The sequence below is a fragment of the Dendropsophus ebraccatus genome, chromosome 3 (genome assembly GCF_027789765.1).
Source record: "Dendropsophus ebraccatus isolate aDenEbr1 chromosome 3, aDenEbr1.pat, whole genome shotgun sequence".
Lineage (NCBI taxonomy): Eukaryota > Metazoa > Chordata > Amphibia > Anura > Hylidae > Dendropsophus > Dendropsophus ebraccatus.
In genome coordinates this window covers 80,986,178-81,108,073 of record NC_091456.1, presented here as the reverse complement: position 1 = coordinate 81,108,073, position 121,896 = coordinate 80,986,178, and the positions used below count along the sequence as shown (strand labels likewise).

The 121,896-nt window shown below is 42.0% G+C and overlaps 1 protein-coding gene and 1 long non-coding RNA gene across 4 annotated transcripts; one reads left to right on the top strand and one right to left on the bottom strand.

Moving 5' to 3' along the window:
* Positions 1-5,037: 5,037 nt before the first annotated feature.
* On the bottom strand, positions 5,038-112,201 carry LOC138785786 (lysophosphatidic acid receptor 1-B). Of its 3 annotated transcripts, XM_069962105.1 has the most exons (5): positions 111,742-112,201; positions 85,151-85,221; positions 49,892-50,023; positions 32,233-32,980; positions 5,038-12,765 (listed from the first exon to the last, which is right to left on the bottom strand). In XM_069962105.1, exons 3-5 carry the CDS (start codon positions 49,946-49,948, stop codon positions 12,464-12,466), a joined length of 1,107 nt encoding a protein of 368 aa, XP_069818206.1. In that variant the 5' UTR covers positions 49,949-50,023; positions 85,151-85,221; positions 111,742-112,201; the 3' UTR covers positions 5,038-12,463. The 3 variants fall into 3 exon arrangements, with proteins under 3 accessions (XP_069818206.1, XP_069818207.1, XP_069818205.1); XM_069962106.1 differs by lacking the exon at positions 85,151-85,221; XM_069962104.1 differs by lacking the exons at positions 85,151-85,221; positions 111,742-112,201 and adding an exon at positions 58,545-58,763.
* LOC138785787 (uncharacterized) lies at positions 58,889-85,845 on the top strand. Its single transcript, XR_011362155.1, has 5 exons — positions 58,889-58,972; positions 66,972-67,121; positions 72,482-72,535; positions 84,553-84,642; positions 85,341-85,845. It is a non-coding gene; the product is annotated as an uncharacterized lncRNA (long non-coding RNA).
* Positions 112,202-121,896: the final 9,695 nt, after the last annotated feature.

Below are 121,896 nucleotides of genomic sequence, written 5' to 3'. Positions count from 1 at the left end.
AATGCTGAAAGTTCGGGTTCGGATTGACTCGAGCATGCTCGAGGTTCGCTCATCTCTAGTAAATAACCGTGTTTCTATTATGTGCACAGGGATGCTTCCTGAATGTAATCCTTCTTAAGGCTGGGTTCACACTACGTATATTTCAGTCAGTATATTTCAGTCAGTATTGCAACCAAAACCAGGAGTGGATTAAAAACACAGAAAGGATCTGTTCACACAATGTTGAAATTGAGTGGATGGCCGCCATATAACAGTAAATAACTGCCATTATTTCAATATAACAGCTGTTGTTCTGAAATAACAGCAAATATTTGCCATTGAATGGCGGCCATCCACTCAATTTCAACATTGTGTGAACAGATCCTTTCTGTGTTTTTAATCCACTCCTGGTTTTGGTTGCAATACGGACTTAAATATACTGACTGAAATATACGTAGTGTGAACGCAGCCTAATTCTGTACGCCTAAAGATCATCAACATTATAATCAGCATCAGTTAATTGACTAATGTAACTCCTTCATTGCTGTGTTGCTGCATTTTTTTTCCTTTTGCTCACATAGCACCCAGTGTCTTTTTCTCTCTCCCTCAGATGCTATATACAGTACTGTACTGTGTAAATCATGCTCCAGCACAGTGCCTGTCTGTTTAATCTACTGCTCTCACCAGCAGTATGTTGTGGTAAGGCAGAAAGGAGTGGGTGCTGACCTGTGAGTGGCAAGACAAGGGAAAAGAGAATCTGTGGGAGTACTGCTGACAAACAACCTGGCTCTAGTACTGTCCTCTCAAACAGAATAATAAATAGATATGTACTATAGAGGGGACTCTCATGTTCTCAATAACAGCAGTGAAAGCACTAATGTCACCTTATCACTAATGCCACAGATCTCCCCCAACACAATGGACTCTTCCGGCTCAGAAACAAACATCTCCCCCACCACCATTATCTAATAGGTCCAGTGCTCTATTACGGATATGTGGAGAAGAGGTCCTTAGATTGATAGAACATAAAATATATTTATGAGTAACATTTATAAAATTCCTACGAAAACTCAATTATAAAAGTTTTTAAGGCCCTATCCCCTGGTCCGACTGTGTATAGCAAATTAGTGCTGTCAGCGCCCGTTTGCTCCTCGTTCTCCCGCTCGCGACAGCAGCGAGCGGGTGAGTGTGGGAGGGGCTGAGGGGGGGGGGGCTACCCGGGTGATCGCTAGATCGTCCGGGCAGCCCAGTCGTTTGTTTGTCAACATGGTTGAAAGACAAACAACTGCAACGATCAGCCAACATGAACGATGTTGGCTGATCGTTGCCTTCTATTACCCAGGACAATTATTGACCGTAACTAGGGATTAGCGAACCGGCCGAGGTTCGGGTTCATATGAACCTGAACTATCGGCTTTTGATTCCCGCTGTCTGCCCGCTCCGTAACCTTGAGGACCGCCTGAAAAACTGGGATACAGCCATAGCCATAGGCTGTATCCCAGTTTTCTAGGCAGTCCTCAGGCTGTATCCACCCTCTCCACAGAGCGGGCAGACAGCGGGAATCAGAAGCCGATAGTTCAGGTTCATACGAACCCGAACCTCGGCCGGTTCACTCATCACTAGCCGTAACGGCCGAATGCGGGCAACAATCATTTCGTGGAATAGGGTCGGCACATTTTTTCCGGCTCCAACTCCGGCTGCAGCCAAAGCAAGTTCCGACTCCAACTCTACAACCCTGTCTTACACTATCCTCTATCTGTACTAACCCTATCTAACCCTGCCTCCACCTATATCTCTCTAGCTAGTGAAAATGTATATGTACAGTTCACTATACAGGAGCTGACTTGCGCCAATATATAGAGAGAATATAAGGGCAGACTAGAAGGACCAAGTGGTCTTTTTCTGCTGACAATCTTCGATGTTTTTATGCTATTGAATTTATTATTCAGTAAATGCATTATGGACATAAAATAGATGCATACTGTGGTGTAATATGAATATTTGATGCCCAAAGTAAATTCGGGATATACCATTTGTACATAGCCTTAGTTAATAAGACTGCTGCTTTGTGAGTAGTGCTTCGAAAACTACAGTAATCTAAACCTTACTCATACTGCAAGTAAAGGGATATTTTGGTTACAACAAATTGACCTTTCTGGATAAATGTCTCACTGTATTTAAGATCACTACTTTCTGACATTTAATAGAAATCTTAATAGCATTTGTCCTAATTCTGTGATAATCACAAATAGTTAAAGTGGCTCCCAGATACTTGCGATAATAAGAATGGCACTTGCATTTTGGTAAGTTGGACAGGAAAAGTTTCCGGCTGTATGACATCGGCACACACAAAGCAGGTTCACTGAGGACAGGCAGCAAGGGGAAGGAAATCCTTTTAAATGTTGAGGTTTTTACAGATAAGGTCTGACCCTCAACTGCCCATGCAAATACAAACCAGGCTTATGAATATTTGTCCTATTAAAATAATTATCTTTTAGGATACTTATCATGGCTTCGATAAACCTTCAGCTGAGTTTCACAGATAACATGTGCCATAACAGAAAATAATTAAGTCATCACTGAATATAAGAATTGACAGAATGGGGTAACACTTAAAACATAACATTTTATTAAACTGCTAATAAAAAACACTTAGGGAGAGATTTATCAAACTGGTGCAAAGTAGAATTGTCTTAGTTGCCCCTAGGAACCAATCAGATTCCACCTTTCATTTATCAAGAAATCTGAGAGGAATGAAAAGTGGAATCTGATTGGTTACCGGGGCAACTAAGACAATTCTACTTTTCACCATGTTTGATAAATCTCCCCCTTAGTTCCCCACTTAGACACAAACAACACTGACAAACACTAGAGGCCAAATGGCGGAGACATTATGAGGCCACAGTAGTTTAACAACCATACAAAATTAGGTCAGCATTCGAGAGCTACAATGATGTGTGTCTCACCCAGTCCCAAACTCTGATTATGTGGGTAATAGTTCAAATATAAGTGGTATAATTGGAGTAAGATAGCCTTACCGTATAATTTGCAGTGGGACCTATCATAAGTGGCTAACCCTACTCGCACAGGAGGACGGGGCACACACCCTAAAAAAGGGCACCCTTACCTTGATCTACCACTTTGAAAAAATACACTACTGTACACCCCAACTATGGTCCCTCTAACATGGTTCTACCGAAATAAGCCAGGGTCATCATGGTGGTATGAAAAGTATGAACTGCTGGCAGGTCTCTAGACAGGTGAGTTACCTAGACCACAGCTCCAACACATTTGAGCTGAGAGATTCGACTATATCAGAGTGTTTCCTTCAGACAAACTACCTATAGAGGACTGATCTGCAATCAGAGACACTGACTGACAGCTGAGTGAGCAGGAGGCCGGGCAGCACTGATTATTCATAAAGAGGAGGGAGGAGGAAGGAGTGATTAGGCATGCCAGAGAGTGGCACAAACAACTCTTCTTTGACTCTTGATTACAGTTGGAGACCTGAGATTATGCATAATCTACTCAACGGACAAATTACCAAAAGGCACCATGCTCACTAGGGGATTGCCAGCTACAGCACCTCAGGTAGGGCCCAAGTGCGGACAGATTTCATTGAACACTAAGACCAATGTCACAAGTACACAAAAATGCCATGTAGGAAAGTAGCGATAGCGAAAGTTCTTATGCAAACAGACACAGGAGGCACATGGGGGTATGCTATACATGATTTATTTATTTATTTAGTGCAGTTGTATAATTTAGTTGGATGCCAAATTGCACTGTAAAGAACTATAGAAACCTCCATTTACACTAAGAAAACATTTGCTACATTTATTGGTATACTGCCAATACAGGCTTAGTAGGTTGCCCAAGAACAAAGTGAACCACCCATGTAACCTTTACATCTTCTAACTCACAACCTGTTTAAGCCAAGTAGGTTTCTTTGTGCAAAGTCCCTGAGCCATTACTCAGTACATTTTGTGATGTAATCATGAATTTCCAATTTGTGTGAGCTTAACATCCTGACCTATAAAATACTGCAATAAAAATTAGAATTCAATCTTCTTGTAACATTAGAATTCTCCTCTTTGCTTGTCACTAAACACATTCATTGCCCAAAAGTACATTAAAATGTATTAATTCCACTTTATACTGTGTCAGCGATTCTTCTGACACCGCCATTACTATAATGCCAATGTTGGCATCAGTTCTAAAGCAGACATTATATGGAGACAGCAATGTATTTCTAAAAAGAAAACATTTTTAAATAATAAAAACATCTGGGCGTAATTTGATAAAGCAGCTGGGACACTGCCTGACAGGCACTCGTATAAAAAAAAATGCTGGTGTATGGTTAAGATGGATACTCTTTTATTAATAGCCAAGTTCATGAAACTGATTAGTGTGAAAGTCAAAACTATATTAACGTTCCTACCTTTCACTCTATTAGATAAACTGTGAATCAAATATAACATCACAAGTTCACACAACAACACACATAACAAAACTAAAGAGGATGATGTGAGTTTTAGGCATTCCCAGATTTTTGCCTTTAACTATGCTGGGATCTGGACTGAATTCTAGGTCGCTACTTTTAGAGTAGTCTCCATTAGCAGCTGACAATTCTAAATCATGATCCCAAAGCAGAAGACATAGCATAGTCAGACAAGCCAAGGTTTTCTGTAGACAGAAAATCTCCCATAGCAGTCACCAGCAAGGGGGTCAGGACAGAGGGCAGGCAGACAGATGTGGCCAGGAGTCAAGCCAGACCAGCAAACAGAGACAGAACAGTAGAACACCGCTACACTCACAGAGAACTAGGAATATCAGGCAGCAAGTGATATGAAAAGGATATTTAAAGGGGTTATCCAGTGCTACAAAACATGGCCACTTTCTTCCAGAGACAGCACCACTCTTGTCTTCAGTTTAGGTGGGGTTTTGCTGCTCAGTTCTATTGAAGTTAATGGAGATTAATTGCAAACCACACCTGAACTGGAGACAAGAGTCATGTTGTCTCTGAAAGAAAGTGGCCATGTTTTTGTAGCACTGGATAACCCCTTTAATAACCTGGAATGACTACACATTTATGGTTTAAAAAGAAACTTGTCTCACTCTTAAAAAAATAAACAGTAACCAGTGTGTACTATACAGCACTACAGGTCCCAAGCAGCAAGTGACTGGAAAAGGATCTTTAAATAGACTGGCATGACAGGACATTGACAGGGGAACAACAACTTTGGCCCACACTCCTTAAATAGCCAGGAACCAGTGTGCACTATGCAGTACCACAGAATGCCATGCCAGGATGCCTGGAGCAACACGTTAGTGTAGAGGAGGGCAGAAGCATGCCAGTTTTAACACAATAATTTGGGGGCATATTTTCATAGAACTTCGTTATGTGGCATTCCTCTCCAATACCTGCTGGGAATAAATGTTATAGTTCCTCTTTTCAACAGGACATTTCCCTATACACTAGGATTTTGACCAAGCAGTAGGAAGTGTCAGATTGTTTATAGACACACCCTCTTGACAAGGAAAGTGGTAATGGAACAATTGTCATTTCTTCATATATTTCCAAGAGTTACATAAAATCATTCTTTGAAAAGATATTCCAGAATTTTTATTTTATGTGGAATACAAGTATTTACTGAAACAGAAAGGTCAGGGGTTAAAGGTCCTCTTTGGAAAAAAAAAGCAAAAAACACATTACTGTAAATATAATGTAACTGTATATAGTCAGATCGATAAAAAATATTTTAATGTGTTGCTTACAAGGGAAACATAGAATTTAAAAAAAATATAAAAAAAATAAATTAGAAAAGTCTCTTAAGTGCTACAAGTCAAAGTTAAATATACATTGAACATGAAGACACAGTACTCCTATTTTAACTTCGTTTGATTAACTCAAGAAATCATTTACATCCCCCTTACACACACACTTGTATGTCACATACTTTACATATATTCCTAAAGAACTTAAACAGGTTTCCTTTAAAGGGACTCGGTCAGTTCTGCGTCATGGTCAGAGCTCAATTGTCAAGGAGGCAGTGCCGAGATGCAGCATGAACACCTCCTATTAAATCTATTAACTATTAAGGCTGTGTTCTCACACTGCAGATAAATTGCGTGTTTAGCTGTAATTTTTTTACTCTGATCCGGTTTTGAGAGATCAGAGTATCTGAGAAGTGAAGTTATGTATTTAAAGGGTATCTGTAGCCTTTAAAACTTCTGCGTGCAGATGCAGTTGCCGATAAACATTAGGCTCTTAAAGGACAACTCCGGCACTAGAGAAAGAAACACACACATAGTTTTTACTTCTGAGTCCATGTTTGTTTGAATTTCCCCTCGTTCATGGGTCCCCAGAACTCCATGTTCTTTTCTTCTTCCTGGTTCTTTGGCTGGAAGTGTCAGATGAGTGACCACTTGCTTCGTCAATCAGAGCTTAGCAAGCAGTGAGTCATCTATGTAGTAAAGGGGCTGGCCTAACTAAGGGACATTATAGGCTGGCCTACCTCTGCTTGTAACAACATAGACACAAAATGGTGCCGGAAAAAGAAGATTGAGAAGCAGGAATCAGGTAAGTATGAACTTGTTACACTATGTTATGGTTGGGGAGAGGGAAGGGAGGCAGAATTGTGATTGAAGTACATTACAAAGTTATATAACCCATTTAAAAATTTTATATAACCCCTTTAAAAACGCATGCATCGGAGTTGTCCTTTAAGTCTATAATTATTAAGTTAAAATAGGGCTTGTGCATGGAACTCAATGATGGCAACCCAAACCTGCAGCATCTGCATTTGGAAGTTTGGAAGACTGCAGATATGTTTTTGTTTTTTAAAGCCACATTTCGGCTATTCATCTATGCAAGATAAATGAAGGTATCAATCTTAGAACGTTTTTTGACACCAGCATTTAACCACATTACATATACCCCACTGGCTAACATGCTCACACACATTTTTGCTGTATATTAAAGCAATATGCAGTATATAACACATTTGTTATATTTTTAAATTTATTAAGGAGTGCTTGTTTATAGGGGTTCATTAAAAAATGTCTAAAAAGTATCCAATCAAGGGAATAAAATAAATACTACTATCTTATTATCTTAGTATAATCTTACTATATTAGTAGCTCAAGGTTGGCATGGGAAGGTTAGAACAACAAAGAGGCACTCTCAGCAAAATTCACCCTGTAGCCCTTTAGCTACCTTCACAATGTATTGTATAGTGTAGTATACTTAAAGAAGTTTTCCAGGATTAGAAAACCATAGCTGCCTTTTTCCAAAAACATCCCCACTTCTGTCCCCAGGTTGTGTCTTTTTTCTGCCATATGTTATCTGTTGACTTACAGTCATCAATTTTAAACATTATGCCATCTTTATGCTATCACCACCCGTACTTCATCTGCAAACGTTCAATAGGTCACTTCCTACTTCCTCTAGATTATATTTCCTCAGTCCAGTGTTTCACATCTTCAGTCCTCAAGTCCCCCAAACAGGTCATGATTTGACAATATCCCATACAAAGGACACCTGTGGTAAAACCTCATAGCCTGACTATAATTATATCATCTGTGAAATACTAAGGAAATCCTCAAAGCATGACCTCTTGGTGGTGCTTGTGGACTGGAGTTAAGAAACACTGCACTAGTGTGTATCCACCACTAACATTCTCTGACCACCTAAAAAATGTGTCACATTAAATTCTCATTACATTGTTTAAAAGATGTCATTTGCATATTACCCTAACTAGAAGGTAAAGAACTTACTAAAATGTACAAAATACTTTCATTTAGCCTGGGATATGACTTCTACCTCGGTATGTCCTATACTAGAATATAATGTATCCAATGTCTGTAGGATAAAGGATATCTAGATGACATGTAGGGGGTCATACCGCTGGGCTTCCCACCTACCCCAAGACTGGAGGTCCCTTGTACCATTAATGAACAGAACAGCAGCACATATGTTTGGCCACCAGATATCCCCCAAGTGCTGAACTAAATATCCGCCATATACACTACGTCTTCTGTGCAGGAGCAATAGCACTGTGCTGGGTTCATTGTATGAGAAATTCTAAATAGAAAACTTCAAATGTATTAACAGTCAAACAGCAGATATTTGTTAGCAGTTTTTATCAGTTTGTAAAACATTCTCCATGCTTCTGAAAGTCTATTAGAAATTCAATAGACTACACGGGGGTTCAGTTTTTGCTAATTTCTACCATAATTATCTGACTAGTGCATTATAGATCGATTTTTATTGAGTAAGGTGGGCACCTTCTGCACCTAGGAAGAGAAATATCTGGTATGAGGAGGGTTTGTACACATGGGGTCCCACTGGCCATCATGATGTGCAGTGGATGCAGCACTGCTAATATTTTCATTGTCCTGCTCCTATAACAAAGCAAAGCCAAACCGAGGTAAAGGGGTGGTGTATAACTAACCTAAATCCTAGCTACTATAATGTTTTTTTTATTCATTCTTACTGTCTCCAAGACATAAGTTTATTTTTCCATCTACAGTATATAACCATGAGGGCTTATGTTTTGTGAAGAGAGTTTAATTTTTTAATAGCATCATTTAAAAAAACTTTAAAAATTATTATGGGGTGAAATAAAAAACAAAACAAAAATCACAATAATTTATTATTTAAAAAAAAAGTTCAAAGGGGTTTTCCCATCTCAACTAATATAGTTAAGCCTGTAAGACTCATCAAGATATAAATATTTCTGCAAATACATTCATCACACACACACACACACACACACACACACACACACACACACACACACACACACACACGCACGCACGCAGCAGTCAGACCACTGCTGTTAGATCAGAGTGGTGGTTGGTAACCGTTCAACAGGAGAGAAACTCCTGTGACTACAAACCTAGCAAAATAGAAGCTAAAAACTAAGCAAGAAAGATCCTACGAAGTTTGAGAGATGGGCAATTTGGTCCATGATTTTTCTATACAGTGGAATTAAAGTAGAACTGTGCATTGCTGATCCACTATGGTGTGCCCAGCGCAAGGCCGGAGAGGGTGGTGCATGAGACACGAATTCAAAGTATACTAAAGACAATTCCCCTGTGTTTACCCTCTTAGCCATTCATTGAATATAGGACTTCCTATTCTTTCTTCAGATCAGCTAAAGAAACCTCAAAACTATATGCATCCCAGTAAACATTAAAAATTGGGCAAAGTATTTTCCCCACTAGTATTTTCCCTGCAAAGTACCAATTGCCAAGAGTTGAAATACTTGCACGGTAACAGTGAATGGTAACAGTGCTTTACAGAGAAAAATTCAGAGGGACCTTTATAGACCACCAAATCCACTTAGGAGATCCACTAGAGAACCGACATGGAGTGGTCGATCACACAGAATCAGTCAGCGTATGTCCTAGCAATATACCGTTACTTGCTTAGGTAGTGCACAGTACAGAAAAGAAAGCAAAAATGTCCCTTTGTTGTGCTATTTATAACAGAGTATTTATTTTTTTATGTTACGTCTTATAGAATAACAGGTCATACATGTATGAGTTCTACCTCATACATTTTTACCATGCCATTATGACAACTTCTTGATTTACAGTACTCAATACCCATCGCAGTACCATTGTACCGCTCTCTTTAATTTTGTCATCTTGCTAGTGCAATTCTTTGATCGATGATCACCTTGTTCCCTTTTGATCAATTCTCACCAATGTCACAATTACAATTAACATCATTCAGTAAATCTAGAATTCATTCAAGATATCAAATGAAATATCCATCCCTAAAAATTATTTTCTATGGAAGGTTATACTATGAAAAACATAAGTTAACAAATTTTATTTTATTGCTATAATGTTGGTTAATACATAGTACTGGCCATTATGAAAGAAAATAGTCTGTTCCTATGAAAAGATTAGGTGGTTAAATAAATACAAATACAGCTTATTATATGTCAGGCTGAGGGTTGAATAAATCTACCGTGGCACTTGGGTGAAAAGACAAGCACGTATTCTTACACAGATTGGGTTTGTAAAAAAAAAACAAAAAAAACAAAAACAAGAACACTATGTACAAATGGCCATAATATCTGGAACCACTGCATTGACCTACCTTTTTAAAATCTTATCAGGAATGAGCTCCGTAGTATAAGGAAGGCCCAAGTTGTATATTGTGCAGCTTGCAACATTTTTTCATTCTATCATCCCAGTAAATTCCCTTTACAATTTAAGGCTATGTTCACACAGCGCAACAACAACTGCGGAACTGCCGTTCTTGAAAGCTATTAAACGGCCATTGTTTTTACAATGTGTGAGCATAGCCTAAAAGGGTTTTCCATAAGCCAGAAACTATCTAATTATCTGTGGGCATTTAAGCATATAAAGAAGCTAATCACCCTGATCTCCTGCAACTCCAATTCTCACACCTCTCAGTCACTGCATTATACCTGCAAGAAGTGCCCCCTCAGCCAGTCACTTATTGAGACAGGAAACCACTACAGCCAGTGACTGGCCGAGTGAGCTGCGGTTGCTGGAGCAACACATCAACAGTAATCGGGAAGAAGTGACAGGCAGGGACCCGGAAGCAAAAGCATCAAAACACAAGCTGTGGGGGATTAGGGTAGGGCGCATATATATAAATATATATATATATATATATATATATATATAATTTTATTTTTTTAAGTGAGGAATGTCCCTACATGTAATTTATTTACATTTAAATGTAAATCTGAGGGGGGGGGGAAAGAGTTCTGCACTTAAACAAATGGCTGGAACTTCAAAGGCCAGTTTTATTCTAGTGTAATGGCAAATTGTGGCTGCATTGAACTCATCTGAAAAAGGCTTTAACATGTCTGTGTTTCCATTTTAAATAACCTTACATAGGCTACAAGCCAGCGCCATTTAAACCAATACACCTGTTTTACATCTTGTTATGTACAGAAGCCCCTATTTGCCCAACACAGGCAAAAAAAAAAAAGAGTATCCTTTGTCCTTTAGGGCTGTTATGTGTTTCTGCACCTTTTCTTTCTTTCTTTTAATTTAAGTGGAAATCACAGCGGACTGCACTTTCCACAAGACACTATGGGGGAGAATTATCAAACTGGTGTAGAGTAGAATTGTCTTAGTTGCCCCAGCAACCAGATTCCACCTTTCATTTTCCAAAGAATCTGTAAGGAAAGAAGAGAGGAATCTGATTGGTTGCTAGGGGCAACTGAGCCATTTCTATGTTACACTAGTTTGATAAATCTCCACTATATACTTTCTTAAACATTCTCACAAAAGCACATAGAGTGGCAGAGGCTTCTATCATACATCGTGTATGTAGGGGGAACGCTCCCAAGAAATAATTTACGACATAAGTATCTGATGAGATGTGAATAGAGTCAAATCCTGAAACAAAAGTCAAAGGCTTAAAATGCCTTACCATATTTGTTGTTGCATGAAAACAAGGAAGAAACCTGGCCCAAGGGCGGCTTGCTGTTAAGCATTCTGGGAATCAGTGCAAAATCTGTTACAGGACGGCCAATAATAATAAGGAAGAATGGTGAGGACCCCCAGAGTTTTTTGACCCTTTTATGAACCCTATTGATAATAGACCAACACTTCATATTATCATGAAAACAAGTCTCAAAATAGGCACAATCCATAAATTCATAAAGGAAATACTTAGAACATGCCAAAATGTTTGGCACTACAAACAAGGAGGAGAAGTATAAGAAAATACTACGTAGGAGAATGCTAGAAAGCATTATAAAACTAGCAACTGATAAATATCACCTCTGCCTACGTTCTCCTCATTGTACTACCACCCCCATTATCGGCACACACTACAAAGTTATTCTTGACTACTTGGAATCCGGTTTATTTGTCTAGAGGTTATGACAGGCTATGTGCATTTCTATAAAATCTTACAAATGCCTCATCTACCCAAAAAAAATGTAAAAAATAAAATAACAAAATTATATATTTATAAAATAAAACATCATATAACAAAGAAATACTACACACACAAAACTAGCACAATGCTTTTTGTTTATATTAGAAAAATATCTATTTTCTTCTGGGTTTTTTTTTTAAGGCAGTGCAGCTATACAAATGTTAAACCACTCCATAACAGTGTCCATCACAGGCATGCTGATGAGACTAAAAAAAATGAATGTTCTATTTCTTGGATTATACTGGTTTTTATTATTTCTTAGTTTTGTATTGAACTATTTTTTTTTCTACAGAAATGTCAGTTAAACTGTGGTAAGTTCATAAAGATGTTCTATGTGGCTGAGCCGCTATTGTTGTGTAACATTAGACATTCATTTGTTAACGTTGCCAGTTTTCAGTAAGTTTGGAGTTAGCCTGTTGTGTTCAGGAATAGTAATAAAAGGTGTTCCTGTCCTTATGCTGGCTCTGCAGCATTCAGCAGTGAGGCACACACTCCAATATGGCCTACATGGTCCTGACTTTTGACCTGCTCTGTCCCAGTTTACACAACAGAATGGTCGTTGCTGTGCACACCAGCTAAAATGGTATGGTTAAGGGAGGATGCAGAACGGTCGGATCCCTCTTGGGGACCATTTGTGTTTTCCGTTCTCTGGCAGCACAGGATCTGTTTAAATGTGGCGCTCATTTCCTTGTCTCGGTATGAGTAAATGATAGGATTCATAGCAGAGTTGAATTCGGCCAGTAGTAGGAAAAACTTCTCATAGTCCAGAATGTTACACTGTGGACAACACACGTCAAGTAATAGCAAAACCAGCCCCGGGGTCCAACAAACAATAAAGGCTCCTGCAGGGGAAAAGAAGGATAAGACAGTTAGAATACACACATTTGAGGAAAATTAGACTATAAATCAGCATATATCAAAGTTTTATCCAAAAATCACACTGCACCTGTGATCATGTGTTAGGTTGCAATACTACACGAAATAAAACATGTGATCTAACTAGCTGACAGTTCAGTCCACCTCTGATGCTTTCAAAGAAATCACTATATATGTATACATATACACACACTAAGGCCTTATACACACGTTCAGTATTTTTTTTCAAGTCTGTAGATTCCTCTCTCCCATACAATCCGCTAGAAATTAGGGATTGGGCATATGTAATGCAAACGTACTTCTGTAAATCCTTTTTTTTCCCCCAACATGTCAATTAAAACTCAAACGTTTTTTTTTTCCTTTTACAGAAATATTGATGCCAGACAGGTTACTAAAAAATAGCAGATCACCTTGATTTCTAGGAGATGATCCGCACTAGGACATGTCCTTTCTTTTCAGCATTGGTTAGCAGCCTTGTAATTTGCTGATCATGTCAATAGCCCAATAGACAACAATGTGCACTAACTTGAATACTGAAGTACGGATCCGTAGATTACGGGATGAGTTATAATTGACATGCTTGGAAAGAATAAAAATGATTTATGGTGCGTTCACACCTACAGGATCTGCAGCTGATTTTCTGCAGCAGATTTCATTTAAATAACTGAACAAAGCATCAAATCTGCTGCAGATCTGTTGCAGATCCTGTAGGTGTGAACGCACCCTTACAGAAATACGGATGCACAACATTTGGCCCAATCCTTAATTTTTAGCAGATTGTACGGGTGGACTAAGGGAGGGATCTACAGAAAAAAAAAAGGTGCCGCCCAGTGGTGGGTTCTACCTAAAAAAAAAAAAAATTAAAAAAGTCATGCCAAGTATAAATTAAGGTTGACAATTTAAGTTTAAAGGGATATTGAACTAACACAGTTATACTTGTAGAGCTTATCAAGTTAAATATTTTTAGTAATACATTAATTTAGCAATCTTGCCTTTATCTCCTGACTCAATAAAATGGGCCTAAAATAATAATAAGAAAAAAGAAAATCTAATAATGTGCAATAAAGTCTAAGGAAGAAAAAGTTTTTACAACACGTGCACAGATGGACTTTTATGTAACACATCATTAGATAAGAAAAACACCCATAAGTTTTCCTCATTTTACGACTGTATTTTGTCTTTTACTTTATTGTGAGTAAACCTAGCCTAATAATTGCTTGCTGAGTTTCTAGTCCACTTTATATTGCTGTCAGATTGGTGCAGTTCATACACAGGAAAAGTCTTTACTCCTCTGTAATAATAAAGATATATGATGTTTCTGTCATCTACTTTACCCTAAATGCCTTTGTTACTGAACAATGCTTGTATTCTCCATGTTAAAAATTAATAAATAGAATTAAAAAAAAAAATAATAATATTTACACCACCAGACCATATGTCTGTCTCAGGACTAATGTCCATGGTGGTATGACAAATTCCAAAATACAAACATACAATTTTTTAGCGCTGTTCTCTGCCCCCCATCCTTTCATTTTATACAACATTGTAGCATGCAACTTATATTACTCTCCCCTAGATGCATAACATCTGGTGGAAAAAAAATATAGATCTTCATGAAAGTATCATATGGCTGTATAAAGAGGACTTTCAAAACTAGCACCAAGTGCCACTGTACAGGAAGTTATTAGAGGATAACTACAAAGTGCTTTTATAGCGGTCTCGCTACATTGGTGTTCTACTTCCTGCTAGAAAGGCAAGAAAACTTTTTAAAAGTTTATATTTACTTTTCCCAAGTACTGATCTGAATTGCCTTATCTGGCATGGAGTACCAATAAAGATTCACTTACTTCAGTCCTTATTATAAAGACAAAAAGAATACTTACCTTCATAATAGTAATAATTTAGTAAGTGAGCATTGCAAGACAGGTTGCATGACTCATAAATTCTTACTTTGGATGTTTTTTAATCATCATACCCAGCACCAAGTATAAAATATAACAGTATGCAAATTTTGCACACAGCATTTATTTATTATTGTGCTCACCCAGGCGGAAAACTTAAAATATGCTTTAGTAGTGTTCAGCCATTAATCGGGCCGTGCCACACAACCACATTCACACAAAGTGTTACCAGAACCGGCTCCATGAGAGAGGCAGTGGGAGCAAGAAAGTTGAGTGTATATTTTTTTATTTTTTATTAGCACAACGATAGAGAAAAGTTCCTACTCAGAATATCCCTTTAGGGTGTGTTCACACGTACAGGATCCACAGCAGATTTGATGCTATTTTCAGTTATCTAGATCAAATCTGCTGCGATACGGTACATGTGAATCCTTAGGAAGGAACCAAACAAGATCATTGGAGTTTTTATTTTGCTCTTTTTTCACCTTTTCTCACAGGCACGATTACACTACACGATTACGCATAATAATAGTGTGGTAAATACTGCAAAAAGCACTTTCTAGTTATAGGTTGCAAAAAAAAAAAAAAGTGTCTTACACAAATGACCAATTAGGTACGCAGTCCTTAAAATTAACTATTTCATATTGAAGATGATCTTTATCTTTTTTTTTTATAATATTAAAAAAAAAAAAAAAAAAGAGAGAGAGAAACCAAAGCCACTCAAATTCTGTTTCCTAAGGACATCTAAATACGGATGTCAGACATTTCCCCCTCCAGCAACTCCATTCTTATCAGATAATTGACTAAAACAAGAAGAGCGTGAGAGTGTCATTCACATAAGGGGGAAAAACTGTTCAATTAAACAAAACCAAGGAACAATGTGTGCTTTTCGAGGAAAGCTCCTTAAAACAACAGTGAACTGGTCATCTGCTGGTCTATCATTTTCAGCATTTTTAAATTCAAGCATACTTGCCTCGCTCCCTGGACAATTCAAAAACTCTCCTGAAATAGGGACCATCTAAGCAGGACAGGTTTGGAAGCTATATGTACCTACACTGCTCTCATCGTCTGCAGTGGTAGCACTTACATGATTTTTTTTCTTTTTAAACCTTTTTTGCTTTCCTTTATGGTCATTATTAGAGAGGACATATTCAGATAGGGGCAGGAGCTGTGGTTTTGGCAGGTTTGGAATTCATTTATTATTATTTTTTTTAACATATAACTTTGGCTAGATGTGGGGGGGCTGAAAATGGTTTATGCCGAGATATTGCGCTGTCAAGTGTGGGTAGCGTGCAAGGCACATAAGGCTTACCACGCTTACTGATTTTGCCTGTCCCTCACTTCTCTTTCTGTGACCATTGTGGCCATTAATTGGCTAAATGGGCAGTTTGTATGAAGTTAATAAGGTACGGGAAACAGGCCAGGCCCAAGAGCATTGAAGTTGCAGCTGTAAGGCCTTATTCACACGTCCCATAGAGTTGTCTGTAATTGCGCATCCGTAATCATGGTTTAACTTAGAGCACATTATTCCATATCGGGCTATTCACACGGTCCGTGTTAATTTTAATCTGCAATCCGTTCCGTTAAAAAAAAGGACATGTCCTAGTGTGGATTATGAATGCGGTACGGATTACCAATAGAAGGCTATGGGATCTGTATTTTTACGGACGTCATGGATTGAATCTATGCAAACAAGTACTATTCACATTTTACAGAAACGAATGCAAATATGAATGATTTTCCACGGAAAAAAATACAGTGAAGTTTTGCAGCTCAGAAAAACCACTGAACGTGTGAATGAGGCCTCAGGGATTGGGACAAGTATGACTTTTATATCAACTGTAATATGTTTGCTGGGGTAGGACAATACTTTTAAAGGAGTTGTTTAACTATTTAAATTTTCTCAACTTATCACAACATATTGAGGCATTAAATAAATGATGATTTTACACAAAAATTTCTTTTGAAATAACTGTTCTGTCTGGTATAAGCCTGAATTTATCAAAACATAAACCAGTGTAGCAGCATGTAACAGCAGAGAACACATAAAAGGGAATGTATGATCTAGATTTCTTTTTACTAACTCAAACCAGATACTGATATTGATGAATTCTATTTCCTGTACCTGATTATAGGGGCAGCCATTTTGCCCGAGCTCCAGTCAATGGCAGCTGTATGGCACTGACATGTGCAGGGTGGAGAACAGCTTTATCACTAATTGTAAATGATGGGTCCTGATCTATATACTATACTGTACACCAGGGGTACTCAACAACTTTTAGTGAAGGTCCACTTACCGGGGTCTATTGTCAGGTGAAGGTCCGAGATTAACATCAGTAGGAAACGTGTTTTGTTACTTTGTCACAAACGTTCAACTATTTATATACAGAATTGCTGCTTATTAGCGGGAAAATTGGCATTTTTTTTCTCTCTCACCAGGCCTTTGATATTAGGTACAAAGGGGGTGACTGCCCTGGTAGTATATAGCCCCCCTGTTGCTGCCCCAGTAGTGTATAGCCCCCCTGTGCGCTCTCCTTCAGTAGTATATAGCCCCCTGTTGCTCCCCCAGTAGTATATAGCCCCCCTGTGCGCTCTCCCCCTGTAGTATATAGCCCCCTGTGAGCTCCCCCCAGTAGTATATAGCCTCCCCGTGCGCTCTCCCCTTGTAGAATATAGCCCCCTGTGAGCTCCCCCCAGTAGTATATAGCCCCCCCGTGCGCTCTCCCCCTGTAGTATATAGCCCCCTGTGCGCTGTCTCCCAGTAGTATATAGCCCCCTGTGAGCTCCCCCCAGTAGTATATAGCCCCCTCAGTAGTATATAGCCCCCTGTGAGGTCCCCCCTGTAGTATATAGCCCCCTGTGCGCTCCCCCCAGTAGTATATAGCCCCCTCAGTAGTATATAGCCCCCTGTGAGGTACCCCTGTAGTATATAGTCCACCTGTGCGCTCTCCCCTTGTAGATGCCCCCCAGACAGAAAAAAAAAATAACAAAAACAACTCACCTAGCACCTCGTTCCCTGCTGCGGCTGTCTTCTTCTCTTCCTGTCGGTCCGGCCCCCGGCTGATACGCGCTCTCTAGGGATGTCCCGGGGATTCCCCAGCAGAGCGCGCATCAGTGACCTCAGCGTACGCCGGCGGCCTGCACTTCTGGGAAGGACAGGCCGGCAGCGTACACTGAGGTCTGTGGTGCGCGCTCTGCTGGGGAATCCCCGGGACATTCCCAGAGAGCGCGTATCAGCCGGGGGCAGGACCGACACTGCCCCCAGCCCCACAGGCGTACTGACATCTAAGGACAGTACGCCTATGGGGCGGGAGGCAGTGCGGTAGGGAGCGGGACGGACCGGATCCGGGGCGGTTAGGAGGTCTGACCAGGGGTCCGGACAGCTGGCCTCCGCGGTCCGGGTTCGAACCGCGGTCCGCCAGTTGAGGACCCCTGCTGTACACCATAGACCTGTAGGGAATGCTAGTGAGGTGACTGCTGAAATGTAATTTCTAATGAACATGAAGGGGGAGATTTATGAAAGGGTGTAAATATACACCTGGTGTAAACTGCCCACAGCAACCAATCACAGCTCCTCTTATATTTTACCAGAGCTGAAAGCTAAGCTGTGATTGGTTGCTGTGGGCATTTTACACCAGGTGTATATTTACACCCTTTCATGAATCTCCCCCGAAGTGTCTGCTTATTAAAGAAGTCCTGCCATTTCTAAAAAGTACATGCACTGATTTGTATGTGACGAAAGGAGGACTACACTTCAGAAACACGTTACACTGTGCTGATCTAAAGAAATAAATTCACTTTTCTTTTTATTTGGACATTTATGAGCACTTTATTTGCTCAGCGTTGGCATAGTGAGCACCATAGTTTTTTTGCGTTCTCTATATTTCATTTCCAAAATGTGACAGCCGGCAGGGGTGAAAATAAGCATTGCTTACATCTCCCCAGGGCCGCAATGTGCTACATGACCGGCCCCGGGACCCCCTTGGTAAGGCATTTTCTCCAAGCTGTGATGACGTCACGACTATGGGGGGTGAAATGTCTGTCCCAGCTAATGGACAGCCCACTCAGCCAATCAATGACTGCACCAGCCCCCGGCCCCAGTCACTGACTGGCTGTGCGGGCAGTCTATCAGCTGGGTCTGCTTTGCTGGAAATCCCGGAGGGCGATCCAGCACTGGAGAGGCACAGGGAGAAATGATTTGGTATGGTTTGTTATGTCCTCCCTGTGCCCAAAAATTTAAAAAAAAAAATTCCGGAGACCGGACTTCTCCTTTAATAGGCTTAGTATGGTTCTAGACAGACCGATCACTGTCAAAACTATGGATGATTTTGCTCTTGTGTCAGCAGATTGCTGGGCCTATTACACAGAGGCATTATTGGCATGCTAGTGACATGAAAGAAGGGGGGGGGGTTATTCTCAAAAAATATGTTTATTATAAAAAATTAGTTTTTGACATTTCCTGACGACACATTCCCTTTAAAGCATGCAAAAGCAATGGCTGCAATTATTTTTCATACAAAGTATGAAGAACGTGAAATAAAGAAAAAGTATTTGAAGACATTTTTTGTGGTTGTGTCAATTTTCTGTACAAATGTGACATAATCCAGACCACAAAAGACAATAGGCAAACACTTGCTCTACATTACTCACACAGTCTAAAGATTTGTGTGTTTATCTGGGCATGTTCATCATATCTGAAATATGTTGGCTTATGCTCTAAGGGTTAGAGAGTCCGTAGGATCCACAGTCTAGAGAGTGTACACCAGGATACATCACACAAACCAATGGAAGCAGGCCTATTTGGCATGCATACCAATAAGGCTTTGTGTATTTTATGCCAACATTAGAGGAATGGATGTACTAGCTGAAGAAGTCTGACCATCAGTTCACTAGGAACCAGCAACATCATTGTGCATCACATGCATTAGACCTTTAAGTATTTGATACACATTTTAATAGTTAAAGGGTTTTTTAATATTACTTTTCCTTTAGTTCCGCAGCTCTATTCAAATGAAAGCAGTCGGGACGCCACTCTAAAGATCCCCAGGGGGGCCCAGAGGTCGCACTCCCCTGCAATCTCATACTTGTCCTCTAGGCTGTGGATAGGGGACAAGTAATATTAAACCGGAATGCCCCAGAATCCCACTGTGTCCCTTCTCCCAATTATCTTTACATGGATGGTATACACTCCTCACTATTAACATTTACAATTAAGGAACGTTTCAATCACCCCATTCCAGTACTAAATGAAATGCATATAATCTGTAGAACCGCTTTAAAGCCCTTTGCCTGCCCCACCACAGCCCACTCAGGAGTGAAGCACAGACCCATCTTTCATACTTAGCAGTCAGTTGTATAAGGCCCATATTGGTAATTATAGGGGCTAGTCCCTGCAGTAATGCATTTGTTGTCTTATGAGAGTCTTAGATCATAAGAGAAGGTGGTGGTTTATGGGTTAATCTCTTTAGGCTAAGGAAAAAGGTGAAACTTCAACAATTTCTTAGTAAATGTATAGTGATCCTGCTGTACACTATCACAATCAGTTTCTATAACGTCTATAAACATGGGGGAGATTCCTCACAGACTCTTTGAAAAATGAAAGGTGGAATCTGATTGGTTTCACTTTACACCATGTTTAATAAATCTCCCCCATAGTATATAGTGTAAGTGCATACCCATTCTGCACTTATGTAAAAGAATAGGGTTCAGTAATGTAAAACACACTGAGGGTCTGCTCACACTTACAGACTCGCAGCTGAAATCTCGCTGCGAGTTTTGCAGCGAGATCAGCTACGAGTCAAGGTCCTGGCAGGTCCCAGTACAACATACTCGCAGCGGTCTGAAATATGTAGCGGTATGTAATGCAGCCGCCTCCTTGCCCGCTTAACCCCTTCTGCTCCCGCTCCGCATATACATTACCTCTCTCCTGCAAAGGTCCCGGCGTCCTGCTCTTCTGCCCAGCCACAGCCACTGATTGGCTGTGAGGGAGAGCAGGACGCCGGGATCCCGTGCATCAAGGAGAGGTAATGTATATACAGACAGGAGCGGGAGCCGGGCGGGAGCACAAGGGGTTAAGGGGGTGGCTGCATTACATACTCGCAGCGTTCTTTCAGACAGCTGTGAGTATGTAGTACTGGGACCTGCCAGGACCTTGACTCGTAGCTGATCTCGCTGCAAAACTCGCAGCAAGATTTCAGCTGCGAGTCTGTACATGTGAACAGACCCTTAATCATGTATTACTTAGATAAGGGAATGGCATTAACAGCAATTCCTCAATACACACTGATTATCCACATATATTAGCCATTAGTATATATTCTGTAGGTTACTTTGCTGAGCAACAAGTTTTTGTTTTAAGAATGGTCACATTGAGCAGCCACATTCGCAGCATGGTTTTAATTTTGTCTTTCCAGGCACTGGATGTCTGTAAGCATAGTTTAAATTTACAGAGTAAGCGGCCTTCATTTTATAGCCTCAGATTATATGTGAATGATGCAATGCACAAGCAGCTGATGGAAACTGGGAATAAGTCGGACATGAAAGCATTTCCTTCCTGTGCTGAGCAATCATTTCCAGAGCTGTAATGAGGCTCCAGCCACCAATATCAATGCTGGGCAGAAGAATGTCTTACATCTCTAGGGAATGGCTGGCAACTTTATTATACACTTCTCATGCAGAGATATCAATGTTTTATTGAATTCATCATGGAGTTCTGTTTATTCCAAGAATTTGCCAGATTTTGTCCCTTTTGACATAAAGGTTACAAGGACTACTGCGGTTGTGTTCACACATGGCATTATCACAAGGCTCCGGCACTTTTAGGTTTGGGGTTTGTACATAAATATGCCTGCTCCACCGATCAATGGCTGAGATGAAACTCCTCTGCTGTCAAAGACTGGTTAGGTGTACAATTTCCCATGCTGACCCCAGAAGGGTTGAGCAGTGAGACCAGGAGCTCTGTGAGAATGATAGCTATGGAAAACAAGAAAGTTAAATATAGCTTATTGCTTTATATAGTTTTAAAAAAAAAACAAAACAAAAAAAAACCTTTAGGGTGGGTTCAAACGTAAGTTCACAGCGGATTTCATACAGCGAGTTTTGCAGCATATCTGATGAGATACTTCGTAACATTATATTCTATGGCCCTGAATTCCCGCAGCAGATTTTAAATCCTATACTTACCTGTCCACGCTCCTGCTTGAATATTTGGATTCCCGCTCACTGACAGCACGCTCAGCCAATCACTCGTTGCGGCAGAACAGCTCATTGATTGGCTGAGTGGGCCGTTAGTGTGCAGGGACCAGGAGACTGAAGAAGTGTGGTCGGGGATCGTGGGCAGGTAAGCATTGGCTGTTTATTATTTTTATCCCACAACAGCTAATTAGTTAAATATGGTTGTCACTACTTTCTCACAGCAGAATGAAAATCTGGCCATAGACTATAATGGTACAGAATATCACAGCGGATTTGCTGCGAAACTCACAGTGTGAAGTCCACGGTGAACGTATAGTTATGGAAACATCTAATCCTAGAATGAGGAGAAGTTTTTATAAGTTCTACCAAATAAATATAAATATATATCTTATTATTCCCTGACTGAGACTGCAGGGAGCAGGAAGGAATGAGCAGGGCAGATGTGGGCACATACATGCAGCGCTCTCTGTCCGGGGAAAGAGGGGTTACAGCTATGGAGAGATTACCTTCACAGTCCTGTCCTCTGATGTGAGCCCCAGCCTGAAGTGGATCTGCAATATTTTTGGAAGGTGAGGGAGACTTCCTGGGTCTGAGTACAGGGCCGTAGATGCCGCTATGCTCCTCCTCCACTCCCCTCCCACCCAGTAGAGGGAGCTCTTACACCAAAGCAATGCTCTTAAACCAAGCCCCAATTTTGAAAAACTGTGAGCTCTTAAACCAAAACGCTCTTAATCCAAGTTACTCTTAAACCAAGGTACCACTGTATTTGGTATCGCTGCGTGCATAATGACGCTGGAAAATTGTTAGAATAAGTTAAAGCATCATGAAGCTATAACCACATAAAGTGAGACAGGTCAGATTTAAAAAATGGGCTCTGGTCCTTAAGACCAAAATTAGCCCGGGTCCTGAGAGGGTTTAAAGGAATAATCCAGGATTAGAAATACATAGGTGATTTCTTTCCAAAACAGCGCCATATCTGTCCTCAGGTTGTGTGTGTAAGTCTAGCTTGGCTCCACATGCTTCAATAGAACAGAGCTGTAAAACCACAACCAAATTGAGGAAGAGGGGTGCTGTCTCTGGAAGAACATTGTATAATAAATACAGTAAATCTTATCTGGAATTTCTGTTAATTCGGTCATGAAAAAATTTGCCTTCTACCTAAAGGAGTATATCTTAGGGAGAATGATGATACAATAAAGAGTAGAGATGATAGGCTGTATCCATGTTTTCTTGGACTCTTTAGGGCTGCATCCAACTTCTTCAGCCACTGGTATTAAAATGCCTAATGACTGGTCTCGAGCATGCTTGCCTCTACTAAGGAGTATTTAAGCTAGTAGCTAAGCGTGCAACTTTAACTCCCAACTACTTGAAAGTATACAAAAAATGTTGAGCACTCTCCCACTGTTAAAGATGGGGTCTATGCAAAAAATTCACCGAATTTAACCACTATGCGCTGGTGCAAGAAATAATTCATTGCCCCCACCACCACCCATTTACAAGATAGAATGGAAAAAATGCTTGAGACAAACGAAAAGCCTATATGCAGCTTTATACTATCACAGTCCATGCACAATGATTGATACAAGTGTCTGTATCAGGAAGGAGACATGGCCTCTGTATGATAAGCCACCGTTACAAGTATCCTCTCATGTATATCTGGCGACTAGACAGGAGATATTTTAACATCTGTAAACACAGAAAAAGGATGTTTTATTAAGGGAATGTCCCATTTATCAGCAAGCGGAAGAATCTGCCTTGACACAACTGGGACATGGTGCCATGTTGAAGCTGACATTGTAGAACTATGAAAAAAATGTCTGCAGTAGTTAAAGCCTTTTAATCTCTACAGCTGCTGATCCAATATTTCCTGATCCCCGGCGCTCACTTCTGCTTCCAAGGACACATCAACCTCGCAGGAACTGTTTGGTGAGCCAGTCACTGACTGTGGCGGGTAACCACTGTGGCCAGTGACTAGCTGAGTGAGCAGTTCTTGCGGGGTTTATGCATCACAGTAACTATTGGTGAGTACTGGGGGGAAAAAAGATGACAGGGAGCTGCAGGGATCAGCGTAGGTAAATATTAGGTTTTATGGGAATGACTAACCCCGTTAAAGTGTACCTGTCACATAAAACAAAAAATAACAAAAAAGTTTGATGTAGAGACATTTCAAAAATTTTGATTGATCAGGGTCTGAGTGTTTAGACCCCAACTGTCTTTTGTATCATTTTCTACAGAACTGGAAGAAAACGTGCTTAGCATGCACATCTCCCGATTTAGTGAGAACGGTTGGAGTTTTTTTTTTTGTAAGTGATAGTGCTCATCTCAAACCGCCATAAATCTATCAAATCTAAAGTAACAAACACTTTATTTCAATTCTGTTGCGGTGGCCACTTTTGCTAAACTATTTGGATAGATTAGTTGTCATTTGTCACTTTAAAGCGACTCTGTACCCATAATCTGACCACTCTAAACTGTTTTTACCTTCGGATGGCTGCTTTTAATCCAAGATCTGTACTGGGGTCCATTAGGCAGGTGATGCAGTTATTGTCCTAAAAAAACAACTTTTAAATCTGCAGCCCTGTGTCAAACTGGCGTGGCCTAGAGTGTGTGTGCCCAAACCTTGCACTGCCTCTCCGTTCCTCCTCCCCTCCCTCCTCATCATTAGGAATGCCCTGGGCAGGATTTTTCCTATTCATCACACTGCACAAGTGCTAGATCGTTAAGGCACCTGTGCAGTGTTCACACAAGTGATGAATAGAAAAAATACTGCCGGGGGATTTCTAGTGATGAAGAGGGTGTGGAGGAGGGATGGAGAGGCGGTGCAAGGCTCGGGTGCACACACTCTAGGCCACTCCAATTTGACACAGAGCTGCAAGTTTAAAAGTTGTTTTTCAGGACAATAACTGCATCACCTGCCAAACAGAATACAGGACAGATCTTGGATTAAAAGCAGCTATCCAAAAGGTAGAAGGGGTTGGGGGGGGGGCATATTGTGGGTACAGGGTCGCTTTAAAACAGTAACTAACTACAACATTAAAAAAAAAAACTAAAAAACAAAAACAATACTGCAATAAAAAGGTAAAAACTAGAGATGAGCTTACTGGAAGTCCATGTTTTCCAGACAGCCCAAGGGCTGCATCCCTCTTCTCCAGCCACTGGTATTCAAATACTGCACAAACCCAAACTTACTGTAAGTGCACTCATCTCTATAAAAATATACTCAGATCTCATGTGACCGTATACTTTTTTTGAATAAACAGTCAGTTTTCTGGCTTTAAAGCTCATCTCATTAGCCTCCATGCCATCATGGAGCAGCGTAATCCCCTAAATACGTCAGTAAATTACGGTCCTTTACCTCTTCATCCATGAGATGTGATGTACATACATACCAAGGTCTACTCTTAATGGGAAACTGCTTTCATTCATCCACTCAGCTAGTGCCTCAGTGTTATTCACATCAGCGTTTCATCTCGCCTGTAACTTTATATACAGCAAAGTTTCCAAATGGAAAGGGGATTCCCTTGAGTTCCAGTAACACTCATGAAAGTAACATTCATGAAAGGCTCTTTACAGAAAAAAAGCCATGTTATTCAAGGAAGGAAAAGCTTGAGCATCATGAAGCAAGCGGTCCCATTATTTGTGAGTAATCCCTCTCCTGATTGCCAGATTCCTAGATCAGCTACAGTACACACATTTCACTTTATGGCTCTTAAATAAATAGATTTACAGCACTGGAGCATAATGGGAACTCTGTCTCTTGCTGGCAAAGAAGTAATTTAAAGCACATCATAGAACTATAGTACTATCAAGTGTGTCTGCAGCCTCTAGTACTCTGCAATCATAGAAATACAACTCTGTTCCACACCCTAAAAGCAGCTTTGTGCAATCTATTTTTTTTTTTTACATTTATCACCACTGGGGGCAGTGTTTCCCCAATATTGTACAAGACAGGAAAGACAACACTGATTGTTTTGCAACAGTGGAATCTCTTCCTTACTGCAACCTAAAACTTAAATACTAACCAATATGAGTGTGAGAATTTTCATATCAGACTTTTATGAAAAGAAAAAGCATGGCATAGCATTCAGTAGTAACCTGCTTTTTTCTGCTATTGTACAACTACAAGCATTCACAGCCTGAAACAGCAATACACTGCAACACATGTATATAAACTCTGCATGCTTGGACTATATCTACAGCAAGTTCACTTCATTGTAAAGATAATAGAAAATGCATATATTAAAGGGAATGTGTCATCAGAACATATTATTAAGAAATAAAACCAAAACCCTAAACTCACCTGTCCTCATGGCTCCACTGCACCGCTCCAGGGTCCCACTGACCGCTGCTGGAAGTCATTTTCAGCTGGAGACTGGGTATGTCACGTACCGGGCTCTTCTAGCTGCAACATCACGACCTGGACGAGCTATTGCCCGCTCAGCTGGTCAGTGACTGGGGTGGTGTCCCGCCGTCACTGATTGGCTGAGCGGGCAACCACTCAGGTGGATATGTGTTATTGCAGCTAGGAGTGCTATGGGTCACTGGTGGCTGTCAGCTGGACCCAGTAGTGGTGCTACAGGGCACAAGGATAGGTACATTTAAGGGGTTATTAAGCGCTACAAAAACATGGCCACTTTTCCCCCTACTGTTGTCTCCAGTTCAGTTGCAGTTTGCAATTAAGCTCCATTTACTTCAATGGAACTGAGTTTCAAAACCCCACCCAAACTGGAGACAACAGTAGGGGGAAAGTGGCCATGTTTTTGTAGCGCTGAATAACCCCTTTTAGTTTATTATTTCCCTGCACCGCCCCTGGCTTCCTGCCTTTTTTTTTTTTTTATTTGGTGGGACTTTCCCTTTTGTGCAAAGGCTGGCACTCTGGTTGCCAATGTGTGGGTGGCTGGGAAGAGGGTGAAGGCAGCTCAACCTCATGCAGCTGTGGCTCTGCCCCAATGCTTAGTTACCAGTCTACGGCAAGTAAAGAGTAATATTTTGAAATTTCCATACTACCAGTATACCTTCAGTATTCCTCTATAGTCAGTATATGTTTAAACAGAGCAGATATGCATTGGATTTTTCACAGCAGAAAATCCACAGTGTATCTGCCCAGTGGGAACATATCCTAAAGTAGGCAACTCATGAGATTGCAATAAGAAAATTCCCAAGGGTTATCACCCACCTTTTCCTGACTAACAAATTGTTACCCTATATAAATTTCTTATAGTGTAATTTTCCCCATTTCTGCATCACTGCCTAGAATAGGAATACTTCTGATTCAGGGGTCTGGAAAGCTTGGTGTCAGGGGGCGGCCATACTGGTTGTCATCCAGCTTAATCAGACATATACACTTTAAAAAAGATGATTGAAATATTTATTGTATTTTAAAATCCCTTTTAGGGTGCCTTCACACACACCAGATCCGCAGCGGATTTCACACAGCGAACCTGCAGTGAAAACCGCTGCAGATCCAGTGCCAGTTTATCCCTATGAGAATACAGACTCGCAGCGGGATTGACATGCCGCTGCGTGTATGTAAGTTAAGCCCCCACCAGCCGGACCATACCTCACCTCCTCCCAGCTCCGGCTTGCTTTGGGGGTTCTCGGCTGGACATCCTGCTCAGCCAATCAGTGGCTACGGCGGGGCAGAGCACTGATTGGCTGAGCGGGACGAGCAGACGGTGGGAACCCCCGAAGCAAGCCGGAGCGGGGAGGAGGTAATGTATGCGGGGAGGAGGTTAAGTTACATACTCGCAGCGGCATGTCAATCCCGCTGCAAATATGTATTCTCATAGGGATGAACTGGTACTTGATCCGCAGCAGATTTCACTGCGAATTTGCAGCATGAAATTCGCTGCAGATCCCGTGTGTGAAGGCACCCTAAAAGGGGATTTCAAAATAAAGTAAATCCTTCAATCATATTTTTTAAAGTGTATATGTCCAATTAGGCTGGATAACAACCAATACGGCCGCCCGGATCTGGTGAGTTTAAAGGCACCCTACAATAGAATAGTAATAAAATTAAAATAGAATAAAAAATAGAAGGAAACAACATCTTAAAACCATGATCATAGTCCAGTAGTCTTTCAGTAGTCATCCTTTTAGTCATAAATAACAGAATGATTCCAGGCAAGGACTGTTTAATAAATGGGAGTTTTCTCAGATAAGAAATGATTCTAGAACTATTCATTAATCATTTGCTTAATAAAAAGTATATAGAAGATAAAGTTATAAAACAACATAGGTTCTATTATTATAGCACAGAATGGCCCAGAGCAAAGGGAAGCCACACATTGTAACCACCACAACTCGCATGCATGCTTTTAATATCATCCATTGCTGGCAATGAAAAAGTGATATTTCTTATATTCAGAAAGACAACACTTGTACAATAATGTAGAGAATGTGTCTGCAATAATACAAATACAAGTTGGGTGCAGTATATGACTCATCGAGCTAAAAATCCAAAAACATGGCTTGCATACAGAGTGCAGTTGTACATAGGATATAACAGTGCCAACAAATCATAGCAGCTCATTGAACTGTCTTAGGTCAGTCTTGGAACCACTAAATAGATGACGCATGGTGCCTATTCCCAGTTTCTCTGCTTAGCTTGCTGGGGTCATCTTATTCACCAGAACAACAATCCTCCCTGTTTCTAATACTGCAATGGCAATGGTAGCTGAACAAAGACTGACATTTAATGAATAGACGTCTTTCCTCAATGTATGAAAAGACTGTGAGGAATAATCCATGAAAGTCATGTGGATGCAGATTTAGGAAATATAACAACAAACATCCATTACTTTTATTCATTTGGTTTTACCATTTTTAACACATTAACATTTTCCCTAGAAGACAAAATTCACCAGATACTTCTTTAGTGGATACTTTGTATCTTTAGGCAACTACTTGATAAAGATCACTTCAATAAGGGGTCATTTACACGTTCCGTGCACAGTCCACAATTACGAACTATGTGCTAAGGAATGAAACTCTCATCATCATTAACCAATATCATCATCAATGATGATGCCACAACTCAAAATAGTTTAAAGGGATCATTCAGTGCTACAAGAACACGGCTACTTTCTTCCAGAGACAGCACCACTCTTGTCTCCAGCCCAGGTGTGGTTTAGCTCCAGTCAGTTGAATGAAACTGAGCAGAAAAACCCCACCCAAACTGGAGACAAGAATAGTGCCGTCTCTGGAAGAAATTTGCCAGCAAAACAATACAGTATCAATACAGTAGAACTAAGATTTAAACAGTGTCAGAGCTTCCCGCGTCATCATGAAAGAGGATTTAGGAGTTTCGATGTCCGTTCCGTAGCACATCATCTGTAATTGCAGACCGTGCACGGAATGTGTTACTGACCCCTAACATTTACAGTCACCACAACTAAGAACTAACCAAGCATTATGTAGCAATAGGAGAGGTGTATCAATATCATACAACTATTACACTACTGTCACACATAAAATATATAATGATATGCACCTAGACTAAATAAAGGTTATATGAGGGGCAATAGCTTAAGGCCCTATTACAGGAAACGATTATTGGCCATTATGGCCGATAATCATCTCATGTAATACAAGACAAACAAATAAGATAGCAACAATCTGCTGCCGTCGCTCAGGGTAGACCCCCCCCCCCCGGCTGTTACCCGCTGCTGCCGATGCGTGTACTAGCACCATCAGCGAGCAAGGAACATGGAGCAAGCGAGCAGGGTTTACTTTCTGGTACCAGTTAATCAAAATATACCACTTTAACATTAAAAACTTGATTTAAACACCCTTTTTGTAGCACATTTCCTTCAAAAGAGTAATCTGGCCCTGGGTATACAAATAGAAAGGAAAGAGGGGAAAAAAATAATTATATATATATATATATATATATATATATATATATATATATATATATATATCCATATAAAATAGCATTACTAATATATTAAAATCTTGCTAAAAAAAATAAAAAAAAGGAAGTGACATCTACTTGGAGAGTAGGTAAAGTTTTGCTGTGGTTTGTTCTTTTTTTAAATTTAAAATACCCTTAAAGCCACATCATTTACATAGTTATTAATCCTATATAAGGCCTAAATAGTGCGGTCTATGCGCACCCAAAACTGTCCAACATAAAAACCAAAAGAAAAAATTTACGAATGCAAGACCAATGTATATATAAGTACTTATCTTTTATTAGAATATCAAAAAGAAATTATTTCAATTAAAAATATATAACAGGGGGGCTGGAGCTAATACAAATCCCCATGAAAGCGGTGGATTACCTAGGTTCTTATACATAAGGTACTATATCTCAAAGTAAATAACAGAAAAAATGGGGAACCTATATATACACATATATACTGGGCACTGGGTTGATACTGCATACAATAAATAAATAAATCTCACAGTGAGTACATAGAAAGAAACACCATCCACAAATAATACATATTACCCAAACATGTCCTTAGTATATGAGTCCACCTCACCATACACCCGACGCGCGTTTCGCGTGTTGCTTTATCGAGGGTGATGTCCCAAGTACTGAGCTCAAACCTTATAAACCCCATGCAACCAATCAAGCATGCCCATCATGTGTATCATATAGAGCAATCAGTAATGCCGAAAAACCGGAAGTGATATCCCTCAGTCACGTGACCTTGCTCCGTCACATGATAGACACATGTCCACATATCCAGGTTATTCCTACACATAAATTCATTATGTCATTATGGTCATAATCAATTTATGTGTAGGAATAACCTGGATATGTGGACATGTGTCCATGATCATGTGACGGAGCAAGGTCACATGACAGAGGGATATCACTTCCGGTTTTTCGGCATTACTGATTGCTCTATATGATACACATGATGGGCATGTGCTTGATTGGTTGCATGGGGTTTATAAGGTTTGAGCTCAGTACTTGGGACATCACCCTCGATAAAGCAACACGCGAAACGCGCGTCGGGTGTATGGTGAGGTGGACTCATATACTAAGGACATGTTTGGGTAATATGTATTATTTGTGGATGGTGTTTCTTTCTATGTACTTACTGTGAGATTTATTTATTTATTGTATGCAGTATCAACCCAGTGCCCAGTATATATGTGTATATATAGGTTCCCCATTTTTTCTGTTATTTACTTTGTGATATAGTACCTTATGTATAAGAACCTAGGTAATCCACCGCTTTCATGGGGATTTGTATTAGCTCCAGCCCCCCTGTTATATATTTTTAATTGAAATAATTTCTTTTTGATATTCTAATAAAAGATAAGTACTTATATATACATCGATCATTTACATAGTTAGCCACATCACATAGTTATTAAAGGCCTACAAACAGTGCAAGGATTACTAATATTAATTTATACCTTTTGCTGCAAAGCAACAAACAAAATGCCAATTGACAATGAACCTACACAGTTGACTGTGCAAAGCTGTTCACACATATGTATCAACGTGTTTGTGCTCTTTTTCTGGCTAATACCGAATATTTGCACACAGTGTGTTTTTTCCACAGCATTTATCATGGCAAATTAGCTAGATTTCTTCTGTTTACGCCACGTTTGCCATGAGTTTTCACCCCAGGAGGGGGTCCTGGTTTTAGATTAGCTGCCTTTTTTTAGACCATTTATCATGTGCAACTTTTAATTTTTTATTTAAAAAAAATTGCGCAGCAGTACTCCACTGCTACCCTATAGTAACTTTTTTTTTTTTTTTTTTTTAGCTAAACTGTTTTAGGCAAAAAAATTCAAAAGAATTATCAAGGCATTTGCACTTAATGATAATTTCTTCACAAGGACCGTAAAATTTTGTGCACTATAAAACAGCAGGTTGAGCATAAAATAATATGCAACTGGTGGTGGGCTAGGACAGAACAAACATCCATACCTCCCCCTAGGTTCCCCAGCAACTTCAGCTTTCCTCCATTCGGTCCTCCGATGTTCTGTCTTCAGACTGCTTCTGCGACGATCACTCAGTGCAGGACCAGCGGGTTTGGCAATCTTTGGCGGCAGCGTGAACCATCTCTGCCACTGATTGACTGAGCCCACAGGTCCTGCAACAGTCTGAGTACGCTGAAGACAGAAGAATAACAGACCAAATGGAGGAGCAGATACGGGGAGCCCAGGTGGAAGAGAGTATAGATTGTTATTCTATTTTTATCCACCCCAGCCACATATTAAATTATACCCAAACCCTGAAATCTCTTAAACCTTCCATGATCTCCCCACGATCTTTTAAGCCACAGTATATTTAATAAGCACTGTCAAGTTAACATATTCGATAAGTTTGAAAAGCAATTATAGCATCAAAACATAAAATGCACTTACCTAAAACAATGACAACGGTTTTGAGAAGACTCATCATAGTATCACGGTTTCTCCTGGGACCAGAACTGTGCCTTGACATCCTCATAGTCCTTTGTCTGACATATACAAATATATGTGCGTAAAGAACTACCATAACCACGAAAGTGACCAAGTTGAAAATAGCCCAGAAGACCAAGTAAGAATCACTGTAGAGTGGAGCCATGTTGGAACAGTGCTCAAGGTCACAGATACAATTCCATCCAACGCTTGGTATTGCTCCCATCACAATAGCCATAGTCCAGATGACCACTATCACCACGACCACTCTTCTGTTGCTCATTCGTGTGTGCAGCTGCATTCTGAATACTGTAATGTGTCTTTCTATGGCGATGGCAAGTAAATTTGCTACAGAGGCCGTCAAGCTAGTGTCAATCAGACCCTGTCGGAGAAGCCAGGTGCTTACAGTTAATCTTCTAGTGTTAGGACCCGTGTTAAACATTAGATAAAAGTAAGCTAGTCCTGCAAAGAAGTCTGCAGCTGCCAAATTTGCCATCAAGTAATAAATAGGAAAATGGAAACGCCGATTGACATAAATAGCCACCATAACCAGTAAGTTGGCTAACATAATGAATATACATACAGTGATGCCAAGTCCCATCACTAGCTTGTTGACAGTGTGCCATTCTGTGGCAAGAGGTTTTCCACTTCGGTTGTAGAAAAAAGCTATGGTTTCATTGTAGTAGCATTGGTGCTCACTCGCTGATGAAGTCTGTTAAAAGAAAAATATATAAATGAAATAAATCAACAGAAATATATTATATACCATGTAAGAGCAAAATAGTATTTGGCAATTCCTGAAAAACTAAAATCATCCCCGTTTTCCAGCAAGTGCATCAAAGTTCACACTAAGGTAGAAGCAATCTAAGGGTAGCTTCACACGTACCGTATCGCTGCGTTTTTAACACTGCGTTTTTATCGCTGCGTGTTTGGTGCGATTTTTACATGTGAGTTTTGATTTTCACATGAAAATCATGTGAAAATCAAAACTCGCATGTAAAAATCGCACCAAACACACAGCGATAAAAACGCAGGATTAAATACGCAGCGATACGGTACGTGTGAAGCTACCCTTAATAAGAAGATTATAGCAGAGAAGTGCCAGTTTCTCGTATTAGGAACTAGACCTCAAAGTCTATAAACAAACACGAGAACAACATGTTCTTTTAGGACCACCGCTGTCTACATACATGATATTATGGCATATAAATGTCTCTCCATTAGCCAGAGTGACTACTGTTCCAACCTAACTGCTGTGTTATAGATCATCTACACGTCCATTAGGTGTTGTGTAATACTACATTTATGTAACCCCTATCAATCATATTGTCATCAGGGATGCTATCTAATGGAAAGGAGTGATTCTGATATGACAAGCCCTATAAATCCTAGCAGTTTACTTATTATCAAGAAAGCCGACCATTAAAACAATGTGCCACGAAATGCATAGTCCTATCCGTGCAGAGACGTTGGACCAAGATTGGAACAGCTGCCCGCCATTAACGGATATAAAAGCCATACCATAAATTGTAACATAATTGAAGGGGTATTCTGCCTTTTTTTCTTTATGTCTTTCATAAACTTACATAAAATGTATCAAGCCAAAATGTAAACTTTTTTTCTACATTTGTACACCGATGGCTGTATTGAAAACTGCACAAACCCTGTCCCAATAGTTACATATCACTAGTGCGGCTGCATGCTTAGCTTCCCCTTATGTATATTCTAATGCAAGTTAAAGGGCTTCTCCAGCGCTACAAAAACATGGCCACTCTCTTCTCTCCAGTTTGGGTGGGGCTTTAAAAGTCAGTTCCATTGAAGTGAATTGCAAACCACACCTTAACTGTAGAGAAGAGCAGTGATGTCTTTGGAAGGAAGTGGCCATGTTTTTGTAGTGTTGGATAGCCTCTTTAAAAGCTATCCAAAAAAAAGAAAGGACAGAAGCAAAATGGTGCACACACCACAACAGACTAATGGTTATTAAGAAAGTAATAAATTAACACCACACACAAAAAAAAAGTTAAAAGCAATTTAAAATAACCATCTAAGGTTACACCACAATGGGAGAAGGCCTGTAAGGTGCACAGTCCTCCAACGAGCCCAAATTCAGTTAAAATCAAGCATAAGGTGCTGAACAGTCAGGTATACATACCACCAAGATAGTAGCTGACAAATAACTGAAGTAAACAGTGCAATATAAATGAATAGCCAATAAATACCAATAGGCAATACAAATACACAACCAATACCTAGTGCTAACAGATAATCATAAAAAATAGCCTGTGCAATAGTCCAAAATGATAAAAAGAACAAAGCTATGGTGGAAAATAAATAAAGCAATACAATATCCCCCTCAGATCATGATGTGGGGATGCCTGGGATTGCACCCTTTTTACACATACTGGCACCCTCTGTCCTTTCTTTTTCTTGGATAGCTTTTGATGTGATGTATTGGACACCTGGGTGCACCCCAGACACATATATAAGCTTCAGCTCCCATATTTTTGATACATACTCTAATGCATGTTAGCATGAGAAAAGAAATTACACTTGAGATAGCTGTCTGTCACACTAGCCCAGAAGCAACAGCCCTAGTGACATGGGCTGCGCTCTCATTTCAATTGTCTAACCTAATGCTAATATGCATCTGAATAGACATTAGGGGAGGCTCAGCATCACCTATGCTGTATGCAGCCATACCAGCAATACATAACTGGTGGGACAGGGCTTGGGCAGGCCTGTGGTTCCTGACACAGCTATTGGTGGCAGAAGAGGGGCCATGTCGCCTTTTACTGATGACAGTCAATAAAAATAAGTGACATTTTCTAGCTTTTTTAAGTTATATTACAAAAGTGATAAAACAATTTCCAGAATACCCCTTTAATATCAGTAGTATTTTGAAAGGTGAAGCAAACAAGAGGGAACTGTCCCCAAGCCTTAAATAAGGTGGTAATAATAATAATAATAATAATAATAATGATAATAATAATAATAATAATAAATTTTGTATAGCACCAACAGATTCCGCAGCCCTTTTTTTCTATGCATACAGCACAGCGGTACATAATACACAGTTAAATAATTAGATAAATAAATAAATAAAAGTAACAAAATACAAAGTCATTGGAGCTTACAGACTACAACTTGGGTTGACACCAGGCATAAGTGCTTTATTTGTCCATGGTCCAGCCATTGTACATAGTTAGAAATACAGGATGAGCCAGCAACAACGCCAATGTCTGATTGCAAGTAAACATATAAAGTGCAGGAACAACAGAGCAAGGGAAACAGAAGGGGGAAACAAGTTTAGGGAAATGGTCATGATATCAGAGATGTGCAAATTCCAAACGAAATATGTTGATTTCTGCAGAGCTTTAACTGCGGTTTATCTCCTACACATGTGCATGAAATGCAGTGACAGTCCCTAGTCAATCCCATTGTTACGCACAGCAAGATCATTCTGTATTCCATCATAAACAATACCTTTATTTCCAATGATGTCAGAAAATGAAATGCCTCCCAGGTCTTACCTACCCCAGCAAATAAACCATCACCCCGCCAGAGCTGATGAAAGCCCTTTGTTTGGAGTATAGCGACACTTTCACATTGTAAACCTCTCTAAGCAACCCCCACCCCCTTTGTTACAAATAATAAAGCAACACCTGGTATTTGCTGCCCAAAGCATAGTCTAAGCTGTTTGCCTGTAGAAGAAAGAAAATAAACAATGGTTTATAATCAGAGGAGTCCTTAGCCATGTGTATTAGTCAACTAGTCTCAGCACACTGTATGCAAACAGAAGGTATACAGGAATTCTGAAAAAAATGTACTAACAGGGCTTCTGCTGACCAGAATAAATAGGTCTGGTACTGGTTTTAGTAATTAGTGACCAGAAGAAGAAAACTGAAGCATTACTTAATTAAGTATTGATGGAGATAAGGTGGTCGCTGACCATTTGAATAGCTACTTCTGCGCCGTGTTTTCAGAAGGAATCTTGCACACGATATGATTGGACGTAGCATTGTTTCCAATTGTGCTGGCACCAATCGGCTCATATATATATATATATATATATATATATATATATATATATATATATATATATATAAAAAAAAAAGGGGTGTATCTGATGGTACATTTACCATTTACTTTAAATGACTTACTGGTGCAGCCAAGGGAAATCTAATTGAATGCTGGGCTGTATAGCTAGGGGTATAACCAGTAGGAAGAGGGAGATTGTGATCCTGCTGTGTACAGTTTTCAGCAGAAAGCGACAGCTGAAAACTGGGGGAAGGAGACAGACAAGATAGTAACAAGTATGGAATGAATTGTTAGCAACATCAAAAGTTGTACTTGAGTGGAATACCCCTTTAAGGATTTGAATCTGTATAGTCTGGAGGAAAAAGGGAAAGGGGTATCATGAACAAAACTTTTAAATATGTTAAAGGACTATATATAAGGTACAAGAGGAAAGTGTTTAAAAAAAACACACACACTGAACACAAGAACAAGGGGCACAATTTGATGTTAGTGGAAAGATCAGAAACACCACAAGAAAATATTACTTTACTGAGTAGTAGATGCTTGAACAAACTTTCAGCAGATGTGGCAGCTAAATCTACAATAACTGAATGTAAACATGCTTGGGATAAATATATATCTATCCTGAGATAATAAGAAATGAAATGCTAAAAAAGGCAGACTAGGACCAAGTAGTCTTTTTCCACCGAAAATCTTTATTGTTTCCTGCCCAGCCATGCCATTCTGAAATGTGGCAAATTAGGCCTGTGTGCTAGGAGGGTCAGTGCTGGATGGAATGCTGTAGTAATGCCATTGCACCTTCCTCCAGACTGCCCCCCACAGGCCCTAACTGGTAGACCAATACCAAACAGGGAGAGGACTATCAATCAAGGCTTATGGGCAGGGAGAAGCCATTGGGGACCACATTAATGGGGACCACCTTATGGGAGTCAAGCAGCATGAAAATGCTGACATGTTCCTATTACCATATCATTGTATCAATAGTTGCCTAGACTTTAGATGCCTTTATACTTTTGTATAGAAACTATTTTCTTAATAGAGTAATATGACTCAAAGGATCTCCATGGCTGGGGCGAAGTGTAGAGAGGAACCCATAATCCAACATTCTCAGACAGATTCTCCCAATAGCCATTACATGTTAGCTCAGCAGGAATGTTTCCAGATGTGTATTTGACAAGACATGACTGCTTTGGTGTTAATACTAACACATGTCATCAATAGGATTCTACAGAAATGTGAATACAAAGGACTTTGAGGAAGAGAGAAAAAGATCCCTTGTTCTCCTCTGACCTAAGCTATGACATAAAAAAAATCTAAAAGCGTTGACTGTCAGGGACCATTTGGTGTCTGTGTATTTCATGTTTGCTGTGCAATGTGAACAGACGAATGCTCTAATTTAGCACCAAGCGTCCTTTGTGATCAAAGATTATTCGTGGGGGACTCTAAAATGGTCTCTTTAATAGAAGGCTAGCGGGCAGAAAATACACAGAACTGGGGATGCAGAGCCTAAAAATATACAAGGCAAGGAAGGTAAAAACCACAAGAGACAAGAATACCATGGGAAGCCGTCATTAACTTCTCCACAGGCGTTCAACAGAAACCAAGGAAAGGGAGTTGACCTTTTTTTTAAGCACATTAATTGTTAACATGTACACAAAAATAAAGTGAGAATAGATATGCTGGATAAATGTCATTCCAGCAGATGACTGGAAGCAGAAATAGTCCATGCACCCGCAGTGCACCTCCCATAGGAGAACATACTATACTAGAGAAATGAGTGAAGATGGCTATGAGACCAGACCACCATTCCATGCATAAAAAAAAAAAAAAAAAAAAAAAAAAAAAAAAAATCACACTGCGCATTGGAGAATAGTCTAAGGGATCAATCAATGATTTCATGTGTGGAAGCAGCCCAACAATTTCAGAAAGATGCCAAGTCCATGCATTTGCTGACAGTAGCTTGATGTCCCCTGTCCATTCAAATAGGAAAGTCAGGAGGGAGGTATCAAATGATCAACAGGCCATCAATGTGTAATCAGTATGCGATCCCATACTTTAACCCTTGGGGGACACAGCCAGTTTTCATTTTTGCGTTTTTGTTTTTCCCTCCTCGTGTATATAAGGCCATAGCGCCTGCATTTTTCCACCTAGAGACCCAAATGAGCCCTTATTTTTTGCGCAACTAATTGTACTTTGCTATGGCAGATGTAATTTTTGCCTAAAATGTGCCGGGAAACCAGAAAAAAAATATATGTGTGGTGAAATTGAAAAAAAAAATGTTTTTTTTTTTATTTGGGGGGGGGGGGGGGCTTGTTTTTACTCCGTTCGCCCTGGGGTAAAAACTGACTAGTTATATATGTTCCTTAAGTTGTTACGATTACAACGATATGTAACATGTATAACTTTTATTTGATTTGATGGCTTGTAAAAAATTAAAACCTTTTAAAGAAAATATATGTTCCTTAAAATCGCTCCATTCCCAGGCTTATAGCGCTTTTATCCTTTGGTCTATGGGTCTGTGTGAGGTGTCATTTTTTGTGCCATGATGTGATCTTTCTATCGGTACCTTGATTGCGCATATATGACTTTTTGATCGCTTTTTATTACAATTATTCTGGATTTGATGCGACCAAAAATGCGCAATTTTGCACTTTGGGATTTTTTGGCGCTGACGCCGTTTACCGTGTGAGATCAGGAATGTGATTAATTAATAGTTCAGGCGATTACACATGCGGCAATAGCAAACATGTTTGTTTATTAATTTATTTATTTATTTTTATTTATAAAATGGGGAAAGGGGGGTGATTCAGACTTTTATTAGGGGAGGGGATTTTGTGTTATTAAAAATACATTTTTCTTTTACTTTACACATATACTAGAAGCCCCCCTGGGGGACTTCTAGTATATGCACTCTGATCTCTCATAGAGATCCATGCAGTATAGTTATACTGCATGAATCCATGAGATCGGTGTTCTATTGCTTTTGGCTGCTGCAGCCAAAAGCAATAGAATGCCGAGCCGGGATCAGTGCCATTACGGCGCAGACCCCGGCCCGGGATGGATGCGGGGATCCCCCCCCCCGCACTCGCGCCGCAGGGGGGCGATCCCCCCACTAGACCACCAGGGATGGATATGAGCAAGTATTTAGAAGCAGCTGTCAACTTTGACAGCTGCTTCTAAGTACTTAATTAGCGGGCACGGCGATCGGACCGTGCCCACTAATAGCCGCGATCCCGGGCTACATGCGGCACCCGGTATCGCGGCAGTTCAGAGGGGGGTCGCCCCGCGACCCCCCTCTGAACTCCCATAGCGGCACGAGGACGTTCAGTAACGTCCTGGTGCAGCTATGGGTTAAGTGTCACTGTCGTTTACATTTTTTTTGCAGAAATCAATAGTACAGAAGATTTTAAGAAACTTTGTAATTGGGTTTATTAGCCAAAAAATTCATTTTTATCATGAAAAAGCAGTTTGAATCTCTCCCCCCTGTCTTCATAGATTTCTATGGAGAGGGGAGGCGTGGAGGGAGATGAAGCACCAAAACAGGACAACAAAGAGTTAATTTACAGCTACATAACAGGGCTATCTCCTCTGAAGTCAGCACTGACCTCTCTGACCTCTGAATATCGGCTTTCACACAGCTCCCACGGTTTAAACCTTTGTTCTAATCTTCCTCCTCCCTCCTCCCCCTCCCCTCTCCATAGGTTACACAGGGCTGAACTGATGTAAAAGAGTCGAGATTTCCTGATAATGAGCAGTGAATGAGAGTGAGGGGGAGGGGGGACCTGGGGAAAGTCTTTTTGGATGCAGATAATGGCATATTTGCCTAATAAACCCAATTACAAAGTTTCTTAAAAATCGCCTGGACTATTGATTGCTGCAAAAAAAATAAAATAATAATTAAACGACAGTGACACTTTAAAGGTTGGCAGACTTAAAGTGACTGTACCACCAGGCCGAGGCTGAAGCACTGGAGGCGGGCCAACCCACCCTTCGTGGGAGGAAACCCCAGCCCTTCTATGATAGGGTTCCATTGATTCTAATGGAGTCACGTCATGGAGGGGCTGGGGTTTCTTCCCACTGGGGGGTGAGTCTCCAATGCTTCAGCCTGGGCCTGGTGGTACAGTCACTTTAAAAGGCTTATGCAGGCTTAGAAAAACATAGCCCCTAACTTTTCAGAAACACTTCTCTTGTATTCAGTTTGGGTGTAGTTTTGCAGCTCGAGTTCATCAAAGTGAATGGAGCTTAAATGCAATACCACACACAACCTGGGGACAGATGTGGTGCTGTTTTTGCAAGAAATTAGCTGTGTTTTTTTTTTTTTTTAATCCAAGATAATCCCTTTAAGTAACAGTAGTGATGTTTACTCAGGCTTAGTGTCTGTTACTGCATCTCTTTGATGGAGTGCCTGTGTCTGCTGAGGACAGGCCACCACACCAATGTACAGTATATTCAAGAAATCCCCTTTAGGATAGCATACAACAGGATAATAAAATTAATTTTGGTTTCTCACAGGAAAAAGCAGCATGATGATGTCTAGTTACGTACAAGGAATGTCCGCTATCTCAAGTTTGATCAAGGTATGCCAAGTATTCCATGATACAGTACACAAATCCAGGTAGAGACACATACAGCACAGAGGCTACATTCTGGAAGAGCTCACCTTCAGCCAGGTTATGGTCAAAATCCTACGTACCAGGGTTTCATGGCATGAGGATGTCAACAATAGTTCTCACTGTCTTCTACTAGATAATGGTAATGGCTACTTGTTATTCCGGTATCAGAAAACTGTATTTAAATAAAACAAAATATCACCCCTAATAGTACCGACTTCAGTGTGCTTTGCTTGTTTCACCACTGGTAGGAAGTTAAAAATAGAAGGACTACAAAATGTGTAGTGTTTCCGGCTCCCTGGATTCTACCTTTCTTCATAGACAACGCATAGTCCTCTAATGTCACAGGAGGCTTGGCAGGATCTAGTCACCACCTCTGACCAACCCCTCCAGCATACATCACCCATCTCCTTGTTATAAATACATATATGTTATATATCATATATTTTAGGGCATTTAGGGAGAATGATGTTAGAGTACTCCTTTAAAGGGGTTGTCCAGCGAAAAACTTTTTCTTCCAAATCAACTGGTGTCAGAAAGTTAGATAGATTTGTAATTTACTTCCATTAAAAATCTCTAGTCTTCCCATACTTATTAGTTACTGTATGTCCTGCAGGAAGTGTTTTATTTTCAGTCTGACACAGTGCTCTCTGCTGCCATCTCTGGCCGAGACAGGAACTGTCCAGAGCAGGAGAGGTTTTCTATGGGCATTCCCATAGACAGCCTCTCCTGCTCTGGACAGTTCCTGTCTCGGCCAGAGATGTCAGCAGAGAGCACTGTGTCAGACTGAAAATAAAACAACATTTCCTGCAGGGCATACAGCAGCTGATAAGTATGGGAAGAATTGCGTTTTTTTTTAAATTTAGATACAACTAGATAAAAAAAGCTGCACAATTATCCGGAGTTTAAAATAAAAATAAATTAAAAAACCATGGCCACTTTCTTCCAGAGACAGCATCACTCTTGTCTCCAGTTTGGAAGGGTTTTGCAACTCAGTTCCATTGAAGTGAATCAAGCTGAAAACCACCTGAACTGGAGACAAGAGTGGTGCTGTCTCTGGAAGAAAGTGCCCATGCTTTTTTTTTTTTTTCTAACGCTGGATAACCCCTTTAAAGGGTCATCTTATTTCTCTCAACTCCAATTTCAACGGTTTGGGATTTGTACTTCAGATTTTTTCAGCAAAGAAACCCATTCCAGATTTCCATAATGTATTCTACTCACAATGTATTTTAGCTTAGATTTTGATGCTTTATTTTTTCCTTTTTTTATTGAGTTTAAGACTAGGTTTTGGTTTTCAAATATCTACAATGAGAAGTATACGGCAGACTATGATTCCTTTCAATGCACAAGTAATAAATATACATGTGGTATCCATCAAGTGTTGACTTAGTAATAGATTCTTTCTAAGCACTGGAGGACAGAGCCTGAGAGGCCCTGGAAGCTCGATTACAAAACCATCTGCATGTTACTATGGGAGCAAATGAGCCTTTCCTGTAGCTTGCTATTATGGCTGTCCATGGGACAGGTATAAAATTACACAAAAAGTTCTTCACAGGCTAGGATAAAGATCACAAGTAACCAAATGTGGAAAATGATGTCACCTCCAAATAAATATGCTAAAACTTTGTTTTTATGTTTACACCAGTGTTTGATATAACCCGATGTCTGATTGGTGCGGCTCCAACTGCTAGGACAAGAAGAAGGGGGCTCCTGTGCCCTGTCAGCAATGGTGAAGAGGCCATTCATGTGCAGTAATAATCATTACATCTGTCCCCGGTGTGTGTATTATAAACACACAAGAGCTACAAGGCACACAAATACACTCACACTAGCTGCAGGTGATCACTTGTAACTCTACTATAGTCACGTACTATGTCATTTCTACTCCAACACCAGATGGGAATGTGCGGGGGAGACAAAGGCCAACGACAACACTGTAAGCAATGAAATCTGTTAGTAAATAAACAAGTATGCAGTGATGTAAAAGCTACACATGACATCTAACAGGCACAGACAAGAGGGGGCTGGAAGTGGTTATCACCAGGAAAGTAACCAATGGGGCATAATGATCTCCCCTGTGGAGAACACAGGAGAAGGAAAGGTCTATTTTACGCCAGGCCTGGAACTGCTCACAGATTCCACACTTCAAAAGTGTCGTCTATGTAGAGTATACCATCTGCATGAAACTCAGGGGAGAGAGGTGGCTTTTCAGCATAATCATCACTGGAAAAGATAGGAAAATATAATAAACGGAGTTTACTATGACTGCTACAAAAGTAACAACTTCTCTAGAAAAAGAGACACAAGGTCTATATAAGGAGAGATCTTGTTTTATTTACTCAGGTGAATGGACCTATTGTATCCTGTTGTTGGCCACTAGAAAGAGCATGGCTAGAAAATTTGAAATGTCTAGTATTATGCTTAGGGAAGGCATTTGGTGTCATTCAGCTGACAGCTATCACCCCAATTGCCCCCATGTGCATTTATGCTCATCTGGGCTGTGACTTTAAGGTCTTAGAGAGGGACATGTTGTTAAAACTAGAGATAGGCAAAAGTTTGATCACACGAGGATTTGTCCGAAACCCAAGCATGCAGCATTTTATTGCCAGTGTCTTAAGAAGTTGTATGCAACCCTAAGGCTACCTGGAAAACATTGATATAGCCATAGGCTGCTGTATCCATATTTTTCAGGACTCCCTAGGGCTGCATCCAACTTCTTCAGCCACTGGTAATAAAATGCTGCATGCTTGGGTGACCTTATCTTCCTAAAAAAAAATAAAAATAAAAATAAAAAAAGCATTGGAAACCATGCGTGATCCTTCCCTCTCCCAAAATTTGCCATCACGAGAGAGTTGGGAGGCCACCATACATATTAGATGGTCAGCCAATTGTTGGTTCAACCAACACGTGTATAATGTTTATGGACAGCTTGTGACATGTTGTATCAGTTTTCCCTGGATTTCTCTTAAGGGTTAGCTTCACACTTACCGTATCGCAGCGGATTTTCTGCTGCAGATCCACAGCAGATCTGACTAAATGAATGAATGAACACAGCATAAAATCTGCACCATCAAATCTGCAGCAGATCCGCAGCAGATTTGACAGTGAGATTTAAAGCGGTGTTCATTCATTTAGTCAAATCTGCTGTGGATCTGCAGCAGAAAAGCCGCTGCGATACGGTAAGTGTGAAGCTAACCTTGAGATATTCTGACTACAAATCTCTATCTTGAAGCTAGCTGTTTATGGAAATGAGTTCCCTAGAGTACTATTGGCTGTGTATTCTGGAGCAATGCGTTACGAATATGGAAGTGTGTATTTACAGGTCCCTACTTTGTTTATGGAGTATGGAGTTTATGATGGGTCTGTATCTTGCTGTTGCGGTGAGCTGTTGCATTTTTCTGTGTTTTTGTGTGTTTGCAATTTCAGCCATGGCAACGTGCTCCTGCCTAGTGTGAACAGTGTTCTAGGAGAGCTGACCAATTTTTTCCTTTTTTTTCTGTTTTCCAGTTGGGGGAGTGGCTGCCTCTATTTGGTTGTGCACTCCACCTGTCTCACCCAGGTGATGCAATTATTTTTGCAGGTATTAGACGGATCTTGCATGCCCAGAGCATAGGCGTATTATACGCCATGGAGAGGCCATAGTGTACATACAGTGTAGGGTCTGCCTCAATATGAGTCCACCTTATCGTGGTGAGGCAGTTTACGCTGTTTGCAAATAGTAACCAAGAGACTTTTTGGGCAGTTGGAGGGGCCTGCTTTTGACTATTTTCATGTCTATGGTGGGTCTGTATCTTGCTGTTGCGGTGAGCTGTTGCATTTTTCTGTGTTTTTGTGTGTTTGTTTATGGAGTGCAGATTACAGACTGCTGCAAGATATTTACTGTAACTGCCCTATGCTTTATGTAGAGACCCTCGATGTACATCAGAAATGACTAAGGACCTGGTATATGGCTCACTTTACTGCAATTTTCTTGGACTCCTGTGAGTATGCCATAGGGGAGGGATGGGGTACTGGCCTTACCTACAGCCATACCAGAAATGTAAAGGTTTTGAGTGTCGTTAACCTTTAAGTCATCCTTACTAAACAGCAGATGCTTACAAACTTTTTACAGTTCATTGCGGCCACATTTTGTTAGTTACTGTAAGATGCGTAATAATCACCTAAATTCTGTTTCCTCGTGTGCGTCACACAGTGCATGACACAAAAAGCATATTTCCTTTTTGTAATGAAGTCTTCCATGCATGACATGGTTATTCTTGCTGTAGCAAAAAATAAACTATTCATACACATAAAGAGTAACATACACATGAAAGCCCCATAACGGAGGGCCATTCTATTGGACAGTAACATTGCTTATATACATATATATATATATATATATATACACACACACACTAAACAAAAACCATGCTCACTGCAAACATTAATGGTTCATTGGAAGCCGGATGCTTCTGAGCTAACATATGAACTTTGTCATTGTCTTACATGCAGCACTCCAGGTCAACCCATCCGTAACTCAGTAAAACTTCATTCTTTTACCGGGCTTAACCAGACGCTGAGGTAACAATGACAATCTGCAGTGTATATACAGCACGCACGGTCACACAACTAATTCTTCCTTCTTTAGCCAACTGATAGAGGTTGGAGCAGAGTACTATTTATACTCAGACAACCTCCTTTTTACAATGTTATTAGCCTATGTGGCTTCCCGAACAAACTAAAAACACATGGCAATGTAAAAACCATACATTGCAGCTCTCTAAAAGATTAGACCTATTACACGGGCAGATTATCAGAAAGGAGCCTTGTTAAAAAAATGGGAAAATGTCTGATTCAAAATTTATCACCATTGGCCGCACATTTCCCAGCGTAAAGATGCATCGATTGTTCGTGTGGCCGGGCCGCATGATTAATCATGCCTTCTAAAGGCACTACAAGTGAGCGCCACTTTTGCCGATCTGCAGTGACTAGTATCCTTGCACGGCCCCATTTAGGGCATGTAAAAGGACCTTTACTTATCAAATAAGGAATTACATTGAGAATACATGGGATTGGCAGGACCCCTGGGTTCAGGGGAGAAGACTAGCTCCCTGTTATTGCAGCTGGCAGTAGCCTCATACAATGTGCATCTCAAGCCCCATCATAAATTTTCCGCATGCTAAACTGCAATGACATACTACTGTTATTGGTACTGTGATAAAAAGTTTGGAGTTCCACAGTGAGCAAAATAAGAAAATGAGACAATTGACATATCAGGAAATGAGGACTTTGCTGCCATTTTCATGCAGATTTGAGGTTGAAATTCTATGAATCTGTAAGTACGCAGCACCCCATAATCTGTCTTATTGTACCAAAAATACACCACAAGAGAACATGCTGGCAAACAAAAAGCTGTACTTCAATGAAAAAAGTTAGAAGTTGAAATACACATAGCAAAGCCACCAATTGTGTATGGACAATTTAGATTGGATTCACAAGCTATCTCCATATGTCCTGGCAATTTACAATACTGGCCTCAAATGTCAATCAGAAAATGTTTGCAAATTTATAATTTCTTGTTTCGTCATTTAAAGATAACATTATATAATTTTGGCTCTCAACCATTACTCAAAGATAAATGTGGTAAGATACAAAAAGTTGAGCACCTCTGACACAGCGTTGTCTAAAGGGAAAAAAAAAAACAGAAGTGCTTCATGTCAACCAACCCTATCACAGTTTAGAATACATGACACAATATCCAGTCACGAGAAAAGGATTCAAGGGCTTTTGTTTAGTCTGACATAATAACCGTCATCAACATAGGAAGGCATTAAATACAAGAAAGTAACAGAACAGCCTTGTACTCCTTTACACAATTCATTAAATTATATATTGTGCTAAAACACAATGGCCATCACATCACCCCAGAAGACAGGGCTGACAGACAAACTAATTCAGTGACTGTAAGGACATAAGAATAATGTGAGGAAACACCCTAGAAGGAGACAAGACCACTTCCAGGCCAGCCACAAGATCCAAGAGACTACAGTATGTGCTGTCGTGCAGAGATTGATGTAGTTCTCTAACTTCATAAATCTCTGTATGACAGCACATACTGTAGTAGTCTCACCACCGTCACATTTACCACTTCTGCTTGGTGAGAAAAATCATGGAAGTATTAACCGAGTCTCATGCTGCCCCTTGTCTTTAGTCTCACATCTCCAAAAAGATATTGATATTCTTCAATAATTTCTATAGTGTGGCAGGGCACATTATCCTGCTTAGACAGAGCAATAACATTAGGAAATGCCATTACAATATTCTGTGCTTAGGTAAGTGACATCCATATGAATGCCAGAACCCAAGGTTTCCCAGCAGTACATTGCCCATCCCATTACACTGTCTTTGCTGGAGTATCTAATTCCCACTTCTGAGACCCCAACCAATTGCTGGAAAGAGTGGGGAGATGTGCTCAGCTAAGTTTTTCTCTCTCTGCTGTCTCCTCAATGCAGCAGATGATCTCCATAGACTTAGGGTCCTATTACACGGCCCGATCATAAAGTGTAAAGACCGCCAATCTGCTAGATCGACGCTCGTTTACGGAGCAATTACAGAGGCCGACTATTGGGCAGCAAGGGCATCACAGGCATCATTAGTGATGTCTGTTCAGCCCTTGCCTTTACTGTAAAACAATAAAATATTTACTTACACCTTACCACATTCCCCAGTGTCCTCTGGCCTTCCCTGGTCTCTGAAGCTGCAGTTCTGCCTTCTGTTTCAACCTCTGCACTGACAGGCCGCTCAGCCAATCACGGCCGTGATCCTGTCTTTGGCTATCTGTGATCCTAATTTGATGGTTGTCGGACTAATAAAAGTAACAAACTAGGCAAGTGCTGGTTGTGCAATTGCCAAAACTGAGAACAGAAACAACCGCAATTAGGCTGGTTTCACACACTCAAAATTTTGCAAAAAGGTAAAAAAAAAAAAAACGCCAACAGCCAGATATCAGCTGGAAGTTTATGAAATGCCTTAAATACCTGCCCTTTTTTTTGGTGTGGCACTTTACTCTCCTCTCTGGTGTTTTTAAGGCTCTGTGGCAGTTTTTCCAAAACACAGCATGCTGAGGGTGTGTGGTTTCTCTCCCATAGAGGTCAATGGAAGTTCTGGCTCGATTAAAAAAAACAAAAACAAAAAAAAAAAACATAGCTTATGTGTATGGTGTTTTGTTGGCCCGAAAAGTCAGGGGGGGGGGTTTAGTTAATCCCCCAAGGGCCAGACTGTGCTCCGTAAGGGGGTGCCCAGGGGCTGAGAGTCTGGTCCCCAGGGGGTTGTGTTAACCCATTAACTCCATTAATTCCATTAGGGAAGGGGGGTGGGGGTGGAACCCCACTGCAGCTGCTGATTAGCTGGGCAGTTTCAGCTCAGCCAATCAGCAGCTGCAGCATTGTACCACATCAGCTGCTGACTGACTGAGTGGACATTTGAAGAGCCAGTGCCCAGCACACATAAAGCTCAGTGCGTACTCACTGTAGAGTATGAACTCCCCCTCCCCCGCACTGTGCCTGTCCCAGCAAGGAAGGCGGTCACTTAACCCACTTCCTTGCTGGTATGGGTGCAGTGCAAGATCAGTCTGGCCCACAAAACAGACATAACATTCTACAAGTATTTGTTGGGGGAGACAATATAAAAAAAGAAAGATTCTAAATCAACTATGGAATTCTAAAGAAAAAGATAAAAAACAAGAACGCAAGACATCAGTATCCATTACACGCACTTTGTATTATCCAAATTAACCTACCTGTGTGCCTATAGGAATATTGGCCTACATCCCAGAACTCATTTTTCCATAGGAAAGCAACTACCACCTACAACTTGTGCCCTCCGGAATGTTTAGTTAGATTGTTCCCAGCTCTCAGTTTTAGGGAATAGTATAACTTTATATCACAGGAAGAGCACTTGTTATCAGAGCATAATAATACTGTCCACAGCGAAACAACACTAACATGCTAGAAGCAACCTTCAATAGGACAGCTGTTCTCCAGCTAAGCAAGGCTGTGTCAGTATGTTTACTTTTTCTAAATGGGGCAGGCAGATCATGGGTGGCCAATTTACAAACTAAAGGACCCTACTAAAGTCAAAGGTCAGGTTATACACTTGATGGCTGAGTGGCTCTCTATGCTTGGAAGTTTTTGTTAACCCATAAGGGATTGCCATAGTTCAGATGGGCAGATTAACAACAACTGGTGTAAAGTACAGTGTTTTTCCTCTTGCCTAACTTTATCACTAAGAAAAGCAAATTTCATTCTATAATTATCTAAAGACAGGGTCATGCCATTTAGAGCATATCTTACAATGATCCAGGATTCAGGATATTCTTGAACATCCCTATATGGAAGACAACATATGCTCTTTAATATAATGAGTATAATATACTTATAACATATATATACTATTATAGATGGGGCATGAGGAGAGGCAAAGCCCCCTTTGAATGCAGCCGCGCACACCTTTCAGCTTCCTCTCTGATGTAAATGGCGCTGATGGCAAAAGATTGTTTGCAACGTTATGCCATCTAAGCAGCATGATAAATCTCCCATAGAGTAGGGCTCTGAGTGCGGGAATTACCCAATCTGATGTCTATATCATCAAACAGGACACATACACAGACTTTTGGACTGCAGTGAAAACTTCAAAGTGATTGAGATCATCAGAGTCTGGAGCCTGGCAGCCATAAATCCGTACAGGACTCTCCTTTCCATGGAGCTGGCAATAAAATGGTACTGTATTAGCTGTGCTAACCCACCTCCATGTTTATTTTGGAAGTCTTCCTTACAATGAAGCCTCCTTGAAAACAAACAGAGTCATAGACAAGAGGGGACTGGAGTTATGCAACAAGTATTCTCAATTGCTGCTTTTGTGGAAAAGACAAACATATATATATATATATATATATATATATATATATATATATATATATATAAATAAAAAAAGGTTACCTGAGACGGAGACATCATGCCAATGGGCTCAGTAACAAATTCAGACAGTGTAGCCATCTTGGGGCAGCAGGATGGATCTTATTACACGTTCTCAACCAAATTAGGTCAAATCTCAGTCATATTGGCAAGAAACTGTTGAGACAAGAAGAAATAAAAAGACATTCGTTCACTTGCAACAAACAATAAGTTTAACTTGGGGTAATAACGTCACTTTCCTAGAACAGGAACAGTTACATTCAGGAAAGCTCACGGCTTGGAAGGTGTTGTGTGAAGGAATACTAAACTGAGAAACAAAAAATACTAAACTGAGAAACAAAAGGCACAGATCCTTACCGCTTCGGTGACATACGCCAGCCTGATGAGTGGGCAGGGGGATGGGGTACGGCAAGGCATGGACCCCTTCCGCACTTCATTTAACAGGCATAAACAATGCAGAAAGCATGTGTAAGTTTTTGTGCATGTCCTGCGACAGGCAGAGGACCTGCTGGCTTTACTAAGAGGCATAGGCAAATTGGGGACAGGGCTTTATTTAAGACTGTTGTACAAGTATGTATATATCATTGCTTACCTGTCTACATTGGTTCTAAAACCACCACAAATCTATTTGTTTTGGGTTTTCTTTGAGGCTCTCTTCACACGTCAGATAATTACTGTGCTTTGTAGTCGAGCAGTTGCTCAGTACTACAATACCCAAAATGCATTGCTGTTCATCACAGTCCTCCAACCATGCTTACATAGCTTTCCTGACAGTTCCCTGTCCAGAGCTGCTGCAGAGCATCTTTACTGCAGACTCACTCATCACACAGCAAATCTTCAAAAGCTACTGTACTCCCTGCCTGCCCCTCTGCTTGTGGAATTGGAATCACAAGGCAGCATGCAGTAATGATACCTCATTCTCCCTCAATGTCCCAAGAAAGATATATATGTATATATGATAGGGAGGTGGTGATGTAGGCTGTGAAAGCTAGTTAGATGTGGCGACATCATTAAAGAGGTACAGCATGAGCTAAGAGACAAAATCCAGCCAAGCCTTCTGAGACAGCAGAGCATCATGTGTTGTCTCGAGGGGGAGGAGCTAGGATGCTGCTGAGACAATACCACATTGTGTATACCACTTTTAATTTCAAAAGCGCACTGAAGCCAGTACAATAAGTGATAAAACTATACAAGTTATATACCTTGGGAAGTCTGCTGTTGATTGCTCAGCATGATCCTCTCACAGCTTTGTGTCACCTGATAAGTCGGGCTCATAATGCAAGTCTATGGCGAGATTCTTTCGCTGAAACAGAGCGGGGAGCGCACTGTGCTGCAGCATGGTCTTCTCCCCGCTCATTCTCACGATTGGTGCAGGTCTGAAAACTCAGACCCAGACAGATCAAGACTTTTAACATGTCTCTCTGACATCAAGTAAAGGGGATTAAACAGCATCACACAGAAGTAGTAGTCTTTAAATAGGCTTTATTGCATATCCAGGGCAAACGTTTCCACCATCAGCTGATATCAAGCATACAAAGACCAACTGATGGTCAAAATGTCACTGTCTGTCCTGGATATGCATTAAAGCTTTTTTAAAAGACTACTGCTCCTATGAAATGCTGTTGAATCCTCTTCAATTGATGTTTCCCTGTAAGTAAATTGGGAGTACAAACCATAAAGCATACATCCACATCTCTACCTCCTACTACATAGATCTAAATCCAGGGTGCCCTTGGATTCCATTTGTTTGTTCTGTCTCTGACATGCCAAAAGTTTTTTTTAAACAACAGTGACACTTTAAGGCTTAACCCAAGGGACAGAACTACATTTCTGGTGCCCAGTACCATGTGGTTGTGTACTGCTTAAAATATACTGTATTATCAAATATATTAGTGTTTCAGTATTGAAAATCTGACTTTATGTTTTCCATTTGCGAATAGCAGTGACAAAATAAATAAATAAATAAATAAAAAGTCTGGTTCAACATCCATGAAGATACCTTGCTATGATCTATGAGTAGAACCCTCTTACTTACAGGCTGAAAACCACTACAGAGCTACTACCTGGCCCCTGGCCCAGCTAAGAGATGGACACAATTGTATAGAGCTTAGGTCTATAAACTGCAGCCCTCCAGTTGTTGCAATACTACATTTCCCATCATGCCTGGACAGCCAAATCCAAAGCTTTATCTGTCCGGGCCTGATGGGAATTGTGGTTTTGCAACAGCTAGAGGGCCGCAGTTTGGAGACTCATGGTATAGTGTAGGCAATCTCCTGTGAACTTCTCTATATGCGTTATATTTAACTGAATGTGACTATGCATCAGTTCTGGACAAAGAAAGCATACACAGGGATCAGTTCTATCAGCCTTCCAAGTCTGTAAAAGCGCGGTAAGCATGTCAAATGAGTTTTCCACCCAATGAATATACTGTATTTCCTTTAGTCACAGATCATTTTTTCATGTTATAGCTCTGCTGCCTGTGCATTTTCTGAAGGCACTTAAAGATTATAACAACTTCATGGCAAGTAAAAAACCAAAGCTTAAAACTGGCGTGTTATAATTCCTCCTATAAGAGCTACTAACAAAGCCCACAAAGTTAGGGCATCCATTAAACGCCCAAGAAAACATCAGTGAATGTAAATGAGCGCTTCATCTTTTAGCCGGGAACCATATGTGTTTTTGTGACAGCTGCGCCATGTGAGGAAGGGTCCTTTTAGATGGGTCAATGCGTTCGGTAAGATGCTCTCATAGATCAGCGCAGCCTATTACATAGCCCCCTATCCAGTGGGCAGAGAAGCACAAAGGATCGCCAAATCCTTTGAGCAGCCCCTTGTTTTTATCATTCGTTGGCCACACATCCTCTATGACATGGGGACAACAAAGTTTTTTCAACACGTCAAAATCATGTGTTCAGCCAACAAATGAGGATCTGCTTATGCGCCAGCTAATGGCTGTGCTGACTACATTAGGCAATATTGGCCCGTTCAACCAATGATCAACCCATGAAATAGGGCCTCATTACACCAAGCGATTATTGGCTGTATTTGGGCGATTATCTGTTGTTACGGCCGATAATTACATGGTGTAATAGATAGTGTTAATGGTGCGTTTAACAGATTTATCTGGCTTAGATTTATCTGGCGTTTAACAGATTTTCTGGCTTAGAAAATCTGTCAGATAAATCTGTCTGTGTAAACGCACCATAAAAGGCAACAATCAGCCAACATGCACAATGTCAGCTGATCATTGTATTTCAACACGCTGAAAGCAAACAATGCCAATAGCTACCGTCTGCTGTCCATCACTCCATGTAGTAGGAGCAGCGGCAGCAGACTGACATTTTCTCCACTTGCTGTCGGTGCATGTAACGGCACAGACAATGAACGGGGAACAAGGAGCAAACAAGAGCTGACTTGACAGGTCTGCACAGGCTTGCTCTTTTAATACTGATCTGTGTAACTCTTTTAGAGGATCTGGGGTTGTTAAAGGAGAAGTTCGGCAAAAATTTTTATTTAAGTATTGTGTTGGCCCCCAAAAGTTATACAAATTACCAATATACACTTATTACGGGAAATGCTTATAAAGTGCTTTTTTCCCTGCACTTACTACTGCATCAAGGCTTCACTTCCTGGATAACATGGAGATGTCACGACCCAACTCCCAGAGCTGTGCGGGCTGTGGCTGCTGGAGAGGATGATGGCAGATGGATGCTCAGTGTCCCTCCGGTGCCCTGTGTCCCTCAGTGTCCCCCTGCCATCATCCTCTTCAGCAGCCACAGCCCTCACAGCTCTGGGAGTCGGATCGTGACATCACCATGTTATCCAGGAAGTGAAGCCTTGGTGCAGTAGTTAGTGCAGGGAAAAAGCACTTTATGAGCATTTCCCATAATAAGTGTATTTTGGGTATTTGTATAACTTTTGGTTGGCAATACAATACTTTAATAAGAATTTTCACTGGACTTCTCCTTTAAGCACAGATGCAACCAATGGGTTATGTAGTATTTTGGTCAGTGTTTTGGGGTAAAACCAGTAGTGGGTCCAAAACACATTCAGGCTATGTTCATACAGCATTTGTTTTTGGTAGACTCCATTCTATGGTCGGGCAGATTCAGACGTCAACCGAAAGAATTTACATGTCAATTATTTTGGCGGACGGTGTAATTCGCCTGACCATAGAATGGAGTCTATGGCATGGGCGGAGATGCGCGTGAGCAGGGTGAGCGACAGAATCGATGATGGACTATTCGTCCCTATTCCGTAGTGTGAACCTAACCATAACAGCCATCTGCCAATAAACCTTACATGCCAAAGTTCATTGAATTATTTTACACTGGAAGGCATCTGTCATGTGACACATTTAAATTTCTATAAGTATAGGGGTTCTGTTGTTTCTTACTAGGTAAGGGGAGCTCCTTCAGGCTGCTCACACTCATTCACACTTAAGTAAACTTCCGGCCCCATAAAACCTACTTTTTTTTAGTAATCTGTAAATATTTTAGATATGAACTAAGAACATGTCTCCGCAGAGAGATAGGGATCTGTCCCTGCTCACTCTCCTATGATGTGGAATAGATAGGACCTGGGTATTATCAGCTAGAAGGAGGCAGCACTATCAGTATTTACACTCACTGAAGTCTCACATTTAACTACCCAGAGTGCAGCTGCTTTATACTGCCCAGGAAAAAATAGACCTGGCCTTTCTGTGGGATATTTTAAGGACTTAATAGCAGAAAATGCTATAATATATATATATATATATATATATATATATATATATATATATATATATATATTAAAAATGTGGAGAATCAACATGTGGCATCAAAGCACACCGAAGCCTGACCTATGCAGTAACCTCTGGACAAGTAATTGACATGTGTCTTCTGAGCGGCCACTGTATAGGTCCTGTGTAGAGGCCACAATGAGTGATTTCCTATGCAGGTTCCTGGATACTGAGAGGCAGATTCATTAACATTAAATTTTGACAGGAAGAAACCGTGCCAAATTTACCACAGTGGTATACACTACATGTGATAGATTTGGCACTCTATATGTGGACACCGATGCAATCTGAGCCAAAATTCTGGACATTTACTTCCCTATCCAACATGTGGGAGACAGATTTTCTGGAGAAACTTCTGCATTTGAAAACGTGCCATCTATGTAAATGGGGTTGTTTTATAGTACATACCTCAATCAGACATACAGAGCAGTTGCAGATTTTTCTGAAACCAACCTGGTGTGTGAATATGTTTTCAATGTGTGGCAGTACTAACTCTCAGACAATGGAAATCTCCAATCTCCCAAGAAAAAAATATAAATAAAAATTCAATGTCATAAACCAAGTCCTATTATTTAAAGTGGTGTTGTTTCTATTCACAGGATAGGGGATTGGTGTTGAGCGGACCAGTAAAACTATTCGGGTCAGCAACAGTCTACCAACCCAAACGCTCTGCATTAGATTCTCTGTGGCTGCAGCTGTATTCCACCCTAGGGAATTCAGGAAAACATGGATATGGCCATAGGCTGTATCTATGGTTTTCTGGCAGCCCTGGGGCTTGATCGATTTTTTGCAGCCACCAGTAATAAAATGCCCAGCATTCAGGTTCGTGGACCGTTGCTGAACCTGAACAGTTTGACACTGTAGGGGAGAAGTTGATAAATGAAGACCGGAATGAACCAAGCATGTTGCCCGTACGCAGCAAGACTTAAGCCCGTATTCCACGGGTCGTTAAGAGGAGCAAACGAGCACTGTCAGCGCTCGTTTGCTCCTCGTTCCCCGCTCGCTGCCGCCGCTATTCAGCGCGTCGGCAGCGAGCGGGTGAGTGCGGGAGGGGCGGCGGGGTGCTGCGGGGGGGGCTGCTCGGAGGATCGCTGATCGTCCGGGCAGCCCATAGGATATAGCAGCGTCTGCTGCCGACGCTCCTATTCAACGGAGCGACGGCAGCAGATCGTTGCTATATCAGTCGCTTGTTTTTCAACATGTTGAAAAACAAGCGACTGCAACGATCAGCCGACATCGTCGGTGTCGATGTCGGCTGATCGTTGCACTCTATTCCACGGAACGATTATCGTCCGTAGCGGTCGATATCGTCCGAAAACAAACGATAATCGTTCCGTGGAATAGGGCCATTAGGGCCCTATATCACCGGACGATTATCGTTCAGATTATCGTTAAATCGTTCGAATCTAAACGATAATCGTTCGGTTGAAATGCAGCTAACGATTAACGAACGAGAAATCGTTGATCGCTTTATAAGACCTGGACCTATTTTTATTGTTGCTCGTTCGCAAAACGTTCGCAAATCGTTCATATTGAATAAGACATCGTTCAGTCGTTCGCAATAGATACGAACGCAATAGCGAATAAATAGCGAAGAACAAACGATCGCAATTACGATCATAAGTAACGATCATCGTTCCATGGAAATGAGTGAACGTTTTCAGGTCTTTCGCAATAGCGGTCGTTTGAGATCGTTAATCGTTAACGATACTGCGAACGATAATCGTCCGGTGGAATAGGGCCCTTGGGTACTATTACACGGAACGATAATCGTCCGAATTGGCCCGATGTAATAAATGCAATGATCAGCCGATGACAACAATCATCGGCTGATCGTTGATATAGGTTAGACCCTATTTTTGTCGGGTGCCGACTGCGCACCGCTACGTGTAATAGCGGTGCGTGGCCGGCGACTAACGATATACATTACCCATCCACGTTCCAGGGCTTCTCCTGCCGTCCGCTTCTCCCGGGGTCCCGCGCGCGCTCTAGCTTCACAGTGGATTGTCAGCTGATAGGCCGCTCAGCCAATCACAGGCCGCGGCAGTCCCGGCCTGTGATTGGCTGAGCGGCCTACCAGCTGACAGGACGCTGTGAAGCTAGAGCGCGCACGGGACCCCGGGAGAAGCGGACGGCAGGAGCAGCCCTGGAACGTGGATGGGTAATGTATGCCAGTTTAGCAAGGGCTGCAAGGACATCGGTAACGATGTCCTTGCAGCCCTTGTCAAACGATTATCGGACCGTGTAATAAAGCCAGTAAACGAGCAACGATCTAGCAGATCGGGGCTCGTTTACAGGTATTATCGGGCCCTGCTCGGCCCGTGTAATACCACCCTTAGTTCCTCATCTATGAGCCCAGGTCAGCACTTGACAATGTTCAGAGGGCCCATAAAGAATAAACAGAGCTATGGCTCCGAAAACAGGACACTTCATACATTCTGACATTTCATTCTAATTGTGTCCCTGTTCATGGGATCATGTGGGTCCCAGTTGCTGGGCCACAACTAATCAGCTTGTCATCCCATATCCTCTAAATAGTAGACAATGCATTCAGATGGAAATACACATGCCTAAAAGTAAAAAAAATAATTGAAATAATTCCCCCCTAAAGAGTTTGAACTCTATGTAGTTTGCAATTTTATAATGAAAAAGTTACCACACACACTACCCCCCCCCCCCCTCCTCCTAGTGAACAATCCAGCAGGCATTTAGAAAGTGGTCAGTACCTCTTCTAAAACATATCCAGTGGCAGCCTAGTAACTTAGAACAGATTTCTATTCGTCAGAACGAACCATATAGCACTATACTAAACAGAGCAATAAATAGGGCTGTGTTCACACAAGAATGGCATCTTTGACAAGTTTCCCACAGCACAACCTAGACAAAAATACTGAACAAGCAGTTCATCACACATGGGGCGCTGGGGGTCCTGGGATCACACATGGGGCGCTGGGGGTCCCGGGATCACACATGGGGCGCTGGGGGTCCCGGGATCACACATGGGGCGCTGGGGGTCCTGGGATCACACATGGGGCGCTGGGGGTCCTGGGATCACACATGGGGCGCTGGGGGTCCTGGGATCACACATGGGGCGCTGGGGGTCCTGGGATCACACATGGGGCGCTGGGGGTCCTGAGATCACACATGGGGCGCTGGGGGTCCTGGGATCACACATGGGGCGCTGGGGGTCCTGGGATCACACATGGGGCGCTGGGGGTCCTGGGATCACACATGGGGCGCTGGGGGTCCTGGGATCACACATGGGGCGCTGGGGGTCCTGGGATCACACATGGGGCGCTGGGGGTCCTGGGATCACACATGGGGCGCTGGGGGTCCTGGGATCACACATGGGGCGCTGGGGGTCCTGGGATCACACATGGGGCGCTGGGGGTCCTGGGATCACACATGGGGTGCTAAGGGTCCTGGGATCACACAGGGGGAGGATGCTGAGGGTTGTGTGCTCACACCTTTGATAACAGAAGGAGGAAGGTGTAAGCCGTTACCAGTAACAGTTATGAAAGCAGCTGATACCACTGGTTGATAATAAGTGACTGCTGGGACGTGTTACAGACCAGAGGGCTGCCCCGGACCCTGCACTGTTATATACCAGAGGGCTGCCCCGGACCCTGCACTGTTATATACCAGAGGGCTGCCCCGGACCCTGCACTGTTATATACCAGAGGGCTGCCCCGGACCCTGCACTGTTATATACCAGAGGGCTGCCCCGGACCCTGCACTGTTATATACCAGAGGGCTGCCCCGGACCCTGCACTGTTATATACCAGAGGGCTGCCCCGGACCCTGCACTGTTATATACCAGAGGGCTGCCCCGGACCCTGCACTGTTATATACCAGAGGGCTGCCCCGGACCCTGCACTGTTACATAGTTACATACCAGAGCACAGCAAATCCCCAGCTCCAGCTCTGTATTCCAGGTCATGGTTTTCTCAGTTCATCCAAGGGATAAGTCAGTCAGTCAGTGTGTCCAGGAAGTAACAAACTCAGTGCAAGTGACATCCAGGTAGAGATTTGGAGACGGTGAGGGAGGACTCCATATCAGTAACGTGCTAGTAGAGCAGTGCGAGTGTCCGGAGCTGCAGCTCATGAGTCAGGCTCCCGGCCAGCTCCAGCACTACACACACAGCACAGAGCACGCTACTAGCAGGGGCGGGGCTACCGGCGAGCCTCTGCCCACTGACCAATAGGAAGAGCCGCTGACTGCACACTAGGCAGCACACACGCCTCTCCTGTAGACTCCGAGGAAAGGAGGGAGAAGTGGTCACAGCGCACCAGGAGGGGAGGACAAGGTTAAGGTTGGGAGAAGTAAGTAAGCCGCAGCCTGAGGGAGAGAAGCGGCACACACTACGTGTAGTATAATCCATCCTTGTCTGTCTACACATACACCTCCACTGAGAATGTATCCACAGACAGAGAATATCTACAGTATGTCTCAACCATCTAGTCAGAGCTAGGGAACCTAGGCTCTCCAGCTGTTTAGAAACTACAACTCCCATCATGCCTGGGCACCCAAAGCTAAGTTTTGGCTGTCCAGGCATGATGGGTGTTGTAGTTTTGCAACAGCTGGAGGACCAAGGTTCCCTAGCCCTGATCTAGTCTGTCTGCCTACACTTCTCTTTTGTGTCCCATCCAGCTAATCCTAACATTGAGTAAATGCACTTGAATAAACCTCCCCTTAGGGCGGGTTCACACTACGGAATTCTCGCGGACAATGTCCGTGGAATTCCGTCAGCTGTCCGCTCGCACATCTGGGCGCCTTTCCGGCGGCCCCATAGACACCATTCTATGGGCCGGCGTATTCCGCTACACGCTGAAAGAAGTGTCATGTCACTTCTTTTAGCGGATCGCGGAATACGCCGGCCCATAGAATGGTGTCTATGGAGCCGGCGGAAAAGCGCGTGCCCGTGCGGGCGGACAGCTGACGGAATTCCGTGGACATTGTCCGCGAGAATTCCGTAGTGTGAACCCGCCCTTAATGGTAAACTAACAGCGGATTAGTATACTGGGTGCACTGGGGATGGGGCCACAGCCCTTGTACACCAAGCCAGCCAATCCAGCAAGAAGGTGCCCTCACACACAGGGGGAGATTTATCAAACTGGTGTAAAGTGAATCTGGCTCAGTTGCCCCTAGCAACCAATCAGATTCCACCTTTCATTCATCACAGATTCTTTGAAAAATGAAAAGTGGAATCTGATTGGTTGCCAGGGACGACTGAGCCAGTTTTACTTTACACCAGTTTGATTAATCTCCCCCGTGTGTAAGGCAGTCTGACACAGTGCTCTCTGCTGCCCCCTCAGTCTGTGACAGGAAATGTCCAGAGCTGTAGAAAATCCCTATAGAGAACATTCACTGACTGGACTGTGCCAGACTGAAAAAAAAAACTTCACTTCCTGCAAAGCAAACAGCAGCTGATAAGTACTGGAAGGTTTGAGATTTTTAAATGGAAGTCATTCACAAATCTGTATAACTTTCTGAGACCAGTTGTTTTGGAAACTTACCCCCCCCCCCCCCCCCCCCCCCCCCGAAGTACCCCTTTAATATACAGCTAGTGCCCTCTGAATGTAAACACTTCAGTGTTTTATTCCTTGTGGCAGCAGAAGTTGCATGTGGCCCTAGGCTGTATCCATGTTTCAGTATACTGCTACAGTATAATGATATTGGTATATAGCTAGTATATGCAGTTGTATACTCTGCTACAGTATAATGATATTGGTATATAGCTAGTATATGCAGTTGTATACTCTGCTACAGTATAATGATATTGTTATACAGCTAGTATATGCAGTTGTATACTCTGCTACAGTATAATGATATTGGTATATAGCTAGTATATGCGGTTGTATACTCTGCTACAGTATAGTGATATTGGTATATAGCTAGTATATGCGGTTGTATACTCTGCTACAGTATAATGATATTGGTATATAGCTAGTATATGCAGTTGTATACTCTGCTACAGTATAATGATATTGGTATATAGCTAGTATATGCGGTTGTATACTCTGCTACAGTATAATGATATTGGTATATAGCTAGTATATGCAGTTGTATACTCTGCTACAGTATAATGATATTGTTATACAGCTAGTATATGCGGTTGTATACTCTGCTACAGTATAATGATATTGGTATATAGCTAGTATATGCAGTTGTATACTCTGCTACAATATAATGATATTGGTATACAGCTAGTATATGCGGTTGTATACTCTGCTACAGTATAATGATATTGGTATATAGCTAGTATATGCAGTTGTATACTCTGCTACAGTATAATGATATTGGTATATAGCTAGTATATGCGGTTGTATACTCTGCTACAGTATAATGATATTGGTATATAGCTAGTATATGCGGTTGTATACTCTGCTACAGTATAATGATATTGGTATATAGCTAGTATATGCGGTTGTATACTCTGCTACAGTATAATGATATTGGTATATAGCTAGTATATGCGGTTGTATACTCTGCTACAGTATAATGATATTGGTATACAGCTAGTATATGCGGTTGTATACTCTGCTACAGTATAATGATATTGGTATATAGCTAGTATATGCGGTTGTATAATGATATTGGTATACAGCTAGTATATGCGGTTGTATACTCTGCTACAGTATAATGATATTGGTATATAGCTAGTATATGCGGTTGTATACTCTGCTATAGTATAATGATATTGGTATATAGCTAGTATATGCAGTTGTATACTCTGCTACAGTATAAATATATTGGTATATAGCTAGTATATGCGGTTGTATAATGATATTGGTATACAGCTAGTATATGCGGTTGTATACTCTGCTACAGTATAATGATATTGGTATATAGCTAGTATATGCGGTTGTATACTCTGCTACAGTATAATGATATTGGTATATAGCTAGTATATGCGGTTGTATACTCTGCTACAGTATAATGATATTGGTATATAGCTAGTATATGCGGTTGTATACTCTGCTACAGTATAATGATATTGGTATATAGCTAGTATATGCAGTTGTATAATGATATTGGTATACAGCTAGTATATGCGGTTGTATACTCTGCTGCAGTTTGTGTTATTGGAGTACCAGTATTAATTTACAAATACCCCAAAGTGCTTTTGGTGATATCCCTGTGTGACACAGAAGAAAAGCATTTAACATACAGTATAGTATACCAGTATTAGATGGTCTACTCAGTCTGATAGCGGTCCAGTATACAGCTAATACAGCAGCCTGGGTCAGAGGGACCAAATCCTCACATGATCCCATCATGTATAATAGCGGGCAACCAAACATGGCGTATGTATACTAAACCAAGCCTCATGCGTTCTGCTGTATATTCATAGCTCAGGAGTGGTAGGGGATGAATGTGGGTGTTCATATACATATACACATAGAATTACATCCTAAAGTGTACCTGCCCTGATTGGCCACCTCCACAACTACAGAGAGATCCACTGCTAATCCGTAAGATCAGGTCTCCTTGAATACAGAGAGGCTATGAGACTTTAATGTGCGTGACCCCAATTGGATCCAACGCAGGTTTCACACATAACCATCTCATTGTGTCTCTGTATCCATAGAGACCCAAACTTGCGGATTAGCAGTGGATTTTGCCACTGATCCAAAAGCTGCCAACATGCATGCATGCCTGGGAGGAAGACAGGTTCCAGAGATACACGCCAAACGTGCAAAAGATCATGTGATAACAAGAACTACGGCCATCCACAGGAGTCAAAAAGATAAGAAAGTCAAATGTGTATGTACACACTAGAGATGGTAAATAGATTAGCCCTAAAACAGACTAATGTGTAGTCTATGGTAAGGGATTCTATAATAGATTGAGAGTTTGCACATATAAAGCCTGCGCCTGCACATAGTGTCTGACAACTCCCAGTGGTTGAGCATGCATGCCAGGGCTGGATATTAAATATACCCAGTGTAGTCTTTTATACTTAAAGAGAACCAATCACAGAGGATTTATTTTAGTCTTCCATTTAATTGGAACTTATTTTTTATTACTATTTCTAAATAGAATTAATCAATTTTGCGTCCGTGTTTGCTATTTATTCAAATGAGTTGAAGCTAGACCAGAAACTCCCAGCATGCAGAGTGTTGGGAAGGGCTTCCATGAGCCTTTGCCCACCGCTCTGTCAGTACACAGAGATCTTGTGCTATACAGCTGTGGATTTCTAATTGTCCCTGTACTTCTCCCTTATTAGTCTATTCATGAACATATGGACTGCCTTTGCAATCTGTATACTTTACCTAATCCTCTGTACCGCTGCAGTAAGGTCGGGCGCTGCCATCTTGATGACATCACTTGCGTTTCAGTACTGATACAGAGGATTAGGTAAAGGATAAGATACAGACAAGCAAACTCTATCTTCATAAATGAACTTGGGGAGAGGTACACTTTTATAATAGGGACAGTTAGATGTCAGGTTCTCTTTAATAATATAAGAATATATCAATGCACAGTAGATAGTTGTCTTTCAGCAAGATATACTTGTTGTGTCCAGATAAAAAGTATATGAATCCATGCTCACTGCCATCCATGGTAGGGATAAGGGCCGTATTACAAGGCACGATCTATAGGAGGAAGCAAGTGCTGACCTGTCAGCTCAGTGCAGGGGCGTAACTAGAAATGGCTGGGCCCCATAGCAAACTTTTGATTGGGCCTCACGTCACTAAGCGGTCATGTGTAGTTATAACTGCAAGCGCTGGTCAGAAGTGATTGCAGTTAAAGGGACAGAACCCGGAAGGCCTGTTCATCCACCGGGTGCTGCAAATGATGACAGCTCAGTGTATTGCAGGAGGGCCAGGGGGACCCCTTATGTGGTGGGCCCCATAGCAGCCGTTATGGCTGCTACAGTGGTAATTACGCCCCTGGCTCAGTGCTAGCTTCTTCCTAGCTCCCCACTTGCTGCCTGTGCTATTACACTCAGGCTGCAGGGAGCTGTGGGAGGGGCTGGCCAGACTATCCTTAGATCACAGGTGTCAAACTGCGGCCTGCCAGCTGCTGCAAACCTACAATTACCATAATGCCTGGACAGCCAAACCTAAAGCTTTGGCTGCTCAGGCATGATAGGAATTGTAGTTCTGCAACAACTGGAGAGCCTGAGTTTTTCACCCCTGCATTAGATAGTCCAGGTGGCCCTTGTCCAGGTGGCGGTCTGCAGCTGCCGCACGCATTACACAGTGGGACCAGCAGAAGACTGTTGCTGTCGTTATCGTGATTTTTCAATCTGTTGAAAGACCATGATCAGCCGACATTGTGCATGTTGTCTGATCGTGGCCTTTTAGGGTCCGTTTACACAGAAATATTATCTGACAAATTATCTTCCAAAGATTTGAAGCCAAAGCCAGGAATGGAATTGAAAAGTGGAGAAATCTCAGGCTTTCCTTTATGACCTGATCTCTGTTTATAGTCTGTTTCTGGCTTTGGCTTCAAATCAGATAATCTTTCAATGTAAATGGACCCTTAACAGGTGCTATTACATCAAATGATTATCGTCTGAAACGGCCAGTAATTGGCCAACTATGGCCAATAATTGTTTGGTGTAATAGCGCCCTAAGGGTCCATTTACACAAAGATTATCTGACAAAGATTTGAATCCAAAGCCAGAAACAGACTATAAACAGAGATCAGGTAATAATGGAAAGCCTGCGATTTCTTCTCTTTTGAAATCTATTTCTGGATTTGGCTTCAAATCTTTGGCAGATAATCTGTCAGATAATCTTTCTGTGTAAATGGACCCTTATGCTGCGTTTACACACAGAGATTTATCTGACAGATTTTGGAAGCCAAAGCCAGGAATGGATTTGAAAAGAGGATAGATCCCAGTCTTTCCTATATGACCTGATCCCTGTTTATAGTCTGCTCCTGGTTTGGGCTTCAAAGATCTGTCAGATAAATCTGTCTGTGTAAATGGACCCTTAGTGTTAAATACCTTATCTCTATCAACTGTGTTCAGTCACAAACACCATTAAACCACATAGCACTGAGACAAATCAGCAATGTACAGTAGACCAAAGGTACATTGTGAGAGTTACGGAGCAATAAACTAAATGAATAACAACGCTCCAGCAGATGTCATGGGTTAATGCTATCCATATCGTATACAGACATTTAGCCTGTGTGAAAATTATGTAGAGACGACAAAGCCTCGATATATGATTACATAGCAATGCATCCCCACATATTCTTTATAGACAATATGGCAAATTATGATCCTAGAGGGAGGTCATATCCTGTAAATACATGTTATCTGCATAAAGATGTTTCATATATAGAAGGATCAAGATCACAGCACAAATGATCACATGGCGATGACTCCACAAATTTCCTTAAAGGGGTACTTTGGACAAGGGACTCTTTCGATATATGCCTGGGAATAAGGGGGGAGATTTATCAAAAATATAGGCCCTTGAGTTGAAAAGTCACAAAATTTTGAGCAACCGCATAGCTGCGCAAAATTTTGCGACTTTTCCAGCACATATACCAATCATGCCTACTTCAGCTTACTGACCCATCCGTCCTATCTATTTTATCTTAATATGCACGGACTGAATTTTATCCTAATTTGTTAAATAATAATATTGAATAAAAAAATTGAAAGAAAAAAAAAAACATAAAAACTTGATTAAAACAATTGTTCACTTTCTGATGGCTTATTCCTTTTAGTGTTGATCCCTCTTCCCTGTGTCCATTTTCCGTAGTAATATGTAAAATTGTAGATACATCTGTAACATATTTTACTTTTAAGTACAGTTTGTTTTAAATTCATCTTTTTGTACTTTTTATTACTATTTTATTGAGTGAGAATTACATCATTGCTGTTTACTGCAGGTTTAGCACTTAGTAACCAGAGGATTTTACAACAGCTTGTGAAAAGAGAACAGAATTCTTTCTTTTAGGAAGAGCTATTAACGCTGGGTGGAATGTGTCATCAAAAAATGGGTCATTGTTTAATTTTTGTAAAGAATTTTAGTGTATTATACCAGGGACCTAACCATAGCAGTTTTAAAGTGTCACTGTCCTTATAACTTTCAAATTATAAATCAACAGTAAATGTGATATAGTTTTTTTTTTTTAAGTTATGATGGAAAGCATGCCACTTCCTGTTTTCTGACTCTTTTTTTTTTCTCAAAAAACAGGAAACAGTCAGAAAACAGGAAGTCCTGTGCATCCCAGACCATGACTGAGCCATGACTCTCTGTACTGGCTGGAATTCTTGTGTTTAGGGTGCCTTCACACATACAGGATTCGCAGCAGATGTGCAGCAGATTTACCGTTACCGATGTCCTTGCAGCCCTTGCAGCAACATACATTACCTGTCCAGGCTTCTTCTCCGCGCTGTCTTCATCCCCGGGTCCCGCGCGCTCTATCTTCAGAACGGCCGGTAAGCTGACAGGCTACACTCAGCCAATCACAGGCCGCGGCGGTCCCGGCCTGTGATTGGCTGAGCGCTCCGTCAGCTGATCGGCCATTCTGAAGATAGAGCGCGCGGGACCCGGGGATAAAGACAGCGCGGAGAAGACCTGACAGGTAATGTATGCAGCTGCTGCTTGTCAAATCGCCGGTCGCCCGCCGCGCACCGCTATTCAACCGTAGCAATGCGCGGTGGGGGAACGATGATTTTAGGTCTGTGGATGTGGGGTTAGAGTGCTCACTGTACCCCAAAATAAATTACTTGACTGATGAAGATTACAAAATCTGGGGGTTTCCACTTTACTGGTATCTCAAGAGTTATGCACGTACAGTATGACATAGTGTATTTTCCTAAACAGCAGCATATAGTTCTCAGTAATTACTGATCATTACAACTTTTTACTTTAGTGCATAAGGGTCAAGATCTTCTTGTTTTTCAGAAGGGCATGCATGTGTATGTGCTACAAAAGACCAGAAAACCATCATTAAAGGGGTACTCCAGTGAAGAAAAGTTATACAAATTTGTAAATTCCACTTAAAAACGCAAGCCTTCCAGTACTTATCAACTGCTGTATGCCCTGCAGGAAGTGTTATATTCTTCCCAGTCTGAAACAGTGCCCTCTTCTGCATCATCTGTTCATGTTAGGAACTGTCTAAAACAGGAGATGATGTATGAGGATTTGCTACTGTTCAGTGTAGTTCCTGTCACGGACAGAGATGGCAGCAGAGAGCACCATGTCAGACTGGAAGGAAAACTCCACTTCCTGCAGGACATAGAGCAGCTGATAAGTACTGAAATACTTAAAATTTTTAAATATGAGTGACTTTCTGTGACTTTCTGACACCATTTTATTTAAAGACATCTTTTTTTTCCTCCAGAGCACTCTTTAAAACAAAAAGCTGGTGCCAATTCAGTGGTTGCTGTATTGAAGCCACCTATAATACAAGCCCGGTGATCACATGTACCCATTTTGTTGACAGAGTGTTGACAGAGTGTTTCATGATAACATCCCACAACATCTATTTTGGGTAAGTCTACTGTTCATTACTCTTTTTATTTTGGCGTTTGCAATCAGATTACTCTAAATTGTTAAAGGAGGAAGATAAATCTGATCTCATGATTTCCTTCTCTTCCTCATCTGGCTCACATTCCTTAACCCTTAATTAATTCAAGATGTACCTTTGATCATTCCTTACCCAAACAAGCTGTTTTCTTTATACTGATTCCATCCTATATTTCAAACAAAGTAGCAAATAGTTGTACAATAAGCTGAAACTTTACATTTAGATGTATTATTATAGTGCTTGCACTATAGTGTAATCCATATCCCTCTTCCGCTTCTTCTTTGAGCCATTCTTCTGCGATTAATACAGCCCGAACTGCTTTGCGCACAGACTCGTTTATCGTTTTTAAGAAATTTACGTTTAAAGACCCCTAATTTCCCATAGGAAATAATAGCCCATTGGAAATAATGGCCACACTGTAAACTCTAACAGCCAATCACAGCACACATGCAAATAGCTGAAATATAGCAGCCAATAGAAATTCTAAGGTCTTGTCAGTCAATGCCTCACAACATCCACACAGTCACATGTCCACTATTGACCAATAAAAGTTTTAGAAGATGGAGGGTCCTTAATGATTTTGTCTCACTGACAAGAGTAAGATTGTTATGGTAACCGAGCAATGATCTTTACCATTATAAGTAGCAGAGTTCAGTCAGTAAAGTAGCAGAGCCGACGCCCTCACTAAGTAGCAGAGCTGAGCCAGCCTAGCAAAACAGACACCCGCACTACTTAGCAGAGCTGAGCCAGCCGTATAGCAGAGCCGATACCCGTACTATGTAGCAAATCTGAGTCAGCCGTGTAGTCGAGCCGACACTCGCACTGCGTAGCAGAGCTGAGCCAGCCGTGTAGCAGAACCGATACCTGCACTACATAGCAGAGCTGAGGCAGCTGTGTAGCACAGGTGACACCTGCACTACGTAGCAGAGCTGAGCCAGCCATGGAGCAGAGCCAACACACGCACTATGTAGCAGAGCTGAGCCAGCCGTGTAGCAGAGCCGACACCCGCACTACGTAGCACTGGTTTTGCAACCACGGCCATTATTTAATGAAATTGCCGATTGCATTCATCTCAATGGAATAACGGCCGGAGTGTATACACTCTGTATACACTCCAGCTGGGATTCCTTGCGGTCGCAAAAAAAGACTGACATGTCAGTTTTGTGCTGCCGCTGTTCATTGAATAGCGGGCACACAAGACCGACGGAGCAGAAAAGGTAAAGTGCGGCTCCAGCTGCACTTTACCTTGTCAGCTATGGGTAATTGGAATGCAGGCACACCCGAATGTGCCCGCTTCCCAATTCTAAAGAAATGAAGTTCATCTGGTCGGTACTGCAGTACCGGTTGGGATGAACTTCACTGACATCGGCCGTTCTGTGACACGGCATACGTATTGTGAACCCGGCCTAACTGTGATAGTTATCTGTAGAAAACTGTTTTGGCAGCAGCAGAGTAAGTTACTTTGCATATTTTCCCATGGAGCATTGCATAGCTTATACAACTGCCTATGCCAATTTTGCAGTTTTCTTAAGGAGACACACAGTCCCACGTCAAAGACCTCTCACCAAGCCAGCCACTACCCTGCTTTGTACTGATGAAAAAAAAAATCCTTTGTGTGAAACATTCTAGAGTTGCAAGGCTCTTTAAGGGCTAAGTATTGACTTGTTTCTTACCTCCATTAGGTGGCAGTGGAGAGCAAGCTCATTTACTTATGGTGAAGACAAAGCTATCTGCATTGTAGAACAAGAAAAAGAGTGGAATAGGTTTATTTACCTTTTATGTGATCTGTTCCTATTTTTAAATTGGGCTTAAGAATCAAAGTTATATGTAAGTTATGAATAGGGTTAAAAGAGAATTCCAGCGAGAAGTTGTAACTAACAAAGTAAGAAATTCTTCCGAAGTGAGCAAATGATTTCATGCCCTGAACTTACTAGCTCCTTTGTATGTTTGAGCTGTTTTCCTAGCAACATACCCCATAGTCCAGAGTAAATCAGAGCAGTTCCTTACCCATTGCAGAGGTGTAGGGGCCATGTGCTGATAACATAGCTCCAATAATAACAGTTCCTACAAGGAGCCATCAATCCAGACAGAATAATGGAACGTTTTGGTGGATGTGGGTATTTGCAGGAACACCTTTTCTAGCTCGTCTTTATTTTTACTAGCTTTATAGTATGGCCTTTTTTAATGTGTTCTAATACCAAATCCCAACAATTTTCTTGCTAAAACCTTGTGCAAACTTGGAGAAACTAAGCTATAAAGATCAAAGACTATAGAAGCCTATATAGGTCATGTCTTCAATGCATAGGACTATAGACACTGTGTGTATGAAGGGCTAAGTCTTGTCCCTGGGGTGCTGGCTTTAAAGAAAGCTAGTGCAGGCTAAACCGTAAAATTCAGACAAAATAATCTCACAAGGAGCTACATAGGAAACCTAACAACAAGCAAGAATTGTAATCTTGAATACCATCTGGGAATGAGTGGCTCAGAACCAGTTAGTCAGACCACCCACACTTGGCTGCTGTTCTGCTAAGGTTAGGATTTGGAGTTGTAGATGAGAAGTTCCGTGTCGCTGAATGATGCAGCTATGTATTGCTCTTCTTATTAGAGTTCTGCAGTGTCAGTTTTATTTTTCGGGTGTTGTCTTTTCAGCAGCTGTTCACATCACATCATTTCCAACATTGCGCAAAATTGATGTAATAAATTATAATGAAAAAAAAACAACAGAATCTTGCGACATTGAGTGAAATCTGCGTATCTGTTAGACCCGTCAGTGTTTGTCTATGTGGTTTAAGTAATTATTTATTTAAGGTTATAAATATTATCTTTGTGGCTGGAACGTCAAAATGGAAGACGTTTGTTTGTAAAAATCTACATTTACCGATTGGTGTGCTATCCATGGCCAGATGTTTAAGCGATTATCATAAGCAAGACACATCATCAAGTAGAACTAACAGAGAATTCTTCATTTCTAAACCGAACATAGCATAAAGGGCACTTGCGTAACACTGATCTGTCATCAGAATTGTCCCTATTACAACTTGGAGACATTAACAACAGAACAAGAACTCGTGATCAGCAGACGGGATGCCAGAAAAGTAAAGTGTTCGTATCTGGTCCACATTGTGGGGGGGGGGGGTCACACACCAGTTTTAAAGGACCTGTAGTCATTTTTAAAAAAAATGTTTGTTTGTTTGTTTGTTTGTTCCACTCTTGTTCCAAAACAGTGAAATCCTTATATCTCAGGAACAAGAGAGGTGTACTAATTAAATAAAAACTGTTTGTCCCTAGGGCTGCAAAGTGTTCTTTAAACAACACTTCATCCTCTGCTGTCTCAGGAGGCAAGGCTGGATCTTGTCTCTGAGCTTAAGGGCCCTATTCCACCGGACGATTATCGTTCAGATTATCGTTAAATCATTCTAATCTAAACGATAATCGTTCGGTTGAAATGCAGTTAACGATTAACGACCTAACGAGAAATCGTTGATCGCTTTATAAGACCTAAACCTATTTTTATCGTTGCTCGTTCGCAAATCGTTCGCATTGAATAAGGCATCGTTCGGTCGTTCACAGTAGATACGAATGCAATAGCGAAGAAATAGCGAAAAAAACCCGATCGCAAATATGATCATAAGTAACGATTATCGTTCCATGGAAATGAGTGAACGTTTTCAGGTCTTTCGCAATAGCGGTCGTTTGAGATCGTTAATCGTTAACGATTATGCGAACAATAATCGTCCTGTGGAATAGGGCCCTAAGCCCCTCTGAGTGATGTCATCACCCCTGACCATCCCCTGTGTCCTACATTACCATCTCCCTACCATATACACACATATACATATATATCTTTATTGGGACATTTAGGGAAGAATGGGGTGTGTTCATAACTCCTTTATTGCTTTAAACACAGCTTCCAACTATCAGTCAAGTAGGGATAGGAATGGGAGGAAGAGTGAGGAAGCATTTCAGTCCTTAGTTCAGCACTTAATAAACTTAAAGGGGTTGTCCAGTGTGGGGGCACTTTTTGGGGGGGATCGGGGAGGAGGTGGCTGAAATAAAAGACGTTCACGCTACGTCTCAGGGCCACTCAGCCACTCAGTGAAGGAGGCGGGATCCGTGTGAAGTCCGCTCGGATCCCGCCTCCTTCACTGAGTGGCTGAGCGGCCCTGATACGTAGCGTCTCGGGCGGCGTCAGACACCCGGAAGCGACCGGGGACCGGAGCGCCGCGATGAGTGGGCCGCCGCTGGAACCGGGGAGGTGAGTGAACGTCTTTTATTTCAGCCACCTCCTTCTCGGTCCCCCCAAAAAGTGCCCCCACACTGGACAACCCCTTTAAGGCCTTATTACACCAAGCCATTATTGGCCATATCCAGTCGATTATCGGCAAATGGACTGGATATGTCTTACTTTCAGGGGGGTGCACGATGTCGGTTGATCCTTGTCTTTCAACAATTCAACAACGATAACGATGGTCTGCTGGCAGCACCTCCGTGCAATAGGAGCGGTTACATAAATCTAGATGGAGAAACGCTACACAACAACTTCCAGGTGGCCTTCAGTGACTGGGGGCTGCCGCTAATAGCCAGCACAGAATGATCGCCATGCTGGCTACTTATCCATTTACATATTGTTTAAATGGCCTAACTGCAGGACATTGGTGGTACAGTGGTTCAGATCTGACCCCCCCCCCACAATGCGATCACAGGGAGCTGATTCATTGTCTGGGCAGCCCGAGGCCTCTGCTAGGCCTTCTGTGGCTGCCTGACTTCATAATTTATTTAACCTGCCTACAGTAAGTACTACATGGATCTCTAATGCTCATAGAGTTTAATAAAAGTTTAAATCATCTGCAGGACCAGGAGCTGCAGGAACCGGTCTGTGAGCAGTGATGCAGCACTGTTGGTGCATAGGGACAGGTAAGTATGGATTCTTTATTATGTTCCCCTCACCCCCTGCCGGCTTGGGATGTTTAGGTTTGGCAAGAGTTCTCCTTTAAGTATATGTGCCCTGGCGAATATCCGCTACTCATGGGCCACTGCTGTGTGCTTGCCCCCCAGGCTAAAGTTTGCAAGTCTGACCCTTTGTTCACTACTTCTCTGTGTGAATAGAATTTCATACTTTACTACTTGTTTTACTATACAACATTTAAAAACATGTAGGGAAAGCGCCACAAAGATGCTCTGTAGCACCCAAAGTATCTGGGTATGAACATGAAATTTAAGTTTGCCTCAATATACTTAATCATCCATCTACATTTAAAGTCATAATCCAAACAATGTCCGATGTACCCCAATAACTTTAATTATATCCATTAACCCTTCTGTAGGTTCCATATGCTGCTGTACTCTTGGCATCAAACTAGACAGGTAAAGGTGGAATGGTAAGTAAACTGTGAACCTAGCTAACCACATAGTAAATAAAAAGGTCTAATTTGTCAATCATACTGTACATGACAGCATATTATGACTTATTACCGGCAGCAAAAATACAATGCCCCAGATTTACCAGACTGTCTGGAACAAAAGTCGGACACGTTTTTATCTCAGACAAATAGCAACCAATCCCAGGTTAGCTCCTGTTTTTATCAGATTAATAAATCTGGGCCAATATGTCAGATCACACATTCTACTGATTTCCCCTACAAGACCTTAAAAAAATAATAAAGAATAAAACATTGGATATCGTTCACTCTATTGAACATTCATCGCCTGTGCTGAGTATTGCATGGCTTTCTACATTTTTTACCCATTTCTTAGTATATTCTTTTGGTATGGCATATTTAGTGATAATGTTTTTTTCACCTGCTGGTTTGTGGTGATAAAATACTAAGGCCTATAAATGTTGCCGGTAAAGGCCTCTGTTTCCCAGTGAGCGTTTTTCCTATTGTCTCACAGACCAGAGCCGGTTCATGATGTGATGTGTACGGCAAAGCGTGAATGACTTATGTTAATGTACACAGAAGTAGTTCGCACCCAGACACAAAAGCTTTACTGACACCATATCATCAAAGTGTTTCTCACCTTTAGCTAAAAAGAATGCTATACCATTGATAAAGTACAGGTGTAACAGGGCTGAACATGTCATTTACCCCATTGTGAACACATTTTAATAGTGATGTGTGTTATGTGACTGCATTAGTTTTATATGCAGTCCTATGCCAAACCAGAAGTAACAGATCGTGGTACCAGAATGATTTCAGTCACATTAATATAACAAATATGTTCTTGTTAAAGTGATCTGCTGGAATGTCATTGCTTTAACATTGCTGCATATTTTCACTAATTTTGCCACATACCTTACTGTGGTTTTGGATACAGATTATCCCAATTTAATGGGAGTAAAGGCCCTATTCCACGGAACGATTATCGTTCGTTTTCGGACGATATCGACCGCTACGGACGATAATCGTTCCGTGGAATAGAGTGCAACGATCAGCCGACATCGTTCATGTCGGCTGATCGTTGCAGTCGCTTGTTTTTCAACATGTTGAAAAACAAGCGACTGATATAGCAGCGATCTGCTGCCGGCGCTCCGTTGAATAGGAGCATCGGCAGCAGACGCTGCTATATCCTATGGGCTGCCCGGACGATCAGCGATCCCCCGGGCAGCCCCCCCGCAGCTCCCCGCCGCCCCTCCCGCACTCACCCGCTCGCTGCAGCCGCGTTGAATAGCGGCAGCAAGCGGCGAACGAGGAGCAAACGAGCGCTCATAGCGCTCGTTTGCTCCTCTAAAACGACCCGTGGAATAGGGCCATAATCCATGATCTGCAAGTGAAATTTGCACAGAAAAAGATGTTTGCTGTATGAAAACAATGGAAAGTGTATTGCATACATTTTTCACTGCTTAGTTTGGTACACAACACAAGAGGCTGGGAGAACCTTAAAGAGGCATCCTGATATGTCAAAATCTGTCTGGCCTCAAGGCTACAAAGTAACAAACTACTTGCCTTACCAATTGTGCTGTGGTCCCTTAGCAAGTGTCATGCATTTGCTGCCATTCCTCTAGCCATGCTGCCCATTGTGGTCATCTGAAATTTCATCATTACAGGAGTCATAATGTTACAGAATTTTTCCTATTTATGCTGGCCGAGGTACCAGGGGCTTTAGGAGTGTTCATAGAGGAAAGTCGGTTCACACTGAGCAGACTGGGGTACCTCAAATGAAGTGGTCTGCACTTTATCTAAACCGGGTTGTGTCACCAAGCAAAGAAGGTGAAATCAGATTTGTACCATAGAGTTCCTGTCACTTACCAATCGGGACCCCACAGTGTGTCTGCAAGTATGTAGCTTTCCTCAATGCAGTCAGGTCTTTAGTCTTCTGATAGAGTCTGCCACAGGCAGGCTCTATCAAAGGATCGCAGATAACACTGATCCCTGCTATGCTATGGCATAGCAGTCATCAGTGTGAGCAATCTAATTTATGTATGTAATAGTCCCCTAGGGGGACTAAAAAAGTGTGAAAACATCAATAAATAAATGTTTTTAAAAATGCCCCAAAGCCCCTCCCCTAATAAAAGTCTAAATCACCCCCCTTTCCGATTTTGTAAATAAAACACATAAAAATAATCAAACACACATATTATATACCGTAACATGCATAATTGTCCGTTCTATTAAAATAAAACATTATTATTCCTGCACGGTGAAGGGCGTGAACAAATAGTGGTAAAAACACGCCAGGATTGCTGATTTTTTTTAGGAGTTACAATATAGCCATTTTAAATATACCTATTTGCAAAAAATAAGTTTTACTGTTAATAAAAATAGTAAAACATTACAAAAGTTATATAAACATGCATATCGCTGTATTCAGACTGACCTATGGAATAAAAATATCATGTCACTTTTACCGTAAAGTGCATTACGTAAACACGGAAACCCCCCAAAATTTGCGGAATTGTATTCTTTGTCCTAAATTCACCCCATAAATAATATTTTGGGGGTTCTGACATTCATTTTATGGTGGATTGAAGGGTGCCATTACAAAGTACACCTGCTCCTGAAAAAAACAAGCTCTCACATGGCCCTGTAGATGGAAAAATAAGAGAGTCATGGCTGTTAGAAGGCAAGGAGGAAAAAACGAAAACACAAAACTGAAAATTGATGCGGTCCTTAAAGGGAACCAATCACCCAGAAAATCAATGTAAAGACAAGGATATGTGCTGATAAATCACCCAGCACACTTCCCAAATATGCCCCTGTAACCTCTGTGCCCCCCTCAATTAGACAGTAATCTTACTTTGTTCAGGTCACGCGCTGTATGTAAATTTTTGCTAAGTAGTCCTGGTGGGCGTATGTAGTCCTGGTGGGCGTATGTAGTCACGGTCCGGGGGCGTATCTAGTCACGGTCCGGGGGCGTATGTAGTCACGGTCTGGGGCTGTAATCACGCCCAGAGGGGCGTGATTCGGAGGCTTGCGGTCCAGTGACGTCATCCGGCGGCTTGCGTTCCGCGTCGCGGCCACGCCGACGTGTTTGGGAACCTCCGCATGCGCAGTACGGCGGGAGACGACGCTGACGTACTGCGCATGCGCGGGTTCCCGAACACGTCGGCGCGGCCGCGACGCGGAACGCAAGCCGCCGGATGACGTCACTGGACCGCAAGCCTCCGAATCACGCCCCTCTGGGCGTGATTACAGCCCCAGACCGTGACTACATACGCCCCCGGACCGTGACTACATACGCCCACCAGGACTACATACGCCCACCAGGACTACTTAGCAAAAATTTACATACAGCGCGTGACCTGAACAAAGTAAGATTACTGTCTAATTGAGGGGGGCACAGAGGTTACAGGGGCATATTTGGGAAGTGTGCTGGGTGATCTATCAGCACATATCCTTGTCTTTACATTGATTTTCTGGGTAATTGGTTCCCTTTAAAGCGTCTCTGCACCCACAATCTGCCCCCCCCCCCCCAAACCTCTTGTACCTTCAGATAGCTGCTTTTAATCCAAGATCTGTCCTGGGGTCCATTCAGCAGGTGATGCAGTTATTGTCCTATAAAACTACTTTTACATTTGCAGCCCCGTGCCGAACGGAAGTATCTGTGCCCTAACTTTGCACCACCCCTCCATCCCTCCTCCCCACCCTCTTCATCATTAGGAATGCCACTGAAACATTTACTCCTGTCTGAACGTTGCACAGCTGCTTAACAATCCAGCCCATGTGCCGGGCTAAACAGGTGAGGAATAGGAGACAATCTGCCTGGAGCATTCCTAATGATGAGAAGGGTGGGGAGGAGGGACAGAGAGGTTGCTCCAGCCTAATGCTTACACAATCTAAGCCCCGGCCATTGGGCACGGGGCTGCCAGTTTAAAAGTTGTTTAAAAGTCAATAACCTGCATAACGGACCACAGGACAGATCTTGGATTAAAAACAGCTATCCGAAGGTACAAGTGGTTTGGGGGGGGGGTCAGATTGTGGGTACAGAGTCGCTTTAAGGCCATTTTGGGCTTTTTCACTAAGGGGTTAATGACCTAAGGGCTGTCCTACAAGAAACGGGGGATGCCATGCCACAGCAACCAATAAGTTGATGTCAGGCTGTAATTGATGCTCAAGGCCATGTGACAAGTTCTTGAGAGAGTGACATGTTCTGTTGGGGTATATCCACCACTGTTGTAACCTTTTGTGTCAATAAATTGTGTCACCATTGCATTGCATCAACCTAAATCCCCTACTTTCATGAAATAATATCACTGCAGCATGAACAATTTTCATAAATTTCACCTGCAAGCCAGAAATCCCTATTTCTTGTGAGTAGTTTGTTACTTTTTTGTTTTGCTGCCAAGTATCTGCATATATTTACAATGAATCACCCAGTTACTGGGAAACCTGTACATTCTCTGTCCATATCATGGGACTATTCTGCAGATCTGATGGCGCTGGATTGGTCATTCAGCAGTACTTTTATAGGATTATCTAAACATCGCCATAAATGAATGCAATAAAAAGCTATTTTAAACATTTTTATTTATGGTACTCAATGTGACCAAAATTATAAAGTGCATACGTAAGCACTGCAAGGCCATAACATCAGCTGTATATGCAGTGATAGAGTTTAAACCACATACATTAGATGGTGAACTTTGTATTTTGTGTCTTGCTTTAACAACACATTACCATGTAATGCCCATTGTTGAAAGCTATTAATTGTTATGGTTTTCAATAAACTGCAGTTCTGAACTGACAGCTCTTGGCTGTACATAGAGGAAAGCAGCTTCAAAGAGGAAATGTGCCCCACACTTGACCCAGGTCATCTGTCATACGCCCTTTTGTCTTTTTTTGTGATCAACAGACTGAGAGTTAATGGAATCTGCATGAAAACTCCCTTCCAGTTTTCCTTCTCCTGTAGGAATACAATATCATGAAAGGAGAAATAAAGCACAGATTAACATAAAAATTGTTGGAGCGACTTATTACTACTCTCAAAGTGAACAGTTAAATTAGACAGTCTCAAAATGCCCCAAACTTATCACAGCGGTTTATTCTGAGACGCATCTTTAGAGCAATGGCGCACATTTATCAATCTGTCTGACACAAAAACTGTCTGTTTTTTTTTACAGCAACCAATCCCTGCTCAGTATATACCAGAGAAATTTAAATTTAAAGAGGACCTGTCACACCCCCGTGCCGGGGTGACAGGCTCCCGACCCCCCGTTACAGCCCCCTATACTCACCTGATCCCGCTGGGTCCCGCTTCCTGATCCGGTCGGGTCTCGGAGATATGAGCACCCGAAGCCCGGCGTGCGCACTTACAGGAGAGTCCGATGGCCGTAGAGAATGACGGAGCATCGGACTCCCCATTCATTCTCTATGAGCGTCTATGTAGCCTGCAGCCCCTGGAGAGTCAGAGATTAGAAGTGTACACCGGATAACCCCTTTAAGAAATGAAATCTGTGCTGTGCTTAGCTGCTTTGGGAATATCAGATAGCTTTTCAGACTAATAAATCAGGGTCAGTGTTTTCTACGTGTAGACTCCACCTAATCATTTTTATGCCAATTTTGAGATGGTTTTGGCACAAAATGGCCCACATTTACTAACACTGTCGGGTTTTCAAAATCCCTATACATTAGAGTTTTAACCTCATCATGGTAACCTGTATACACTATTACAGTCATAACTTGGCAAATCAGGCGATGATTGTAATAATTCTGGAAGTCACATTCTGTCAAGTCAGGATCCCCCTGATCCAAATTTCCACTAATGGAATGAATTGTGCATATCCCATGCCCTGCTCTCTAGAAGAATCAAGAATTCTTTCCAGCTTAGAGAAACTAATGTAAAAGCACAATATGAAAACACAAGTCTGTGCTGAGCAGTAACTAAACAGTAAGCTGGGCTGCACACAGAGGAATAAGAGTTCTTGCTTTTCCCTTCAGTATTTAAATTAATATCTGATAGTTGACTTGAATTGCCAAGAAACACATGAAGTGACTCATGAATGTGTGTTATGTATTATTTTAGAAGTAGAAAATATACTGTATAACTTAATGTGGTGGGGTGGCCTCTAGGTACACATTATACTTGGCCATTTTCTCTATCATTTTGAACTCTTGACCAAGTTCTGTAAATAGCCATAAAAGGTCATGCTATAAAGGTGTCCTTGAAGGGGTTATGTCATTATAGACAACTTCTAAAATATAAGATCAAATAGATGTACTGTAGAAGGAGTGTTGGGGTAAGGGTGAAACCACTACCAGTGTGCTGGAGACTATACACTCACCGGCCACTTTATTAGGTACACCTGTCCAACTGCACGTTACCACTTAATTTCTAATCAGCCAATCACATGGCGGCAACTCAGTGCATTTAGGCATGTAGACATGGTCAAGACAATCTCCTGCAGTTCAAACTGAGCATCAGTATGGGGAAGAAAGGTAATTTGAGTGCCTTTGAACGTGGCATGGTTGTTGGTGCCAGAAGGGCTGGTCTGAGTATTTCAGAAACTGCTGATCTACTGGGATTTTCACGCACAACCATCTCTAGGGTTTACAGAGAATGGTCCGAAACAGAAAAAACATCCAGTGAGCAGCAGTTCTGTGGGCGGAAATGCCTTGTTGATTCCAGAGGTCAGAGGAGAATGGACAGACTGGTTCGAGCTGATAGAAAGGCAACAGTGACTCAAATAGCCAACCGTTACAACCAAGGTAGGCAGAAGAGCATCTCTGAACGCACAGTACGTTGAACTTTGAGGCAGATGGGCTACAGCAGCAGAAGACCACACCGGGTGCCACTCCTTTCAGCTAAGAACAGGAAACTGAGGCTACAATTTGCACAAGCTCATCGAAATTGGACAGTAGAAGATTGGAAAAACGTTGCCTGGTCTGATGAGTCTCGATTTCTGCTGCGACATTCGGATGGTAGGGTCAGAATTTGGCGTCAACAACATGAAAGCATGGATCCATCCTGCCTTGTATCAACGGTTCAGGCTGGTGGTGGTGTCATGGTGTGGGGAATATTTTCTTGGCACTCTTTGGGCCCCTTGGTACCAATTGAGCATCGTTGCAACGCCACAGCCTACCTGAGTATTGTTGCTGACCATGTCCATCCCTTTATGACCACAATGTACCCAACATCTGATGGCTACTTTCAGCAGGATAATGCGCCATGTCATCAAGCTAGAATCATCTCAGACTGGTTTCTTGAACATGACAATGAGTTCACTGTACTCAAATGGCCTCCACAGTCACCAGATCTCAATCCAATAGAGCATCTTTGGGATGTGGTGGAACGGGAGATTCGCATCATGGATGTGCAGCCGACAAACCTGCGGCAACTGTGTGATGCCATCATGTCAATATGGACCAAAATCTCTGAGGAATGCTTCCAGCACCTTGTTGTATCTATGCCACGAAGAATTGAGGCAGTTCTGAAGGCAAAAGGGGGTCCAACCCGTTACTAGCATGGTGTACCTAATAAAGTAGCCGGTGAGTGTAGGAGCACCAAGGCCACGGTGATTTAACATAGAGTATAGGATACTTTATTGCTTTATAGGCAACTTGTTTCGACGGGCTTACGACCTCTTTCTTAAGCCAGAAGAAGACATATGGGTATGGCTTGAGAAAGAGGTCCTAAGGTATCCTATATGTCTCATCACTGTGTCCTTGGTGCGCCTATAGTCTTTAGCACACTGGTAGTGGTTTCACCATTACCCCAACACTTATTCTACTGTTGTCTGACCCAGGAGTTAGGTTGGCTCCCAGGAGTTAGGTTGGCACGATTGGCTTGGAGTGGTTTGCACTAAGTGATTCCTTACATACATGCTCTCATAGATGTTGTGGTCTCAGCACTACGAATATCATTTTATATACCGATTCACCCTATGGTGCACTTGATGTTTTCCTTATAGTTTTTCCATAAAGAGATCAAATAGAGTCTTACACCTAAGATCAAACATCAACTTTTTTCTCAGGAAAGCCGTGGGCAGTCAGACATTTGTACTCAGATGAATGGCCTTTCATGTAATACATGGATAGCTTTAGTTTGCCAGTCCTTGAGATGCTACTTGTTAGCAGCTCTCTACTATGTCTTAGAACCCTTGCTCCTTTCAGTGCTTGCAATACATGTGGTTCCCATTCAGTCTTTGCTTGTAGTATGCCCCTTTCAGTGCTTGTCTTAGGTGTCTAACAGGTAAACGGAAACGTGATCTGTACAGCATTACATTGAAAGGTGACACCAGTAGATAGCAAAGCAGCAGCGCAGCCTCCCCCTCCCTGTGGAATGACCTTTGCACAGGTCACAGAGGTTACAGAGCATGCTTACAAGTGTGTCCCAAGAGGGTCTGGAGTTATTCATTGTATCATGTTAATGAGGCTCACCATAAAGCATGTCACTAAATACTGTTAAAAACAGTTCAGGCAAGATAGCTACCTCTCAGAATAATGAAATAAAAATAAAATAATTTTCTATGAGAAAACAGAAGCAGATTAGAAAAAAGGTTGGTGGTACATTGCCTTTAGGTATCTAAAATTAGTTGTTCTTTTTTATTGTTCAAAGTTTTGAGGTCACTATGTGTTATTTTGACACATTATTTGTCAGTAGAATCTCAGGAATGAATCCATTGACAGATCCCATTTCTTTTCATGTGATTTACACCAATGCCAAATGCATCTGTTTAGCATCAGTTATGCACACAGTCCGCATCTGTTTTTCAGAGGGTCCGCATAACAAAGTACACCAAATGGAAATCATTGAGTGTGTCAGCTAATATTTGTTTGCTACAATATTTTTAAGTAAATGTGATCTATGTGATCTACATTTTAATTTATATTTCAGTTGGCTTTTAGAGATGCCTATACAGTGACATACCTAGGCCACAGGTGTCAAACTCGTGGACCTCCAGCTGCTGCAAAACTACAATACTACTAAACTACAATACCATCATGCCTGGACAGCCAAGGTGTAAATCATGATCCAAATCTACACCTGCTGGAACCAGGTTTAGATTTGGTACGCCGGGCGCAGGTTCAGGAGCCTGACCAGCCGGATCCAGTCATGGAAAAGGGGCCGTGGCCTAATTTAAGAGCAGTAAACAAATGAGCCCGTCTTCATAACCCAAGACCCCCCCCCCCCAGGGATTCACCTGGAACCCCCACCGTTCCTGGGAACAGGGATGCAATCCCCAGGCAATGTATGGAAAATTCTGTGCAAATGCAAGACCAGGGTAGCTGTCTTAGTTCAGCGTTCACGGTAACTTTCGTCAATAGGATCTTACAGCTGTTATCAATAAGTCTGGATTATTAAGCAGTAAAAAATAGGTCAATGAAATTTACTTAAAAGGGTAAGTAAAGGTTGACCGTGGCATTGTAACAAGACTCGATCCTTATGATCGGCACTTGTTTGATGAGCAGTCACATGGCTCAATCAATTGCAGGCTGCACTAAAAAACAACCCTTCCTTTGTGCAGCCCATTAACTTCCTCATTGTCATCCACACATCACCTGATATGTGACCGTGCAGAAGATCTGTTCAGTGAGCTTTTTCTCATTTGTCGGCTGATTCTTTTTGATGTGTGCACAGACACACAGATAACCTCATAAAGTTAGAAATATGATGCTAAATAAGGTTTCACCATTTCCCTTGGTTTTGCACGTTTACAAACTAGCATTCTTGCTTTGCTTCCTCTTATTATACAGTGGGTTTTCCTGAGGCCTCTTTCTTTCCTGTGGTGCTATGGGATGAAGTGAACAGATTTCACTATTTGGTCTGTTTTGTACATACTCCTCATATTACCTAAACCTTATCGTCTCCTCCTGACAGTATATGCATTTCTATACTCCTCATCTTACTCTTATATTAAATGGTAAGTATTACATTTTATTGAACAAAATCTGGTTTATATTTTAACACCAACCGTATTTAACCAGAAACCTATAAAACCCATTTTTCTGAAAAGTTTCCTGGACTTTCATAAAGGCATAAATACTAACAGACTTGATGCTTATGGAATGAAAACAGGAAAGGCTAATTGTTTCAAGACAAGAACTATTACTTTTTGAGTACAGAGTATTACTTTCCTATAGAATATTTGACTTATATTCTGAGGCTCAGTTATTCCATCTCAATATTGTGTATTATTTTAACAGTATGTCAAAAGAAGATGCAAACCAATAAAATAAAAAAATAAAAACTTGTTGAGCCAGACCCTCTTGTTTAAGATCTTTTATGTGTACTGCCAAGAAGAAACTAAAGAGATTTTCAATATTCTTTAAGATAGTTCAAGAAAGTCCATTCAGTAGAGTGCCATGGTTCATATCACTACATACAGTCCACATAGAGAAAGATTATCTCTAAAGGAGAAGTTTGGGAGTTAAATGCCAGGAAAGAGGCCTATTACAACATAGACTATATAAAATCTAGATTTTGCTAGATCAGTGCTTGGCAAATGATACTTTTGCTGTCATAGTTAAAATATATTGGTAACTTAAAAAAAAAAGTCTGTTTCTGCATAAAAAAAAGATTCAGTCGGCATATTGCTCTGCTCGGCAATAAAACCCAATACATAAAAACTGATACGAGTCACTAGTGTAAAAGCTATAACCAGACAGTCATATACCACACGGAGTACCCTTATATATACATACATGTGAGACAGACACATCCTGCTCTGCTGACTCTTCTCATATTTATATATTTGTGTGTCATAAAGATTCCTGCTATTACGCAATTGTGGTTTCCTTTCCTATCTCTATTCTGTATATTACTGAGTTTTGTCAATGAGTTGTGAAACTAAGGGAAGGGTGCCGCATATGTTTTAATTCAAATTTCTGCAGCTTTGCCATGCGTCTTTGCCAGATGATTTCCTGGCAGCCTTTAGGGCGCCATTTAACTGCTCCAGCCACCAGGAGTCAAATGTTGATCGTTCGGGTTTGGAGGACCTACCCCAGTTTGGCAAGTTGGCTTAAAACCATTCAGGAACAGTTTATTATAATTAATGCCAGGGTGTCTGGTGTGTGTTATAAAGAATTAGGCCGGATTCACACTATGTAAAAAACACAGCCGCACTTCATAAAAACGTCCGTAATTGTGCAAACATCGGCCATTATTTCAGAAATAATGGCCGTTGTTTGCGCAATTACGGACGTTTTTATGAAATACGGCCATGTTTTTTACGTAGTGTGAACCCAACCTCAAAGGGTAATAGAGTATATTATATTGAATATTAGAGGGTGCGGTTTTTAAGGGTTTAGTGTGTGTAATTGAGTGAGTTTCAAGTAGTACAGTGTTCAATATAATGGATTTCTAGGGTCCTGATTTGGGCACAGTACTTTTACATAGTGAAAACTGCTATAGTGTATTAACCTGATTTGGCAACTGGTAGATTTGATTATTATAGTAGAAATAATTGATCTACCATATTTTCGGGCATATAAGGTGACTGGTCATATAGGACGACCCCTGACTTTTAAGAAGATTTTCAGGGGTTCGTCTTATACGCCGGAAAATTTTAACTCCTGGCTGACCGCAGCAGGGTTTACTAGCTGGAGGCAAGGATTAACTGAATTTGAAAAAAAACAAACAACAATCAACTCACCTGTCACCCGTTTCCGGCAGCCGCACGTCTCCCTTCATGTTCCCGGGTCAGGTAAAGTGATGCAGAGACACTGCTTGTGCGGGAGTTCCCCTGAAGCTCTCCCGGGCAGATGAGCATCTCATTGGAGAAGCTCGGAGACGCTCCGCTTCCGGGAGAGCTTTGGGAGAATGACAGAGGCTTCAGGGACTTGAGCACACTTTACTTTAAAAATGGCACGCTATCTCTATTCTGTCAGTCAGTACGCTAACAATACCCAATTTATGTAGCGTTTACTACTTTAAAAAATGTAAACTTTATCTTAAAAAAATTAATTTGATTACAATTATTCTCTTCTGACCCCTATAACATTTCTTTTTCTATTTCCAGCTATGGGGATGTCAAAATAAAGATTACAGCACTATGGCATGTAACACATTAAAGGACATTTATTCCCTACCCACAGAATGAGGAATACAGGTATGATGGGGTGGGGGCGTCTTACTGCTGGAACCTAACAGGATCTTAAGAATGGGTTTTCCAAACCTCCTGTTGGGATGGCGTGGGAATTGAGTATGTGTTTTGCTCTATTTATTGTTTATCGGACAATCCAATGGACAATGAATGGAGCCTTGGTCTATTTGGAAATTTGTTATGTAGATCATAGACTTTTCCCCTATAGTGTTCTATAACACAAATACTGTCACCAGAGCAGTCCAACCACATTCTAATCTACTTAGTAGTAATATATGAACAAATACATTCAGTGGTGATATCCTCTATGATAGTAACCTCTAGTCAAACCTCCTACTGGGTTTAAGAACAAATAGAATAAATATCTTTTTGGGTGACCCACTAGCATAACATCTTCTTCCCGGTGGCTCAGTGGTCACGTATGCTTGGGTATCTGACCATTGTACTAAAAGCATTAATGTTTACATGGTGTACAGTGTATAGAGAACAGTACTTAATAGAAATTGTAACTCACACATTGAGCTGCTACTTTCTTCTTCACTTATTGATTACTGGTATTCTGCCTGGTGACTTTTCAGGCTTATCCTGGAACATAAATGTGGATAAGAATCTATGTTATTTCTGTTATTCATGTTTGCCACATGCATTTTTTTTTTGCAAAAAAAAAAAAAAAGAATTAACTATGTTGTTCCCATTGTATTCAGTGTACCAAGCCGACAACACTACAGTGCATTAAAAATAAGAGAAAACAGCTGGAAGATGGAGCGCTATGTCAACTTACTGGCTTTCTATTAGAAACAAGCTAATCTACTTGGCTTAAAACAAGCAGTACTTCTTCATGTTAAATAGCTAACAGAACAAGTTAACAGGACATAAAAAACAAATCAATTGTATGTCATGATTTTGACAATAACCAAGCACCAAGTAGTGATGTAGTAAAATAGGAAATAGAAAAAAAAAATCCATGTATGATGTTGCATTTTATGCGTTCTGTTGTGTTACAGACGCTGCAAGGCGTACAGTAAGCAGTGTCACCATGCTAGATTGCAGAGTATAGCAACTAGGACTCTTGGACGGCCAAACACAGTACAGAATCCAAGTACACATACTGTATGGGCATAGACTCTAGCACTGTCAGAGGAGGAAGCAAGGTGATACCAGTGTGCTGTGGTACCATGCTGTAAACTGTTTAAAGGCATGAAGGCAACAAGGGGGGTTGATAAGATTTTAAAGTGCCTTTTACCTGTATATTTAGAGATACTGCAGTAGGCCTAAGCTTGAATATCAAAGCCCTTACTTCTCCTATTTTAAGGGTACTATTACACGGAACGATAATCGGCCGAATTGGCCCGATTCGGACGATTATCGCTCCGTGTAATAAATGCAACGATCAGCCGATGACAACGATCATCGGCTGATCGTTGATATAGGTTAGACCCTATTTTCGTCGGGCGCCGACCGCGCACCGCTGCGTGTAATAGCGGTGCGTGGCTGGCGACTAACGATATACATTACCCATCCACGTTCCAGGGCTGCTCCTGCCGTCCGCTTCTCCCGGGGTCCCGCGCGCGCTCTAGCTTCACAGAGGCCTGTCAGCTGATAGGCCTCTCAGCCAATCACAGGCCGCGGCGGTCCCGGCCTGTGATTGGCTGAGCGGCCTACCAGCTGACCATCCCATACCATACCATACATGACGTGGATGGGTAATGTATGCCAGTTTAGCAAGGGCTGCAAGGACATCGGTAACGATGTCCTTGCAGCTCTTGTTAAGCGATTATCGGGCTGTGTAATAGGCCCAGTAAACGAGCAACGATCTAGCAGATCGCTGCTCGTTTACAGGTATTATCGGGCCCTGCTCGGCCCGTGTAATACCACCCTAAGTGCCCCCGTCATTTAGAAAAACTTTTAACAGACATTGCCCTTGGTGGGATTTGAGGCCAGGACTCCAGTGCACATCAATAATAAGTAATAATGTGGTGTCCCACCATGGGTGGTGCTAGGTGGTGCTCGCAGAAGTAAAAGTGGTAAGGAAGTAGTACCTAATCTTTGCCACTAGATGTCGCTAGTATGTATGTCTGCATCTATGCATTGCACAGCTGTAGTACTCAAGAGGTTATTGTTTGTGATTTGTGCACCAATGAGAACTCTTTTCCACCTATCTCCATTGTCCTTCTTCTTCTGGACTCTCTTCTCACTCACAGCAGGTATTACATACCCTGTAGGAAGTTGTCACATGGGGAGAGGGAGTGTAGTAACACACTTAGTCAGTCTTAGTCTTGTTCCCGTACAGAGAGGATGAGTCCAGTCTAGTCTGAAGTGTGATAGTGGACAGCCACACATGGGAAGCACGGACACTCTTTTCTTGAAAGCAGCACTTTTACACACTAGGCAGTGCTAAACACTCACAGAGAGGACAAAGTCAGGGATCATCCCAGCCCATGCCGAGAACAAATGTAAAGGTGCAGGACAGTATCCTGAAGCAAGAGGAACTGATATGGATAGATCAAAGTTGCTAATAGCCTACGTACTCTAACTCACAGCATGGGTGTAACCAGAAAACCTTGGCCACACTGCTCAACCCAGTTAACAAGGTCTGGAGCTTGTATCACCCTCATAGGATGGGTCACCCGACACTGGGGGGGCAATAGGTGGTGCAAAGACAATAAGTCAAAACACGGGCACAAGTATTCTCTTTACTCTCAAGTATTCTACTTATTCTACTTCTAAAGTTCCGGCAGAGCACATTACTACTTGGGTTGGGACTCTTGTGACATCCTCTTCTCTACTTCTCTGTACTTACTCTTCTTTTCAGCACCCAACCAAGCCAGCACGGCTATACTACCCTCAAGCTCTCAGCCCAAGTCTTGTCAGTTAAGTCCAAAGTATATTGTCAAGTCTCAAGGCTACTGTATACTACTGTATCAAGTATTCCTAAAGTACAGGAGAGTTTATTGGTAACAGGACTCAGTGATTATTACTTAAACATCGACACAGTAATTGCACCTTGCTTGGGTCATCTCCCCTTTCTGTGGGTGGCGGTACCAATAGTCCGGGTGGTCACAACTCCACTCCAGACCACCATGATAAGCACCCAAGGGACCCTCTCACAGCCCGGCAGGTCACCGACCACAGGGGAAAGGGTATAGCTCGCTACTCTAAAATAAAGGTAGGTGTGCCTCCATACCTGTGTGCTCACCTGGCACTGGCGTCACGACAGTACAACATCTGGCTGAGCTATATCTTGACCAACCACAGTAGTGGCGTCACACAGTACCATCTTGCAAGTGACCGGTCGTGCCTCACAGCAGTGCACCACAATAATACTATTGAGTTCCCAAATAAAACTGCCATTAAGAGTCCAAATAATGCTCCCATTCAATGTCTATATAGTCAAAGTCCCCAGGGGTCTAGAACAGTGAAGGGGTTAAAAATAACCATTCCCAGTCCATTTGCTATTTCACAACTACATTTTTTGTAAGTTAAATCACTAGTTTAATTGATTTCTATGGGCAATACTTCTAGTGGTAAGTTTTTGTACATTAGGCCCTTTTGTGTGGCAGCTGTGCTCTTCTATTAGTATGCATTGCCACAATAAAGTCCTGTTTATGCTAATAGTTACACTATATCATACTATATCAATATTCTCCAGTAATAAATTCTTTCTACCTGATTACAAGCGTTGTTTTGCTTCCTGCACATCTGCTGTCTTATCTGATATCATTTATAGCCATTTACCTATATATGTAAGCCATTCAGACTAAGTCATAATACTCACCCCTTACACAGTGACAAATTGTCAAAGAACTTTCAGCTTAAAAATGAAGAAAAATTACAGTAAAGATGTTTAATTGTCCCATATTTTGTATACCCCCCCCCCCCCCCCCCCTCAAATCCAGTTCTGACTGTCCAGGGGATGAGGATAGGTACAGTAGGTCACTATGCATCTATAGAAGCCATTTTTATTTGCAGATCTGACTGACTTCGCTGAACATGCATGCCAATTCTGGAGCAGGGGTAGATGTTCGACTGCCTCTAGGGTCACATCAGGCCTTTGCTGCCTATGAATAATTGAAGCTAATGTTTCTATGCATAGCTAAATTCTACTTATGAACATGTTTTCATGACCTTTGTTCCAGCATAAACCACAACGCTTACTAAGTTAATTCAGTATATCGCTAGTATTGATTATGTGATGCCTATTACAGAGGTGTGAACAAAGGTAAAAGCCTGCAAAGCTTTTCAGAGTGACGTGTAGAAAGCCAGACTATTGTTCAGATCTCTCCTCTATCGAGTGTGGAATCCTTTGTAGAAAAGTGGCAATGTGTCAAAGAGGTTCCAAACTGGTGCCATATTTCATTTTAAGTACCCATCTTTCTGTTCTCAAATTAATGAAATGTGCAGTTATATTGCATGTGGCATCCTAATCTCTAGCTAATCACTATACAAAAAGAAAGACAATGCAATGAAATTATTATTCCAGATTATAATGGTCTCTTTGTGAGTAGAAGACATTCCCCCGACTGGTATCCCCACACATTTATCAGTGATAAATGGCTGCACGGGCATTCTTATCTCAATTCATTATTCCCTATCCATAGGAGCACTGAACTCAAAAGTCTTTTCGGCAGCCTCATACCTTTAAGGTACTGCAATGCACCCTGTTATATCATCCAAAACCTCTTACGGTGGCCATACAACTTCATTAACTGACAGCCGAACGATCACTCAGCTAGCAGTTATGTCTCCTATCTGACCACCATCCTCCCCATACACAGGAAAGTTTGGCAAGGCTGAAGCCCCTATTCCACGGGTCGTTTAGAGGAGCAATATCGTTCGTATTCGGCCGATATCGACCGCTACGAACGATATTCGTCCCGTGGAATAGAGTGCAACTATCAGCCGTCATCGTTCATGTCGGCTGATCGTTGCAGTCGCTTGTTTTTCAACATGTTGAAAAACAAGCGACTGATATAGCAGCGATCTGCTGCTGTCGCTCCGTTGAATAGGAGCATCGGCAGCAGGCGCTGCTGTATCCTATGGGCTGCCCGGACGATCAGCGATCCCCCGGGCAGCCCCCCCAGCAGCTCCCCGCCACCCCTCCCGCACTCACCCGCTCGCTGACGCCGCGTTGAATAGCGGCGGCAGCGAGCAGGGAACGAGGAGAAAACGAGCGCTAATAGCGCTCGTTTGCTCCTTCAAACGACTCGTGGAATAGGGGCATGAGCGTTCCTGTGTTCTCTCAGAGGGCTCTAACTGTGGTTTATCTTTCCCAGAACAAAGGGGTCAGCCATTGATTTTCCATGACCCCAGGCCCCCTATGTCCATTAACGTCATCTGTTGGTGGTCGGTCAAATGGCATAGCTTTTTATATACATTGGATTGAGTTTTTCAAAACAGTTATACTATTTCACTATTTACTTTTGCTATTACAATCCAAAGCTGTAATAGTCATTCTGTGTTTTTTATTCAAAACTGTCAACATTTGATTATTTGTGTTGGAATTGTAAAACCTTTTTATAGTGTGGCAACAATGTTTTGCTTGCACATTTTATTTTCTGTTCATTCTGTTATACATACAGAGGGCATAGTTTTTTTTAATTAATTTGATATTGGGGGTACAGACAAAAAAACACATAAATCCTCAATTTTTTTTCATTACTTATTTCTAAATAAAGAGTACATTTAACGTATTGGTTGTCACGCACATGGGCATATCTCATATTTTTGGCGATTATTTCATATTTTTATTATTTAATGTATACAAAATATTATTTTATTTACATCATTTTGAGCCACTTTAATTTGCATATTGTGCCTATAGATAAAAAATATTCCCCTAAGAGACAAGCAAATGAGTCAGCCCCAGGGACCTTTCTAGTCTTAATGATTCTGCCTACACAATAAGGGGCCCCCTACCTTGTACAGTGTTATCATTATATTTGGTTGCAGCAATAAATGGATTACCTGCCAGGAGGTCTCTGACAGCAAACCATGATGTAAATCTTCGTCATGCCGTCAGCAAGTGGTTAAATGAGGCCCTAACGTAGTGGGATAGTTTAGTTGAATTAGATTCCTTTAGGGTACCAGATGTAAAGAAAACGCTTTGAAGAGTGCGGTTACCAGCAGGGAATGCAGGGGAAAGTCTGCAGAACTGTGAATACAGCACTGGACCTTAATACAGGCTACAACCCAAGATAAAACTGAAGATTAAAGAAAAAAGTTTTATATATAAATAATGTAAAATGATGTTCATAGATTTTACATTAACCACAGAAATTTGATATGTGTAAGTGGATTCTGTCACTATTATGTCTATGGTACATCCCATTGGGGTAAGCAGTGATTAGAAAGGACGGACTAGGGCCCTATTACACAGAGCCATAATTTGCCGTATGAGGCCGATTCCGCACATCATTGCTTTGTTTAATAAAGACAAGGATCAGCTGATGAGAACGATCGTCGGCTGATCGCGTCTTTTGGTTCTTACCTAAAATCATCGGCCACTGACGTCGCATCGCTACGTGTAATAGCAATGCATGGCCGACGGCTGATGACTGTGTAAAATAATAAACTAAATTCCTACCTTTCTGCGCCTCCTGATGTCCTGCTAGCTTCAGCCTGCTCCCCACAGAGACTGAAGTGACAGGCCGCTCAGTCAATCACTGGCGGCAGCACTGTCCCGGTGATTGGCTGAGCAGCCTGTCACTTCAGACACTGCGGGGAGTGGGCCAAAGCTAGCAGGACATTAGGGAGAGTGAAGAGGCATGTACAGTTTATTATTTTACATTTATTAGGCAAGGGCTGCACAGACATTGTTAATGATCTCCGTGCAGCCCTTGCTGCGTGATTATGGGCTGTGTATGGGCTCAGTAAGCGAGCGCTGATCTAGCAGATTGGTGGTCACCAACATTAATTTAATACGTCCATTACCCGTCCAATCTACTGTTTATCACCAAAATGAAAAAAGCAATGCCAAATAAGTCTTGCCACCACTCCCATACACGTGCCTATATAAATAACATGCCACTTTTGGGTCAGTAATGGTGGATGTACTGTATGTATAATAGTTGTCTCCCAAATAAATATTTAGTTACTGTATTTTTATGCCTGTAGCCAGCTTTACTGAGAAAATTATTATGTAAAGACACATACACACATACACTATACACTTATCATATAGTACAGAACTGATACTATGCTCCACTTGTAAGCCTATAGCTGAAGAATACTAAAATGCAGCATTCTTCTTTACTTCAGTGCTGCATAAAGTGCTCCAGTCCGCTTTGTATGAATAAGAAGAAATATGCTCCGTCATGACCCTGCTTTAGGTACACAATGTCCCAAGGAGATGATTATCTGAAAGAGTTGTAAGCATGACGTTTCCTGAAATGTAACACATGCCTAGGAGAGGATGATGGCCGTTATTTATGGGCAGATAGATGAGGGATGTGCTGGCAGGAGCACAGCAGGGCCTGTTTATTAGTCTGCAGAAAAATTGCATTTACAGACAATTAACAGGATAATGTAGTGAAAGCACAATGTTTTAGAAGCTGGAAAGCTGGAAAATATGACAACCGGTGGAGAGAGATTATAGAGGCGATGACCGTATGGAAAATATTGCCATAATAGTTGGACATGTATAAATTATTTCTGCCTTTTGAAAAAAAAAAAAAAAAAAGCTAACGTGCTCTCTTGCTGCATTTCCATCCGGGATGTCTTGTTGCTTCTACCACTTTCCTTTTCTTTCCAGGACCTCTTACCACTTCTCCTGCTCATGGTTCTTCTCCAGTCTATAATGTTTTTCTCTTAGTGTTCTCTCTAGTACTGTTGCTCATATATAAGTTATCAGTGTGTAGGGGGAAAGTAACCTATGACCTTTTAAAAGGCCAGTAGTGCCAACTGCATTTGTCTGCAGTCAATGGTAGTTTGGGGGACCCACCCTATTGCTTTGGGCTTGAATCTTGAGGTGAATTTTGTTCCAGGACTCCAGGTGTACTGTCTGCTTCCTGTCCTTACCTCTGCCTGTCAGGTTTATGAATGAACTCTTGTAGTTAACCCTCTTTGATGCCCCTTGTACCTGATGTGAATCCTTAGTGATGCCGAGTCGCCAGAGTTAACCTCCAGGGATGCCCCTGGTAGCTGTAGTTAACCTCTTACTGATGTCCCTGGTAGTCTAGTTAACCCCAAAGTCATGCCCCTAGTGATGCCTCTGGTAGGCCTAGTTAACCCCCCCAGTCATGTCCCTGGTAGCCTAGTTAACGCGCCCCCCCCCCCCAGTCATGTCCCTGGTAGCCTAGTTAACCCCCAGTGCCTGTCCCTGGTAGCCTAGTTAACCCCCAGTGCCTGTCCCTGGTAGCCTAGTTAACCCCCAGTGCCTGTTCCTGGTAGTCTAGTTAACCCCCAGTGCCTGTCCCTGGTAGCCTAGTTAACCCCCAGTGCCTGTCTCTGGTAGCCTAGTTAACCCCCAGTGCCTGTCCCTGGTAGCCTAGTTAACCCCCAGTGCCTGTCCCTGGTAGCCTAGTTAACCCCCAGTGCCTGTCCCTGGTAGCCTAGTTAACCCCCAGTGCCTGTCCCTGGTAGCCTAGTTAACCCCCAGTGCCTGTCCCTGGTAGCCTAGTTAACCCCCAGTGCCTGTCCCTGGTAGCCTAGTTAACCCCCAGTGCCTGTCCCTGGTAGCCTAGTTAACCCCCAGTGCCTGTCCCTGGTAGCCTAGTTAACCCCCAGTGCCTGTCCCTGGTAGCCTAGTTAACCCCCAGTGCCTGTCCCTGGTAGCCTAGTTAACCCCCAGTGCCTGTCCCTGGTAGCCTAGTTAACCCCCAGTGCCTGTCCCTGGTAGCCTAGTTAACCCCCAGTGCCTGTCCCTGGTAGCATAGTTAACCCCCAGTGCCTGTCCCTGGTAGCCTAGTTAACCCCCAGTGCCTGTCCCTGGTAGCATAGTTAACCTCCAGTGCCTGTCCCTGGTAGCCTAGTTAACCCCCAGTGCCTGTCCCTGGTAGCCTAGTTAACCCCCAGTGCCTGTCCCTGGTAGCCTAGTTAACCCCCAGTGCCTGTCCCTGGTAGCCTAGTTAACCCCCAGTGCCTGTCCCTGGTAGCCTAGTTAACCCCCAGTGCCTGTCCCTGGTAGCATAGTTAACCTCCAGTGCCTGTCCCTGGTAGCATAGTTAACCTCCAGTGCCTGTCCCTGGTAGCCTAGTTAACCTCCAGTGCCTGTCCCTGGTAGCCTAGTTAACCCCAGTGCCTATCCCTGGTAGCCTAGTTAACCCCAGTGCCTATCCCTGGTAGCCTAGTTAACCACAGTGCCTGTCCCTGGTAGCCTAGTTAACCCCAGTGCCTGTCCCAAATAAAATAATAAACATCCCACTCACCTTTCCTCCGCTCCTACACTGCCCAGGTCCTCTTCTCTCTCCTCTAGTCTGTGCCCGTCTTCTCCTCCAGGCGGCGGGCGATGAAATGATGTCATCGCGCGCAGCCCGCAGGAGAAGGAAGACGTGCGGCACTCTGGTGGGGCAGGGGACGGCACTCACAGCATCCTCCTGTGTCTGGCAGCTGTCACAGACACAGGAAGATGCTGTGTATGCCGCCTTCTGCCCCACCAGAGCGGCGCACGTCACAGAGGAGCCACGGGCCGCATCGGGAAGTCTCAGGGGCTGGAGGTTCCCCACCCCTGCACTACATAAAGAACACTTTACCACAATATACTGTAGGGTTTTTTTGTTCTTTTACTTCCTTGGAAGCTTGTGAGTTTTTTTTCACATTGCATATTTCCCCTGTACCTTGGACCTTAGGGTGCCTTTACACAGGGAGATTTATCTGACAATTTTTTTAACCCAAAGCCTGGAATGGATTTGAAAAGAGGAGAAATCTCCGCCTTTCTCTTATGACCTGTTCTCTGTTTATAGTCTGTTCCTGACTTTGGCTTCAAAAATCTGTCAGATAAATCTCCCTGTGTAAAGGCACCCTTAGGGTCCTTTTACACATACAGATATCTGACAGATAATTTAAAAAAAAGGAGAAATCTCTTTCTTTTCTTTATGACCTGTTCTCTGTTTATAGTCCATTCCTGCCTTTGGTTTAAAAAATCTGTGAGATAATCTGTCAGAAATGTGTGTGTGTGTAAAAGGTCCCTTAGTTAGGCTCCGTTCACAGAGTAAACCTAGCGGAATTCCGCGACAGAATTCTCAGCCGCGTAACCCCGCCAGCATCTGTCATAGTGACAGTCTATAGGAGGCTCGTGCGCCTTCTCTCTCCGCACTGAAGAATGGACATGTCCATTCTTCCACGAGGCGGTGAAGAATGTCTATTCTTTGAGAGAAGGCGCGCAAATTCCACCAGGTTTGCTCCGTGTGAACGGAGCCTAACATGAAAAATCTGCCCTTAAAGGGAATGCATCGTGAGAAAATGACTTATTATTTAAATTATGATTTTAAGATTTTTTGGTACTTTTTCCCCAGTTTTCCATTTTTCTATCTATATTATAAAATAATCCTTTTATCTTACAGTTTCTTATTCTCACCAATGGGGCTAAAACTAAGCTGAGACTTCCTGTTCTGTCTGTCTGTCTCAACCTGAGAACTGCCGTAAAGTGATCTGTACAGCATTACAGCATCAGGTGACACCAGTAGATAGCATCAATACAAAACAACAGCAGCTCGTTGTGGAATGACCTCTTGAAAGGTCACAGTGTGCACTCAAAATCTAGGTGACCCATTCCCTTTAAGTTTTAACAATTGCCATAATCAGAGCTATGATGGGTCTTGCTAGACCCAGCGGTATTAACAGTTAAAATGATCAATTAAGGCAGCCTATTTTTCTTGTTAAAGCTCTTTAATGACCATCATAAAAACATGTATAGAGTTAAAAAAAGACGTACTTCTATGGTTTAGTGGATGCAGCAGTTGATCGCCTTTGGTCCAGGAGCACGTCTATGCAATGCATGGAAGAGCTTTGACTCAAGGGTGGGGCCAGGTGTATGGACAAAGGTGGTCACCTTGATGAGGCCAATCTTTTAAGAAATCAACATGTAATATCTAAATACTTATCTAATATAGGAATTGTTCTGTGTTAATGGTGGATGATCCCAATACAATGGTGCCTTGGTTTACGAGCATAATTCGTTCCGGGGCCGTGCTTGTAATCCAAATCCACTCTTAAACCAAAGCAAATTGTCCCATAAGAAATCATAGAAATACAGACAATTGGTTCCACACCCCAAAAATAATGATTTATTATTCTGAATAACATGTGGAACAGATGAAACAAACATTTAGAAACAGCAGAATCTGTGATATTATAAGTTCCTGTACAGTAATGGAGAGGATGGGAAACACAAGGGTGGACAGAGACTGCAGGGAGCATAAAGGAATGAGCAGGGTAGATGTGGGCACATACATGCAGCACTCTCTGTCTGGGGAGAGAGGTTACAGCTATGAAGAGATTACCTCCACCGCCCTGTCCCCTGATGCAAGCCCCAGCCTGAAGTGGATCTGCTATGATTTGGAAGGTAAGGGAGACTTCCTGGGTTAGAATACAGGCCTGTAGACCCCGCTATGCAGACCATTCCTCTCCTCCACTCACGCTCCCATCCAGTACAGGGAGCTCTTAAACCAAAGCAATGCTCTTAAACCAAGTCACAATTTTGAAAAACTGTGAGCTCTTAAACCAAAACGCTCTTAAACCAAGTTACTCTTAAACCAAGGTACCACTGTATACTTAAAAGCTGAGGATTAAAAATGTCCATTACTCACTGCAAGTTGCTATTATTCAAATACAAGACTGTTGTCAGTACGCTACTATAGGCTTTCACCTGCTGTTTGTGTCCTACAGATTTATTATTACTCGATTGTCCTATGCACAGGGAACAATTCTAGTAGTAATAATACAGCAAAAGTGGCTCCCAGTGAATATCGTAGTCCTGTAATACTGCTTAAGCTTCCTTCGATTTACAACTCGAAGGCTAAAAGCAACAGGAAATGTTTCTAAAGTTTGATGCTTCCTATTGAAACTCAGTAGGATGTAGGTATCTCCAAGATAACATCTAAAGTACATATCCCCAGGGAAGAAAACTAATTGAATGTTTGTCCGGATACTCAAGAAGGTCACAATAAATCATATCTTGGAGACATAGTTGCAAGTTTTGGCCAACACATATTTGGAAGGAGGCTGCTAATTATAGCAATAAAAATAGGACTTAAGTAATATTATTATAATGAGTCATTCAGACAGCTTTATGTGGACAGAAATGGATTACTCCACCTTTCATTTTTTACTTGCCTTTTAGGCACACTCATTCCCAAGCATGGATAATGTTTTACACGGACCCATTGCCCATGGCTGTATAAACTTGTCTAAATAAAACTATGCCTCCTTAAACATAATTGTAATGTAAACTTCATTTGACAGCGAGCTATTCCAAACATCAAGGTATGTGAGAAAACTCCATGCCCCTTCTGTTTTACGTGCTCTACTAGATGTTTTCATGAAAGAGATACAGTACTCTGAAGGGTAGATCCAATAGGTACAAATTGAAGGTTTCATTTAGAAACTGCTTTTTCTCTCAACGCTAAGAGAGTTTTCATTGGAGTTCCAGGAAACGATAACAGTAAAAACATCCTCCATACTAACTCTTTCTACCATGCTAGGAATGCTTTTCCCGTTATCACACTATCAAACCTAAAGTTAAAGGAGTTGGCCACTTTATAGTAAAATAGGTCAGTACAAAGTATTAGTAAGTGTGCTCAATGTATATACTGACAGCAGCTCCCTGTGTACCTCATAGAGCTAAAATCAGACTCCCCTTCACCAGGCTGTGCTGCCCTGCTCTGTTTTGTTTCTGTCCATAAAATGGCTGACATGGAGGAGCATGTGACCATGACCTGTCCCCTGTGTCCTCCATAGACATATACAGGCTCATAGGTGGACACAGGGGGCGGGGCATGGTCACATGCTCCTCCATGTCGGCAATCTTATGGACCAAAACACCACAGAGCAGAGCAGCCCAGCCTGGAGGAGGGGAGTCTGATATTAACTCTATGAGGTACACAGGGAGCTGCTGTCAGTATATACAGTAAGTACACTTACTGATACTGTACACTGAGCAATATTACTATAAAGTGGTCAACCCCTTTAAGGTCTGTGTATTGTAGACCATATATTAGCACACCATGTCCTTTGATCTGCCACGTGCCGATCACCGTCTTCTGTTCTCTTCTTCACTACTTCCTGGTTTGGCCGTTCAAAACTCCTGCCCATCCGTTCAACGGCTCAGATAGAACTGAGCAAGCTGTGAGTCATCTGGTGACACTAGTTAGGCCAGCCTCCCTCTACAGATGACATCATTGACACAAAATGGCGGCAACTGAAGATTTCCTGCTCAACATAGAACACATAAGTATATTTTTTAGTGCTATACACATTTTGTATATTAAGGCCCCGTTCCCACTGAGCAAAGCTAGCGGAATTCCGCGACGGAATTGTCCGCCGCGGAATGCCGTTAGCCTCCCGCTCATAATGGGAGTCTATGGGAGGCGCGCGCTCCTGCCCTGTCCGCGCTGAAGAATGAACATGTTCATTCTTCAGCGCGTACAGAGCAGCAGCGCGCGCCTCCCATAGACTCCCATTAGGAGCGGGAGGCTAACGGCATTCCGCGGCGGACAATTCCGTCGCGGAATTCCGCTAGCTTTGCTCAGTGGGAACGGGGCCTAACTGAGAACACTAAAACTGTGCTGCCTTGGCTTTAATGAGATACGCTTGAACTATATTCATAAATGAAATTATTATGTAGAGGTGCTTGTCCCCTCCCATTACTTTTACATCTCAAAGGGATGATAACTATTAAGTATTTTAGGTGAGATAATAATGTCATAAGGCAGAAATCACTGTTGGTTGCCCAAAGAAGCACCTCTCGACTTCATCCTGAAATGGGAATCTGACCTCAATATTACCCTCACTGAGGCTCAGCGCACCTTAATCTTTTGCTTAGCTCGTCCATTAGCTCTAGGTTTCAAGAAGCAGGGTACAAAATACTCTCTGGATGGTACAGGGTACCTGAAAAACTCTATGCTCTAATCCCTCAAGTCGATCCCATGTGTTGGAGATGTTGGTAACATGAAGGCACCTTCCTTCACGTATATTAGGACTGTCCATGTCTGATTGCTTTTTGGGTGACGTGATGCACAAGTGGCAGAGGTCATTAAGACAGTCACTGGACTTACGATGCAAGTGGGTACTGCTCTCTACATTCTCCATCATTACGAGATACCCTTATCTGCCTATAAGAAATCCCTATGTAGGTTCTTATTAATGGCTGCATGGTCCTGTATCCCACAACTGTGGAAAAAAACCCAGGAGCCAGCTCCTATCTCCCTCTGGATTACAAAAGTCAATGACCTGATGTACATGGAGGATCTTACCTCCAGAGTAGAGAACAAACCTGATTGCTTCCAACAGACCTTGCTTGCTTGCATGAATGCAAATCTAGGAAACTGTCACTTACAAAGATATTCCATAACTTTAGGTTCTGAGTTGACTTTGTTGGCCTTCTGATCCCTCTCCTGTACTGCAGATTAGACAATTTTTGCCCTGGCTGCAATTTGCTACCCCACTCTCCTGACTTTCCTATCTTTTTCTACTCTGCCTCCCTCCCCCTTCCCCTCTAATTCTTATTAACAAGTTCCATGAAATTGTCCGTGGTCGCAGATCCGCAACTGCAGACAATTTTAGTGCCCATTGAAGTGAATGTGGCCACATGATTCGTACCGCGACCCGCACCGCAAAATCATGGTACAAATCATCCCCCCCCTCCCCCGCCGCCTGGCAGCAGAGATGACAGTAGAGCATGATGTGCTCTCCTGTCATCTCATCTACTACTCACCTACTCCCCTTGCTGACCGACTTCATCTTCACCAGAAGTGGCCCGGACTATGCTGCCTTCTCTTGGCAGCGTAGTCCAGGCCACTTCTGGTGAGCGCATGTAGCCGATTAGCGTGGGAAGTAGGTGAGTAGTAGATGAGATGACAGGAGAGCACATCATGCTCTACTGTCATCTCTGCGGCCGAGTGGGGGGATCCATGCCGGGCGGCAGTGGGGGCTCCAGCTACTGCATCCGTGCAGCCATCCTCTTCCGGATCGGAGCATGGATAGTGTGAGTGAGCCCTAATAGCTTGCTTTATTCTGTATTATTGGGATGCTTCCTCGTGTGTCCACTAGACAATGTGAAAACATTGGATGAGTGCAGTGGGCCTACCTCACTGTAAGTTTTATATTTCACTCTGTTGCGCTCATTGTTGACTCTCTTCTGACTGGGTTTTGTAACATAGTGTATTTATGTTTGTAGGGTCTAGTCTCCACTGTGACTTGTTTTGACACTTGTTGAAATAAAGAATTAAAAAAATAAAATTGTCCAATTTGTCGTATAATTTTTTCTAATTTAGCATATAATTTCAGTAAATCATTAGAGGCACTCTCTTGCGCAAATAAAACACAAAAGACAAGAAAGTGTTAAAATTAGCTGCTCAAATATTGATTCTTCATCCCTTGAGATGATTCATTTTGTAAAACACACTACCTGCTACAGGGGTTGGAGGGGTTATTGTAGCGCTTCAGCTGATGCCAACGGGTATTTCATACTTTTTGTTGCCAGGAGTAATGCATTGGAAAGGAGCTTACCTAATCTAATTCATAAAAGTACTTTGCAGAATGAATATGGTCAAGTTTTTTTTTCTTTACTATTTCTAATATCATTCATACATCATGTGCATATGTTTCTGGAAGTTGTCATTACTGGAGATATGTGACAATGAATAGGCAGTTCTTGCAGGGTTGACAGAGTCACAGGAACCAGGAAGAAATGCTGAACAGTGGGGACCAGAAGCCTTCAGAACAGCAGCCATGCATGAATCTTTGCAGGTGACGTTTTTATTTTTCTATTAACCTGTCTCATTTAACAATTTTTTTCAGGGGCTGGAATATGCCTTTAGGATAACTTCATATGTACCGTATCGTAGCAGATTTTCAACTGTTGATCCGCAGCAGACTTGACTAAATCCGCAAAAAATCTGCTGCGATACGGTACGTGTGAAGGTTTTTTCAGGATTGAAAACATTTTCAGGTGGCAAGAAATTAAAATGGTAAAAAAAAAAAAAAACTTACATGACTTTGGTGTTCTATAACTAGACTTATTATTTTCATCAAGGTCCTAAACAGATTAACTATAGAGCCATTATGAGCTACATCATTTGTGGTAACCCAATAAAGTAATATAAAAAGTGGAAAACTGCTAAATGTGCAGATAAATGCAGTAGACTGCAAATCCTCTGATCAATATCACTTATAACAATTACAAGTCGCTTTTTCCTTTCATGTGTAATCGGACAGATGTGCCCTGTAGCTATTACTGAATTTGTGACAATTAGGACAATGCTATTAGAAGCATTGTACTGTACTTACCAGATCTAAATTGATGTAATTATCCGTGACTGTGTTTAGAATTCCTCAGGGGATTTTCACCCTTTTCCAATTTCCATGGTTCATTCATTCTCTCTGAATCTACTGTAAAGCATCAACGTTTATTTACTGCTAATAAGGCTAATGCCCTATACTGACAGCAGGCACAAACGTGGTGACCTAATATACTTTAATACAGTGTTATGCATTTAAGCTGTACATTTTCCTGATAATTTATGGACACCTAGATATAATATCAGGCACATGTATTCTATATAGTTATTTTAAACTAAGTCAGTTTTACAGTACCTCTGCTAACTGACACCTTTGAATTCTGATGCCTCCGTTAGCTTGCACAATGTGATAGCTTAGCATGCTTGTTATACCAATCGGGAGTTTAGAAGCGACTTGTGAGAGAGCAAAAGTGTTGCAGGCAAAGCTTACTTTACTCAGACTTCCTGCTGTCTGGCCAGCACATTTGGTTTTGTCTGCTCCGTGTGTGCACGCCAGGTGACAAAGCACACTACCTTCTCCTTAGCACAACACTTACTCACTTACTGGGTAGATCCTATTTGTTAATAAAGATTACCTTAATTATTGCTATCCCAACTTAACATAATCCTCCAAGTCACAATCAGCGACCTACCTACCTACAGGGACTCTAATGCTACCCCTGCAGCTTAGAACTGAACAACATAGCGCATGAGGCCTGGATTCCTTCAAGATACTAAAAAATAGAGAACACTATAGCACTTCCCTGCATTGACCATCCGGTCATAAGTGGTGGTAAAAATATATGAAAAAATTAGATGCAATAGTTACCAGCCCCAGTGTCCATGTAGGGCAAACAAAGTCCAAATCCAGAAAAGATAACAGCATCTCACAAAGGTGGATGTAGATGAAAAAAGAAAAAACTTTTATTCCAGCATGGCACAGATAGCACAGATGACCATTGCGGTTAAAACGTTTCTATCTGTGCCATGCCGGAATAAACGTTGAGATGCTGTGAGATGGTGTTACCTTTTCTGGATTTGTCCTTCAAGATACTGGCACAGCTTAAGGGAACAGTTAGTCTACATCAAGAATTAACCAGATTTATCAAACCGCCTCAGCCACTGTGATAAATGTATAGAGATTTTTTTAGACTGTCCATCTAAGTTTACACCATCTATGAATTAAACCACTGCTTCTCAAAATGTGAGGTGGGCCTCACCCATGAGGTGCCTCTTAGTTGAAGAGATTGGGGAGTAGTCACAAGGGTCACAGTAAGGCTTGGTTTACTTACATGCGGTGGTTCGCCATCCTTATTTTACCAGAAACCGATTAAAACTGAGCCACAAAAAGGCTGAGCTGGATGAGTGTAAACCCAGCCAGATGTTGAGGCCAGGGTGCAGTGAGGCCCAAGCATCACTTTGTTTTTTTTGTGGGTAAGACTCAAGCAGAAACAGTTTGGAAAGCCCTGGATAAGACTATTTTAATAAATCTGGGTTTATGGGGGAGATTTATCAAACTGATGTAAAGTAGAATTCTCTTAGTTTCCCCTAGCAACCAATCAGATTCCACCTTTAATTTTTCAAAGAGTCTGTGAGGAAAGAAAAGTGGAATCTGATTGGTTGCTAGGGGCAACTAAGACATTTCTACTTTACACTAGTTTGATAAATCTCCCACATTGTGTTTGTGTCTTTACATTTTGACCCCTATTGAGACTGAGCCTTACTGTAAGCAAGTGCAATTTCTAGAAAGTGCTATAAAATAACTTGACCCTTTATTAATAATATAAAAGTGATCTATTAATCAGCTATGTCTGCTGACTGCATATTATAACCAGACATGGCATATAGTTTCTTTTGCCTTTGTTTAAAAAAAAGAAGAAAGGCTGGGTAGGGAATTTCCTCCATATACTGTATTTAGCTGTTAAAATGTGCAATCCTGAACTTTCCATGCCAGGGTAAAATGTTACCAAAAAAGAAGTTTTTGGTTAATTTTCACACGTTAATTCTCATCTGGAACTGAAAGTATTACTACTTATACATGTAACTAGGTACTTTCTTAAGAAAACAGTTCATAAGGTGCATCAGATGTTTGATGCCATTTGGCTTCTTTAATTCCCAAGCCATGTATTTGGGAGTAAGGTCAAGGTTGCCTTTCTATCAGCTCGAACCAGTCTGCCCATTCTCCTCTGACCTCTGGCATCAACAAGGCATTTCCGCCCACAGAACTGCCGCTCACTGGAGGTTTTTTCTTTTTCGGACCATTCTCTGTAAACCCTAGAGATGGTTGTGCGTGAAAATCCCAGTAGATCAGCAGTTTCTGAAATACTCAGACCAGCCCTTCTGGCACCAACAACCATGCCACGTTCAAAGGCACTCAAATCACCTTTCTTCCCCATCCTGATGCTCGGTTTGAACTGCAGGAGATTGTCTTGACCATGTCTACATGCCTAAATGCACTGAGTTGCCGCCATGTGATTGGCTGATTAGAAATTAAGTGGTAACGTGCAGTTGGACAGGTGTACCTAATAAAGTGGCCGGTGAGTGTATATCTTCAAAGAAAACAGACAGCCACCAGCACTGCTTTATCTCGGCTCACAATATGGAATCCCACGGGTGAATGGGGGTTGGAGTGTGCATCACTGGTTGGTACTCACTACGAAACTAGATACACATCGCTTTAGAACATCCATGAAGAAAAAAGATGAGGGCACTCACCATTTGTTGTGATCTTCTTCCTTTATTTCATCTTTATACGTTCATAAAAGTTACTGGATACATCGGGCTTAGCGTGGACGCCAGACACCCACCAGGTCGGGTAACAGCTGTTTCACGTGCATGCGCGTTTCTGCAGATACAAACAGGTGTCTGTAGAAGCGCGCAAGCGCGTGAAACAGCTGTTACCCGATCTGGTGGGTGTCTGGCGTCCACGCTAAGCCCGATGTATCCAGTAACTTTTATGCACGTATAAAGATGAAATAAAGGAAGAAGATCACAACAAATGGTGAGTGCCCTCATCTTTTTTCTTCATGTGTGTGTATATATATATATATATATATATATATATCCTTATTACAGATTATAGTGCTAACAAAAAGCCTTCTATCCTTGAATAACATGTTTAGTATTACTGTATATGAAATGTATTCAAGTGACAGCAGTAGCAACATCGAAAACAAGACAAAACCTAATCATATACTTAACAATAGACTCTTTCAGGTGGAGGCCTTCAGTATACTTTGCACCTACTGTAGATTTGGCAAAGGTCTGTAATAAATTTACAAGGCTGAAGGTTTAAACTTGTTGGAAAAGAAATACAGATGTCTTTCAGACAAGAAAAATGTTAATTGCATGTTGTATATCTTGGCTCTATTTTTAGGCTCCCGTATGTAATGTCTGTTTTACTTTATTACACTGATACAATATTTTATATTAAATTGCAACAATGAAGTAACAGTTTAAAGAATTAAAGTGCTATTGATATTGGAAAAAAGAATTGTCTCTAATGTTTTTCCCCTTTCGGTCACTGTCCTTCTGACATGCTGATGACCAGATTAATCTCCCTGACAAACTGAAAGGGGAAACCAGTCCAACCTATCTAGGGCAAAATAGGAAGGGTTCAAGTTCCTGTGGAATAGAAGTTGCCACTTTTAGCTACATGCAATTATACGGTTTAGCTTCATTTTAGAGATTAGGATAATAGCTGCACTGCACATGTATTGTCCTAAACCGAAAGAAAAAATATGAAACGCTTAGTTTGCATGAATACCTTTTACCTATGTAAGCCCCTTGAGCTAGCGCATTTTTGAGGCCTAACAGAGCAATGGTCATGAAAAATAACTATTGGCATTTTAAAGGTCTTGATCGCAGTGGGTCTCTCCTGAGACCCGCTGTAATTAGGAGATATAACCATGGAGGGAGCATGGCCGTAATCTATTAAAAATAGACCAGGTTCACACTATGTGAAAATAATGGCTGCTATTTCCCAAGTATTGGCTGTTGTTATGAAATACGGCCATTATTTTACATAGTGTTGAATATTTTTACATTGTGTGAACCTGGCCTTAGTGTGCAACGAAAGAATGGAGTGCACTGCTGCTGTGTTCTCCATAGCTATATCTCCTGCTCACAGCAGGTCTCAGCAGTAAGACCCACTATGATCAATAAATTTTGACATACTTGATGACATGTCAAAAGTTATTTTTAAAGACAGCGCCAGTTCATAGTCCACAGCTATTTACTATCCACAAGAGCTGCATTTCACATATACAGTTCCACTAGGACCGCCATGATTGCTAAAATGAGGGACAATGATAAATGTTGCTACTTAATTTAATATCCATGGGACCTATGGAAAAAATCTAAGTACTGTGGACAGGTAATAAATATCCATTGTGAGACAACCCCTTTAAAAAAGAAAACCCTCTACAAAGATTTTGTGGGTACCATATTAGAGTTCTATACAACATAGAAATTTAAATGAGCAAATATGGCCCTGTGCGTAACACTAGACATTCACTTTTTGCTATTTACAGAAATAGGGAGTGGAGCCCATTATAACAGCTTTATTCTGGCGAAAAAAGTTCTTAAATGAACTGGTACCAGAAATTTATACACATTTGTAAATTATTTCTATTTAAAAAAAAATCTCAAGCCTCTCAGTGACTGTATGTCCTGCACGAAGTGGTGTACTATTTTCAATCTGAAGGTATGCTCACATTTTGTAAGACATCGTCTGGTGTCTGAGAAGATCATCCCGGCCGGTACTGCAGTACCGGCCGGATGATCTTTAACGCAGCTGAATTCTGATGCGGGCACACCCGTGCGTGCCCGAATCAGAATCCCCCACTGCTCACAATGGAGCGTGTGGTGGGAGCCGCTTGCTCCATTCTGAGCACTGACAGGGTTATCTGCGGCTGCTATTCACTGAATAGTGGCTGCAGAAAACTGACAGCTCAGCATCTCGCGGTGCCGATAGGCATTCCAGCCGGAGTGTACATCACGTGTATACACTCTGCACGGGATTCCATTGAAGGCAGCACTATGTAAGTTACGTAGTAATGACGGCCGTTGTTGCAAATCGGCAACAGCGGCCATGATTATTACGTAACTTACCCAGTGTTAACATAGCCTGACAGTGCTTTCCGCTGCCACCTCTGTATATGTCAGGAACTTCCCAGAGCAAGAGAAGTTTTCTATGGGGATTTCTTTACTGCTCTGGACAGTTCCTGTCATGGACAGAGGTGGCAGCCAAGAGCTCTGTGTCAGACTGTAAACAATACACCACTTCCTGCAGGACATACAGCAGCTGATAATTACTGAAGGTTTAAATATTTTTTAAATAGAAGTTCACAATCTAAATTCACAAATCTTTATACCTTTCTGTTGATTTAAGTTTTATTCTCCTGAGTACCTCTTTAAAACAAAACTGTTACAAATCTCCTAGGACAGGCACTCTGGAGAAAGGCTTACAGGAAACCTGGATGTGAGCTGTGAGCAATTGGAAACATGTTGCCTAATTTGTAAGAAACTGCACTAACCTTGCTTTAGCATTCAGACTTTTATGGTTAGTGCATGCATTCTGGAGCTCCATGGAAACTCAAGGGACAAGCTACACTAAGGTAACATGCTAAAGTATATGCAGTGAGCCCTGCAAACCCACCTGTGGTTATATGTGCATTGAAGGTGTTAGTTTCCCTTTAAGGAACAATAACTTAAGTACTAAAGAAGGAGAATTGAGTGTAGGTTCTCCAGGCAATAAGAAGCTCGTGACCACTTGACCTTAAACCTTCTATGCAGGCAACAGGATATCGCTGTCTGAGAAAGTGACATTATATGTAGGAAGAAGAAGTAAAGTACAATAGCAACAAGTCATGCTTTGAAGCCAGACATAAAACATAAAGTGCAAATAACACAAAGACCAAGTTAATGCTGTAAAAGTAAATGCATAACAAAGCTACATCTACATAGATAATTATAGATGGCTTGCAGTTACAAAATGCTTTAAGCTGACAACTACAAATAAGAGGGAGATGTTCCTGATTGTTGAAGAATAATCAATGTTATACCCATTTAAAAGAAGGGTAGCAGAAAAGAGCCCGGTAACTACAGGCCAGTTAGCTTGACATCTGTATTAGGAAAAATGAGTAAAAAAATGAGTAAAAAAATGTGATTGATCCAAACCAACATGGCTTTACTGCCAGCAGATCATGTCAGACTAATCTCATTGATATCTTTAATTATGTCACAAAAGTGCTGGATGATGGTAGTGTCGAGGATATCGCCTATCTGGACTTTAGCAAAGCCTTTGATACAGTTCCCCATGAAGAGCTGATAGAGAAGTTAGAGAAAATTTAACTTAATCCCTGAAGAGTTCAGTGGATTTGTTGTTGGCTGAAGGATAGATATCGGAGGGTTGTTGTTAATAGAGTGCATACAGAGGAGAGACTGGTTACAAGTGGTGTGTCACAGGGGTCTGTTTAGGGTCCTGTTCTTTTTAATACCTCCTACAAAAAGATGTTAATAAAATAGAAAGGGGCCAAAGACAGGCTACAAAAATAGTGGCGGATGGGAGACATAAAACATATCAGGAAAGACTTAAAGGTGTTATTCAGTGTAAGAAAAAATGGCCACTTTTTTTTCCAGAGACAGAACAACTCTCCTCTCCAGTTTGGGCGGGGTTTTGCAACGCAGTACTATTGAAGTGAATGGATCTTAATCGCAAACCACACCTGAACTGGATAAAGAGTTTTGTTGTCTCTGGAAGAAGGTGGCAATGTTTTTCTAACACCGGCTAACCCTTTAAGCATCTAAATCTGGATAGTCTGGAGGAAAAAAGGGAGAGGGGGACATGATTGAAACCTTTAAATATGTTTAAAGACAAAATAAGGGAAGCATTTTTAGACAGCTGCTTTTAAATGTATAATTAGTGGGCGCAGCGATCGGAGCGTGCCCGCTAATAGCCATGGTCCCAAGCTAAAAATAGCACCCAGGATCACGGTGGTTCAGAGCAGGGTAACTGCGCGACCCCCTCTGAACCCCCCCTCCCGCTTCAGGACATACTGTAAATGTACTGACTGATGCGGGAAGGGGTTAAGCAGGTTGTTCTATCAGACTGGTTCTCCTGAAAAAGAGGTTGTCTTAAATAAAGCAGCCCCTTAAGAAAAAAGGGCAATAAGAATCATAAGAATGTAAATAACTACTGCATCTTAGCAGCTGCATGACACTCCCCTTCCCCAAGATGAAGGATATGCACAGCATCTCTCTAATGCCACCTTCTCCAGAGGAAAAGATTGCCCATCTGTAAACTGTTGTTTTGGGATTATTGGCCCTTATCAGAAGTGGGCAGTGTGTTTTCTGGCTGCAGCAAGGCCTATAATCATGGGACCAAAGGGGTAATATTTCTCCTTGAAAACAATATATGCAGCCAGCCAGCACAATGCTTTGCACTGACTGGGGGCAATAACCCCAAAACAGTTGTCTGCAGATGGGTAATCTTTTCTTCTGGAGAAATTTTTAGCTTGTCAAGCATCCCCAGTCATGTTCTTAGACTCCAGTTGACTAGATAGATCCTACATTCCCATCTTGAAGGCTTAGTATTAGCCCAAGAAAGGCCAGTGTCAGTGTAGGACCATCTCTTTGAGGTCACCTTAACATGGTGAGATGGTATACTCTATCTAATTAAATGGTTTGCTAAGCATCTCAAAAATATTTTAGAAAATAATATGTCTAATTGTAGAATAAATAGTATTTATGGTACTAATTGCCGCAAGTAGATAGTAATGTAAAGGTGGGAAAGTGCTTATTACAACTTAACTTTTATTATTTAAATTAAATACACCAAAGAAAGTGATCCCAAAATCCAAAATAACAAACTACAGTGTTACCTTGGTTTAAGAGTAACTTGGTTTAAGAGCGTTTTGGTTTAAGAGCTCACAGTTTTTAAAAATTGTGACTTGGTTTAAGAGCATTGCTTTGGTTTAAGAGCTCCCTGGACTGGGTGGGAGCGCGAATGGGGGAGGGGCATGGTCTGCATAGCGGGGTCTACAGCCCTGTACTCTGACCCAGGAAGTCTCCCTCACCTTCCAAATCATAGCAGATCCACTCCAGGCTGGGGCTTACATCAGGGGACAGGACTGTGGGGGTAATCTCTTCATAGCTGTAACCCCTCTCTCTCTGGACAGAGAGTGCTGTTATACTGTGCTCGCATCTGCCCTGCTCATTTCTTCATACTCACTCCAGTCTCTGTCAGCCCTTGTGTTTCCCATCCTCCTCATTACTGTACAGTAACTTATAATATCACATATTCTGCTGTTTCTGAATGTTTGTTTCATTAGATTTACCTGTTATTCAGAATAATAAATCATTATTTTTGGGGTGTGGAACCAATTGTTTGCATTTCTATGATTTCTTATGGGAAATTTTGCTTTGGTTTAAGAGCGGATTTGGATTACAAGCACGGCCCGGAACGAATTATGCTCGTAATCCAAGGCACCACTGTATATACAAAATCACTTTCATTGGTGTATTTAGTCCGAATTTTACTAAGCACTTTCCTAACTCCACATTACCCAAAAAAATTTATAGCAGTTTTGCCATTATATATATATATATATATATATATATATATATATATATATATATACAGTGTATATATATATATATATATATATATATATATATATATATATATTGTATTCAGCATGTCTTAACACTTGAAACACTCTTCTGTTTTTGTCCGTATTTTAGCCATGGCAGTGTGCACCTGCATAGTGTGAATGGTGGTATTGTCCTGGTCTTGTTTGTTTGTTTTTCTAAGATTTCTTTTACTGTCACAACTTTTCGTAAAAAAGAAACACCTTTCTTTTTAAATTTCAATATAAAAATTATAATTATAGAAATATTACAGCAGGCGGGAAATGGTTTGATATTAATTTAAAGGGGTTATCCCAAGATCAAAAGTTATCCCCAATCTACAAGATCAGTGATTATTGGTGGTCTGACTGCAGAACCCCTATCAATCCCAAGAATGGTGGTCAATTGTCCCCTAAATCAATGGGTCAGCAGCGCATATGTGCTGCCAACATTCCATGCATTCTCTATGAGGTTTCCAAACATTGCTAAGTACTTACCAATGTTCGGAAGCCCATTGAATGAATGGAGCAGTGGTCACGCATGTGTGCTGCTGCTCTTTTTACTGACCTCCATTCTCGGAATCAGTAGGTGTCCAAGGGTATGGACCACCATGGATCAGCTAATTATTCCTATTGTGTATATAATCTTGAGTTAAATATGCAGTATTTAGTCTTGCATTAGACCATATATAATTCAGACAATGTAATGGATTAATCTTAGATGCGTTAATCAGACAATCAGGTTAGTAGCATGAATAGCTGCAGGGTGTTCAAATGGCAAGTAGGTGGCACCAGTAGTAACAGACTGCAGTCTCTCTACCCACATCTGGAGGGAGATGGTTAAGCAGTAGTGGGAAACAGACAACCACTACAAAGCTCAGGCAATGAACGTGTGGTGAAGCGTGAGGCTGCCTCTATTCAAACTGCGGAGAGACGCAAATAAAATTGTTCAAGATGCAATAGACAGACATCAAAGACCACACTACATCAAAGTCAACACGCTGAACACATTAGCACTAAATCACAGCCAAGGATGAGGAACCTTAAAGTCTCCTTTCCAGAGCAGAGGTTTTTCAACTCTCTCCTTACATACCCCTGGAAGGTTGTGATTTAAATTTTCCATGAATTCTGTACAGGTAAAATCATCCAGTGTTCTGTAAGGCAGAATATTTTCTAAAGCTTCAATAGTTACTGTACCACTTTGGTGGATTTATTCTTCCTCATCTATGCCCAAATTATTATTTTTTTTTTCTAATGTACTTTAACATTTGCTCATTCCTATTTATAAAAACAAATGAAATCTCTTTGTTTTAACATGAATACAAGACATAATACACAAACAAATAAATAAGTAATTGAATTGTTAAGCAGACTGTTAAAGGCCAACTATAGCTGAGAGCATCTATCTACTTAGGTTACATGCTGTAAGAAACACAAAAGTCTGAATGCAATAGAAAAAAATCATAAGAGCTAGCACTATATTTGCCTAATGGAACACTGACTTGTGGAATAAGTGAGGAGGGAAGCGTTAGTAACTATACGATTCTTAATTCAAGAAGTTAAAATTATTCCAGCTACTATAGCTGTGTGCATAAAGTTAGCCATAAATAATCATATTCATCTGACATAATAATCTATAATCATGATAGTTACAGTACATCTTTGATACATTTTTTTTTATATACTTTCAACCAAGTGGAAATTTGTTCCATTGGACAGAACATTGGTCTTAGTCAATAGTGGATAACTGTACTATTGTCCCAGAATCTGAATGCATATTAACCTTTTAAGACATGAATACAGACTGATCTATTATTAAATGTACCACAATTAAATATTTAACAGCCATATTGTAGTAATAGATTAAAACACCTTTTTTGTAAGATGCAAAAAAAATAGATCAAATAAAGCCTGTCAACATGAAAATACTCACAATCCAACATTTGTGAAGTGTTCGCAAACTCATAACATTTTATAATGACTAATGTGACACATACAGTATAGCATCGACTTGAGGACTAATAAAAAGTTAATGGCTTTACCTGGTCTAGCTCTTTGCTTAGTATTCCACGTTGCAGTATTTCAACCCAGGATTCAAGCCAGAAAGTAAAACCTCAGTAGATCTTTTTTCCCCTTCTCCAAGTCCCTCCAGACAAACTGTCTCCCAATTCCGTCACTGTGAAACAGATCCACAAACTACTTGGAACATCATTGGAGAGCATGCAGTAGAGCTGAACAAGAAGGGAATAGTTAATAGGAATGTAGATTCTCCAAATTCTAGGTCACTACTGAAAAGAAATAACAGTGCCAAGTGTGACTGAGTATCTGGGGAGGAGGGACGAAGGACAAGGTGAGACCCAACTTCTTTCTTCTTTGTCTTTATTTTAGAATCATAAATTACTTGCACTCCAGGTTCAGTAGGGTTTGTGCTGCCAACCCCAGGGCCAGGATTATAGCGTAGGATGTAGGATGAGAGCACAGAGACTGCCTGTGCTGTAATGTCTGGGGTGTGTGGAAAGCAGAGTGCTGAATGCTTCTCGCTCTGAATGTCCCACCTATGTCACTCCCACTCTCTGCTAGTTTTCCTATGTGTACTCCCAAGCACTGTCTCCACCTCTTGAAACTCTTATGAATGAACAGGCTCTTGGCATTTGTTATCGCTGGCCCAGGGGCTATTTAAATAGTGGTGGCACTTTGGAAGCACAACACAGCAAGCAGCCTTCTTAGCATTACACTGCTAGAACTGTTTTGTAGATATCTGGCTATCCTTCAATCTGTCACTGTTGATTTGCTAAACAATGTATCACAGCTTTTATTATTTGTAAAAGTGAGGCAAAGTTTTGTTTTCTTTACAACATTCTGATCATGTCTGGACAGCCAAAGCCAAAACTATAGCTGTCCAGGCATGACGGGAATTGTAGTTTTGAAACAACTGGAGCGCGGCAGTTTACACCTGCAGTCTAGGACAGGGATGGAGAACCACCATCCCTCCGTCTGTTGCAAAGCTTTGGCTGTCCAGCAGGTGCGTAGCTAATGTCTCCTAGGCCCTGGTGCAAGAGGTCAATTAGCCCCCCCCATTCCTTGACCAAGCGATGCTATTGGTATAATCTCAAGACTAATATCAATAATACCAGTATATAGGAAATATTATCACCATACATATTACCGCCATACTGTCGCTAACCAAATCCTGTATACTGAGACCAATATTGCCAATAATATCCAAGGGGCAAATATTAACACTAGGGATGAGCGAACTTTTAAAAAGTTTGGTTCGGTTCGATCCGGCGAACTTTTGTGAAGTTCGGCTTCGTCCAAACCGAAAACGAACCTTGCTCTAACAGCTGAATAACTGCAGCTACAATAGTGGGAGTGTGATAGGGTATAGTTTCGTTTAGTTGCAGTTGCTATTACAATGAAAAAAAGTTTAAAAAATCAATGTGCAAAAATTGTGGAAAAAGAATTGACAGCAATAATACTGCACTAGTGATGAGCGAATATTGAAATAGAGGTAGCATATGAACCATCCCAAAATTGGTGACAGCAAGCAAGGTTACTGTGTTTTTCCATTCAGTGACAGCAAACAAGGTTACTGTGTGTTTCCATTCAGTAACAGCAAACAAGGACACTGGGTGTTTCCATTCAGTGACAGCAAACAAGGACACTGGGTGTTTCCATTCAGTGACAGCAAACAAGGACACCGGGTGTTTCCATTTAGTGACAGCAAACAAGGTAACTGTGTGTTTCCATTCAGTGACAGCAAACAAGGACACTGGGTGTTTCCATTCAGTGACAGCAAACAAGGTTACTGTGTGTTTCCATTCAGTGACAGCAAAGGTGTAAGTGATTACACGGGGCATAGGACACAAAGCTCCTTGCACCCAGTAGGGTGGAAAACAGACATTTGACAGTGGAACCAGCAGCAGTAATAGCACTGTATTGGACCCAGTGTGGAGGAGGGGGAGAAGGAGACAGTAGCACTTGATTGCAAACAGCCCAGTATGGTTAAAAAGAGACTATTTGAGGAGGAGGAGGCAGTACCTGATTGCACTCAGGCCAGTAATATTGAGAACAGACTAGTCATGGAGCAGGAGGATGTTCAGCCTTGGAGTGGTGGCCTGGGATTCCTTGCTGATGATGTTGGTTACCGCACTTTCCAGAATGCAGACGAGCAGGATGATGTCATTGATGCTTGCTCACAGAATCGCGTCCTCGAAAGTGATCAACAATTGGCACGCCATATTCAAAGAAACCGGTGCACCGATGAGGTTTATCACACCATACAAAGTGTATGACTCTCTGCTGCACTGCAGAGAAAAGGTTCCTCCCTTTGTGGGCTACAACACTTCCCACCGTTAGTTGACCTGGGGTCAGCCATTCATATATTTCCTACTTGATGGTCCGGAGACCATCTGATGTCCGGAGATGCCCACTGTTGCTTCGTTCACCCAGCCTTACAAGATGGAGGACAGCCTGAGATCGCTGGGCCTGACATTGTTGGTAAGACTCCGGGGCAGGTTGGACTGCAGTCAAAGCGGTGGATGGTTGCAAGCTGGTGGAGGCAGAACTTGTGCAGAACTGGCCCCCTAAGGCTATGTTTACACTACGTAAGTCTCCGGACGTAGCCCGTTCCGTGAATAAGCGGCTGGAGATTTATGTAGTTTGCGTACAATGGAAAGTATACGATGTACGGCTGCACAGTTCACACTACGTAAGAACTTACGCCAGGATCGTACGCGGCGCCGTAAAAAATGAACCAGACCATTGTTTGAGGAGGAAAATGCCGTAACTTACGCCCGTAGCGTAACATACGGTCCCGTACGTAGTGGTGATTTCTTCATTTTTGCACTTTTCTTTGCCGATCCAAAAGGTTCTGTGGGGTGTCCGGGGCTAGACGAAGATTTCCAAGTAAAAGACCGCTGTCAGATCGCTATGTAGGGCGCTCGGGAAGCGTAAGTAGACTACGGGCATAAGTTCGCGGACCGTACGTAGCCGGCCGCAATTTACGTAAATCCCCGGCCGGAGTTTAACATATATGTCCAGCCACGAAAATATGCGGCCGGACATATAGGTAGTGTGAACATAGCCTCAAGCAGCGGGGAGGTTACAGTGGCAAGAATGGGCTCACTTTATGGTGGTCTTCTGGGGGAATGTTGATCCAATGGGCAGTAACAGAAACAGCCCTTGGCCATAATTAAAGGGGTACTCCAGTGGGGGGGCACTTTTGTGCTGGGACAGGGGAGGAGGTGTCCGAGGGAAAAGACGTCCACTCACCTCCCCGGTCCTGCCGGCGGGTCCCGCATCGCGGCGCTCCGGCGCCCGGGATCCTTCACGTCTCGGGCCTGCGTCAGACACGCGGAAGCACTGGAGCGCAGCAATGCGCGACCCGCCGCTGGAACCGGGGAGGTGAGTGGACGTCTTTCCCCTCGGCCACCTCCTCCCCGGTCCCAGCACAAAAGTACCCCTTTAACCCCTTCAAAACCAAGCCAATTTGCACCTAAAAGACCAGGCTCATTTTTCAAAATCTGACCTGTCTCACTTTATACGCTTATAGCTCAGTGATGCTTTAACGTATGCTAGCGATTCTGAGATTGTTTTTTCGTCACATATGGCACTTTATATTAGTGGCAAAATTTGGTCACTACTTTTTGTGAAAAACATCAAAATATCATGAAAAATTGAAAAAATTTGCATTTTATGAACTTAAACATATAAAACATATTTTACTTTTTTATGGTGTTACGGGGCTTAGAAATTTAACAGCAAATTACCACATTTTCGTGAAAGTTTCCAAAACTGATTTTTTTTAGGGACCAGTTCTTTTCTTAAGTTGATTTAGGAGGTTTGTATACTGGAGACCCCCATAAGTGACCCCATTTTGGAAACTAGACACCTTAAAGAATTAATCTAGGGGTATAATGAGCATTTTAACCCTACAGGGGCTGGAGGAAAGTATTCACCATTAGGCCGTAAAAAAATGAAAAATTAAAATTTTCCAATAATATATACGTTTAGATTAAAGTTTCTAATTTTCAAAAAGAAAAACATGAGAGAAAAAGCACCCCAAAATTTGTAACGCAGGTACTGAGTACTACGGTACCCCATATGTGGGCGTAAACCACTGTATGGGCACACAGCGGGGCTCAGAAGGAAGGGAGCGCCAATTAGCTTTTCCATTGCAGATTTTGCTGAAGAAGTTTCCGAGCGCCAGGTGCATTTGCAGAGCCCCTGTAGTGTCAGCAGAGAGAAAAAAAACCCATAAGTCACCCAATTTTGGAAAGTACACCCCTCAAATAATTTATCTTGGGGTAGGATGAGCATTTTGACCCCACAGGTGTTAGAGGAAAGTATTCAAAATTAGACAGTAAAAATGAAAAACTCGAATTTTTTCCAATAATATGTTCGTTTAGTTTGAAATTTCTCAATTTCACGAGGAACAAGAGAAAAAAAGTACCCCAAAATTTGTAACGCAGGTTCTCCTGAGTAAAAAGGTACCTCATATGTGGGCATAAACCACTGTATGGGCACACAGCCGGGCTCAGAAGGAAAGGAGCGCCAATTAGCTTTTTCAATGCAGATTTTGCTGAAGAAGTTTCTGAGTGCCAGGTGCGTTTGCAGTGCCCCTGTGGTGCCAGCGGAGTAAAATCTTGCCATAAGTCACCCCATTTTGGAAAGTGCACCCCTCAAAGAATTCATCTTGGTGTGTGTTGAGCATTTTGACCCCACAGGTATTAGAGGAAAGTATTCAAAAGTAAACAGTAAAAATGAAAAACTCTAATTTTTCCAATAATATGTTCCTTTAGTTTGAAATTTCTCAATTTCACGAGGAACAGGAGAGAAAATTCACCCCAAAATCTGTAACGCAGGTTCTCCTGAGTAGAACGGTACCCATATGTGGGCATAAACCACTGTATGGGCACACAGCCGGGCTCAGAAGGGAAGGAGCGCCAATTAGCATTTTCTGTGCAGATTTTTCTGAAGAAGTTTCTGAGCACCAGGTGCGTTTGCAGAGCCCCTGTAATGTCTACAGAATAGAACCCCCCCAAAAGTCACCCCATTTCGGAAAGTACACCCCTCAAAGAAGTCATCTTGGGGTAGGATGAGCATTTTGGCCCCACAAGTATTAGAGGAAAGTTTTCAAAATTGGTCAGTAAAAATGAAAAAAAAAAAGAATTTTTCCAATAATATGTTGGTTTAGTTTGAAATTTCTAAATTTCACAAGGAACAGGAGAAAAAATGTACCCCAAAATCTGTAACGCAGGTTCATCTGAGTACAACGGTACCCCATATGTGGGCATAAACCACTGTATGGGCACACAGCAGGGCTCAGAAGGGAAGGAGCACCAATTTGCTGGATCAAAACCACAGCTAGTAATATTTATTAGAATAGTGCAGTTACTAAAATAAAATAAAAAAATTAGATTACAGGTAATGTGGGGTGGTTACGGACAGTCTGGGGTGGTTCCGGGTAATCTAGAGGTGGTTACGGGCAGTCTGAGGTGGTTACGGGTAATCTGGGGTGGTTACGGGTAATCTGGGGTGGATACGATCAACATGGGGTGGTCACAGGCAACCTGCTGTGGTTATGGCAACCTGGGGTGGTTAGAGGCAACCTGGGGTGATTACCGGCAACGTGGGGTGGAAACGGACAACCTGCTGTGGTTATATACAATCTGGTATGGTTACAGGCAACCTGCTGTGGTTAGAGGCAACATGGGGTGGTTACAGGCAACCTGGGGTGGTTACGGGCAACGTGGGGTGAATACGGACAACCTGCTGTGGTTACAGACAATCTAGGGTGGTTACAGGCAACCTGCTGTGGTTACGGGTAACGTGGGGTGGTTACGGACAATCTGGGGTGGTTACGGACAATCTGGGGTGGTTACGGACAATCTGGGGTGGTTACAGGCAACCTGCTGTGGTTACGGATAAACTGAAGTGCTAATAGGTAATCTGAGGTGGGTACCTGTAATCTGGCGTGGTTAGGGGCAATCTGGAGGGGGTCACTGGCAATTTGGGGTGGTTAGAGGCAAGGTGCGGTGGTCAGAGGCGTGACGTGCGGTGGTCAGAGGCGACGTGCGGTGGTCAGATGCAAGGTGCGGTGGACATAGGCGACGTGCGGTGGACATAGGCGACGTGCGGTGGTCAGAGGCGACGTGTGGTGGTCAGAGGCAAGGTGCCGTGGTTGCGTGCAATCTGGGGGGGTTACATGTAATCTGGCATGATTACGGGCAACCTGGGGTGGTTATGCCCAACCTGCGGTGGTTACGGGCAACCTGGGGGGTCGGGGGCGACTTGGGGGGGGGGGGGCATCACTTTTTATCCCCTGTCACCAATCATTCATGGTGATAGGGGATAAAAAGTGCCTGAAGCACATGGCACAAGCGATCAGCGGTATATAGTATATACCGCTGATCGCTTGTACCGGGACCCCACAGGGGGGGTCCCGATGACTGCCCCATGCTCTCCGCTACCTCCGGTGGCAGAGAGCATGGGGCTCTCATTCATTTTTCTTTTTTGATCACTGTGAACAGACATTAGTCTGCCGCCGCCGCAGGAGGGGGGGTTAGTGACTGGGGCACTAGGGGGGCTGATCTGGGGTCTGATTTTACTTATTTCATCTCCCCCCACCGTGGATTCACGGTGGGGGGAGATGAAATACAGCGACGGCACCGGTCCATTAGTGACCACCGTTTCGGCGGTCACTAAGGGGTTAATGGGGGTCAGCTGCGGGATCGCAGCTGATCCTCATTATCTCCGGTGCTGTACTCAGATGAGAGCGGGATCGCTGTCCCTGCAGCGATCCCACTCTCATCACAAAGCCCATGTCAGTCAGTAACGTATATGTACATTCCTACTGCATGGGGCATGTGCAATAGGAACGTATATATACAGATTGCTGACGTGAAGGGGTTATAGGAGCAGACATCAGCACTGGGGTGCACGGTCTTGGACACCAAGAATCCCAATGAGTTGCCAACATTTTCCTACACAACGGCAGTGGATGGGAGAGCCGATGGGCCTTTTTTTTTTATCGGACTGTGATGGGACTTTTTATGGACTTTTTTAGTTTATGGGAGATTGATGGGACTTTTTTATGGACTTTTTTTAGTTTCTGGCAAAGTGATGGGACTTTTTTTGGACTTTTTTTTAACTTTTTGTTGTTGCAGCTAAACGGGGTTCTTCTATTTTTTGAAAGCTATGAACTGATTTTACCTCAATAAATTAGATAAGCTTGAAAATTTAAGTTGCTTTCATGTGTCTTGGTTAATACTCACAGACAGCTGTCACATTACATTTTTGATTAGGCAGCACCCAGGTATATCTGAGGAGGCTAATTTAAGGTCTCACCCTAACAGGGGTGACGTCACACATCTTGATATTCACAGAAAACCAGGATACAAGGGATTATAGGAGTAATAATCCTTTTTATCTGTGAAAAAAGTACAATTTTGCGTCACCATTGTTATTTTTACCAGATTCGTAACAAACTTTCTCAAAGTTCAGTTCGGTACCGAACCAAACTTTTTGCAAAGTTCGTAACAAATCCGGTTCACACCGGTTCGGTTCTCTCATCCCTAATTACCACCACAACCACTACCATCACCACCATATTGTTACTGACCAGTATACTAACTCCAATAAAAGACTGTACCAGATTACAAATAACACCACCACATACTGACTAACACCGCTGCATACTGACTAACACTGCCACATACTGACTAACACCACCGCTGCTACTGAATAAAATCCTCTGTACACAGATCACTATCGCCTCATCCAGTCATATAGAGGTGCCCCGCTCCACACAGGATCTATACACCATATAAATTACAGTATAGATATATTTAGTGACTCACAGGGGATGTCTTCTCTGATCGGAGAACTTCTCCGAGCCACGAATCCACAGAATCTGCCAGATAGACATATAAGGCTTCTCTCTCTGGCACCATCCTCATCTCTCTACAAACTGCACATCTCTATTGGCCCCTTTACACCCGCATTTAGTGGGTAGGCTGACTCTATGTGACCCTCTTATAGTATATGCCCCCCTCTATGTAGCCTCCTTAAAGATGGTCCCCCTTTGTGTATCCCCTATAGCAGTGCTTCTCAATTCCAGTCCTCAGGCCTCACCAACAGGTCATGTTTTGAGGCTGTCCCATACAAAGGACACCTATGCTAATACCTAATGCACTGAGTATAATTATATCACCTGTGAAATCCTACGGAAATCCTCAAAACATGACCTGTTGGTGAGGCCTGAGGACTGGAATTGAGAAGCACTGCCCTATAGTATACTCCCCCCTCGGTGTGGTCCACTATAGTACATGCCCTATTGCATACACCCCCCCGTGTAGTCCCCCTTTTAGATGGCCCCCCAATGTTTCCCCCTTATAGAGCTCACTGGTGTGCATGCTGCCGGGGATGGGACAGAGCCGGGAACCATGCGTCAGACGGGGGCCCGTCCCAGCCTTACTCTTGTGATCGCAAGCAAAACACTGCTTGCGGACACAAGGGGGAATGGGAGGGGGGCAGTGCAGTGGCAAGGGGGGGGGCCTCTGTCGCGGCGACCACTGCGACTGTGATAGCTACACCACTGCTGTCCAGGCATGATGGGAGTTGTAATTTTGCAACAGCTGGAGGGACAAAGGTTTCCCAGTCCTGGTCTAGGGCATCTGAAATGTCAGATTTTGTCATATGTGTGCCATTTTCCGAATAATGACTGAGAAATGCCTACTACATATGTGACTTCCGACAATAATTATTGAGGGTAGCAATAAAATGCAGAAGTGATGCAAAGGAAAATACACCAAACAAACCTATTTGCCATATAATAAATCTAGTACTGCAAAATTATATTTATAATGTAGTATTCTGGCATTATATTTCTTATGGCTGTTTTCACACTGGCTAAACTTTTTGCAAACACTCACACACAAAAAAGCTAATGTGGTTTACACCCCAAACACCTCCCCACTATATATGTGCATCTGTCCTGACATTCCTTGTTGGAGCTTCCGTATTGCTATCCTAACATTGTGGTCCCAGCTCTCCTGCCCGTGACTTCTGCCCATGATTTATTTGACCATTTGGAGGGTAAATCCGGAAGTTGGGGGATTTGAACACTTATTGAATATTTATCGAATATTAGCGGGATGTTCGAACGAATATCGAATATTTGAATATCTCACTATTCGATCGAATATCTATTCGATCGAACAGTATTCGCTCATCACTGTTAATTTAAATATCTCTCTCCTGAAATAAACTTTTTATTATATTTCTGCTCAGCTACCAGAATGTGATTTTTTTTTCATTCTCTCGATAGGTCATCAGAGACATGATTCAGCATTCTGTAGTCTTGTTGAAACCATCCGTAGCCAGTTTCTATAACGGATGTTCTGAAAACATATAACTCATCACATAAGTTTGAGGAAATTCAGTGATAAAATTCAGGGGTAAAACCGTTTTCTCGATGTATTAGATAATATTTACTGGATATTTGATTCAGACTGTGCAATACTTATGACTAAAGCCTTCACACCTGATGACAATTTGTAATAAAAACATTGGCTTTTCCTGATCTATCATGTTTGGTTCTAAAGGTTAAGCGTTAGCAAGTGTTTTGAGGATGTAAGGAATTTGTCTTATTTTTCACTTTTTAACAACCTTATTTTTTTTCTTTCCAGTTTATTATTTACATACACGTATGGTTGTTTTTATGCGGGTTAAACTGGATTATTTACATGCACCATTTTGCAGAATATAGCTTAAAGGTAAACTAACTCTAACCTACTTTTATGTCCCCATAGCATAGGACTCTGATAATACTAGTAATTTTCTTACCTTAATTCTCAGGGGCGTTTTTCCCTAAATCACCCCTTTAGGGCTTCACCTCTATATTCACGAGGAGGGGCTAGCCATCAGGACACCAAACTGTCCAATTTACATACTAACTAAAGTGAAGTTCATTTTTAAAGAATCTGTGAGGAATGAAAGGCTGAATCTAATTGGTTGTTAGGGCCAACAAAGACAATTCTACTTTACACCAGTTTTATAAATCTTCCTTCTAATCTTCCAACATTCTGTTAAGCCCCTATCAGGTCAGCGCTTGCTTGCCCCTTGTTCCTACACCCGCTGCTGGTGCTATTACACGCGCCAACAACGAGCGAGGAGGAGGGGGGGGGGGGCGG

What these genes read in the sequence shown, in the direction of transcription:
- LOC138785786 (XM_069962105.1), bottom strand. Translation starts at nt 49,948, where the DNA reads ATGGCTACACTGTCTGAATTTGTTACTGAGCCCATTGGCATGATGTCT. An exon ending in GCATGATGTCTCCGTCTCAG is followed by an intron (nt 32,981 to 49,891) that starts GTAACCTTTTTT and finishes TTCTTTTAACAG; the next exon opens with ACTTCATCAGCGAGTGAGCA. An exon ending in AACCGTTGTCATTGTTTTAG is followed by an intron (nt 12,766 to 32,232) that starts GTAAGTGCATTT and finishes TTTCCCCTGCAG; the next exon opens with GAGCCTTTATTGTTTGTTGG.